At 43.4% G+C, this 128,061-nt stretch overlaps 2 protein-coding genes across 3 annotated transcripts; both read right to left on the bottom strand.

The window, feature by feature from the left end:
- Nucleotides 1-4,772: 4,772 nt before the first annotated feature.
- On the bottom strand, nt 4,773-19,500 carry Slc30a10 (solute carrier family 30 member 10). Its single transcript, XM_028858352.2, has 4 exons — nt 17,675-19,500; nt 16,903-16,980; nt 10,871-11,110; nt 4,773-9,535 (listed from the first exon to the last, which is right to left on the bottom strand). The coding sequence occupies exons 1-4, from the start codon at nt 18,291-18,293 to the stop codon at nt 9,069-9,071; spliced, it is 1,404 nt and encodes a 467-aa protein (XP_028714185.1). The 5' UTR covers nt 18,294-19,500; the 3' UTR covers nt 4,773-9,068.
- A 25,411-nt stretch (nt 19,501-44,911) lies between these two features.
- Eprs1 (glutamyl-prolyl-tRNA synthetase 1) lies at nt 44,912-116,971 on the bottom strand. Of its 2 annotated transcripts, XM_028858349.2 has the most exons (33): nt 116,773-116,971; nt 112,229-112,313; nt 109,569-109,668; nt 108,206-108,362; nt 105,238-105,377; nt 104,294-104,388; nt 99,176-99,302; nt 98,335-98,527; nt 95,960-96,131; nt 92,053-92,286; nt 90,484-90,568; nt 89,537-89,596; nt 89,135-89,155; nt 84,483-84,593; nt 82,072-82,208; nt 80,805-81,012; nt 79,825-79,937; nt 79,011-79,128; nt 73,513-73,872; nt 68,090-68,323; nt 67,528-67,790; nt 64,777-64,828; nt 63,370-63,579; nt 62,979-63,051; nt 61,430-61,509; nt 61,131-61,232; nt 60,505-60,660; nt 58,933-59,130; nt 56,564-56,737; nt 53,285-53,445; nt 49,013-49,091; nt 45,353-45,417; nt 44,912-45,268 (listed from the first exon to the last, which is right to left on the bottom strand). In XM_028858349.2, the coding sequence occupies exons 1-33, from the start codon at nt 116,816-116,818 to the stop codon at nt 45,118-45,120; spliced, it is 4,560 nt and encodes a 1,519-aa protein (XP_028714182.1). In that variant the 5' UTR covers nt 116,819-116,971; the 3' UTR covers nt 44,912-45,117. The 2 variants fall into 2 exon arrangements, with proteins under 2 accessions (XP_028714182.1, XP_028714183.1); XM_028858350.2 differs by lacking the exon at nt 89,135-89,155.
- Nucleotides 116,972-128,061: the final 11,090 nt, after the last annotated feature.

Raw genomic sequence — 128,061 nt, forward strand, 5'->3', positions numbered from 1 at the left:
GCACTGACTGCTCTTCCAGAGGTTCTAGATTCAATTCCCACAATGGCTCACAACCATCTGTAATGAGATCTGGCACCCTCTTCTGACCTGCAGGTATACATGCAGACAGAATACTATATACATAATAAATAAATTTAAAAAAGGAGGAGGAGGAGGAGGAGAAGAAGAAGAGGAAGACAGAACAGAAGCAATGCATTTCCTGTAGTCCTAAAGTCCTAAAGCTCTAGACAGCTGGAGCAGAACCCTACAGGAATGCTCATCACATGCACAGCCCTTTACCCTTCCCTGGCTCTGCCAGCTGTGTGCAGCATCTCACTTAACCCTCACATACCCTTCCATCTCACTCTTCTGCTGCAGAAGACACTGGCATGCACAAATCACAAGCTTCTAAGTGGTTTTTGAGCCAGGATTTGAACGCTCGTCACCTGCTTCATTAAAATGGACCAACATAAGCTGGATGTGGTAGCTCCCACCTTCCTGTGAGCTTGAGGTCAGCTCTCCTTGTGCAGCGGGCATAAACAGTATCTACCCCTCCTCGTGAGGTCCCAACATCAAACCGAGCTGCTAGTCCACTAAAGCTCCTGCTGGGAAACTAATGAGTTGCTTCCTTGCAGAGCACAGGTGAGGGGTTACTTACAGGAGTGTGGGTGCTCTGCTGAAAAGGGTCAGGTTCCAAAGTCTTTACTCAGCAGGGATGATGGCAGTCCCTCTTTCTGGTAGCCACTGGGTAAAAGCACCCCCCCCCAGTCCCTCCCTCCCTACAGCCTCTAGCTCCTCCCCCCAGGCTCCAGAGGAGACCTCTTGAATTAGGGCAGAATTGCATACAGCTGGGTGGCAGAGTGCTGTGGATTCCATGATGCTCCCACCTGATCCTTCTTTGAGTGAAGGCAAGCAGTCAGCAAGTCCAGCTGTGATGATTGTCACCCAGCAGAAGTTCTGAAGATGGAGGCAGTTTGACTATCCAAAGACTATCCTATATATCAGCAGCCTGTGCATAGAGTTACAGGCCAGCCAAGGACATGTAATGAGGCTATGTCTCTAAAGACAGACAGACAGATGATAGACAGACAGATGATAGATAGATAGATAAATAGATGATAAACAGACAGATAATAGATAGATAGATGATAGACAGACAGATAATAGATAGATAGATGATAGACAGATAATAGACAGATGATAGGAAGATAGATAGATGATAGATAGATAGATAGATAGATAGATAGATAGATAGATAGATAGATAGATAGATAGATAGATAGATAGATAGATAGATAGACACCATTGCAGATATTAGTGTTGAAAACATGATCAAAGGAAAAGCGGAGCCCCACTCTTAGATTATCAGCACCAGTCAAGAAGCGACCCTGTGCTGGGCATGATGGCCCACGCCCTTGATCCCAGCACTCGGGAGGCAGAGGCAGGAGGATCTCTGAGTTTGTGGTCAGCCTGGGCTACAGAGAGTTCCAAGACAGACAGGACTTCACAGAGAAAGCCTGTCTTTAAAAAAAGAGAGACAGAGAGAGAGAGAGAGAGAGAGAGAGAGAGAGAAGAAAAAATTAAAAGAGGAGAAGGAGGAGGGACCCTGTGACCATGACAATATAAGGCAAGAAGCAAGTTCAGACTATAAGCATGTGTAAACTGAAAAAGAGCCAGAACCCCAGAACAACAGACCTCATCCTCATCCTGGGTAACCAGTGGCCACTGCTCCAGCTGAGACTTGAGCGTTTCCTCAGTCTCTCCTTCCCCTGCCAGTCAGACTTAACGGATGTCCAGTCACAGAAATGGCCCCACTTGCTGGCAGCAACCAAGCCAGAGCAAAGGCCTGTTATCAAGAACCTTGGCTCACATTACCAAGCAGGAGCCTGAACCTTACTTACAACTATCCTTTGGATTCCCCTCTTGCCAAGCTGCCCTATGGTGAGTGTTGAACACTAGTCCCACTTGTTTAACCCAGGCATGTTCCTGGAGTGACTGGCTGAAGGGCCTTGCCAGCGTGGAGGTCCGCCAGATTGAGATGAAGTGTTTTGTGCCCCTGACTTGGAAGCCTGGGTTCATTAACTGCATCGGGAATCTGTTAAAGGTGTCCCGAGTCTGGCTGGGAAGGAGAGGCAGCTAGGCTTGAGCCCTGGTATCTCCTGGAAGCTCAGCAGCATGCCGTGCATTTTGATCTCCTAGGAATAAGCTCCCCTGAATGTCTCTGGCGTGTGATCAGGTCTGCATTTCTTTGATTATTGCCCTCCACCTTAGGGAACTTAAACTCTCATTGCAAACCAGGCGAGTAACTCAATCCCTGCCGGTAATCCCAGCACTTTCGGTGAGCAGAGGCAGGAAGATCAGGAATTCAAGGTCATTTGGGGCTCCGTCTTGAGCGTGAGGCCAACCTAAGCTATTTGAGACCTGTCCCCTGGATAAACAAATAATTGATTGGTTAATCAAATATCTAATTGAGTATCGGTCTATGTGAAATGTGTTGGCGTTGCCACTGTGAGCAGTGAGTTAAAAATAAGGATCATTATATGTCTGCGGTTTTACTTACTAAGGTTAGGGCTTTAAAGAGACCGAAGCTCCACAAGGAAGCTCTCCCACCCTGGCCATTTTCAGTCACACTCTCACAAGGAAGAGGAGATGCTCTGCCCCTTCACACAGAAGGTGAAGGTGAGGTCTGAGGAGTTTGTGTGTCCTCTGACGTGGTGCTCCTGATGGTCAGAAAGGTAATGTGAAAGCGCTGGGATTTAATCCCAGGTGGAATGCTCACACCCTCTACTTTCATAGCACATCCTTGAGAACACGTTAATTGTCTAAATAATATTTCTCCTATATAGTCTCCCACAACCCAAGTTCAACGGTACCATGTGAGTCCTGTCAGGTCTCTCCACCTAGGATGTGCCAGTGAGTGCAAGTTTTTTTTATACTGAAAGCGAAAGCCATACCACAAGTATTAAATAAACATCGCTCCTTCCTACAACGTTGTGTTGCTTTCTTTCTGAATGACTTTGAGGATAGGAATATGGCCACAGCCAGCCCTCGGGCGTGATCACCTGGGGGTGGGGAGAACCCAGGTCCCTGACAGTGATAAGAGGCTTGCTTGCTCTTGTGACCCGCGCCCAGCCTGTGTTGAGGCCCCTCTCTGGAAAGACACAGCTAAAGATTCGGAGTCCCATGCAAATTTACTTTTGGTAGAGCCAATGTGAGGGTTTTTTGTTTGTTTGTTTGTTTGTTTGTTTTTGGCTTTAGATCAGCCATCCTTCTCCCGGCCCTGACACATCGTAGTGAAAAAACAGGCAACGGGAAGGGCTCTTGCCTCACAACAGACAAGACATGGCTCTGCTTCCACACACAGGGCGAGTCTCAGAATCATGAGCAGGAGGTCAAGGGCTGAAGTCTGTAGTCCACAGCGGGGCCAAAGTCACAGCTGACACAGAGGAGGAAGCACAGAGAGGAAGCAATGTGGGGAATGCCTGTTTCTATTGGACGTGTGTTTGCCTGCAGGTATGCGTGATACGCGTGTGTGGTGTGCAGCACCTGCGACCAGAAGAGTGGGGCGTATCTCGGGGAACCGGAGTTCCAGGAGGTTGTAAGCCTCCAGAGGGGTGCTGGCAACCTGCAAGAGCAGCAAGAGCCCTTGGTTGCTGAGCCATCTCTCGAACCCTGGTCACGGCGATTGAAAAGGTGAACTGTCTTTTTGGCATGCAGGCAGCAGGCCACAATGTCACACCCAGTCCACGTGAGACGACATTTCCTAACTCGTTACCCTCTCACACACCAGAGTTCTTCAGGTCTCTGGGTGATGCTTATCAACTGAAGGGGAAGAGGGGCCCTCAGCACTGACGAAGGAAAGTCGGGTGAATGCACGGTGGCTTTAGGGTGTCTGGGGCCTCTGTGAACAGCTGGAAGGCAGTCCTCCGTCACTGTGAACAGAGCTCAGAGTGCAGGGTGGGTTCATGTCAGGCAAGACACTCCTCAAAAGAATGCAGACCTTTGTGTATTGAGTGCTGGTTTGTGTGTGTGTGTGTGTGTGTGTGTGTGTGTGTGTGTGTGTGTGTATGTGTGCGTGTGTTTATGTGTGTATGTGTGTGTTTGTGCATGTGTTTATGTATGTGTGTGTTTATGTGTTTCTGTGTTTGTGTGTATGTTTATGTGTTTCTCTATGTGTGTGTATATGTGTGTGTGTTTAGGCCAGTGGTCAATGTCAAGTGTCTTCCTCAATCATTCTCCACTTTATTTTTTAAGACACAATCTCCCACTTGGGAGAATCTTCCTCAAATCCCATGTGTCGATGTATCATTCCCAGCCTGTTATGAACTGGAAGGTACTAGAAATATTAAGAGGTGGGGCCTACAGATTCCCCAGCTCTGGGGTAAGCCAGTCAAGCAAAGAGTGAGGACGTGGCTCCACTCCTCTTTTTGCCTCCCAGCTATGAGGTGAGAAGTGATTGGGCACCACCACAGACTCCCAGCACGATGTGCTGTCTCATCCGCAGGCTCCCAGACAGCAGGGCCCATTGTTCATGGACCAGAACCTCCAAAACTCCGACCGAGATGAGAAGTGGTCTCTCTATAAGATGACTATCTCAGGTACCTGTTACAGTGATGGAAAACCAATAGACAAGGCCTGCGATGCTGCAGGAAGTCATGGGGAGCCAGAGTATAAAAAGACTAGCCAGTCGTGAAAACCAGACCTGGGTGTTATTAAGTAATGAATTAGCCACCCCACCCCACCCCCCAAAAAAAGCCCGAATTAGCCACCACAAATGACAAAGACTCCACAAGTTCAGCTGCTTCAAGTTGTCTGTTTAATTCCACAAAAACATTTCATTTACAGCACCATTGAACATTTTTCACCTGCAACAGGTAAGTATATGTACATCGTTGTGGGGGATTCACGTGCAATTAGCAAGGAGTTACTGAAACTCTTCACCTTAACCTTTTAACAATTCCCCCACCCCCCCGAAATGTGACAGTTACACGTTGGCAGACGTGCCCTTGAGAATAAAAGGAGGATTTTAAGCAACAAAACTCCACAATACTGTAACATAACCTCAGGCCTCCAGAAGGGATGGCTCTCCCTTGACAATCATTTTTTTTTTTTTCTAGATTATACTCATTACATTTCAGAGTAGGTTCAGTGCCTGGCCCGAAGCTTAGCAAAGAAAGTTCCATGTAAATAAGAAAGGTCTGGGGTGGGGGTGGGGTGATTAGGGGAGAGGAAGTGTCGGAAAACAACAGAGCTGCTCCACATTCTAAGAACATTTTATACATTGAGGATTCTTGTCTGGCACAAGTTCGGTTTAAGAAACTCCTTTCCTGGCTGGCTTGATAACCTTGTTCCCACTCAAGGTCACTCGGCTGGAAATAAGCTCAGAAGCACAAAAAGGTGACAAGGTCACGCAAGGACAGGGCGATAGAGAAGGCACACGTCAGCCCGTGATCTCTAATGGAATGCAAAACCCAAATCAAAGTGTGACCAAACTGAAACCTCATGGAGAAAGGCTAGCCTCAAACTCACTGAGGCTAACTTGAACTGCTTGGCTTGGGTTACCACATGCTTGGCTCTTGGGGTGGTTCAGCCATTGAGTGGATGCCCACGTAGCAAGGCTCTGGCTGGTTTCTAGCCTCGGCACAACAAATGAAATACTTTTTAAAATATTGCTTGTAAACAGTGAATCCTAATCCAAGAGTGGTGGTGAATGCCTATAACCCCTGGATTCAGGAGGCTGAGGCTGTGGGATGGAGAGTTTGGGGCCAATCTGGGATACAGGGTAGTGAATCCTGCGGAATGGATGATACTAAAAACATTGTTGGACTTGGGGTGGGGAAGGGTCCATCAATACTGTTCAAACACAGTTACAGCTAGTAGTTGAGAAGTAGGAAGGGACACAAAACTTCTCCCCAGGGATGTCTAGAGGAATTCTGAGTTGTCATAGGTTGGGGAGATGATTTGGGATCTGGGATTAGAAGCCAATGTTGCCACTAAATAACATGCAATACCTAATATGGTCTAAAACACCCAACTCAGAACGCCAGCGTGTCAAGGTGGAGACACCCTGACAAAGACAATCACGCACTCCATTGAATCTTCGAGTGCCTAATTTATAGGGCATGTGCGCACACGCGCAATGGCAATTGGCAGCCCTGTGGGTGTTTGAATAACCAAATGTCAAGAAACAAAGATCCCAATTTTTAAAACTGAGATTAGAAGATAGGAAATGAAACAAAGGGATCGGTTCCTATAACTGGCGCTGAAGTGCTGGAAGGAAGTGATGTGTTATCCATAGAGAACCAAAGACAAGAGAGCAAGGAAAATACCCGAAGGATAGAGGACAAGTTGGCACGCAGGACACCTAGTCCTGACGCCCCGCAGAGGGTGTAATGAATGTTATAAAGAAGTCTGTGAGGCTGGGGCTATAGCTCAAGAGTCGAGCGTTTGCCTGGAAACCTTGGAGGCCCTGACATTGGTTGGTCACCACCACGTTAGTGGGGAAATGAAGAAGACAAGCAGGATGGAAGGAAGGGCAGGCAGGAGGGCTGGAGCTCGGGGTTCTAGGAGCAACCGAAGCATGCAGGAACACGAACTGAGTGTCACCGTTTGCCTAAGCTCAAAGAAAGTGTGTTGTCTTGTCCACCAGATGCATATCTGATTGCTGATTCAGGAGGGGAAAATATCATGCACTGCCCTCAGAGAATAAAAAAAAAAAGACAATCAATGGTCCAGGAAACCCTAAGCAAAAATACCACACATCCAGGGCTGGCGGTGTTGAATACAATCATGTAGCAGAAACATTGCATCCTCTTGACTTGTTTGCACATTATTAAATGTACTTTGGCTGTCTTCAAAAAGCCATATATCATACTGGCTTCTGTCTATAATTTGCTATGCAAGCATCAATCAAGATCAATTTTCTCAGGTTATGTTTAATTATGTCAGAATTAAATGTATTTTCTTTCCAGAAAAATACTTCAGAGATTAAAGATTGTTATTTACATGCAAACTAGAATACATTCCTTTAGCTAGTAGCAGGAAAGCTGTAAAATTTTAGTTTCTCCTTTAATAATAAGGCAGTGATATGAATTCAGATTTTTAAGTTAGAGACAAATTTCTATTTTGGCTTCAACTAAGGCATTAAACAGTGTTTATGTGGAGGAATTTGCTCACACATCACCATGCTGGGTTCCTAGGGAATCCACTAGTCTGTTACATTTGATGCCCAAAGTAGAAATTTTGTCTTTGCTCCAGCTTATAAAGTGCATATATCTAACACAAAAACTTCTAGTAATTAGAAAGGTTTTAGATAGTTTTCTATTTACTTAAGGATGATTGATCTAACCAACTTAAAAGGAACAAAGAAGTTCCTATATTCCTGACCATAGCTGCCCAACAACCTCCAAATTTAAGACTAATAGCTAAAGAACAAGCAAACAAACAAAAAACTGAGTCTCACTATTTTGCCTGGACTCGCAGGTTCAAGTGACTCTCCTTCCTCAACTTCCTGAGTAGCTGGGGCTACAGGCATATGCCACTACACCCAGGAAAGACGGTTTCTTTAAAATGGTGTTTGCACTGAAAACTCTGGGTGCCATTTCTGTGACCATTCCCACTTCTGATGAGTCCTGTGTAGTTTCTCAATACGGCCAAAGCTGACAGCCTAGGACAAGATAACTTTCCATCAGCCTTGGAGCTGCTCAAACTCCATGCTGGCTCCCTCAGTCAGGCATCCCACGTCATACCTATGAGGCTTTGATTAAACAAGGATGCCCAAACAAGGTAAGGTGTTAAACACATGACAGACATTTCTGCACTTTCTCCTACCAATACAGTTCTGTTATGTGTCTGAATCAAATCATAAACAATTTATTTGAACTTGGTAACATGGGTCACAGACATAAAACTCTAAGTGCCATCAAACACATTAAAAGCAGCAATCAAATTACTTTTCATTTCTCGATTGGATACAACTTTTCCATACAGTTACTAGTTGGCAACTATAATAAATACTTTAAAATATACCTAATTAAAGCAAAGGCAGGCTAGCTTATTCATTAAGCAGGAATGAATATTTTTCCTGTCCCTGGAATATTCATCTCCCCCTGGTCAATACTACATGGATCAATGTGATCGTAAAGAGAAGACTGTGGGGAAATCTGGACAAGAAAATCATTATCAGAACAATAAGCGCCAACAATCCTACCTGGAGACACTCAGAAATGGTAAATAAGTAAATAAGAAAGTAGAAGTCTGTCCCCACACTTCTGAGTGTAATGAATGTGTTACATGATTAAACATCAGCAACACATCACAGCTCAGCTTAGCTCTCAGCAGAAAGTAAACGGTAGCCACCTTACACCTCACAGAATGAAGAGATGGTCTAGAACCTATTTTCCCCTCCACGCCAGTAAAGTCTACCTCCTCTAATGTGTTGAGAGCATTTTCTGCCTTAAGAGGCTTTCTGTTTGTCCACCTTAACAACTAAGCATTTTGTATTTTTTATTAGGTGTCTGTTTCTCATGGTCCAAGAATGGACCTAACAATATATATTTCTGAAGTGCCACAGATAGCCGACTTCCATCTTTTATGATCTTTGAGGGGAAGAGAGGAAAATATAGTTCATGTGCCTCAATTTTTTTCCTACTCATTTAAGCTTTGAGCTCATTTGAGAGTCAGCTAGAAATTCTAAACAGTTTGAAAACAAGGGCCATAGTGCATCTCTGTAACAGAGCAGTTCCTTAGCACACATGAGCCCTCTGTTCAATTCCCCAGCACCACTAGACAAGACTGACTTTCAGTCCTGTGCCATAGTTACTGAGTCCCAGCCTTCAACATCCCTGATACACACGCTAGTGAAGTCTGCTTGAGGAAACCCACGTTCACACTAAAATTGTCGCAGGGAAGCATGAGACGCCCAGGGTAATGGAAAGGGGTGACCGCATGAAAATCAGCAGGCTTGTTCCACGAACATCCCAAACATCTGATCCCTACTGACAGGGTACACACCAACAAAGCTCTTTCCACAAGCAGAGCTGGCGACCCAAAGTGCCTGTCCAGTCAGTCTGGTTTTGTGTGGAAACCCACTAAAAATGAGTACTGTTTTCACAATGATGTTCCTCTTGAGTCTTGCCAAGAGTCTGTCCCTGTTCCCTCGGACAGCCATCTGAAGCCATATCAATGGCCACCTCCTGAGCATCTAGATGGGGTCCACCATTGTGTTCTGCACAGCCATTAACGAGAGCCAGGGGCAGCGTCCCCGGGGGACAGCACAGTTTCTTGGCACAGCTCTGGGAGATGCAGGGGACACTGCAGGTCAGCAAGAAGTCCTTCTGCTCCAGGGCTTCCTTCAAGTCCACCATTTCGAACTGGACGGTCACACTGTGGATTCCAGCATGGTGAAAGATCTCTCGGATTTTTCTGCTGGCATCCTGGTACTCCGCGCCCTTCTGGTACTTGACATGCAGGGTAGCGATGATCTTCCCACTTATCAGTTCCCAGATGTGCACTTCGTGAACACTGCTAATTCCAGGCACGCTAGAGAGCTTGCTCACTACAACAGACAGGAGCAGACAAGAGCCAATAGTGAGAGCTGGAATAGAAGCCTGAGAGGGGCCTGCATGACTAACCATGCCCACCAAGGCTGTGTGTTTATCACAGCCCACAGAAGAAGAACTGTCCCTCAAGGGTTCATTTTCCCATAACCACCCTTCCCTCTGATTTTCTACACCACACAGTGTTAGCCTATAAGTAACTTAAGAGCCTGAGGCAAAAAGACTGCAAGTTCAAGACCAGTAAGTTCTGAAGCAGCCTGGGCTACATCTACATGTGCATAATCTGTTCCAAGATAGCCTGTTCTACATAGCAAGTTCCATGCCAGTCAGGTCAACATAGGGAGACCCTATCTCAGTTTAGATAGATAGCTAGATAGACAGACAGACAGATAGATAGATCATACATACATACATACATACATACATACATACATGCATGCATACATACATACATAGACAAGTAGATGATAGATAGGCAGATAGATAGGAGATACATAGATACATAGATTATAGATAGATGAGTGATAAATAGGTAATTGATAGATGATAAATAGATATGTAGATGATACAGAGATAAATAGATATGTAGATGAAATTGATTGATAGATCAATAGATGAATAGATAGATGATAGAGATAGGTAGGTATGTAGATAGATGATAGATAGATAGACAGACAGATAGATAGGCAGACAGGCAGACAGACAGCAAGATGGGCTAGTTTAGCAGCATGGATCATAAGCACTTACCAGAATGCTACTTCTAAGCATATATTCAAAGTCTCTGAAACCTTTTCCCTCTGAGGCACATAACTGAGGGGAGACTCTGACTTCTATGTGAGCAAAGAAAATAAGAAGACTTCACTCTAGACTGAGGAAGGGCCCTTTAACACAGCCTTTTTACATTGTAATGTGCCACCAAGTAACTTCCCAACCCATGAATGTCAACTAACTGAAAGGCATTATCTATACCATGAATGACTCATCTTTTGGGGGGGAGGTATAAAGGTATATATTAAAAAGATGGTTAAAAAAAAATCTAGGTCTTGCAGAGTGGCTTTAGTAGAATTAAAACACATCCTTGTCGTGAGGTCAAACCGCCCAGCAGTGCGTTTTGGCCAATCTTTACATTCTCAGAATCATGCTACGAAGGACCTTTGGTTCTTGGAGCTGTGAATTATCATCCCAGTCTGCAAGACACATGAAACATGCCCCCATCACATGAAGATCTAGAGTGCTCCAGAAAACACCAATCAAGCAATGCTCTGTGATCATAACCCTCTGGATCGAGCGATGTTAAAGTGTTGGTGGTCCCCATCCGCATGCAGTCTACTTACTCAGCTCTTCCATGTTAACTCCTTTGGGGACCATCTGCAACAGGATGACAGCAGTCTCCTTGATCAGTGGGAAAGCAGATGACAAGATAATGATGACCATGATAACAGTCAAGCTGGGGTCAATGTAGCACTGCCAGTTACACGGGTCTTCGCGTCTCAGGGGATGGACATAGAATATGATGGCCGTGATGACCACGACCACGGACCCCAAGGCATCTCCCATCACATGCAAGAGAACACCTGTCAGGAAGGAAGGCAGACCAGTGAATCCCAGAGCCAAGTGTTGGAGCCACATGATGACCCGTGATCTGAGCTCACAGATGTTCGCTGATGCTTTTTGTTAGAGCACTGAGTAGGTCAGAACTTTTTAAAACAAGCCCAGTGTGTGATATACACCTATGATCTCAGCATTCGGAGGCTGAGGCAGGAGGACAGCCTAGGCTACAGAGTGAGACCATCTTAAACAAAATAACAATAGCAATGACTCAGAAAGCAAAATTTCGGGCCAGGACCACGTGGTGGTTCAAGCTAATGGGGGCACCTGTTACCTGGGGTTGGTTCCCAGGACCCACGTGTAGAGTAAGATGGCCTGTGGCCTCTAACTTCCACATGCATACCCACACATTTGTGCCGCTCGCTCTCTCTCTCTCTCTCTCTCTCTCTCTCTCTCTCTCTCTCTCTCTCTCTCTCTCTCTCTCTCACACACACACACACACATACACGCACACAAATGTAATGAAAATGATTTTAAAGGTAAATGATATAATTATATTTTAACTTTCAAAAACTTTTTTTTTTTGAGACAGGGTTTCTCTGTGTAGTTTTGGTGCCTGTCCTGAATCTTGCTCTGTAGACTAGGCTGGCCTTGAACTCACAGAGATCTGCCTGGCTCTGCCTCCCGAGTGCTGGGATTAAAGGTGTGTGCTGCCACCACCCAGCTTCAGAAAACATTTTTTTTAATTAAAAATAAAGAAAGAAAGAAAAATAAACCCAGGACCCAGAGAGCCCAGGAAGAGGAACAACCTGAGCTAGCTATCACTCGCTGTATCACCAGCCAATACTGCCACATCACTGTCCCCCACCACCCATCAAAGGGCATCATGATGGGAAACAAAGCTGAGCAAATGATGTGTTGTTCTTTCAGACACGCATCTGACATTAAATTCTTTTAAACTTTTGTTTCATTTTGCATTAGAGAAAAAGTCTCACGGTGTAGCCCCGGCTGGCCTCCAACTCCAAATCTTCCAGCTTCAGCATCCCAGTGCTGGGACTGAGGCATGCCACACCGTGCCTGGTTTCAAAGTTTGCGTCCTTATTACAGTCCATGAGACAGGTATGGGGTGGGGCTCCCCTCTGAGTCCCTTATGAGCTCAGCGTGATGGAGGTCCCATCATCGTTTCTTGATGTTTTCATGGTTACAGTGGCGGGTTGGAACCCAGCATCTCACCCATGCCAGGCAAGCATTCTGCCCGGGGTACAGTTTCAGACAGCACTATGGACATCAAGAGTGGTTCTTTTGGGTCTCTGGCTCCCCTCAACCCCAACCCACTCCCCCTTTTCATGGTGCTCAGTTTAAGAAGGTCTAACAGCAGGGATGCTGATGAAGTTCCCTCTGAATAAAAAGCCATTTGTCACAATCACGTAAAATTAAAACTTTGTGTGTAAGGGTTAAAGCTGTATGTTCTGAAGGTCTCAGCCAATTAATTGAACATGAACAAAACATGAAAAACATGAACAAAAATTTAAAAAACTATGAAACTGCCCAGGCCATAAAGGCAGAGAAAAGGCCAGCCAGCACCTGATACTTTACAGAAGCAGTGGGGGACCCAGCAGGACAGTGTTGGAGGTAGGTGGTGTGTCGGGCCAACAGTGCTGCTGGACACAGGGTATTTGGCTCTAAAAGAGGGTGTGGTGGAACATGCTTTTAATTCCAGAAATGTGGAAGCATAGGCAGACAGATATCTGTGAGTCACAGGCCAGCCAAGGTTACATAGGAAGACCCAGTAAAATAAAATAGAGTGCTGAATTTCTGTTATATATGATCAGAAATACAGGGAGCAAAACCAGCCAATGAAGTCATCGAGAGAACCAGTAAGCTTGAGCATATTTAGATGGGGACTCTGGTCAGGGTGCATGAACTTCGAGAGCTCATAGTGGGATTAAAATACACCCAGTACGCCCACCCACCCACCACCACCAGCAAGCCAGTCCTCATGGGAAGGAAGGAGCTAAACTTGAAGAAAACAGTCTCTTAGAAGAAATAGAAACAGCAAAACATACGGCACAGGAAAGAACCACATGTCAAACAGTGCTAACAGAAACCAGAGGAAAAGGGAGAGGCAGGAGGGAGGCCCGCCCCTCAAGATCCACCTGAGATTCCCTCTCCACTCTACAAAGGGGGAAATTGAGGCACTGAACGGCTAAGCCACTTGACCAAGATCACACAACCAGCAAAGCCAAGTGAGCATTTGAACAAGATTGCCTGGGTGATTTGAATGCACATAGGCGTTGTTAAAGGACTGTTCTAGAAGAAAATATATAGTGAATGAAGGTCTGCCTGGTCACCCCAGGTATCCAAAAAGTTCACTCAGTAGAACTGGTAACGATTCCAATTGCTAATTGCTTGCTCATGGATGAGACTTGAATAGTCTGACCTGGAAGGTGTTTGAATTGAGCTGCTCACACATCCTAGCCTCTGAGGGACACCCTTGGTAAATGGCATTGTCCCCATGCCTTTTTTATGGAGTGGTTACTTAAAGCAACAGAACACTGATTCAATATGTACAGGAGACAGTCCCACTTTCTAGCTCTCTGTCTCCCATCCTCCCAGCCCCTTTTCCCAGCCACAGGAAAGAAAATTCAGAACCTTCCCAGAAGGTTGCCCTACCCACCTGTTCCCCTGACACAAGCTAAGGAAGCCTTTGCTTTCTTGGTGACAGGACCAAATGTCACTGTCCAAAGAGGATAAACCTACTGTCTCCTGCTTATTCTTAGGGTCACTATCTCAGGACTCAGCCTCATTTAAATGTAATGGGGGGGGTCACACCCTCACTTCCTAGAGGCAGATAGTGGAGGCTCAAAGACACGCAGCCAGAGGGGAAAGCTGGAGCAGCAGCTTGGGCCTGTAAGCCCAGCACTCAGGACTTTAAGGAGAACCCCAGCTAGCTGCAAGGCCAAGCTGGACTACAGAGTGGGAATCTCTTGAGAACGGCCACAGCAGAGCGTGAGGGGAGGATGGATGCCTCTAAGCCTGGATAGAGGGCTGCCGCATCCTGTCCTACACAAGCTCCAGTTCCCACCCCAGGTTTCCCACGCTTGGCCACTGAGAATCCCACACAACAGCAGCTCCCACACTTCTGGTCCCCACAGCCTACACTAAAAGTTTTGTGTTGCATCCCAGCCCACATGGAGATACAAGTTGAAGCAAAAATAAATAAATAAATAAATAAATAAAATAAAATAAAATAAACAAACCCCATCCTTATGATGTATTTCTCTTTTCTATTCTGTTTCAGTCTATCCTAATGGTGTCTAAACTCTGCTAAGCAGAATTAGGGCCCAAACTATCATGAACTTCAGCTGATTTAAAAAAAAAAAAAAAAAAAAAAGCTGTGGATGGGGAAAAGATTCTAAGTGTAGAGTGTGTATGTAGCATGCACAAAGCCATAGGTTCAAGCCCCAACACCAACAATACAACACAACTGTTTGAAATCATTAACACTAAAGGTACCCCCTTGTCTCTCCGTATACACATAACATGTATCTTCAGTGCTGGGATAAACTCAGGATCTACAACAATCCAGGCGAACACCCTACCACAAAGCCTCACCCCCACCTGATAACATCTTGTTTCCTAGTCAAACAAAGTGTGAAGAAGGAGTGTCCACTGTCTTGAGAACACAGTTCCCTGGCAAGATGGGAAGAAAAAGTTTCATTTTAACTGAAAAATAAAAATTGAACATGTTGAGGACTGTTTTGACTTGTTTGGGGGAAATGCTGGTTTTGGTCATTTCTTTCCTTTATCTGTTTCGACACAGGGCCTGACTAGATTGTCGGGGTGGCCTCCAGTTCATGCTTCTGGAGTGCTCAGGTGACGGTTCCGTACCACCAAGCCAAGCTCCCTGTGCTATTCTGATAGGTGTACATCCTATGCAATATTAAGTCAAATATCTAGTCCTCTGAACCTTGCTTTCTTTTCCTTTTCTTTATGGTAAAAATTAAAAAAAAAAATATTCCAAGCCTTTTCTTCTAGCTTTTCTGAAAGGTACAGTAGTACCTGGCTGCTGTCACAGTCGCCCACTGAGTGAAGGCACACAGGCCAGACTCTGAGCTGGGTGTGTCAGTGACATTTTGGGGAAGGGGTTTTCTTGATGAGAACACTGTGGAGTGAAGGGGGGTTCCTGAGGAGGAGAGTGAGTGCAGCAGGCAGCTCCAGGAGAACACTGTCACACGGGCAGGATTCCAGGGAGGCTGTGAGTGGAAGATGCTTTATAGGGGAAGAGAGAGGTAGCCTCTGCTACTTCCTAGTTTGGCAACTCTGGCTGATTGCCCTGCCCCCCACCAGCTGCCTGCAGTGGCACACACCTACAGTGCTGTGGTGCGGCTCCCATGCACCCTGCTATGAACAGAGGACTCAACAGTCGGTACCCATCCGATCTCCACACATCAGTGTCACATGAGTGCTATACTTGCAGCTTATTTTAACTGGTTATGATTTGTTTGTTTTTTCCACCTTTAGCAAAATCACAGTCAACACCAAGCATAGTGGTAAATATGCTGTAATTCCAGCAGTGAGGGAGCTAAGAAAGGAGGATTGCCACAAGTTCACGGTCAACCTGTGCTACATATTGAGTATCAGGCCAGCCATGGTTATATAAGAGTACCCTGTCTCAAAACAAACAAATCATAGCCAGTTAAAATAAGCTGTAATGGGACTTTGGGTATGGACCAAAGGTACAACATGTGTTTAACATGTACAAGGCCCTGGGTTCCATCCCCAGCAACACACACACACACACACACACACACACACACACACACACACACAATCTTCTTAAATAAATAGGATGCATTGTATGTCAGTAGTATTCATGAAAGTAGAAAACCAAGTATAGCAGTCATGTGACATTGATGTGTGGAGATCAGATCAGACCAACCTGTCCCTGAGTGGTAGAGTTCATGAGAACATGATGCTGATGTATGGGAATCAGGAGAACAAGACACATATGTGAAGATCAGCAGAACATGACATATGTGTGAAGATCAGCAGAACATGACACTCATACGTGGACATCAGGAGACATGACACTGATATATGGAGATCAGTAGAAAATGACATTGACGTATAGGGATTAGGAGAACTTGATACATATGTGGATTTAAGAAGATCATGACATATATGTAGCGTTTAGGAGAACATTGTATTGCTATGTGGGGATCAGGAGAACATGGCATTCACATGTGGAGATCAGGAGAACATTTCACTGATAATGTGGAGGTCAAGAGAACATGCTATGATTGATATGTGGACATCAGGAGAACATGTTACATGTGTGGATATGAGAATAACATGACATGTGGAAGTCAAGAGAACACATCCTTGATATGTGGGATCAGGAGAACATGATACATATATCGAGCTCAGGAGAACAATTCACTGATAATGTGGAGGTCAGGAGACGAGGACACTCATGTTTGATACTCAGGGGGATGCAACACTCTTATGTGGAATTTAGGAGACCATGACACTGACATGTGGGGATCAGTGGAACATGACACAATATGTGTAACCCAGAAGAACATGCAGCAGGCAGCTGTGGCGTGGCTTAATTAGAGCAAAGATAAATCATTAGCAACTAGTTTTTCCCTCAGAATCAATGCAATGATTAGGCAAGAGAAGAGGGTCATAGTCTGCAGGTAACTGACCTACTTTCCAACAAACTGTTGCCTTACTAAAGCCGGACTTTCTGTCACCGTTGCAGCGCGCCATGAACTACGGGAAAGGGTCCGCAGCGAATCCAGAGACAACCTACCTCTGATGTTCAGTGCTTCAGACTTTTTCTCTTTTTTCGTCGTCTCCTCTGGCTCATTCTGGGTGTTCAGGGAATCACCTGCATTCAAAGAAGAAACCTTGTGTTGTGTATAAGTTCTACAAACAAAAAGAACCAGTGAACTCAAAATGCAGTTTGGTTATTTTCAATTCCTCTTAGCCTACGGGAGTCCCCACCTCTCCCACACTCAGCCCAGACGGGTCAACCCAGAGGAAGCCCGCGGTCCACCCTTGGACTTCACACACACTTTTCAAATTTAAAACGGGACAAGTATAAGCCCACACCTGCCCCCCAAATCCACACCGCCCAAGGGGCAGAGGAGAGCCCTGACATTGATTTGTCAAGGGAGGAAACAGTCCAGATAGCACCGGAGAGGGGAGGGATAGGGAGTGCTCTCTATTGCCCAATAGTAAGAATTGATTTCCAAGATCAATACTGCCACAAGGAGAGGGGAGAGGATAAGGACTGCGGGGTCAAGGAGGAAAGGAGGGAGGGAGAAATGGGGGAGATGGGGAGAAAGAAGGCCGAGAAGGGAGAAGGGAGAGAAGGAGGGAGGGGAGGAAGGAAAGTTAAGTTACAAGAGGGGCAGAACAGGCTACGAAGAGGATTTCTTTTTTTTTTTTTTAAATCAGTCAGGAAACAAAAGGAGCAAGAGAGAGTGGATGAGAAAAAGGGACCAGATGCCTGGGGCAGGATGGAGGATGGAGGGAAGGACAAAGCGGTCCCAGTCCGGAAGGATGCAACTGAAAGGCACCTGCTACATTCGAGAACACGGTCGCGCCCTCCTGCAGCTTTCTTCCGGCCGAGGCCCCCCGGAGAGTCACTACTGCATCTGAGCCGGGGGCTGTGGCTGCCGCAGCCCCTTGGGGGCTCCCCAAAGCGCCGCAAGGGTCCCCCTGGGGCGGCGGTGGCGGAGGACGGGTCCGGCGCCGCCGCCGCGTGCAGACCGCAAAGCAGGCTCCGCAGTCCTGGAAGATGAGCAGCCCCACCACGTTGACTGCCAGCCCCAGGGTGCCCACGATGAGCACCAGCTCGGGATCGTCGATGCGCTCGGGCCTCGCGAGGCGCAGCACGGCCTCCACGAAGATGGTGAAGCAGAGCGCGGTGAGGAAGACCGCGTTGCTGAGCGCGCCCACCACCTCGGCCCGAGCATAGCCGTAGGTGGCGCCGGAGCCGCGGGTACCACGCCGCGCGATGTAGCCCGAGCCCAGGCCCACGCACAGGGAGATCAGGTCAGACAGCATGTTGAACGAGTCCGAGAGCAGCGCGATGGAGTTGCCCAGGTACCCCGACACCAGCTCCGCCACGAAGAAGGCCACGGTGAGCACCAACATGAACAGCAGCCGGCACGTCTTGCCGGAGTAGCGGCCCATCTCTGCAGCCCGCAGCGCCCCGCAACAGGTGGGGGGTTAGAGCCCACCTCCCGCCGCAGGCCCGCCCTGCCCCGCCGGGGCCTTTTGTACAGCCAGCTCGCGCCCGCGCGGCCAGAGTCGGCAGGAGTGGCCCCGGTATCGCAAAGGCCACCTCCCGGGGCCCCTGCCCCTCCTCCCTCGCCGCCCAAGCCTGACTTGGCAGGTGGCCACCGGCCTGTGTCTCCTTCTAGGACTGGGTTGGAGAGGAGAGCCGCCGGGAGGAGGGGCGCATCGGGGTGCCAATCTTCTTAGATTCCCCACCTCCGCCCTCACGGAGAGGCGGGATGGTCCCCCCACCTCCTCCAGCTCTCCCCAAGCCCACGCCGCCGGGCCACTACAGATCTGTGAATGCCGCTGATAAGGACCTGGGCTGCAGTGGGAGTGATCGCTGCACACCCGTGCCTACGTGCCCAGACGCGCGAGTTGCAGGGCAGATTCCATATGAGCTGGTGGGGCCAATTGCCCTTCAAGGCGTTTCCTGCTTTTCCTTTGGTTAAATGGTATCTCATTCCTCACTTAACAACCCCCGCCCCTCCCAATCCTGCTCCCACCGTCAAAGCTCTTTATCCTCTCTTCCTCTTCACAAAGTGAGGATCGGTTCTGTTACTCCCTCGTGGCGTAGTATTCCCCCTCTCCTCTTTGGGGGATCTCCATGTTGATCTTTCTGCAGAGGAGCGAAAGGCGGGCAGCCCCGGGGGGCACGGCTGCCACAGCACTGTAAGCATAAGTGAGGAGAGCTGGTGCAGCACCCCAAGGCCTGGACACGGTGGAAGATACAAGTCCCTTGGCCATCGAAGAAGCCAGGCTTAGTCTCCTTTCCTAATATGCCGGAAAGAATTTCTACTGACTCCATAGATGATCCGATGTTCCTAGTTCAATTGATTGACCCAAATCGTTCCTTCCAAAGAGGCCCGCTTCCAAATGACAGTCACTCCAAGGGAACGTGTCCAGGACATTCCACACAGCAGCTCCTTCAGAAAGGTTGCTGTTGGTCACTTCAGCGGGAGGTGGGCGGAGAACCTTGTGCCTCACTCTCATTGTATGAAGGGTCTGAAGGCTAAGCAGGGTAACCTCCTCCGTGTCTCCCCATAAGCTTTCACCACCCCACCAAGAAAAATGCAGCGGTTTGGAGCTTGAAAGATGAATACGATGCCTCCCGCAAAACAAAGCCACCAGCAAGTCATAGTAGCGCAGGTCTTAACTCTACTGTTCCAGAGGGTTAGCTTGAGACTGGAATCCACTAGCAAAACATTTAACTTAGAAATAATTTGGGTTAAATTTGTTGCTACAGCTTACACAAGTGGAAGCCAGAGGACAACTTTGGGGACTCGACTCTCTCCTTCCCCGTGGTGGTTAGTCTCGAACTCGGATCATCAGGCTTGGTGCCAAACACCTTTGTCTGCTGAACCATCTTTCCAGCCCCCCTTTTTTGGTTTTCTTTTGTGGCCTACCGTGTTTAAGCAGGCCTGCCTATGTAACATTCTACCTTCCTGCTCCACTCATTATCTTGATCTTAAAGTATGCTCCCATCTTTTTCTAAAGGTTCTGATCAATGGTATTAAAATATCCCCGGTTTGAAGGTCCTACCTTATCACTAGATAAACCCCAAATGCAAGGAGCTTACTAATATTCCCTTTTTAGCCAGGCAGATGGCTCAAGCCTGTAATCCCAATATTTGGTAGGCTGGGGCAGGTGGACCACTGTGACAAGTCAACTGTGAGCTTGTCTTTAAATAAATAAATAAACAAACAAACGAATGAATAAAAAATATCTCCAGGAGAAACAGCTCTACATGAGAACTTGAGGAAATCCTCTAAATAACTAAATAAAAAGTTATCAATAATGTAGAAGAACTAAGAAGGTATAGACAATGAAAATTTTAAGCTATAGAGGCTTTGAACAAGTTCCTTAATCATCTGGATCGGTTTTCATTACTGTAAAGTGGGATTGATGATTGTATAGCAAGGACTAAACAAACTGATGTGTAAAGTGCTTGTAACAGTACGTAGTATACAGTATGAACTCAACAAATGCTAGGATTATAATTGCTAGTGTGATTAGCAGTCATGCAGTACACAGTCATTCAGTACACATGTAATAGAATCACTACTGGTCAGCAGATAAAACGCTACTCTAACCAGAAATGCATCCAAGCACTCTTCCCAGCACATACCTTACACTGTCGTCAAAACATTTGATGTATGACCGCAAGAATGGGACTGAGAGTACAGCTCAGTGATAGAGCACTTGCCTAGCACATGCAAGGCCCTGGGTTCAAGCCCCAGCACTGAACAAAACAATTGTCTGATGAGAGAGTGGGCCCTTTTGTAACTCACCTGGCAGAGCTAAAGTGTTCCTGGCTAATTGTATTTCTTGTTCATTCACAGCTGGGAGAGAAAAAAAGAAATCAGCAGAAACCTATCTCTCCTGCCTCCTGGTTAGTCATTCTCCCAGCCAAGGGAAGATAAGAACTGTGTCACTGGCCCAGGAGCAATACATTAAGAAAAGCCAGAGGCTGAGGACCAGGAGGTGTCACAGATGTCTGATGTCCCTGTCCTCAGCCAGTTCCTGACCATAAGGAGAGGTAAGTGTTCCAGATACTGCAATAAAATGCACTGTAGAAAAGTGGGTTGTGTATGTGGCGCTGTGTGTGTGTGGCATGTTATGTACATGTTATGTTTGCATTAGTGTGTGTGCACATGTACACTCGTGTGGTTAAGGCTGTCTTCCCTAATCAGTCCCACTTTGGAGGGCAGGGGGTGGGGAGAGAACAGAGTCTTTCATTGAACCCCAAACTCCCTGATGATTAGCTAGGCTGGTTGGCTGGGAACTGCGGAGATCCACCTGTCTTCTCCATCACTGAGGTCACAGGATGTGCAGAATGTGCCCCACTTCTGATGTAGTTGCTGGGATTGAACTTGGGTCCTCGCCCTTGCACAGAAGGCACATTGCTGACTGGGTCATCTCCTCAGCCCCCAGAAAAGTGCTTTGACTAATTTACATTATATGGCCTAAGTTCCTTGACAGACACAGGCCGTCTTACAATGAATGTTTCAATAGCTTTTTATTTATTGAACTCTGATTTGTATCTCTGGACCGAGCATTTTATAGGCGTTATCTCATTCCACCTCCCAGTATCCTCACGCAGTATTGTGAACATATTAAATAATGTTTTATTACAAACTGTTTTGTTTCTAAAGAAGTTGAAGCCTGGAGTTTTTAAGTCACCAGGCCAAGATTACACAATCTATAAATGACAGGTTGTGAGCGCTGACCTAGGTGTAGAATGCTCAAAGCTTATTTTCTTCACTTATACCAGATTGATCTGGTTCAGCCCTTTTTTTTTTTATAGCGTTTTTATTTGTTTTTACTTTGAGATAGGGTCTTGCTGTGTAGCCCAGGCTGGTTTCGAACTCAATCTTCCTATCTTCGACTCCCAGTACTGAGATTACAAATTCCCTTTTTGAATGCCCCAAACTTGATGCGTTACAGTTTGTAAATTCAGAGATGATTACACTCAAAATTCTTTCTATGTTGGCATTTTGTTTTTATATATCAGTTTTAAAATGTGACTTTAAAAATAAATAAGGCAGTTTGTAAGATGGCTCAGCAGGTAAAGGAATTTGGCCTCAAGCCTCATGAATCCAAGTTCAATCCTGGAAACCTACAAGGTGGAAGGAGAGAACTCCCACAGGTTGTCCTCTCTGACCTCCACCTGAGCACCGTGGCCTCCACCCATGTGAATATAACACACACACACACACACACAGAGAGAGAGAGAGAGAGAGAGAGAGAGAGAGAGAGAGAGAGAGAGAGAGAGAGAGAGAGAGGGAGAGAGAGAGAGAGAGGTAAATCAACCAATCATGGTCTTTGGAGTTGGGCTGACTTCGAATTAAATCTGACCTCTACTATTTGCTACAAGTCGTGTGACCTGGACAAGGTCCTCACATCTTCTCCTTCCTCATTGGGGTTACAGTTGTCACAGCATCTAACTCATGGGGCTGTCATGAGACTCACGTAAGGGAAATGAAAGTTCGTAAGGAGGGTCCATGGGTAAAGTAAGTGTTCATGAGTAACCCCTCCGCTGAGTTTTGTAATCCAGCCGGAGGAGGTGGACAGGTCCTTTCACCAAGGGACTCGGAGCTTTGAGTCTGTCTGATGCATTTGAGGGGCAGAGAGGCCAGGCTGTCGGGGATCCTCTGTGTTATGAACACTGTATCTCTGGTCTATGGTGACTTATAGAGAAACTTTAAATAATTGCTTTCAGCTTCACCGAAGAAGCAGAGAGGTTTATATAAGCATTAAGTAAACAATTTCAGGACTGGTGGGATGGCTCAGCAGGTAAAGGCCCTTCACAATCGAGAGTGGTGACCTGAGTTCAATCTTTGGAACAAAGGTAAATGTGGAAGGAGAGAAACCACTGCACCAAACTGTCCTCTGGCATTCACATGTATGCTATGGCCCCTGTGCACACATGAGCGCGCGCGCGCGCGCGCACACACACACACACACACAAATATTATTATTATTATTATTATTATTATTATTATTATTATTACAACTTAAAAACAAATAAGAGCCGGGTGTTGGTGGCGCACGCCTTTAATCCCAGCACTCAGGAGGCAGAGCCAGGAGGATCTCTGTGAGTTCAAGGCCAGTCTGGTCTACAGAGTAAGATCCAGGACAGGCACCAAAACTACACAGAGAAACCCTATCTTGAAAAAACAAAAAGAAAAAAAAAGACAATTTGAAATCTCTGCAACTATAGGAGACAAATCATCAGAATGACAATACTTCCACAGATACAAAACATGGAGCCCCATGTCACTGAACTTGCTCTGTAGACCAGGCTGTCCTCAAACTCAGAGATCTGCCTGCCTCTGCCTCCCAAGTGCTGGGATTAAAGGTGTTCACCACCACTGCCCTGCTAAGACTTTTTTTTTAAGGCATAGATTTGTACAGAGCATCAAGGATGATGAAGGGTTTTCCCTCAAAGTATTTCAGAATACACTGAATTTGAGAGGTTCTTGAGTTGATGTGACTATTTTTATGACAGAAGTGTGGGACGTGAACAAGGATGAAGCCAGGCCGCAGTCAGCACCACTTTGAACAGGTCATTGGTAAAGCTGAGACCGTCCTTTGGCCTGTCCCCAGTTTGAGAGCAGAGAGCGTCTACCTGGGATTCACTTGTGGTTACGAACACTGACTTTGGACTATCAGTCTCATCCATTCTCTGGATAACAAGGGCAGTCCCAGAAAACCACCATGATTAGTGAGTATTACCTGTTAATTTGCAAGGGCCTAGAATGGTTTAGGGAATGCTTCATATGAGAAAGTATCTAGGTTGAGTTAACTGAGGTGGAAAGTCGGGCAGCACCATCCCATGATCTGGGGTCCCAGACTGGTTAAAAAGGAGAAAGTGAGTTGAAGACCAGCACTGAATTCTCTCTGATTCCTGACTGAGGGCTCAAAGCCCAGCTGCCTTACCTCCTGCCACAAGGCTTCTTCACCATGACACACTGCTCGAGGTCTCAGCCAAATCCAACCCTTCCTTCCCTGAGTTGATTTGGTCAGGTATTATTTACAGCAAAGAGAAGGGTAACTGAGTCACTGTCATGGGGAACGCTGTTCAAAGCCTGTGAAGGTGTGGGTGTGGTTTGGGGGAAGAAGAGGGGGTATTAGAGGCCAAACCAGGAAATGAGAAAGCACTTCCCGTTCAGAGTTCAACACTATTCACTGACATCATGGGAAGTCTGATGGGGACGAGGGTCAGCTATGAGACTACTTCTAATTCAAATGAAGGAGAAAGAATATTCAAAGTTTTTTTTTTTTTTTTTTAAAAAAAGGTCAAAAATGCCATGGAATTTTCCTATACACTGTGTGAATATATGTCTCTATGATTGGTTTACTAAAGAAGCTGACTCAATAGCTAAACAGAATAAGGTTGAGGGGGAGTGCCAAACTGAGGATGCTGGGAAGAAGGAGGGTGTAGTCTGGGCTAGCAAGCGGACACAGAGAGAAGCAAGATGAGAATGCCGTACTGAAAAAAGGTACCAAGCCACGTGGCAAAGCATAGACAAGAAATAAGGGTTAATTTAAAAGTGAGAGTTAGGTAGTAACAAGCCTGAGCTATTGGCTGGGCATTTATCATTAATATTAAGCCTCTGTGTGGTTACTTGTGGGACAGAAACTTCTGCATACAAAATGTCACCTTGGTGTTCATTCTAAACCTCACAATAGTTTTAATGCAAGTAAAATTCTATATTGTTTCATAATTTACAAAAAAAGATTTCATGTGTTACTTGAAGCCATCAGAAATAACTCGTACAAGCAGCTTTCTTCAACCACTGGACTTCCCTGAAACTTTAGACTACACAAAAATGAAAATGGCCATTTGCCCAAGAAATTATGAGAAATAACAGTTCGAATGATCCCCGTTGGCTGACCTGGTGATGAATGCTTGTATATCCCAGCATTTGTGAGGCAAAGTGAGAAGTGTCATGAGTTCCAGGTCAGCCTCTGCTACATAGTGAGTCTCACACCATCCTAGGCGACATAGGGAAACCCTGCCTCAAAATCTTTAATTAACTAAAGCCTCCTGACAAGTGCCTTCATGTACCCAGTGCACTGGTTACATATCCAGGGTAGGACAGTACAAGGACCCAGATTACAGAGGCATGAAGATCTCACAGCCAGTCCCCAGCTCTGTCAGATGTGAGCCAGGATGTCCTTTGTGTTCCCATTTATAATGTAGACATGGGGTATCACCCTCTTCCACAGGGAATCACATCATATAATAGCACATGTTCACACCTGGCACAACACCAGTAGGTAAGCTGTAGGTACCCCCTCCCATTAACGGCTCACTGTCAACCTCCCTGGAACTCGACTTCCACTGACTAAGTAGCATCGAAAAGTTTCTTTGAGAGGTATTTGGAACATTACATTTTTTCATAAAAATCATCTATTTACTCTTAGTCCAATTCATCTAATTAGCTTAATTGGCTTAGTACTAATTAGTTACTGGTTAACAGAGTATTTTACAAATTTAAACGGATTTAAAGGGCGAGGAAATGTAGCTCAGAGGCACAGTGCCTGCCTGGCATGTTCGAGACACTGTCCTCAATCCCTGTACTGCCACTGTTAGGTCTCAAACTTGGGACAAATGGCTGAGGTGCCCTTTTAAATCAAAGTGGATGCTGGACTGGCTGCCAGGTTCTCCCTGCATGCCTCAGTCTCTACCTGTTACAGGACCTTCCTGGCTAGCATACCCTGCCCCCTACCCTGAATCCTCCAGCCTAGGTATTGGGCTGGGCTTCCCTCCGCCAGGTCCTCTGGGTCCTCTATAACTCAGCCTTCTGGGGGAAGTCTTTTGGCCAGTCTCTTGGCCCAGGCCTCCGCTCTTGGTCAGGGTTCTTTTCCCCTCTGGCCACATTCATTCTGGACTCCCCCAGGTGTCCTTGCCTCTGCCTATGCTCTCCCTTTATCTACAATAAACCTTCTCCTCTTCCAGAGGACCAAGGTTCAATTCCCATCACCCATGTGGTAGTTCACAACCATCTCTAACTCTAGCTCCAGGAGATCTGACTTCTGATTCTGAGCTCCAGGGGCACCAGGCATACATGGATAGATATGTTGGCAAAACATTCATAAAACAATTCAAAACAAAATGAAAGTAGGAGAAACTGGAAAGATGGCTCAGCAGTTAAGAGCATTGGCTGCTCTTCCAGGGGACCCGGGCTCAGTTCTCAGCACCCACATGGCAGCTCACAACCATCTGTAACTCTAGTTCCAGGGGATCAGATGCCTTCTTATGGCCTCCTCGGGCACAGACACACATATGGTGCACACAAGAGTAGAGGGACAAAACACTCAATACACATTAAATAAAATAATCTAAGTTTTAAAATACCTGGAAGAAATGCATTCAGGGACTCGATTAAAAGGAACTCGGCCTTGAGGTAGAGCTTAGTGGTAGAGCGCCTATCTAGGAGAGACAAAGGAGGGGAGGGAAGAGGAGAGAGAGAAGGAAAGAGAAATGAGAAGAAAGAAGATATAAAAAAAAAAAACCTATCCATGACCTTGTTGCCTAGATGGATTCAGCTTAACAAATGTTTGTGGAAACCTGTCTTCTAGTCTCTGGATTAGATTATTTGCAGACTTTTTGAAAGGAAGATAACAAGTTAATTCTACTCAGTTTGTTTATTGGTTCACTTGTGTTCCTTAAAAAAGTATTTTTTTAATGTTATTGTATATAGGTGTTTGGCACACATGTATGTCTGCACATCACATGAGTGCCTGGTACCCGCAGGTCAGAAGAGGGCATAGGATCCCCTGGAACTGGAGTTACAGAAGGTTGTGAGCTGCCATGTCGGGGCTGAGAATTGAACACAGGCCCTCAATGCTCTTAACCACTGAGCCATTTGGATACCATTGGTTCATTTGTTTTTGAGACAGGGTTTCCTCTTTGCAGCCTAGACTGGCTTCAAACATCAGTCTTCCTGCCCTCACCTCCTCAGTGCTGAGATTACTGGCATGGAGCATAATACCCAGCATGCTTTTCTGTTTGATAGTTATTTTAACAGCTAAGACATGAAAATGGGGTTAAATCCCTTGCGGGTGTGTGTGATGGTTATGACCAGATCATGAGCTTGTCGTGGAAGGCTTTGTGTGCCATGCTAAGGAATCTAAAGTGTACCATGAAGGCAGAGGAAGCTAGTAATGAGTATAAACAGACAGAAGAGGTTGAGGAATAGCATACACGGACTTAAGGGGTGAGGAGGTAGACTGTGAGGCAGGGTGAGGCTGGTCCCAGGAATTCAGTGACTGAGTAGTGGTACCCAGAAAAAGAAGAGGTAGGACTTGAGAAACAGCCTCCTTGCTATCCATCCAATCCATCCCTCACATGGAATCAGGGACTTATAGTGAGTCTTCTGGGACTTCCTTTTCAGACTCACCTGCTCACAAAGAACTGAGCTCTTAGAGAGGGAAAATAGCTGAAGCAAGATGTGCCCTGGGGTTTGGGTGGGGGGTCTGGGAATGGGTAGATGAGGCTAATTCTCCAACACACTCTGGTGAAGACAGATAATGCAGAGTGTCTAGAGTTCAAAGAAGCCTGTGGGGATAGAGATGATGGAGACACAGAGGATAGAGATGATGGAGACAGAGGATAGAGATGATGGAGACACAGAGGATAGAGATGATGGAGACAGCGGATAGAGATGATGGAGACACAGAGAATAGAGATGATGGAGACACAGAGATAGAGATGATGGAGACAGTGGATAGAGATGATGGAGACACAGAGAATAGAGATGATAGAGACACAGAGGATAGAGATGATGGAGACACAGAAGCAGGGCTGCCAGGCATGTCCAAAGTAAGGGTAGGCCTTACAGGTCTCAGCAGCTCACTGCTTACAGAAGAACAGCTAATTCTCTCTCTCTCTCTCTCTCTCTCTCTCTCTCTCTCTCTCTCTCTCTCTCTCTCTCTCTCTCGACTGTTTTTATTTATTAGCTTCAGTCTTAGGTACAAAAGAAATGAAAAAGTAAGTCAAATGCTCCTCCAGAAACATCCAACAAATTGAGGTAGAGGGAGCTTCTGTGGGCCTAGAGAAATGCAAATAATAAAAAGAAGTGTGCCCGTATCTGAAAACTCTTCAAAGGGAATTAGCTCAGGCCAGCCTGGGGACTGTCAACCAGAGCAATCTTTCAGAGACAGAAAGGCAAGACTTCGGAGAGCAATCTGGACTGCAGCCATCCTCTACCCTGTAAGAAAGAACCAGACTCCGGAAGTGATTTCACAGTCATCACCCTAAAGGTGTGGATGCTGTCTAAAACAGACACACCTGGGGCGTGACTCCAGGGTCCTGTGGGGTCCCCTCACTGTGTTGGGTAGTCGTGTGTGTAGACAGCAGCCTGTTTGCTCCTTTAGTTCAAAGATCTTCCAGCCAGGGGTACCTCGAGGAGTTTAATCTATGGAATCTGTATCCCAGGGTCATTTAGGATGATAAGATCCTAGACTTTCAGGAATCGGTGGGAGAGGCGAGTGCATTTTGCCCATGGAAAGGATTTGTTGTGTAGAATGTTTTTTGAAGATGCCTCCTCTCCATCTTTTCTTCTGCACAATGACTTCCATGCTTGCATCCAGATGTGGGGGCTACAGGCTTGACACTCCTTCCCTCTCATCACCACAGCCTCAGATTTGAAAAGACAGGGATGCTTCAACTTTGATTGCCTGAAAGCTGGGCTTAGAATCCTGTGCCACCTCCTGAGGCTGCTCTATCCAGCATGAGGAAGCCACATGGACAGGTCATCTGTCGGCTGTCTGGCCAGAGGTCCTGAGCATCAAGACCTACCAGACCATGTGCCAGATGTAAGTGACTGTAGCCTCCAGCCACCAAGTGTCCTCGGTCTACCAGGCCACTCTCAGCTTCTGAGTCTCCCCAGGTGAGAGCTTAGACACTGTGTGTACAGGCAGGCTGTTCGCACTGTGTCCTTTCCAAGCCTGAAACTGCAGAAAATCTGGGTATAAACTGGAGGTGTTTTATTAGACAGTAACCAGAAGAGCCAGGTGGCCACTTCACAGGAGCATCTGTGGAACTTGGAGCTATTTAAGCAAAGCCCAGAGAAACTAGCATAAAATGCTTATGGTATAGCAAACAAAACAAGAAAGAATTGGAACTACCGGGACACATACAGGGAATACTGATTGGGACCCAGGCAGGGCAGTGATCCTTTGGATTTGGCCTAGGGTAGAGGCTAGGTTTAACTAGAAAATGCCTTTTGAGTGAGAATATCCAGCTCAGGGTGAGAGCTGACACGATTTGTTTGGACAGCAGTTGCTTTTGGCGACCCATACGACATTGACTTCATTCCTCTCCTTGTGATTAGAAAACAACAACAAGAAAACCTATGTTTGAAAAACAAACGTCTGACCCAGAAAAGAACAAAGACGAGGAAGACAGTCCAATAAGGGCACCAGCCTTCCATATGGCGGGCGCAGGAAGGAGGCCAAGTGTAGAGCTTAATTAAACCGCCAGGCCACCAGCACCCAGCCGAGCCTTCGGGAGAGCACAGAGCAGAGCACAGGAGGCCGGTCTCCAGCCTCAGAGCTGGTGTGCAGTGCCTGGTGAAGCACAGAACACAAGTGGTACCCGAGCCTGGAAGGTTCCAGACAAGTTCCGCTCTTCAAGTGACTATGAGCCTAACACTGAAACAAACTTTAGGGAGCCACTTCCCGAGGAAGCAGAAACACAGGACCCACCAGTTCTGACAGAGGCTGGTGAACAGAGGGAGTCAGACAGGGTACAAGGTCGAAAAGAAGCCCAGTGTTCTCCTCCCTCCATTTCTTCCTCCCTTCTTTCGTTCTGTCCCATTTCTCTTCCTCCTTTCCTTCCTCTTCCCTCCTCCTCCCTCCCTATTGCCCCCTTCTCTCCCTCTTCTCTCTTTGTACGGAGAGTTCCGCAAAATCTGAGCCCCAGGACACCATTGCTAACCTCCGCAGTTACACTGGACTTAAGCATCACTCGGTGGGAAGGATCCGGGTGACATAAAGGAACATCTATATACAACATGCTGTGCTAACGGATCCACTAGACCTGAGCACTGTGCAGGCCTGGACCTTGACCAGTTCTGGCACACACAGAACACGAGAAAACAAGCTATCTACAAGGTGTGTGCGTGGGGGGGGGGCAGTAACACAATAAACATCAGAATTAGATCTACAACTTGAAGAGAACGGCAAAGCCAAAGAAACTCCTTTTCTCACACTACTGAATTGTGTGTGTGTGTCTGCACGCTCATGAGTGTGCATGATGTGCCCGTGTGCAGGTGTGTGGCTCACACTGCCTGTGGTAGGAATGGAGGCCAGAGGAAGAGGACATTTTTCTGACCTGTCATGCTCAGCCTCACTTCTTTGAGACAAGCTTTCTCTAACTCCAGGGCCAGGCTATCAGCCAGCGGCTCCTGTAGTCCTGGTGGTCCTCCTGTCTCTATCCACTGGGTTACAGGTGCTGGAGCAGCCTGACCTGGCCTTTGTATATGGGTGCTGGGGATTCCAAGGTCTTCTTGTTTGAGCATTCTCCTTTTCTTACTCACTGAATCGTCTCCCCAGGTCTGACATTGCCACATTTCTAAAATGATCCTTGTCAGCAGTCATGAGCATCTGGCTTGCAAGAAATGCTGATTTGTGGGGAACTAAATTTACCTATAATAAATGGTCTCCCTTTAGGTCATTTTGTCAAAGCTGGTGAGATGGTTCAATGGTTAAGAACACTTTCTGGTCTTGCAAGCATTTAATTCCTAGCAACCACATAGTGGCTCACAACCATCCATAACTCTCGTTCAATGGGATCCAATGCCCTCTTCCTGGCTCTGAGGGCACCAGGCAGTCACATAATGCAGACACACATGCAGGCAAAACACCCACACACATAAATAAAAGTAAATAAAATTTTAAAGGCCAAAACCAAAGTAAAAGTAAAATCTAGAATGGTAAGCTGAGGCTGGAGTCTGACTTGGAGATAGCTGTAACAGTCCAACAAGAAAAATACCTCATCTCTTGGTTTTAACAGACATGACTGTATGCAGCTGAAAAGATTAAAGGTTGGGGGATGCAAAGTGGAGAGGTGCACCAAACCTCTTACGAGGCCAGAATCCTCATCGGAAAATTCAATCTCAAACACAACAGTTAAACACAGAGAATCCCACTGCTCTGAAGAGCGCAGCAAGTAGAGGTGTACATATTAGCCTCGGTGGTGGGCAGAGAGAAAATGTCTGCGTGGCAGCTGAAGGTGATGTGGGAGTGTGGACAAAATACAGACTGTCCATAAAATGGTAACAACAAGAAATATCAGGCAAATTGTTTAAATGTACCCAAGCTAGTTCTGCACCAAAGCACCTGTGGGCTTTATTTTGTTTTGTTTAGAATTTATTTATTTTTATTTTATGTCATTAGTGTGTGTATGTCTGTGTGAGGATGTTGGGTACCCTGGAACTGGAGTTACAGACAGTTGTGAGCTGCCATGTGGGTGCTAGGAATTGAACCTGGGTCCTCTGGAAGAGCATTCAGTGCTCTTAACCGCTGAGCCATCTCTCCAGCCCTTGTTTTTTGTTTTTTTGTTTTTTTGTTTTGTTTTGTTTGTTTTTTGAGACAGGGTCTCCCTAGGTAGCCATAGGCATCCTGGAACTGGCTATGTAGACCAGGCTGCCTCTGCCCTCCAAGTGCTGGAACTAAATGTGTACGCCACCACACCAGCAGATCTGTGTTTGAAAATGTACCTGTATAGGGCTGGAGAGATGGCCCAGCAGTTAAGAGAACAGGCTGTTCTTCCACAGGACCCTAGTTCAATTCCCAGAACCATTTGGCTACTCACAACTGTCTGTAATTCCAGTCCCAGGGAATTCAATGCCCTCTTCTGGCCTCTGTGGGCACCAGCCATGCAGGTGGTACAAACATCTGCATCCAGGCCAAATTCTTATATACAATTTTTAAAAATCAAGTAAAAACATGCAAAATCTTTAAAATCTATGCTTATATCCTACATTTCAACAAAACAAAGTCTCAGAAAAAAATCACTAAACATTAGTTCACGATGGAAAATCGCAAAGCACACAAACCATCTGGGGTGGCCCACACCTATGGCTCTAATTCTTAGGAAGCACAGAAAGGAAGGTGGAAGGTTCAAGGCCAGCCTGGGCTACACAGGCAAACCCAGCCTCAAAAACAGAAAGTCATGAAACAAGACACCCAGAGAGAAACAGCAAACACGGTGAACAACAGATGTACGGAGGCCACGTGAACCAGTTGTAAAATGTATAAGCTTGTTGGAAAGGAAAAATCTTGTCAAGCCCTGGTTTTGATCCCCAAAATAAAAAAAAAAAACAGGAAATATGAAGAAGATGAATAAATAGTTAAAATTAAAGCTCCTCCCTGCCAGGTGTCAGTGCTGAGGTCCTAATGAGGGGGCAGGACTCCTGCCCCAGCCAACTCACAGAAGCCCAGGGACAAACCTTGGACTTCTGCCACCAACTGGCAGTAAGCACAGGGCTTTGGGTCACCAGCCTGTCAGGGAAGATGAGCCAGAATCTCACAATACCTAAACGTCCAGGCCCAACAAAAGTCTCTCTTTCTACTAAAAACTAGGAAAAATGCAACTTGCGTGTACAAGACACTAAATCTGAGGTGGCAGGCGTGTTGGAATTATCTGGTAAATAAGGATTTTTAAAGTAGTCAGTCATAACAATGTTTTTGGCAGTTAGTTATGAACATACTTGAAAGGAATTAAAAAAATTCTCAGCAAAAAAAAAAAAAAAAAATACAAGGTATAAAGAGAAGTGGAGGGCCGAGGAAACGGCTTTCCTAACCAGCATGAGGCCTGGCGTTTCATCCACAGATCCCACATAAACGTCAGATGTGCTGGTACACTTAGAATCCCAATGCTGGGGAGGCAGAGACAGGAAGACCCTCGGGCTCTCTCTCAGTCTAGACTATTTAGAGACCTCGAGGCCAGCGAGAGACCCTGCCTCAAAAACACAAGGTTGACAGAGCCAAGAACCACACTGGGAGATTGACCTCTGGCCTCCACACACAACACACATGGGCACCTGAACATGTGTGTACACAAACAACATAAACACAATTTTTAAAAAAATGAATCAGAAACTTTAACAGTAAAAAAATATAAGGACCCAAATAAGAACTCAATGGATGGGCTCAGCAGCAGAGATGAGAATTCAGAGTGAGGAATCACTGAATTTGAAGATAAAATAATAGAATGTACCTTATCTTTTTTTTTCTTTCTATTTTGAGACATGGTTTCTCTGGGTTAGCCCTGGCTATCCTGGAACTCACTCTGTAGACCAGGCTGGTCTCAAACTCCCAGAGATCCACCTGTCTCTGCCTCCCAAGTGCTGGAATTAAAGGCGTGTGCCAGCATGCCAGGCCAAAAATACCTTATCTTAGCACTAGAAAATAGAAATAGGAAGGGGGGAAGGAGGGAGAAGGGAGGAAACAGGAAGGGAGGGGAGGAAGGCAGGAGATGAGGGGGCAAAGAACAGCATGGGGAAGAAAAAGTAAAATAAGGATGCCCTTGGTTCACTCACACTGGAAGTTCACAGCAATTTAGAAAGGTGTATAGTAACACCTAAAGCAACTACTCAAGAAATACAGCAGAAAACTCAAGAACAGAACTCTGAAAAAATTCAAGGAAAGCAAAAGAGGAAAAAGAGAAAAAAAATTTAAAAGACCAAACTGAAAACAGTAGACATGAACCCTGCCCTCCAACAACGGCATTAAATATAAGTGGTTTAATAGCCAATGAAAATGAGCTGAGAGGCTGAAAAGCACTCAACAGACGTCCATACAAAGGACACCAGCCACGGATGTCTGAGCAGCTTTGATGGGTCTTAAGAGCATTGTCCTGAAAGAGAAAAGCTATTTTCAAAGGTTGCGTGGGATGCCCAGCATATCAACACAGCATTCTTGAAACAAAAAGACTACCAAGATGGAGGGCGGATTAATGGTTTCCAGGGCACAGAGTGGTGGGTGTGGCTGGTGAACAGCAGCAGGAGCGCTGTCCGGGGCTCTCACAGGCCTAGATCTTGGTTTGGGTGGTAGCTACAGATCTACATGTGATATGTTCACAAACTCCAAATGTCCGTTTCTTGGTTTTGATTTTGTTAATGTTATGGTGTCACTGGGGCAAACTAGACGAAGTGTCTGGGAAGCCTCTTGGTATTGTCTTTGTAATTTTTTAATTTTGACAAAAATAACGGTTTTCGTTTATTCTTTGAAATTTTCATACACATACACAACTTCTCCTGCCCTCACAGCATCTCTCCCTCCCAACTTCATGTCACTTAAAAAAATAAAATAAAATAAAATAAAATACACTGCGGAGTCCAACTCATGCTGACCTTATGCACAACATATGGAACTATGAACCCAAAGTCTTTTCTATCCAAAGCTAATGGGCAAGTTAACAGGCATCAAAAAGAAGAAGGGAAGACACACAAACATCTGTCTGGAGACCTGCCAGGAGATCCCCATGGGTCACATCTGTGTCAGTGCTTTTAGCAGACACACTGTGCGTGCAGCCGGGCTATTCTCAAACTCCAGGCTGAAATGATGTCAACCTTCTGGACAGCTGAGAGGACAGACGTGTGCTCCTGTGCCAAGCACACGAGAACACTTTGCAAAAGGGAATTATTTGTATTTTAAGCTGTTAAAGATTATATACACACACATACACACACACACACTCTAGGTGTATGTGTGTGTGTGTGTGTGTGTGTGCCCAGTAGGATGGCTCAGTGGGTAAGGTACTTGCTGCCAAGCCAGGCGATCTGAGTTCAACGCCGGGTTCTCCACCGTGCGAGGAAAGCACTTTCTCCTGCACATGCCTGTAGTCCCATTGGCTTAGGAGACTGAGCAGACCAAGGCCAGCCCGGGCAACATGGGAAGACACATTTCAAAATAATTTAATAATGATGGTGGTGGTAAAAATAACACTGAGAGGAAACCTAACAACCAGAAGATTTCTTTGGAAAATAATGTACCACAAACTTATTATGGTTTCTCAAAATAAAAACACCAAGATCCCCAAAACAGAGTTGGTTCACAATGGTCAAGCATCCTCTTTGACACCAAATCTGTCAACCACAGAAGAAGGTCCAGAGATTTGTTTTCCAGCTCTGAGGCTGTGCTCCTCGGCTTCACCCTAGTAGGACTGCCCCTCACCCCATCAGCCTTCACACACACATTCTATGTGATTTCTAGGGGAGGCGGTGGGTCTGCACTGATCAAAATACAACTGATAAACAATTATAGGAACACTGGCCAAAGATGAGGTCGGCTGCCATCCCACAGCTGTGTGAACAAGGGCCCTGTGCACACAGTGAGCTTTTATTGTTTTTCTTTTCTTTCCTCCCTCTTTTCTGATGGTTCTTTCTATTTGCTTTTAGCCTTGGGTAGTCTCAAAATCACAATCCTCCTGTCTCTGCCTCTTGGGTGCACTATCGTGTTTGGCTCTGATCTTACCAATATCTCCTTTATAACCTGTTTTTTTTTTTTGTTGTTGTTGTTATTGTTGTTGTTGGTGGTGGTTTTTTGTTTTGTTTTGTTTGTTTGTTTTTTGTTTTTTTTGAGACGGGGTTTCTCTGTGTAGTTTTGGTGCCTGTCCTGGATCTCACTCTGTAGACCAGGCTGGCCTCAAACTCACAGAGATCTGCCTGGCTCTGCCTCCGGAGTGCTGAGATTAAAGGCATGTGCCACCACCACCTGGCCCTGTTTTTGTTTTGTTTTGTTTTGTTTTTTCTGAACAACCATGGCAATCTGGTACCACCATCACTACCCTTTACTGAGTTACCGAGTGTTCTAGAAATGTTATGCTGAACGCTGCATTTGTAATACAATTTTGTCTTCACACCATCCATGAGGCGGAGATTCCCACCTTACAGATGAAGTGACTGAGGTCTAAGAAACTTATTTGTCCTTTCCCGGTGCTCCTCTGTGACCACTGCCAAATAGCTTTTCCCATCTGCAGTTATTTCCCCTTGTTTGGGTCTTTCTTTTGGAGCCTCTGGGAAAAATGGAGATAGGCAATGTTCTCCCTAACTAATTATTTCTGCAAAACACACATTTCTCCAACTGCATATGCCTGGGCTGTAAGTACACTCTCACAGTGTCAGACATTACTCTTTGTTAACATTTAATTCAGGTAACAGTCAGGGAATACCCCCACACTAGAATAAAACAGCCGAGAATGTGGGGCTGAGCTCCTGTTTCCTTCTCCCTCTGATGAACCTGATTTCACATTTGAAAAGGTACCAATTCCCCAACCTTCCTTACAACTTCCCTATTCACTTCCTGGAACTGCTCCAGAACCCTTTAATGGGCAGAAGGAGAGAAGTGAGCTTAGCCAAGAGTCAGGAACACAGAGAGAGGGATGCTGGGAATCTCACTAGCATCTGGTGTGAGGCAAGGAGAGCCATACGGCGTATGCTCACATCTGCCACTGAATCTTCCTATGAAAGAAGCAGACTGATCCAAACTTGTGAACAAAAATAGGCAAAACAGAGTGGCTGCTCCTAGGAACTTAAGCTTCATGTTCCTTAAAGTGACTGGTGAACGGCCAGCACCGCTGCCCAGGAGTCCCACCACCCCCTTCCCGCCTTTCCAGCTTGAAGTATCAGGTTCTTCTAATATGCACTTTTTTCTTTTCCTTTTGTGTTTCTGTTTTTGCAATGTTCTTACAATGTGGCTCAGGGTGGCCTTGAACTCGTGATCCTCCTGCCTTAGATTCCAAAGTGCTGGGCATACAGGATGAGCCACCACACGCAGCCTGCTGAGGCTCTCACACCTAACTTACTCCGTAGTATTTGCCTCCGAAGGAAAAGCAGCAAGCTCTCCCTTGCCTCCCCATACCCAGAGCCCGGCTTCCCTCTCAAGAAAGGAATCCCGTTTGGCTCCGCTATCCACAGCACTGGCCGTGGGACAGATGGTGGGGTTTATCTAGAAGCTGAACAAGCAACAGACCAGAAGATCATCGGACCTGCCAAGACCACCCTCGACAGGTCCTGTGAAGCCACTGCTTCCACAGCGTGTGGACCAAAGAAAGTGCTATTGCAGGGCACAGAGTCAGGGGAAGGAAAAGGAGTAGAGAGGAGAGGAAGGAGGGAGGGAGAGGAGGGAGGGGAGGGAGGGGAGGGAGGAGGAGGGAGGGAGGGAGAGGGAGGGAGGGGAGGGAGGGGAGGAGGGAGGAGGGAGAGGAGGAGAGGAGGGAGGAAGGAGGAGAGAAGAGGAGGGAGGGAGAGGGAGGAGGGGAAGGAGCAATTTGGAATCAAAACAAAATCAATTAATTATTAAGGAAAGGTATTTGTGAAAAACAAACACATTATACATATATGTGTATATATATATATAATGTATACATAAATTATTTGATGCACAGGTAATTTATAAGGCAGAATGTGAAGTATACTCCTGTAATCCCAGCCCTTGAGGTACAGTCAGAACAGACAAGGGGTGCAGGTCAGCTCAGACTGCAGAGTAAGAGCCCTCAAAAAGGCAAGAGGCGGTGAGAGGGAGGGACAGAATGGAGGGGGAGAGGGAGGAGGAAGGAGGTTGGGGCACAGGGAAGCCTTAGATCAGGAAGGGAGGACTTTCGGACCTACAGACACAAAACAGCATGTGAAGAAGCTAGGAGATGGTGGAGCTGGCATTTTTAGCTAAAATGAAAGGCAGAGTGAAAACAGAAACTTAAGGGGAAGACAGACAAAATAAGCTTAAAGTCCAAATGTTGGTGGTTTTATGCATGATCGTGGTTAGGGGAACCAAGCAGGGAAAGGGGTAAAGGGGAGAAACAGTATGTGGATCTAAACCGGAGGAGACCAGCTAGTTGTCTCCCCAGCTTCCTCCTTTCCTGTCTTTTCTCTCCCTCCTTCCCCCTCCCCTTCTCTCTCTCCCTTTTTGGCTTTTTTTTTTTTTTTTTTGAGACAGGGTTTCTGTGTAGCCTTGGCTGTCCTGGAACTCTGTAGACCAGGCTGGCCTGGAACTCACAGATATCTGCCTACCTCTGCCTCCTAAGTGCTGGGATTAAAGGTGTGCACCACCTCTGCCAAGATAACATCCAAGATATTGTTAATTCCTCCCCCCAGGGTAAAAAAATTTGCTGGCTGTGCATGGCTGGTTCTCCAGCACACCTTGCCCCTGTAATCAGGGATGTGTTGTTTTAACAGATTATCTGTTAGCACTTCACTTGATCTAAAGGCAGTGGTCCTCTTATGTTTTCTTTTCTATTATCTTAATCATCAGGTATAACCGGCATCAGTTTCTACACTCAACTGGCTAAAACAGCCACAGAATCAAAAGGCTTGCTAAGTAAAAACCCTCCCTGGCTTCAGAATCCACAAAAGAGATGGGTTCCTGGATTCTGCCAGAATTCTTCTGTTCACAAGCACCTCAAAAGCACAGAAGCTGGGGTTATATGCTCATAGAGATTGTTTTTCTCCCCTTACCTGACAAGGTAGTACACACCTGAAAATCCAGCACTTGGCTAACTGAAGCATGAGAATCACAAGTTCAAGGCCAACCTGGGCTATATAGCAAGATCCTGTCTAAAACACATAAATAAAAGACTTTTTTTCCCCCTGTAGTTTATAACCCTTGTTATGTTAGTATGGATGATTAAGTCATAGCTCTTCTTAAAATATGAGCCAACTGATACTGGGCTAATACTAATTTATAGAATTTAACTTATATAAATACTCATTAAATTCATTTAAGTAATATGGGCATTAAAATGTGACTTCAAAACATTGATAAATGCGAATTTTGATATATCAATGGTAATAAACCCAGTAGCTACTTTAAGCAAACAGGAAGGCAGAAGAAACCCTGAAATTTCTAACAGATTAAGTAACACCAAAAGGTAACAGAACCAGAACGATCCCAATGTCTGTGGCCCTTATACCCAGCATTATGCTTAGCTTTAGCACAGAATATAGTCAAAAGAAGACAAGCCAGCGTGCAGCTATGCCTGTACTCGCCCCCAGGGTGAAGTGCTGAGCTAAGCCCCTGACGAGTGAGTGTCTTAGATCAGACACAAACACTGGAACAGACCATTTCCCACCTGAGAGCTAAGAGTTAACTACAAACAACCCACTTTGTAAAGTAGAGCTGTGTTTGTGTGCACCAGTGACACTGTGTGTCCGACCGAGTCTCCTAACAGCTTCTGCTGTGTTGTATCCCAGAGTAAAAGCAAATTTAGAATTGCTAGGAGCAGCAAAAGACATGACACACCCCGGCCAACACTAACCATCTGACGGTCTTCGTGCCTTACCTTTCTATCTGACAATGACACTTACACACCAGACTGCATTTCTGACCTAGAGCCCCAAGCAGCAGTTTTTATGCCGTGCTTGATACAGCCAAGACATAAGGTTTCCAGTTAATTGATGGTTGTCTTTTAAAGGGGATGGGCCCTGACTAATTTTAAACACTAAGCTGAATGCAGATCTAGATGCTCATCTGTTCACCCCTCTAGCTGGCGTACAACACGGGCACTCTCGGAACACGAATCTGCCAACAGAGGTGGCTAAGGACCTAGCGACTCCAGCAGAAACAGCTGGACTACGATGAAGGCTGCGAAGTTACATGGCGAGGCCCCCAGACTCTGAGAAGAAAGATGGCCAGCATCAAAGAAGTCCCTTCAAGAATTAAGTGATTCTAGATTCCATATTGTGAGTCTTTAAAAAAAAAATATAGCCTTTATTAAGTTTCTGCCCAGTCATATGATTGGGGGTGGGGGAGATGGGGGTGGATACACACAATACAGTGAAGACTCCTACCATTGCTACGGCCATGGCTGGACCTGCCGATCTGTTCTGCTCACATTATAGAACTCCTAAAAGACACATTGGAAATTTCTCAAAAAAACTCTCTCTCCCACACATGTAAGTACACACACACATATCTATACTTAAAAAACCCCTTTCATGGGAATAAAGAAAATGGTTCCACTTAGTAAAGGGCACTCCTTGTTCTCTTCCAAAATTTAGTTTCATCTTGTGACAGATAACCCAGTTAACTGGGTACCCACTCTTAAAGATGTTTCTCAAGATTTAAAAGTATGTTCTGGTCTTCTCAATAACAAATGCTCATAATCACGTTAATATTTCTATTCATAAACGAGACTCCCTACATCATACTGTTTCTCTCCTCACTTTCTGTAACATCCTTCTTGATGTACTGTCTGATACCTTGGTCTCTCTGAGCCGGTTTGTTAACCCAGCATTTTTCAAACATTTTATGGAAACATTAATATATTACTTTATATTCAAACTCAGCCACATCTCAGCTGGATAAACCAAAGTGAGACACATAGGGAGACTTTTCAGTTGCTCTGTAGTTCCACTCCACCTGTCTGAACACACTTTTACTCTCTGTGGATAAAAAGTAAAGAACGACTCCTAAAGCATGCTGCTTCTAAGCATTGCTGCTTCTGCTCACAAGGAACTTCAGACTGAAAGCGATCCCACTGTAGTCATAGGAACAAGAGACCCACATTAAAAAAAACAGGCCCTCTGCTTACAGCACCTTCCGAGGCCCCTCAAACAGGAAGAGCACCTGCCAGACTCAGCCTGTTTGCCTCTGCTGTCTAGAGGGAGGTATTTACCTGCTCCGGTGTTTCTCTGGGCTTGGTCCTTGAGCAGTAACAGCAATCTAAGAAGATGACATAGTTAAGAATATTGAAGAACAGCCCGATGACTCCGGCACTGAGAACCAGCAGGGCCTCCTCCGTCTTCTGGGGACTGATGTACCTTTTGATGGCTTCTACCAGGATGCTGAACATCAGGGCCACAGCAAAAATGGAATTGCCAAACGCCCCACAACATCTGCCCGGAGAAAGCCGAACGTGCTCTTCCGGTGCTGCCTGATATGGCTGGCCCGCACGCCAAACAGTCCGATGATCATGGACAACACGTGAGAGAGGACCGCGAAGGCATCCGAGGCCAGGGAGAGGGAGTTGCCTATGTGTGAGACCACTAGCTCCAGCACAAATAGAAGGATGCTGACCACGCACATGAGGATCAGACGGAAGCTTCGGCCGGAGTATCGCCCCATGGCTGCCGCAGCTCCTCTTTCTCAGGAAGGCAAGAAGAGCTCCTAGCACATAGACTTAGAGATTACGAGTCCTGGATAACTCTCCCCTTCAGCCTTTCAGCGCCTGTCATATTTGGAAAGCACCTTTTATAGGCTGCTATAAAGCCATAAAGCAGTTTAAAGGGCAATTAAGCAAGAGATGTCACGTGAGTCCGGTTTGTGGAAACGGAAGACACTGGCTTCAGGTGTAGACTTGGGAATTGTTTGTTTGGATGCGTTTAATTACAGGGCTTCATGGCTTTCCTTCCTGTAAAAGCTTACCCATAGCCAGAGCTTTTCCAGCTTCTGGCAGCATGCAGTAACAGCTTTAACAAAGGAAGCCACTTGGCATCAACGGCCATATCTTGTTTCCTAGGTGTGCAGTTTTTGAAAGCAATCTGTGTGAAAATGGAACATTCGAGGGTTGTCATTCCAGAGCTATACCAAGTAAAAGGCCATCCCCACTGCTTTGCCCACTGACCAAAGTAAGCACCCCCCTTCCAAGAGTCTTTATAAGAAAGACAAGAAAGTCATTCCCAATGGTCAGGAGAGGTTCAGACCCTCAATCTGGAGGAGGTAGTGAGTGACGATGTTTCAGGAAGAAAGCCAAATAATGAGTTAACTGATGCAAGTTTGGATTCTCACTTTAAAAAATTGCATCCCTTAGGCACTTACAGCTTTTAAAGTTTATTAGTTGTCAAGTATCTAAACTAACAGTGGCCTATATTGTTTGGAATAGCCACCAACTATACAGCTTTTTTTTTTGAATTAGAAAACTGTTTTAATTACGTTTACTGGGTGGGGGTCAGCATGTCTGCGTCAGGAGTACTTGTAGGGGTCCTCTCTCTCCTGTCATCATGTGGTTCTGGCAATCGTCTTCTAGACAGTACGAGTGACAAGTTAGGAGCAGACTGTCTGAAAATGACCGAGTAGCAATGTCTGTCTCCCACGTCGTTCTTGATGCTACAGTGGGTACCATGGTTATGCAACAGATGACTAGTAACTATTACAGGGGTGATCTTTCCACAGCTGGTCAAAATGGCTTCTCAGTTGTTTTATGAAACATTTTTCTGCATCAAGACTCAGATCTGGGCCACGAGCAGTCCGATCAATTACTCCTGCTGTCCAGTTCCCATGAGGCCTTCATGTATGTGATCCACTGACACAAGGAAACTAAAGTTCTTTCATGAATGAGTAGAAACTGCAAAGGTGTGTAACACAGGTGCCCTAGTGGACCCTTGGAGCAGAGTAGTCTATATGCCTTGTTGTCTTCTGCTGCCGTGAGCACTGGGCAAGTAACCATTTTTGTGACTCTAATTGATATAGTCTGTCTCTAAATCATCGGTTCCACACCTGAAGATTCAACCAACTTCAGGTTAAAAACTGAAAACTTCATTTGTACTGAACATGGAGACTTAAACAATGTAGCAACTAATTACACAGCACTGGATGCTATAGATGGCCTGAAGATAATTTTAAAGTGTATGCCAGGAGTTCGGATTGCATGCAAATACTTTGCCATCTCTACGTGGGACCTGAGCACTGGTGCACTTTGGTAGTGGTGGTATCGTAGGGCCAAGTCCTCCACAGATTCCAAGGGGTAACTATGCCTGGCTTTTGGGGTTCCTACACCCTCTGAAAAAGCACCAGCACTTTTCACTTTGGTAGTTTCACACTCACCACAGAGCTCAAGCTGACCTCAAACTCATGACCTTCCTGCCTTAGTCTCTCAAGTGCTAGGATCGTGGAGGGTGTTAAGCCTGGAAGATCAGCATGGAGTTGAAAAGGTTTTGATATTTTAGCTGACCTCCAGCTAAACAATTTCAGAAACAAGCCATTTTACCAGACATAATTTCAGTGAACAATTCCTACCTTAATGTAACTAGAGTTCCTTTAAATAATGACCTGGAGGGAAGGGGGGGGAGAGGGGATCCCAGGCTGTTCAGTGTTAGTTTTACACACCAGAAGCTTAAAAAAAAAAAAAAAAAAAAAAAAAAGAGCTCCTGAGATCTCCCCCCCCCCATGACCTGTGTCACAGTACACAATATAAAATGTACAATCTACATTTTATGTTTTTGTCATGAATCAGGAAAAAACAAAAAACTTTACCCTTTTAGTTTCTACTAGTTTTTCTCCAAAGCAACATACACACTTTTTAGATGACAAACTTTATTATGACTAAAGCCACATATTAGCAGCAACTTCCAGCTGACCCTGTGGTATGAAATCTGTACCAACTGTAGATGATGTCCTTGGCGCTGTTCTAATGACCTTCTTCTACAAGGTAGAGGAACTTGACTTCTCTCCATTTCCCAAGAAGCGGTTTACATTGGTCTAAGTAAGGATGGAAGAGCAGGACAGACACTCAGAACTGCCACAGGCAGCAAGAAATTGATTGAGAGCACAAGTATGTGACTCAGACAGGCATGCTGTTTACTTGCAGTGTGTGGAGGCCAGAGTTCAGCATCAGGTGCTCACTGTTTTACTTTCTGAGACACTAGAGCTCACTAACTGGCTAGATGGGTGAGCTAGTAAGTTCCAGGATCCTCCTGTCTCTGCCTTCCCAGCTGGGACTAGAACTCAGGTCTACAAGCTTGTCCTACAAGCACATTACTCATGGAGCCTTCTTGGGCTGTGTGCTGTATTTAACCTGCAGCTTCCTGGGGCATTTCCCGTTGCTCACAGATAGCACAACCTGCCTTTGCTTCTCATTCCCTTCCCTCTATTAATACTGAAATCTTACTCATTCTTCAGAGCATGGCTCACAACTCTAACCTTCTAAAGGCTATTCTTGGTTTTCACCCTGGGAAACTGACCTGGAAATGAAGTGCTGAAATAAGGTATTTACTAGTTGTCAGAAGAGGATGGGATAGGAGGGTCACAACTTCAGGCTAGCCTGGACTACCTGGTGAGGTAGTCTCAGCAGAGGCACATGCCACAAAGCCTAGTGACCTGGGCTCAATCCACACTATCCACATGGCAGAGATAGCTGATTCCATCAAACTGTCCTCTGATCTCCATACATGTGCCTTGGCAAGCACACACTCCCCCACAAATAAATACATGAATGTTTCTTTTTTTTTTTTTTTTAAAGAATGTACTAAGAAGGCTCCAAATGAGGTACAAAAGGCCTTCCAGGCAAACAGGCAGATAGGAAATAGAGTTTGCATGAGAAGTGTAGAGGGCTGTGTTGAACTGAAGGACACTGAACAGGTTAATGAGCCATATTAGGCTAAAGTGTTCACACTTTGGGCTATTAATGATGAGAACTATAAAATGATTTCAGGGGGAGGAAAAACTATCGTAATAAACTACATTGGGAAAAACAAAAACACTCTTGAAACATGGAGACTGGCGTGGTGGTCTCACACCTACGAAGGTCTAAGCCCTAAAGACAAAGCATCAACAGCCTGCTTTTCCAGCCTAACAATACGCTAGCAGGAGACCGCCCGGGACGACCCCGGCTTCTGGTCTTGTGAAGGAGGAAAGGGCCAGAGATGGAGGATGAATGAGATTGGGGAACATGCTGACCTGAGATGTGGATGAAACACACATCCCAGGAGAGCTCAATGTGGGTTAGAGCTCCGAGCTGCTGTTGGCACACGGACACCTAAGAGGGGGCCAGGAAGAAAAGCCAACAACTAAGAAGTCTGGTGGGGTGGGTACACAACAGGGTACACAGCAGGCGGCAGGAGTCGGGTGACAACAGGACCAGAAGTACCGGGTGTGCCGAGACCAGAATCAGACGTGCACACCAGGCTTGCAGGCTTGTCCTTCGTGAGCTCCGTCAGACCCACATGGTGGGGAAGACGGGAAACAGCCAAGATGCTGGCTTCTTAAGACAGTCAGGGAGAGCGTACCCCAGCCTACCTGACTTCCGATGACCACCCTGTGTGTATGATTCTGCTATTGCAGGATGAACTGAATACATAAAATATAATTAGTTCATGGTGTTTATTACCCAGGCTGTTTACAGAAAAGTATTTCCCACTGTTAATTTAGGCATAAGAATAGCTGTTTATCTCATGTGGTTTCTTTTTAGAACTTTTAAAAAATGAAAAAGAAAAACTGCATCTGAGAAGACATTAGTATCACTGGTTTTAAAAAAATGAGGATGAGCGAGTGGCTTCTGTTTCGTCCATCAGTAACTCCGACCAAACAAGGTGTAGAACTTGGCAGGGTTCTTGCCACAGACACACATGGCTCCTGGCTGCAGCTCACACAGAGGGTGGAAAGGAATACAGAGGCTTTTGGCTCCCATGGACGGAGCCCCAGGTTCCACATCCTGATCCCTGGAATTAAAGAGACAAGAAGTCCGTTCACTGCTGCTGCGCACTGCGGCCTCCTCAGTGCAGGTCTAGGGGGGTCACACTTACCTGGCAGTTGTCTTTTTGATCCAGTCTTCACAGTCAATTTCCCCACAGAATGGAATCTGTGCAATCTGACAAGAACAGAAAAAGCACCTGTCATTAGAACCCCCTACAGGAGCACTTCAGGTCTCTTTTTACCTTTCAAGTAAAAGGGGTAGGTGTCCCGGTTCTTTTGGAGCCATGGTACCTTTGCAAACACTGGAACTTTGCTCAGAAGTAGACAAGAGAACAAAGAATGGTTTTTACACCACCCCAAACCCATACTCGGAAACTAGACACAGACCATCCTTGCAGCACCCTAGGTGCCTGTATAAACCAGCTGTAATGCCATGAACTCTGCTGTAGATCCTCTTCAGGTCCTGACTGCGGCCTGTTTTATAGACCTGTCTGTCAGGAGGATGGGAGGGAGGTGATTAAGAGTAAAATGATTTCGAGGTAACACAACAGTAACAGCTGATGGGCAGGCAGGCCTCACTCAATCCCACATGTCTAACATGTGAGGGGCAAGTGAGTAACTTTAAAGCACAAATGCTTGTAAAAGACAAAAATCACTTTTTATCAGGAAAGTCAACCTTTGCCAGGCGTGGTAGTGCACACCTTTAATCCCAGCACTCAGGGGCAGAGGCAGATGGATATCTGAATTCGAGGCCAGCCTGTTTCAGGACAATCAAGGCTACACAGAGAAACCCTGTCTAGAAAAACAAAAACAAAAAACAAAAACATATAATCAACTTTTCAATTTTTCTTTGAATAATGGGCCAAGTCAAGACTTGATATTTTGTTGGAAGTTTGAAATTCACCTCATATTTGAAAATCTTGGGCTGGCCTGTAATCCCAGCTACTTGGGAGGCTGAGGCAGACGGATCACAGGCCTGACAAGGCCTGCACAAAGCAAGTCCAAATGTGCCCATCTCCAAATAAAAGTCAGACACAATGGGGCAGGACATGAATCCAGTGGTAGAATGCTTACCCAGCATGCATACAGACACTGCTCAGTCCACAGTGGGCCCCAAAAAGGGGGGTGAGAAGGAGAGGAGGAGAGGAGGAGAGGAGGGAGAAAACCTCTAGCCTGGCTTTTCTTTCAATAAAATGAAATGTCTGACAGGTCAGCATTAAGGTTTGCCAGTTATTTTTCATACCTAAATGCGAACTGTTTGCAATAGCAACTACATAATTCCTAGAGATCAGTGCTAATGCTAATGTTGGGAAGAGAAGAGCAGCAGTACAGTGTCAGAAGTAGCAGCTGAAGGCTATCTAGACTCTAGATAATGGAAACCCAAGAGCAAACGAGGGCTGGCTACCTGGCTGGCAGGTGAAGCCAGACAAGGCAACTCCAATCCCAGGGAACATGGTAGAAGGAGGGACGCAAGCCCGCCGGGCTGCCCTCCAGCCTGCTCTCCAGCCTCTGTGTGCTGTGGCATGCGCTCACTCACACCGCCAGCTTCTCATGAATTCACAGTGTTCTACATTCTTAGAGTCCATCTGCAAGGATCATGAGTTCAACTCATCTACAGAGCAGTGTCTCAGAAACAAGCAAGAAAGCTCCTCTGCACAGCCTTCCTGTGCCCTTGGGATCTAGTGAACATGTTTCAGAAGGCTTCCCCTCTAAGAAGTAAAAGCAAATGGAAAGGAGGAAATTACAGAAACAGGAACTTCTTCAGATGGACCTTAACTCCAAGGAAGGGCAAACACTCTTATGCTCACTCAGTGAATATGCCAGTCTGATTTTTGAAATTTACTGACTGCTATTTGGATAAACAGAAGTAATACATTTCTAGGTGTGTCCTGCAAGCCAGGGAGTGGATAGAGAGAATGGGGGAAGAGACCAGTGACAGGACACATTCAGAGAAGTCTTAATACAGAAACTCTTTGTGCCAGGAAAATGGAGACAAAAGACCCAAGAATTAAGCCAAAGTAACAGTTACTTCCCTGTATAAGAGCTGTAAACCCTTAATATTTGCAAACAAAATGCATAAAAAAGAACATTTATAAAATAGTGTGTAATATATAAATTAACAATGGTTGTAGCACATGAAGAAATTTGTATTTGGACTCATAAGTGATTCTGCCAGAGCCTGGTGGGATAGGGAGATAATTTTAGCTACTTAGGGGCTGAGGCAAGAGGACCCAAAGTTCAAAGACTAGTTTAGCAGTGGAGTTCAAGCCTAGTCTGGGTGACTTAGTGAGAGTCTGTCTCTTTACTGCGAAATAACAAGTAGCTCCAGAGGTAGAGCTCTTGCCTAGTATGCCTGAAGCCTGAGAGATTCAACCCCTAGCACGATCAATAAATATAGCAAATAAACTAAAATGAAAAAGAGAAAGGGTGTACTTGAAAAAAATCAGCCAACAAATTAGTCTCCTCGCTCTTTAATAGATAAATAAAATAGATAAACCAATAAATAAAAGTGGAGAGGGAAAAAGTAACGATTTACCTAAATTTAAGTTCCAAAGATCCTTTCCTAGTAAATACACTTTTACTTACAATAGCCTCAAAGGTCACTTGACGGTCAGTCAGCACACTGAAGATAACCCACATGAAGCATGAGGGGAGGGGCACTGACTGCTGAATATAATAGACACAATCTACTTATTTTCCTGTGTTCTTTAGACATGAAACTAAATTACCCCTGCTCCACTGTAAAATCTCACACCCTTAATTTATCTAATACTAGAATCAAATATATGACCCACTAACACCCTGTGAATCTTGTGGCACAAGCCTCTCATCCTAGCTCCTCAGAAGACTGACTGGAGCAGGGAGATTACAAGTTCAAGGATTGTCTGGGTTATAGAGAGAGTTCAAGGGTCAACCTAGGCAATTTAAGGAGACCTTTACTCAAAATATAAAGAAGTGGGCTGGTACTACAGCTCAGTGGTAAAAAGCATGCATCAGCTTGCCAAAGCCTTGAATCCAATCCTCAATACTCAGGAAAAAGAAAATAATGCATGCATAAATCGCACAGGAAGGAAACCCCATGCTCGAAGATGGCCACATAACCTCTACTCTTCTACTAAAAGCATGCAACATGAGTCAAGGGAACACCACAGAACACAGAAAGGTAAAAGGCCAGAATAACAGTAAACCAAAGTCAAGTGCTGAGGAAGTAGGGATCCTCTAGGAATTCTGAGATCATCTATTTTACAGCTCAGTAAAAGAGTCAGAGAGATGTATTCCTCTGCACCAGTAACAAGACATTCATTATTAGGCTATCATTGTAAAAAGAAAACTTGGTCTTTTATTTTCAACAAGGAGTTTTAAAAATCTGAGGAGGAAGAACATTAAACTGTGGTAGAGAGATCTAACTTCTGGCATCTGTCTAATCCTATGGGCTAATTTGTTTAGACTCTGGCCCATGGTTTTCTCATTTGTAATCTGGAGACACAGGACTGGTTGCGTATTTAACACGTATATCAGAATACTAAAGTCCATAAGTGATTCACTCCAATAATACTGAGCTGAATAATATACAATCCTTCCATTTGACTGCTTAGAAAGGAATTAATACAAAGTGTAAGTTGAGGGAGTTTTAAACTATGACTTACTGAACAGTGGTGGAGGTGTAGTTCAGGGGTAGAGCACTGCCGAGCACAGTCAGAGCCCTGGGCCAATGCCTAACACCCCCAGAAAACAACAAAACCAAGACAATTTGGTTGAAAGTCTCTTACCTTTCCAGAATCTAGTACCTTCTGAAAGTCTTCCAATGTATTAGATACAACCATATGAGTTTTAAGGTCTTCAGAAGCCCTACCAAAATAAATCAGAAAATACATAACTTTTCTTACAAATATGACAGGATTTTTTTAATCCCTAGACAAACAAGACTCAATGAACTAGTAAATGAAAGTCAGAAGAACTCAATGTGAGTATTAATCCCCTGACTAGCAGTGGCCATGACTAAGCCAGCCACCTTATTCCAGCATTGCCTCAAGCCTACATGTGAGAAACTTGCCATGCACACAAGAGGCAGCTGCTACTTCTGTTATTGCTGCTGAATGGTCCTGACTCCCACTTATACCACCTGTGGGAATCTGTAATTTTTCTTTTTCTTTATTTTTTGGTTTTTCCAGACAGGGTTTCTCTGTGTTTTTAAAGGTGTGAGCCACCACCGCCCTGCAAGTCTGTTATTTTTCAATTCCTTCTGGTCTACTTTCCCTTCTACAAAATTGGAATAATACCATAGCAGGAAATATGAAGAACTTCCCAATAATAAAACATGAAGGTATGAATAGATCACAACATAGCACAAGCGCGTGCACACGCACACACGCGCGCACACACACACACACACACACACACACACACAGATATTTTCACACCATCAAAACCTCCCACCCAACACTTCTGTCCCTGTGGGTCTCGCTGTGTTGCCCAGGTTGGCCTGGATCATGATTCCCTCACTTCAGCTAGTATGACTAGGTGTGCACCACCATGCCTGGCCCCACCCAGTCTCCTCTGTCAGAGCCTTAGGCTCTAATAATGCTAACAGTAATATTCTCATCTACATTAAAAACCACACATGTGGTGATGAAGGAAAAAAAGACAGTTGTTCTTTTCTGAATCTCCAGGATAAGACTTTGTGAATTCTTAGCGATTGCTAGCTGTCGGTCAAATCTGTTCCCTCTTTCCCCTTCTGTCACATTTTTTGTAGTGAGATAGGATAGACTAACTAGGGAAAGTGGGGACATTTCCTACCCTGCATCTGAAGGCAGTAGGCATGGCTCTTGCACCCTCACCCACCAGCATTCCCTTGACATGACTGTGATCTGGTTTGTCCAGTCACTAAGTTCTGGGTGATGGCAGAACCAATAAAATGAGTGGATCCAGGTTCCAAAAAAGGACACCCACTGGACCTGCAGAGCAACATCACACTGTTTCGTGTAAGAAAGGGGAAGCTGTTCTATGGCTGCGGAACTCCAGTCTTCTCTTGTTTATAAAAGTTTGGTCTACTTCACACAGGACCTCTTTAACCTAAGCTGACATTAAGGAGGCTGGGATGTATAGCTCAGTGCAAGGAAAAGAGCCTGCCTAGTATGAATGAGGACACAGACACCTTCCTCAGCACTGAAAGAAACAAAAAAAAAAACACCAGCCACCCTAAGGAGGACTCACCCCCAGACAGTCTAGGCTCCACAGAAGGAGCCTGTCCTGTGGGAGAAGGGAAACCTCAGGAATTCACGTTTGTGATGGCTATATACTGCTATGTCCTCAATTCAGTAAAGTTGATACATTACTTTCTTTGTACTTGGTAAAATAAAGATCCAACTGTGAACAGGTATGCACTGTTATCTTCTTTTTAAAATGAGTTATTATCTTAATGTAGCTTTTCCTTAGTAATAATATTCTATATATACAAAGGACCTATATTTATAAGCAAGATTGACAGGCATATTGAAAACTGTATAAGATAAAAAAGGATGAAAGCAAAACTTAGTGAAGTAAATGCATGCTGACTGAGAAATTATAACCTGAATTCACATAATCAGAATGACCCCTATTCCCACATCCATACAGAAAAATAAACACACAGAATATTCCAGTTAACTCTCCCTGGATATGGCTTCCATGAAAAGTTTTGCTCTTGTATGTCACAACTTTTTTATAATAAGCATGCACAGTGAGAAATTATAGAAACAAAACAAAAAAAAAACATTGCTAAGAATGACCTACACATAAACTATTTTGATGGACCTTCTAGGTGAAAAATAATAGAATGTGAGTACAAGTGAAAGAAGAGCTGCGGACACTCTCTGCTAGGCCAGGAGTGGTGGCATTAGGGAGGCTGAGGCAGGGGGAACAGGAATCCAAGGCCAGCCTCCAGTCTGAAGCCAATTCAGGCTGCAGGAGACTTATCTCCAAAAACAAACGACAACTTGCTTTATAAAAATACCCATCTGGAGCCTGGGGGATAGCTCGGCAGCACGGTAGCCCCTTTCTGAGTTCGAGGGCCTGGGTTTAGCCCCCAGAACCTACAACGAAACCAGCTGCATGTGTGGTACATGCTGCATCCCAGGACTCCTGGGACCTGATGGCCATCCAGTATAGCCTACGAGGTAGCTCCGGTCCAGTGAATCTTGGCTCAAAAAAATACAAGGTGGATAATATGTGAAGAAGGGCATCGGAGGTCTGACCTGATGTGAACACACACACAAGTCACCTTTTACTAATAAAGTTTTCTATCAAGTATTTACTAAATACTTCTATGTCGATAACAGTCTAAGAGTCTATCACTACAGAAAATAAACAAGAAAACACTGTTCTCAACGAGCTTATTAGTTTAAGCCATCTTTGCAAGATGACTAGAGGAAAGGAAGGAAAAAAGAAAACTGCTTTTCTATCACTAATGATGCTGTTTTTCCAACCTTAGATATGTTAATGAATCACAAGAAAGAAACCTCAGTCAACCAGAAATCTAACAGTAAGCAGTCAGGATCTATAGGTATGAGGTCAGCAATCTCTACTCCTCAAATTCCAGGAAACTGAGAACAGCAAGAACAGGACCTTGGTACCTGAGAGAACAATAAAGGTAAGGAGCTTCCCAATGCCTCACCCCAAAACACTCCCTGTTCCCAGTGCAGACAGACTTCAAATACATCATGTTATCTATACATCAAGCAAATCCTTCAAGACACTTTTATGAAACAAATCTAGGGAGAGCTGCTATTAGCTGCCTAGAAACACCCAATCAAGCAACAAAGGCGAGACTAAAATTAGTTTATTCTCGCCCAATCAGATTTTTGAGACCCAGTGTGGCCTGGTATGTGCTGCATGCCTTTAATCCCAGCACTCAGGCAACAGAGACAGGTGGGTCTCTATGAATTTGAGGCTAGCCTGGTCTACACAATGAGACCCTGTCTCAAAAAATAATTAAATAAACCCAGTGTATATTAGGCATAGAGTATTGTAAGGCAAAAAATAAATATATCATGGGCCACCTTCCCTGACCCCAAGTTTCTATCCCTAGGGACAGTCACCTTGCTCACTGCTTCAGAGAGGCAGAGGGAAAAATCTTACAGGTTACGCCAGCCCCAATGCCTTGACTGTCTCATATTCCCAAAGCAATCAAGAGGCTCTCAGCCTTGGCTACCCATAAACCTCTGGGGAGCTTTTCATTTCTTAAGATTTATTTATTTTTACCTTATGTGCATTTGTGAATACCTGAATGTATGTGTGTATACTATCTCTGGCCCAGTTCCTACAGAGGCTCTAAGGGGGAACCGATTCCTTAAAACTAGAGTTACAGGCAGTTGTAAGGCTCTGAACCCAGCTATGGAACTGAACCCAGGTCTGAAGTAAGTGCTTTTATCGGCTGAGGCATCTCTCCAATCCCGTTTATTTTATCTTTTAACTTTGTGTGTGTGTGTGTGTGTGTGTGTGTGTGTGTGTGTGTGTGTGTGTGTGAGAGAGAGAGAGAGAGAGAGAGACAGACAGACAGACAGACAGACAGACAGACAGAGCACGAATACTGGAAATTACAGCTAGTTGTGAGCTGCCTGTTGTGGCTGAGGGAACCAAACTCAGGTCCTCTGTAGGAGCAGTACCCACTGAGTCGTCTTTCCCGCCATCACTGGGGCGCTTTTGACACACAGCTGCTGGCTGTAGACCACTAGAATTAGTCTCTCAGGGAAGGTGCTGATATTTACTAAAGCTTCCTGGATTCTACCAATCTGTGCCCAGCACTTAAGAACCAATGACTTAATACAAGAACCTGGATCTCAAGTTACCCCCAATGAGTTCAACAACAGACCCCAGTTTCATAGGGAACACATACGTAGGAAAACCCACAAGTCAAAACTACAAATGGAATAAGAAACTAAGTGGTCCTGAAGCTCAGGGAGAAAGACTGCTTCCAGCTGCAATAATCCCCAATCCATCCCTTGTCCTTATCTCAAACGTCAGGTGAAAACTGAAGAAAGGAGACACCAGTAAACCAGAGCTACCTTGTGAAAAGGTTAAGCTGGATGTCTTCCAAAATCTCCTGAAGTTTGGCCTCAGCTTCTTTTTCAGCAATTGTCAACTTCTCTCCAGTATCTCGTCTAACAGCTACAAACTGACAGTTCTTCATATCACGTGGCCCCACCTCAAGTCTGATTGGAACTCCCTATAAAAAAGAACAGGCAGTTAAAATTGTGCATGTGAGGCAAATGGATGGAACTAGAAAAAAATCATCCTGAGTGAGGTAACCCAAACCCAGAAAGACAGTCATGGTATGTACTCACTCATAAGTGGATTCTAGATATAAAATAAAGAACAATCAGACCACAACCCATATAACCATGGAGGCTATATATATAGCATGGAGGTCCCTAGGACGACTGTGGCTTATAATAAATTTCAGTTTTACTCAATTATTGAAAAAAAAAATAGCCAAACGAATGGAAACACATGAACTATGAACCAAAAGCTGAGGGGCCCCCAGCTGGATCAGGCCCTCTGAATAGGTGAGACAGTTGATTGGCTTGATCAGTTTGGGAGGCAACTAGGCAGTGGGACCAAGTCCTGTGCTCATTGCATGAGTTAACTGTTTGAAACCTGGGACTTATGCAGGAATGCTTGGCTCAGTCTGGGAGGAGGGGACTGGACCTGCCTGGACTGAGTCTACCAGGCTGATCGCAGTCCTCGGGGGAGGCTTTGCCCTGGAGGAGGTGGGAATGGGGGGTGAGCTGGGAGTAAGGGGAGAGGGTAGGAGGGGGGAGAACAGGGGAACCCGTGGCTGATATGTAGAACTGAATGGTATTGTAAAATAAAATAAAAGGAAAAAAAAAAAAAAAGAACTATTGTTGGGGTAAAAAATGATGAACTAAATAATTTGTTCAAAACCTTAGAAGGTGACAAGGACTTAAAATAGTCCAAGAGAATTATTACCTGAAGCTGAGAAAGAATTGGCCTTGGTAGAAAAAAAAGCACATGAAGGGCACATAGATCTTATTGATCCAAAGCTGGATTGCATTTGGTTATTTTACCTTCTAGGCATTCTCCAACAGGAATATTAAGGCAGAGGGAAGATATTTTATTGGAATGGATATTTTTACCAAATAAACCAAATCAAAAATTAAAAACTTATGTGGAAAAAAAAAATGTGCATGTGTCTCTCAAGTTGAATATAGACTATTTCATGGCTTTATCTACTGTAAATCATCTAACAGTCAAAAAGCACTCATAACCAAATAAGAAAAGAGCAGGCGACATTCCTGACACACTACAGAACTTATTTCAGTACAGAAGGAAAGTGTCTACTGCCTCTGTTGTCAGAACTAAGCAATCTCTTGATAGAGGACCATGTGAATATGGGCATTCCCATTTCCTCACAGATGGCACGTGGTACATGGAGGAACACAGAGGCAGCTTGAAACCAAAGATAACCCCCCAAAGGCACTGAGGGGGTCAGCACACTGGTACACCCCAGACTCATTCCTGGTAAACGTGTGCTTTGGCTGGGATGCCTTGGCTCTCGATGGAACTCCAGCATGCACAAGAATCACCTGCAGGGCTGGTTAAAGCACTCCTGCCAGGCTTCACCAGTTTCTTGTTACTGGAAGTTAAAGGATAGGCTGAGATCCGCATTTGAAGGTGCACAGACTGTTGGCGTTAGACAAAGTCTGAGAACCACTATGATCTCAGGTTTCCATGAGGGAACTTAAGAATTGGCTATAGGCAAGTATAAGACTCCTGCATATTCAAGTCTTGTGTATTTCCATCTCTGAGGGGACCAAAGCCTTTAAGGTCCAGGGAGACCTTGCATTTGTAGGGTCTGGAACCCTATCTGAAAAACAGTAGGTCTTAAATTTTAGTGAAAGATCCTTTAAAACAGTGATTCTCAACCTTCCTAATGTTACTATCCTTTAATACAGTTCCTCACGTTGTGGTCACCCTCATCCACAAAACTATTTCACTGCCTCTTCATAACTGTATTTTTGCTACTAATATCTGATATGCAGGATAAATGATATGCAACCCCTGTGAGAGGAGGTTCGCTCTACCCCCAAAGGGGTCACCGCTCACAGGTTGAGAACCACTGCTTTAAAACCAATTTAGGGCTCTGACACTATGAAGCAGGTGCTTCTTAGTACAGCATGGCTGCTGAGTAGTTCTCATGTCAAAGACAAAGGGGAACTTAAGTGAAGGCCCGCAGGCCCACTGGACCCTCATGAACAGGTTCCCGGGGATAGAGTGAAAGACATAAAGCCCTATCTTTGGGGGAAGGAAGTAAAGAGGGGAGGGAAGTGGAGGATTCAGAAATAGATGGCATTTAATTCATTTTGGTTCAGCTAACAGCAACAGTTTCACACATGAACTGGCTTAGAGAAGCAGCTGCTGGTATCACAGCTATTCCTAGGTGAATGAAAGGCTGCAGCTAAAGACAAATCACAGAGGACAGGCTGACTGTCTTTAAGGTCCTCCCTGAAGGTAGGGAGCACAAAAAAAAAAGCAGGGTCAGCAGCAGGGCTGATCCTCAGCACAGATTTACCATAGGAGCCATTTTTAAAATGAGATGATAAATGTTAGTGGCTTTGTAATTCGAGATGGTTAATTCTGAATAACCCCAACACATCAAGCATCCATTCTTAAGTTCTACTACTCCTCCTAATTCCTAGACTAAGTTAATATTCTCTATCATAGCTTAAAGCAAACGGTAAATGGTAAAAGTTTGGAAAGTAGAATAAAGGGCATACACTACCTAATAATAAAGCTGTGCAGGAAATGAAAATACACAAAAACATTCAACCAGAGTTTAGATAGGCTTTGAATGCAGAGTTAGAAACAACAGCAAAGGGATCTGTAGCAATGCGGACCAGATGCAGATGTGGAGGGCACCTGTGAAGAGTCCATCATCACCCACACCTCCCGACGCCAGTGACTGAACTCCAGGTACATGCACTGTAACATACCCACCAAATGAGGCTTATATGGTATATAAACAAACACTTGAAGATCATTTTTATTCTAACATAATAAAAACTGGCTTCCATAAAACTTTTAGGGAGACAAGGCACTGTACCAGAAATCAAAGGCAGGACCAAGCACATGCCAAGTGTTCTCCCAAGCTACTCACTCCTGAACCACCACAGAAATTAGTTTATCGAGCACACTCTCTAGAAACCTGTTACATAGTATGGCCTATACTGGTGTTCAGAACTCACAACTATAAATGTGGGGAGGTAATAGAAACCCTTAAGTTGCAGAAATCCAGATCTCCCCAGTGCAGGACCCCAGCGTACCTTCAGCTCCCAGTGATTGAACTTCCAGCCCGGAGAGTAGTTGTCTCGTAGATCAACTCGGACTCGAATGTTAGCGCCATGTAACCGCCGTCGATACTCATTGCATTTTGCCATCAGTGCCTCTCTGTCTTCTTCAGAGAGGGCGTTTGTGATTCCACACGGAATGACCACCACCTAGAGTCCAGCCAAAGACACACCACATACACATAATGACATCTACAATAACGAATCAGCTAGATCCTACAGAAATGAACCTTACAGAAGCAAAAGCACACCCACCAACAGTCTTTTAAATATACATAATATCACTACAATTAAAAACATGCTGCTGGAGAGATGATGGCTCAGTGGCTGAGAACACTTACTGCTCTTGCAGGACCCAGGTTCAGTTCACAGTACAAGACAGCCATTTACCCCTCATCCTGTCCTCTTCCTTACCATCCTTATCTGAGCCTGTGCCCTGCCAGGCCCCTCTTTGTTTCCCAGTGTGTCTCTCCTTCAGGGTAGCCGCTTTCTGTTCTTTATGTCTGTCTGTGACTGACTGCTGAGGTCACATCACCTGGCTGTTTCTTCATCTCCAGTGGCATCTGAGGAGCACTGGAATCTCCTCCCTTTCCTTTTTATCACCTTTGGGAAAACCATAGTTCTTCATCTCTCTGTCACTGGCCACTACATCTCTAAACTTCCACTTTCTCTGAAGACATGGTCTCCCATCTCTCTAAATATTTCTTGGGAAAAGTCAGCAAACCTGACCTAAGAGTTTTAGGAGCTAGGTGGTGGTGGTACATGCCTTTAACCTCAGCACTCGGGAAGCAGACACAGGCAGATCTCTGAGTTCGAGGTTAGCTAGATCTACAGAGCAAGTTCTAGGACAGTCAGGGCTACACAGAGAAACCCTGTCTCAAACCTGCCCTCCCCCAAAAAAGTTTAGGTGTTTAAGTCTGCATGAAGAGAACAAGCAAGGATGTGTTGTTCTGTAACTTGCTGGGGTCTCTCTGTCTGTCTCTGAGACAGAATCTCACTATGTAGCCCTGACAGGCCTATTCTTTCTCTAAACTCTGTATATAAACAATGTTGGCCTGGAACTCACAGAGATTGGTCTGGCCCTACCTCCAATGTACTAGAATTAAAGATGTGTGCCACGACATCCAGCATTTGGTTTAAGTGTGTGTGTGTGTGTGTGTGTGTGTGTGTGTGTGTGTGTACCCAGTGTGGCTAAAGGCACTGGATTCTGTCTTACTTTTATTGCTATGAAGAGACACCATAACCACAGCAACTCTTATAAAGGAAAGCATTTAATTGGGGTGGCTCATTTACAGTTCAGAGGCTTAATACACTATCACCTTGGTGGGAAGCAAGACAGCACTCAGGCCGACATGGTGCTGGAGCTGAGAGGCCTTACATCTTGATTCAAAGGCAACAGGAAGTGAACTAAGACACTGGGTATGGCTTGAACATATATGAGACCTCAAAGCCCACCTCCAAGGTGACACACTTCCTCCACTAAGGCCATACCTCTTAATAGTGCCACTCCCTTTATGGGCCATTTTCTTTCAGACTACCACAGACACTCCCTGGAACTGGCATTAGAGGAGGTTGTAAACTGCCACACATGATCACTGAGAACTGCACCTCAGTCCTCTGTAAGAGCAGTGTTATGCTATCTTACCCACCAAGTCATCTCTCCAGCCCCAGGTCTTTTAGCCATGACCACAGACAGCTAGTGTGAGCTGCTTCCCAGTCTTGCTTGGAGGTTTGATTTAACCTTTTCAGGGCTACAGCATGAAATGGTTTATCACTAACACAATCCTCAGTCTGTTTTCCAGTAACTAAATCTTACCACAAATCAATCAGTGTAATTTCTAATCTGTCTCCAACATGTACTAATTAGTTAATTATCACTTACCAACACTAGATGCATTTCATTTAACGTACTATATTTTATTTAAACAATTCTAAATAATTTCAAAAACTTATTTCTAACAAAGTTTTAGGGCTAGAAAGATGGCTCCACAGTTAAGAGCATCCACGTGGTGGTTTACAACCATCTCTAATTCCAGTTCCGTGGAATTCAATGCCCTCTTCTGACCTTGTTTGGAACCAAGCATGCACACAGTCCACAGACATACAGGCAGACAAAACATTCACTCAAAATAAAATTAGCAAACTTAAGAAAAAAATTAAAATAAGATTTCAACGAAGTAATTTTTAAAATTCTTGAGATAATAAATAATACAAACATACGTATCTTTACACAATATAATGGTCTAGGCTGTATTTTCTATTGTTTCTGTACCCTTTCAAAGGTTCTTTGTAAACATGGTCTATACTCTCACAAAAGGAATGATAAAGAGGAACATTTTCCTCACCTGAACAGAGGCCACACGGGGTGGTAACACCAAACCCATATTGTCCCCATGAACCATGATCATCACCCCAATAGTCCGAGTTGTCAGGCCCCAGGAGCACTGGAAAGCAAACTGCTTCTCTCCTGGTGTCTTTGGATCCTCAAAAACGATTTCACACATTTTGGAAAAATTCTGGCCTAAATGGTGTGATGTTGCTCCCTAAAGTAAGGAGAGAAACACAAGCTTTAATGTGTTTAAACTATTATTCCTTTGAAAAATAATAACGACAAGATCACACACTTTAGAAAACCACCACATCTACTGTTTTATCTCCTTTTCTGGCATTAATGCTTAAGATACCAATATGACTGACATGACAAGAGAGAAGGACTGGTTAAAAAAAGTACCAGTTTTGCTCTGGGCAGCCCCTTCCGACAGGAATAACTCCATATGTAAGGCTTTACCTGAGCTCTGCCTGGGGATTCAGGACAAAACCCACCTGCACATCTGTGGAGATGCAGACAGGCCTGGAAAGCACTTGGCGCCCTCCACCACTGTTCTTGTCTCCCCCCTCCCTTTCTTTTGGGAAGGGCCTCATATGGCCCACGTGGCCCTAGAACTCACTATGGAGTTGACAGTAGCCCGGAACACCTGATCCTCTTGCCTCCACTTCCAGGGGATTATAGGCGTGCACCATGACTCAACCCAGTTTAATGGAGTGATTGATCATCAATATATCAATAAAAATTGGTGATCAATGACTCTATGCATGCTAAACAAGCACTGTACTTCTTCCCCAGTAGTTAAATCAACATAATGAAGCAACGCACACCCATTTTGTAATGTTTAAATCAAGTTAAACTCATCTCAAGAATCCATCATTTCTTTCTGATAAAAACTTGCAAAATCCTTTGAGTATTTTAAAAATGCACAGTGCATTACTACTGATAGTTACCCTCCTGCACAATAACAGGCCAGACTGTTCTTTCCCCCAAAGACAGTGTCTTATTCTGTAGCTCACACTAGCCACATACTCAAGATCCTTGGAGTGCTGTGACCATAGGTTTCTCCCACCATCACTGGCCATGGTGTAACGTTCTACTCCTACAGGACTAAAACTTAGTGCCTACTGACCAACTCACTTCTCCCCAACTTCTAGGGACCACCGTTCTGTTCTCAAGTTATCTACAGTCACTTCCTTGGAGTTCACATACAACTAAGATCATGCCATGCCTTGGTTATTTCACTTAACACAAACATCTTCAATTTTATCTATGGTACTGCAAATGACAGACTTCACTCCTTCCACGGCTAATATTCCACTGTGGTATGTGCATTGTTTTTACCAGGTGACGTCGCCACCACTTGACTGTAATGCTGCAATGAACAGAGAGCAGATGTCCCTTCAGTCGCTCACTGTCTCCATCTGGATCCACCTCGAGGAAGGGCATACTGGAGTGCACACTAGCGATTTTATTGTTCAAAACCTCACCACTGCTCTGTGCTGGCTGCCAGGCACTAACAAAGCAGTACACACCACAGCCACGCCGTGGGCTGTGCGTCCAGCTGCCATGCAGCACAGCACTTCCATACCTGGATGGCCCGTCCGCTGGCAGATATGAAGGCTTCGATTGTGGTCGTATAGTCTCCTCCTGCAAACTTCTCCTTTTCAGTCTTTCTTCCTCTCACAACGGGGATTGCCAAGAGCTCTTCATACACTCGAGCATATAACTCAAGGATCTGCAAGACCTGTAACAACATTCATGGCATGTTTATTCAGTAAAGGCTTGTCAGTCTACACTATTTCAAACTGTTTGTGAAAAGGACTTCAAACAACAATAAAATTATGGAAAGGTTAAAGAAGACAATTCGAGACTTAAAGAAGATGTTCAACAAAAAAGCACTGTGAGGCTGAGTAACATTTAAGTGCAAATAAACTTAGAATGTCAGAGAAGAGTGCTTGAGAGAGATACAGTAATCAGAGTGAAAACCTTAAAAATGATTAATTTCAACCATATGACTAATTTTTCTATAAATTAAAATCTGTTTATCATACAAAAATTTTAAATAGTAAATTTACTAGTAAAATTTTAATAAGCAGTTTTTAAAATCTGTTTACTCTTGGATTAACTTTCTATTTTCAAACAGGTGTTACACAGCAAACACTAACAAACAGGCCTAGAGAGACTCGGGCACAGTGGAGGGAGGACTGCTCCTACCTCCTCAGCGGCCTCCTCGAAGGTGGCAAAGGCGCTGTGCCCCTCCTGCCACAGGAACTCCCGAGTGCGGAGGAAAGGCTGCGGGTGCTTGAACTCCCAGCGCTGGAGGATGTAGGACAAAGCCAGTCAGTCGAGGAAAATCGCCCTTTTTATTAGCACCTTTGTATGACCAATAATCAAAATAAATATTGTGATCTAAAACACTTTGAAAACTACTTTCACACTCAAAAACAGCAAGCACGCCCTACAGAGCAATGGACACACACAATGGTGGCCGAGTAATAGCGCAGAGCACCTACCACCACATTGCACCACTGGTTGAGCCTGATGGGCAGGTCTCTGTGGGACTGCACCCATTTTGCATATGCAGGATACATTACTGAAAGTCAAGAAAATATAGACATTTATGATTTGACTTCCTCCTTAAGGCTGACAAGAGGTAAATTTGCAATATAATTAGTATGAACTAAAGAATTAAAGTGTGTTTGCTCCAGTATCTGTGATGGTTCCCTGAATGACATCATTACCTAGTCTATCAATCACAACCCTGAAGGTAGACAAACCTATCTAACAGGATCACACTTGTGTGCTTCACCTAGTTTCATGTAAGTGTTGATTGTTTCCATGTTCTATTTGGGCGAAGACTAGTATACTCTGTGTTCTATGTAAAATCATTTTCATTCTTCATCTTAAACGTTTAATTCTCTCCTTTGGCTTACATATATCATTATCAAATTTAAAGATGTCAATGTTATTCCTGAATTCAGCTATGTATCAGAATCCAAATTTGTTAGATTCACAGATTACCCATCCAATGAAGAACACACTTGCCAGGAACTATGACTTATCTACAATGTACAATCATTAAAACAAAACTAATTTGGTATGAGAAAGAAAACAACAAAACCAAAAAAAACAACTAGAGTTCTAATTTCAAAAGCGCAAACACAAAAACATACTAGAAGCATTAGAAAATGAGCATGCTAACTGTGAAGACAGGTAATCACTGTAGGACGCCACTGCGCCCACAGTCTCAGACCCTGGTGGCACACTAAGTATATACATCACTAAGTATAATTCCAGGAAAATTATTTCATCAACTGATGGCTGTCTCTGCCTTCCCATGGCAGGAAAATTACACAACACAGCCACGTGAAAGCACTCTAAAAACCCTAGGGAAGGTGAGCGTGGTGGTGCACACCTTAATCCCAGCACCTGGGAATCAGGTCTCTGTGAGTTCAGGTTAGCCTGACCTAAATACCAGGTTCCAGGTCAGCTGGAGTTGAATGTGAGTGAAACCCTGTCTCAAAAACAAACAAAAAACTACAGGAATATAAATCTAAATGAATACCATTTGCAAATTTATAATCAATCCCAAGAACAATCCAATACAATTCCCCCTATAAAGTTGTAACTCTGAACAAAAATAGATGCTGTTTAAAAAAGAAGAACACCTTTCAGCCACGGCAGCTATCTTCCAGTAACTTGCCAAAATGATTCTCCAGGCTTTTTAGGAAACATGGCACTGTCCCTGTATCCACATACATGTGAAGCCAGAGACCATTCCCTATGAATTCATGGCTTAGTGCATAAAAATAAATAAAGGACCTAAAACAAAGTGTTTTTCTTTAAAAAGAAGAAAGATGGACACAGAGACTTACATCCTACTGCTAAAGAACTCTGTAGTTAAATGGCTTAATATAAAATCTACAACTTAAAACTTTCACTCTGCCTTCATCTTTCAGTCAATTCTGTTTTCAGGAAGGAGTGTAAGCATGAGAAACAGTGAGACGCAACCCCAGCCCTAACAGCTCAGCGAGCTTCTCCAGTGCTCCAGGCTGCTCTCACCTGTTTCACTGGTGGGTCGAATGGCAATTGGCTCTGCCAACTCTGTCTTACCAGATCTTGTCACCCAAGCAACCTGGTAAGATAGAAAGTATGGTGGACATGGTGTAAGCGGCGTTTTTGAAGAGCATAAGTATATGTCAACTTTCAGGTTTTCTCAGTGTCAACTGAAGAGTCCAAACTCTTGCTGCTGTCATCAGGAGGGAATGGACAAGTCATTCAGTCAGAGGACGTGACGAACAACTAAACTTGCCACAGAGCAGAAGAAACAGGACATTATAAAGAGGAGGAATAGCACCAAATGTCTCTTGTTGGTTGTTAACTCTACTGAAGATATAATTCTGAGTTTATAAGAGAAACCACAAAAAGAAAAACCCCATCTTTTCCAGTGTACCTCAGGGGCAAAGTCATCGATGTGACTCTTCTCCTTCTCTAAGGCAGCCTGAGACACAAAGATGGGGAAGTAGCAGTTCTCAACTCCGAGTTTCTTGATCTCAGCATCAAAGAAGTCCTTAATGGATTCCCAAATGGAGTACGACCAGGGACGGAGAATGTAGCAGCCACTCACATCATAGTATTCAATCATCTCTGACTTTGTGATGACCTTTTAAAGAGAAAGACCTGTAAACTGAACCAGTATTCTAGTGCAAAGGCAAGAGCATGTGGTAATTAAAGTTCCTATCTGTAGAAACGGCAAACATTGCCATTTATTTATTTGTTTATCTTGGTTTTTCAAAATGAGGTTTCGCTGGGTGGCGGCGGCGGCGGCGGCGGCGGCGGTGGTGGTGGTGCACGCCTTTAATCCCAGCACTTGGGAGGCAGAGGCAGGTGGATCTCTGAGTTCAAGGCCAGCCTGGTCTACAGAGCGAGATCCAAGAAAGGCAAAAAGCTACACAGAGAAACCCTGTCTCAAAAAACCAAAATAAATAAATAAATAAATAAAATAAAATAAAAATGAGGTTTCTGTGTAACCCTGGCTGTCCTAGAACTCTGTAGACCAGGCTGACCTTGAACTCAGAGACTCACCTGTTTCTGCCTCCCAAATGCTGGAATTACAACAGGTGTGTGCCATCTTGCCTGGCTTGGAAACACCCTCCTTAATGTGCAGGAAAAACCTATTTTCCTACATGCAGCAGCAAAACACAACAGGACTCTAAAGTCTGCAGACGTTCCACTGAGCTACACCCCTAGCCTTCTTTTCTTTTTAGTTTTTATTTTGAGACAGTTTCACTATGTAGGCCAGCTAGCCTGGAACTCAAGTTCTCTTGCTATCCTCTTCCAAGTGTTGGGGTTACATGCATGTGCCACCACACCTGACATGATAGTTATTATAATGGGCATCATGGGAGATGGCACGGGCATAGGTACAATGTTTGCCTTGCACTGATCCCCAGACCCCTAAAATGTCAAGTGTAATGGTGTGAGATGTGCAACTGTAATTTCAATGCTGGGGAAGGAGGGAGAGCAGAGACAAGAGGGCTTTTAGGGTGCACTGGCCGGCCAGCCTAGCCTAATTGGTGAGGCCAGGTCAAGAGAGATCTTGTCTCAAAGGAGGTGAATGACTTTTCTAAGGGTAACACCCATATGCATTTATGCACATGTGCACATACAAACGCACATGCTAGAACACACACAAAAGTACGTGTGTGTGTGTGTGTGTGTGTGTGTGTGTGTGTGTGTGTGTACATGAGGAAGGGGGAGAAATCACATTGTTAGGCCTACTTTTCTCCCTAGACTAGAATCTGAACATAAAGCCAACCTTGAGAATGTTAACATAAAAGCCCACTGAAAGCATACTCACTTGCGAGTACCATTCGGCAAGATTTTCTTCTTTTTTTGCTTCAAGACCCAATCTGCAGACATGCAAAAGGAAAAATGAATTCTTCATTTGGCACCTGCTTTTTAATTTGTGTCTTAGTCTGCTTTCTATACTGGAGAACAAGCCATCTAGAGAACAGAAGCTCACTTGGCTCCTGGTGCAGGCATCGGTCTCGTGGGTGGAGAGGGCCCTCTAGGGGCATAACTTGTGCTGGACGTGACACAGCAAGGTACCAGGAAGCTGCTGGCTTGGGGACTCTTCCTTTGTTTTAATTAACACCATCACTGGACCCCATCTCCTGGACCTCGGCTTATCTTAATTACTGCTGCAAAGGCCCCACCTGAGCATCCTATCCACTGAGTTCCCAGCATACACACTACGGAATACGTTCAAACCGCAGCAGGCTGAGCTGAAAGTAAGAATATAAGCTCAACAGGGGAGTTCGTAATGTTCAGTCATTTTTGTATTTACTTCTTTTTCTATTCATTTCCACAATAATGCTTTTAATCTGGAAAGCAATTCAGTCTTTGTTTTTTAACACAGGGAGGTTTTCTCTATTTAGCCCCTGCTTAGCTATAACTTGTAGATCAAACTGGCCCACGCTTGGACAGTTTTCTTGCCTCTGCCTGTGCAGTACTGAGATCATGGGCATCATCACACCTGCTCAGCATCAAAACAGCTTCGCAAAAGTTGGTTAGATGTTGTCCATGAAAACTGCCAAGGACAAATCTGTTTAGAACTAGGATTTTTAAAGAAAACATTTATTTATTATAAAATTCTTTTTCAATTAAAATATATTTGGCAAAAACAAAGTCTATTCACATATATTCTCTACTAAAAAAGCTTTGTCAATCTCAACACAGGTGATATTAACAACTAAAAAGATCAGTGCTGCCAAGCAGTGATGGCACACGCTTTTAATCCCAGAACTTGAGAGGCAGAGGCAAGCAGATCTCTGTGAGTTCGAGGCCAGCCTGGTCTACACAGTGAGTTCCAGGACAGTCAGGACTGTTTCACAGAGAAACCCTGTTTCAAGGCGGGGGGGGAAAAATCAGTGTCTCACCAAAAGTAAAATATAAAAAGTAATAAAAACAGCAGCTACCGACCATACAGATAAATGAATATTCACATATAAGTGTATATACACCTATATTTCATACTGAATAGAAGATGTAGAGGTGGAAGTTTGTAAAAATAAACATTTAAATTAAACAAACAAACACAACAAAACCCCAACTAATCCAACACTGGAACTGGGGACTGAGTAGGACACTTGCCTAGAAGTGAAGCCCCTTTTGTTCAGTCCTCGACTCCCCCCTCCCCTGATCAACCTCTACTCTGCAATACTTCTTTCCTCTAAGTCTCACCGTTAGTTGGCCATCGGGTGCGCACACCTATAACCTCAAAAGGAAGGCTGAGGCAGAAAGACCGAGTTCAAGGCAGGCCTGAGCTACACAGGAAGACTCGGTCCCCCACCAAGAAACGAAATGACCGAAAGATCTCTCTGCCTATTAACTGTGTTCTGTAAGAAGCACATGTTTTCCCGTTTGCAAGCAAGGCTTTATGGCCTTAGATTTATAATGTATTTACAATTTCTCTCTTTTCTCTATGTGAAACTGAGGGCTACACATGGGTGGTCAGAAGGTGAAGGGAAGAGAGAGGCTCTAACCTCTTGTCCACTGTTCTATACATTTACCGAATGCTAAGTCGATACATAAAACCAGGAGGAGCTGCTGCTGTATTCTCTAAGGAGATAGATAGTACATGAACATGAGGAGCAGTTAAACTTGATATTCAGCTGAAGAAATCAAACTACCTCAGTAATAGCATTTCCTTCTAGGAAGCCATGACAGGAAGCCCATCACAGTATTTTTAGCCTGTACTTCTGGAAGGAGAGCTACACTCTTCACACAGACAGGGAAACACTGAAGAGGACATACAATCTACTGTCTGGTCCTTAAGCCAGCTGCTTTATATTTAAACTATCAACTTCAAAATCCTATTGGGAACAAAATTCTTATTTACTCCTTATGACAGACTTTCATTTGAAAGAAGACAGCCCACAAAGCACTGTGTATTTAAGCTTCACTAGCTTAGTGCCCCTTACCTAGTACATCTCGGATCACAACTGCTTCCTACTTCAGGGCTTTCTGCACTCAGCACTGTTTGTCTAGACTCCAAAGGCTGAGCACCCCATAGGCTCAAAGTGTTAAATGTTTGATTCTCAGTTGGTGAACTGGGAAGGACCAGGAGGTGTGGCCTTATTGGAGGGGGTGTGTCCCTGGGGTTGGGCTTTGGGATTTCAAAAGCTCATGCAGGCCCAGTCTCATTCTCATTCTGCCTGCAGATCAGATGGGAGCTCTCAGCTCCTGCTCAACACCATGCCTGCCTGCCTGCTACCATGCTCCCTGCCAAGGTGGTCACAGACTCTCCTTCCTTCTATAAGCTGCCGTGGTGTCTCATCACAGCAACAGAACAGTGAGACAGACACTCGACCTGTGACAGTGTGACAACTCATCTCCATGGCGGAGGAAACACAACACGTGGGAAAGTACAGGGACTTCTTGTACATCGAGGCACATGGAGCAGATGATGTGCTACCTGTATTAACTTGATAGATGTTATCTACTGACGCCAGAGGATGAGCACTCTGCCTTGATGATAGTAAACCAAGACCTGCTTATATTAAAGACAGACTCTTGGGGACTGAATCCACGCAGAAACGGTTAGTACCTGGTCTGTTTCTTCGGCCCCTGCCCTTCTCCCGCTCCACTCGATGACAGCCCACTGCCCTGGCTTTTCGAAGAATCTTTCCCTTGGCCATCATTTTGTTTCTGAGGCTTATTCTGCTTTTCAGATTTATTTTCTTTTTCTTTCTTCTTCTTATCTTTGTCTTCAGACCCAGTAGCAGACACAGGCTTATACTCAATTCCTGTCAGTGACTTGTACTGTGCCTTCAGCTGAAGGAGTTCTTGTACAGCTGAATCTATTTGATCCTTCAGTGTAACGAAGGAGGACAGAGAAAACAACACACAGTGAAAATTACTGTCCTGGCATACGTTAACAATACACACCCAGATTTACCAGGCTTACAACAATTAATTAAGGGCAACAGATGTAGACACAAAATGCTAAAACACACTAAGAAAATAAAGACTATAAAAGGGACAACACTAGCCTACAGCACTAGAAATAGGTGATCTATGCACAGCACTGTCTTAACAGCAGTCCCTAGCTACACGTGGCTATGTAAATTAATAGAAAGTAGGACCACACAAAGCAAACCCACGCTGACCTTCGAGGCTTTTTCCGCTTTGAGTTTCCGGACTACGTCTCCTTGACAAGCCACTCTGTCAAAGAGCACTTTAGCTTCTGGTGTCTGCGGACCAGAAGGCTCAGAACTGCTAACAGAACTTGAATGTGACTTCTGAGATGCTGGGGGCTGACCAGGGACGTACTCCTTCCCAGTTTTTTCTTTATATTCAGCTTTCAGGGACAGTAAGCATTCTACAGCTTCATTTACTTTAGCCTGAAAATAAAGAGGAAGAGAAGTATTTCACATCTATAAATATTTCAATGTCATTTCAAAGTCTTTAATCATTATCGAAGTACACTTAGCCATTTATATCCAGAGATCCAAGTATTCAAAGACCAAAAATATTTGAAAAAAAAAAAAAAAAAAAAAAAAAAAAACTGCATCATAAAAAATTGGGCAAGGAAAGAAAAAACTGGACTAATAATTTCTTTCTAAAAGCCTTTCAAAGACTCGGTTGAATAAAATATACTTTCTATATTAAAAGATGCATGTGGCAAAACACTGCTCTATTCTGAAAATATACCGATGTTTCATTATTTCCTAAATAGGACAACTATTTACATCATATTAGGTACTGTAAGTAATCCCAAGAGGATTCTAAGCACACAAATACATAGAAGGAAATAAACAGATAATATGGAAATACCACACTCCTTATAAGGGACTGTGCACCCCTTTGTTTTGTTATCTGATTGAGTTCTGAAACCAGTCTCCACTGACCACTTCAAAGACTAAAAAGAAGTGACAAAATATGTTGAAGTCTTAAGTTACATGCACACCTGCATATTTTAATATTTGATAATTCAACATAAACAGAAAGGATGACACCCTCAGCAAGGAGACACCTGATACTCTACCACAGCAGATAGCAGTACAGGGAAAGAACTCAAGCTGGATGCCTGACCTCAAAATGCACCACAAATCAACATCTGATTGAGAAACTTAGTGAAAAGAGAGTGCCTCACAGATACATCACATCACTGCATAGGGTAACAGAGTCAATGCAACAGGAGTGAGGGAGTACACCCAAGACAAGCTCACAGCCATGCAGGAGCAGCACTAGACTAGCTCACAGCCATGCAGGAGCAGCACTAGAGCAACCTCAAGGAACCTGCATCCAGGAGATAACAATTCACATCTTCTTGAGTTACTTTGTTTTTCTGCCTGTAGACTTTGCAATCTATCATCCCAAGAACAACAAGGAGGGAGTAAATGCAAAAGGAAAACCTAGGTGTGTTGGTAGATGTTCATAATTCCAGACTAGGAAAGCTGAGGCACAAGAGCCTGAGTTCAAGGCCAGCCTGGGCTACACAGTAGAACCTTGATTCAAGAAAAAGAGGGTTGGGGAGTGAACAAAGAAATTAGAGAAGGCTGTCTATATACCCAACCTGACTCTTGTTGCTATTACTTTAGAATTAAGAACTGTTTCCCAATAGAATCTTAAGAAAAAGGTCACAGTTAAATGAAAAGTGAAAGAGAAAGGGAACGAGAATTCAGGGAGAAGGACAGAAGAAATCGGAGGGGAGGGCAGAATAAAGAAAGGCGAGTGCACCATTAGCTAAAAGAATGAAAATGGGGAGAAAACAAGGGATACCCTTGGAAATATGTCTATAATACTTTTTGAAATAAGTTCCAGTGACCTGACTTAGACCCAGGAGAGAAATGATTCCCACAGTTGTTTCTGACTTCCACATATGCCCTACATTCACACACACACACACACACACACACACACACACACACACACACACACACACGTTTAAACATTCACTTGAGTTTGAAGTCAAATGATGGTTACATAAGAAACAATTCCTTGTTTGACAACATAAATTTGAAATATTATAGAAAATTAAGGTAAACAATCTATTACATTACTGAATATTCTACCAAGATTACATGTCTAATACATACTTCCAAAATAAGAGAAAAACTCTACCAATCACTATGCAAATTTCCCTGATGACTTAGAAAGTTCCTAAGGTTCTTGAGGGAAATTAGAATTATTAACAAAGAAATGTATCATTTCAATGCATATTTACTCTATGCCAGATGCCATACTAAGTGTTTCATAAGGACTGTCTTGCAGCACATATCAGAAACTAAGTGCTTGACCCCCAGTGACATGGGAAGAGGTAGACAGAAACTATATCCTGTGATCTTGACTACAGTCTCCAGAGCATCACAAGTGCAAGGAACAATGACCTCACTGTGCGTGAGGGGCTCGCTAGCCAGACAGTCCAGCCAAAACAGTGAGCTCCAGCTTCAGTGGGTCCCTGTCTCAAAAAATGAGGTCGACACAGACAGAGGAGGCCTCCTCCAGTCAACATCTGGCAAGCACACACCTTCACACACATGCACACCATACATGAATACACATACTTCCTATCACTTGAGTGTGTCTCTGGCAGTACATAAGGTACAACTAAAGGGTGAGAAAAGTAAGCTTTTAAACTGTTTTTGGGTTAAAAGAGTTTGCTAAGTGAAACTGTATGATGTACTTACTTCTTGGAACAATATATAACACCCAGAGCTAATAGATGTTAAATTCTTAATGGACAAAGGCTGTTTTGAGCTTATGAAATATGGATTACATACATAAAATTTTACATAGTTACCAATATGGACTAATAATGATGTAAACAATCCACACAAAATTTCTTAGGTTTCAGACTGAATCTGAGGAATGCAAAACTAAACCTAAAATTAAATTCAAGATTGGGAGGTGAAGAGAATGGAGAAAAATACAAGTGCTCATCTGGTCTCATTTAGAATGCAAATACATGAAAAGCTATTTCTGCAGCAGCCACTAGATGGGAGCATTTCAACATGGAGAATGAAGGGAACATCAAAAAGAAAAATCTAGTTCCCTTAGCTATTTAAATATTTAAATTTGACGTGTTCCCAGGACACGTCAAATTTTCTCTCTAAAAAAGTTTACCTTTTCTCCTTAGCACATGCAATATTTACACACAACAGTAATAAACTCCTCCCCAGAGCAGAGGTTTGCATTGCACTTGGTGGGTAGGAGGGAATGGGAATCAGAACCAGTGATGTTTCCAGCTGAAGGGAATGCTGAAGCTTATGGTCCATGTTTAGAAGATATTGAGACTAACAAAAGATCACAGGATTTTAAAAAACAGTATCTTCTAATTAGAAATCTGTGCTTATTTGAACCACCAAACCTGTAAGAAATAGCTCCAGAGCAGTCATGACTTCACCAGCTGGTACCAGCTGGAACAGCAGTGCACAGAGCCCAGAATTAGTTTGTAAACTAGCAATGTAAGTCTTCAATACCCTCTGCTCTAGGGCAGGGATCAGGCTCTGTGAGTCTAATTTCAACTACCCAATTCCACACCTACAGCACAGAACAGACACAGACAACACAGACTACCCAGTATGGCAGGCGGTGTTCCAACACTAAACTGGGCTGCAGAATCTAAAGTTCAGTGCTTCATAAAGTCTTTGCCATGTTATGGCTGCTGTATTTAAAAAAAAAAATCATTGGGACACTAAATACATAAGGAATAAGTGTAATTTTTCTAAATTTTAAAGAGCCATCTGTGCTCATACAGGACCTGGAAGGATCAGGCATGGCCTCAACATGAAGAATGATGGAGCGTGTGGATTTGTACCTGCCTCTGAAATGTTGACTGCCCTCCGGTTCATGTTCATTCCTCCAATGGACCCCATATCCCACCTATCCCACACTTCCTTTCCATCCATCCATCCATCCCTGAACTATGTCTTCTTCCCTCAGCTCTTCTTGCAACCACATCACTGGTGCCAAGGATCACACATCCACTCAGGTTGATAAGGTCTCACAGCCAAGTTTAATGGCCAGTTTAAAAACCTATACTATTTTCAGGGCTATTCAAAAGATGGGTGAGTCAACTGATTGATTCTACTCTGTGATTGGCTAAGGCTGCTGATGGCATGTCTCAAAGACTTTTGACCAGAAGAAATCAGGAATATTTGCCATATAAACAAACAAAAGCAAAAACAAAACAAAAGAAAAACCCAAAGCCAGGCAAGGTGGCTTTTTTCCAATACCTGGGCCGGCAGCACCAGCACCACCTGAACAACTAATTGGACATGCATTATGAGGGTTACTCTTCATTGCCAACCTAAGTGGACTTAGAATCACCTAGGAGACACACCTTTGGATGTGTCTATAGGGTGTTTGCAGAGAGGATTAACTGAAGGAAGTCTGCTGAGATGGGGAGCACCATCCAACGTTAGGGGCCCAGAATAAACTAAGAGAAGGAAGAGGGAAAGCCAGATCAGTGCCTGCATTCTCCTTTCTGTGTCCTAGTCCACCGAGGCGTGAATAAATTCCTGTCCCCACTTCTGTGAGACTCTTGCCTTCATGCCTTACCCATAATGAACTACAGTACCTGAACTGTGAGTGACAATATAAACCTTCCCCCTTATACTGCCTATTGGGTTATTTGGTAAGAGATGAGAAATGTAGCTAATAATACAAAAGACAGATGGTATCTCTCTTCCTGAAGCTTAAAGGAAGAGAGGCCACATGGTCCTTGTGTTTCAATAAGACTTCTAAAGCTTCTAATGCATGTAGGGCTAAGAACCACAGTCAAAATGCCCCTTTGTGAACTCTGCCATCTGTAAAAGGCTTCTATTACCTCAGGAATGTATGTGTGTGCTATGCTGGGGATCAATCTAAGCTTCACATCTACTAAACACAGACTCTCAACTGAGTGATACCTCTAGGTGTGGTGGCCTATACCATTAATCCCAGCACCCTGGAAGCAGAGGCAGGCAGTCTGTGAGTTCAAGGACAGCCTGATCTGTATAATAAGTTCTAGGACAGCCAGGGCTACATAGAGACCTTGTTTGTTTGTTTGTTTTTTAAAAAAAAGCCTTCAAGGAATATTTTAAACATCCTTTATGAATTGTCTTCTCCTTCCCCATCACTCTTGACTACAAATACACTCGTGTCACAAAGTTACAGTGAGTCTGTCTTGTTTCCAACGCCCCTCACCTCCATGAACTGAGGGATATTTTTTCTTTAACATTTAAATTTCTTTTTCCTTGTAAAGATTTCCTCTTAATTATGTGTCTGTATGTAACTGTGTATATGTAACTGTGTATATGTATGTGCACACGAGAGCAGGTGCACACTGAGATCAGAGAGGAAGCTGTGAACAGCTTGACGTGGGCACCGGAAGCCAGATTTGGATCATCTGTAAAGCAGTGTGCAACTTTAACCACTGAGTCACCTCTCCAGTCTCAACTGTGAGTTTATTTTCTGTCTTGGCACACAGCAGGCAATAACTGTTCATTTACAGGGAGCCTACACACTGTTTCATGGGGAGAGGGGACTGTGTTCAAACAGAATTCACAGGCTTGCTTACAACGTACTCTGGACTCAACATACTGACCTTAGGAGCCTTTTCAGCTTTCAACTTGCGCACCACTTCCCCTTGGGCAGCAACTTTATCGTAGAGAGATGTGTTTTCCACAGGGCTGGATGGAGACTTAGTAGAAGCACTCTGTGATGCTGCAGTGGAGGGGTTCCCAGGTTTATACTCCTGCCCAGTTTTCTGTTTATATTCAGCTTTTAAAGCCAACAGCTGTTTCACAGCTGCATCTATATCTTCCTTTGCTGCTTTCTTGGCTTTCAACTCACGGACCACCTCTCCCTGAGCCGCCACTCTGCTGTAAAGGATGGAGGAATCCTCAGGTGCAGCACCAGTATTACTCACAGCAGGCACTGGTCTTTCTTTAGAAGCAGAGCTTGTCTATGGGTGCAGAAAACCAAGAGTAAAGTGTTAATCCATGTCAAACAGCTCACAAGCTTATATCAAACTTACTATTTCATCATATTTTGTAAAAACTTTTATTTCAATTCTTTCAAAAGCTCAGATGAATCAGCTCACATCTAAAAACTTTATCCCCACAGAAATGGCAGCAGCAGACAAAGAGGTAAACAGACAGTCACTGCAGCATTCTCATCATAGGAAAACCCAAGGGAGGTAAGAGGAGTCCATAGGAACCTGCCTCTTTCTCTTTAGAAGACCAAAAGTATAATGCATTCATTCAGGTCAAGAATAAATCACCACTGGGCTAGAAGATCTATTCTGATTTAAACTGGATACTAATTGCTATTTATTTATTGGTCGTGCTGGTCTAAGAACTAAATGTTAAAGTCTCTGGGTAGGTATTATTTGGTACTTTCTTGTACCACACAGCACCTGGTGGAGTAAACATTTACTGTCTAGTGTTAAATATTTATTCAGGTCAGGCAGTGGTGGTGCACACACCTTTAATGCCAGCACTCAGGAGGCAGAGTCAGGTGGATTTCTGTGAGTTCAAGGTCAGCCTGGTTTACAGAGCTAGTTCTAAAACAGCCAGAGCCACACAAAAAAACCCTGTCTCAAATAAACAAAATAAATAAATAAAAATAAATCACCCTTACCATATATACCAGAAATGTAACATAAAATAACTATGCATGCTGTTATAAAGGTTAAGTATTTTTAACCCATTTAGACTGATGAGAAAATAGAAATTAATCGGTAAAAAGTCATTCAGCATTATCATTAACATTTTTTAAAAGTTGAGATGTGTCATTTATTTATTAGCAAAGAATTCATTGAGATACTCTGAGAGAATCAGATGTGGTAGCATATACTTAATGTAATCCTAGAACTTGGGAGCTGAAGCAAGAAACACACACACACACACACCATGCATCAGTAAGTCCTAATTCAGACTTCAATTTTGACAGTAATAGTCTCTTACTAGAGGCAAATACCTTCAAGGATCATCAAAAGGAAACCATTAAGACTACAGAAATCTTTCACTACAATACTGAGTACAAATAAATACCAGTCAACTGCATTTGAATGGTCAACTGCACTTCAATTTTTTTTTAGGGTTTGTGGTTTCAAAGCATATCCATACATTCTTTGAAATTCCTCCCACCTAGAAGTGTGTATCTGCTGCCCTGAATCTGGGCAGGCTTAGAACTATCTTCCTAATAGTACAGAGCAGACTTGACTCTGTGAGACCTTCCAGGCTACAACCATAAAGGCAATGCCGTTTCTCCTTTCCCTACTGAACACACACTTCTGATATTTGTTGTTTTGCTTCTTTTCTTCCAGACCCTCACTTCTGGAGGTATGAGCTGTTACCCTAAGTAGCCTCCCCACCATGACACTACCATGCTGGAGGCCATATCCACCAGAGCCACCATCATGTGGTACCCAGGTGAAGGTATTACTCTGGATGTTCAACTTAGTTTAACCTTTGATGGTCACAGCTATGATCTAAACGACGACATCAAACAAGATATTCAGTGGTTTGTATTAAGCCTATACTCTTTCTGCAGTCCCTTCAAAGAGGGCCTAGAAGGGCACAGCTATTTCATTATAATACTAAGGTGTAATTGGCCTTTTGTGATCTCATTCTCTTGATGAGTGTTCAGTTCAAGTTTTCAGAGGTGCTTAAGTAAGACATTAAAGAGATTTGCAAGCTGGGTATGGTGGCACAGGCCTTTAATTACAGCAGGGGAATCACACTGAGGTCAAGGCCAGCCTGATTTACATAGCAAGTTCTAGGTCAACCAGGACTGCATGGTGAGAACCTATCTCAAAATAAAACAAAACAAACAACTGCATTCCTGCAAACAACAACAACATAAAGGATTTACAAACTTCAATATGACACCTTTCTTTGAGCAGCAAGCTTTGTCCTGGAATAATGACTGTAATCCCTGTAATCCCAGCACTCAGGAAGCTGAGGTAGGATTATAAATTCAAGACAAGCATGAGCTACTTAGCCAGCTAGTTCAAGGCCAGCCTGGAATATACTGTGAGATTCTGGCCCCCACACATTCCCCAAAAAACCAAAAGTTATTTATGTTAATATGCAACTGGGTTTTGTTATTTTAAGTGAATTAGCAGTTTTTAAAACCTTCCCAGTTCACCAATCTGGCATGGCCACTTATTCTTATAAACACTGCATTAGGAAGAAGAGGTAGAGGATGGCTAATTTAAACCAACCTGGGCAACATGGCCAGACTGTGTCTCAATACAGGATACAGTAATAGACAAATGCTTTTAAATTTTAGTTTGGTAACTACTGACAAACACAAAACTATCGGGGCTGGAGAGATGACTCAGCAGTCAAACGCACCAATTGCTCCTACAGAGGACTTGGGTTCAGTTCCCAGCACCAACATGGCCGCTAACAACCATCTGTAAGTTCCAGGGAATGATACCCTTTTCTGGTATCTGTGAGTACCAGACACACAGGTGATTTGGACATACATACAGGCAAAACAACCATACAAAAAAAAAGTTAAATTAAAAAAAAAAAGCTACATAAACAAATTATTTTAAGTATCTAAGGGGTTCTGGGCTTGGGATACATAGCTATGGTGATATTTTATTTGTACTGAAATGTGATTTTATTTCTATGTTAATAAATAAAGTTGCCTGGGGGACAGAGCTAATAGCAAGCCATAGCAGAAGCTGGGCAGTAGTGGTGCACGCCTTTAATCCCCAGCTCTTGGGAGGCAGAGCTAGGCAGATCTCTGAGTGTTCAAGGACACAGCCAGCACGGAGACACACGCCTTTAATCTCAATACCAACCACAGAAGACTTGGAGGTCTGTATAGACAGGCAGTGACTAGGAGGTCATGTGGTTGAGTTTACAACCAATGAGAAGGCAGCACAGAAAGTCTATAAGAAGACAGACACACAGGAAGTAGGTCTCTTGCTGAGGAAGACTGCAGCGGCAGTGAAGGTAAGGTTTTTAGCTCTTAGCTATTGCTCTGACCTCTTGGGCTTTCATCTTTGCGTTGGCTCTGTGTTTCCTATTTAATTAAGATGGTTACATCTATACATAGCTCAGTGGCCGATCACTTACTTAGCATGATGAGGCTACAGAGAAAGAGGAAGGGTCAGGAAAGGAGGAAGCCCAAAGTTTGAAATTGCTGGTATATAATCATTGCACAAAAATAGTTATAAGGATGCTGCCACTTAAACTGTTGTTTCTCTCTTTTTCCTTCTGGGTAAACTCAGAGGTTTTAGTCTGTTCAAATTAGCATAAAGTGTAAGACATACATGCTCACTGTAAATAGTGCCAGTCTTTCCTCTCCTAATGAACTATATCTTCTGTCTTTCCTGCCTCAGGTTATTTATTTACCCAGTCAACCAAAATAAATCTAGAAGTTACTGTTTTTCCTAATTCTACACCCTGAATCCACCTCCTACTTCCTACCCACCCCCCATCCTTCCCTAGCTCTTGCTAGATAAAGCCTGATCACACACCACCAATATAACCTTATATCCTCACGCTACTGTCTTCAATGGATCCCCACCCATTTGCTAAGATCCACGGATCCCACCTGTATAGGTTATCCAAAGGTGTCAGCAAGTTCCCAGCAGCTCTATGGGATATTTTAAGTATCTAAGAGAAACAGAACAATATGCCTGACAAAACACTGTGCTACTAGCTCACAGCAGTTCAGTTTTAACACAAGTGTGTTACATTACTTTTGATGAAACATCTCAGAAAACGCTCTACTTTGCACAGCTGCTGTGTTTAAAAAGCAAATATCACAAAAATCAACATGGACAGGAAGTAAGCACAGTGTGTGTAATCAGAATCAAAGGTTCAAGAAAAAATAAAAGTACTATTGTTTTTTTCAATTAGTATACCATTTTAAGAATAAATAATATTTAAAATCTTTTCTTCAATTTACTTGTGTAATTTTTTCAAACAGCACTAAATTATTAAGACATAAATATTTTACTGGCTTTTTGAGCTTAACTATGTAGAGACTTTTGTGAACTCATATGGCTAAGGGTTGACACTCAAAATCCTGAGAGATTAAAGAACCACGAAAAGGGACATCTGACAAGCCTATAGGTCTGGCCTATAAAAGACTCCCACCCTACTGCTCTCTATCTGTCACCATCTCCAAATCCACTCTGCATGAAGAGAACAAGACATGCCTCTCAATCTACAAAGCCCTTCTGAAACCAGACAGCTAGGCGGGTTTCCTACCTCACTCCCAGAGATTATTAAGCAGAAAATATTCACATTCACCATCTAAGAGGCAAAGGAGCTTTTCCCACCATCCACACCACAGAAACTTCCTTTTCCTTCTCTTTTCAGAACCTTAATAGCAGGAGGGAGGAGCTCTCTCTACAGGGTAGTGTGTGATGGAAAAGTACAAATAACAAGAATCCTGTTAAAAAATAAAATGGAATAAAAGAAGAAAGAGAGGGTGGGGAAAAAGATCTACTGCAGGGGGTGAGGGAGTCTCCCAGAAATGTTGTCAGTCTAGGCTGTCTCAGTTTTTTAGTACAGTAAAATTACATCTTTAAGAAATTGTGTTCTCGCTGGGTGGTGGTAGCACACACCTTTACTCCCAGCACTCGGGAGGCAGAGGCAGATGGATCTCTGTGAGTTTGAGGCCACACTGATTTACAGAGAGAGTGTTCCAGGGTTACACAAAGAAACCCTGTCTCAAAAAACAAAAACAAAACAAAACAAAACAAAAATCTTCCCAGAAAAGATAATAGAAACAAACAGCAAAGCACAGAGCAGCACTTGGTATCCTCTTCAATCCCAGAATCTCAAAGGCAAGAAAAACCACCACATCTTTTTTTGTTTGTCGTCCCCCCCCCCCCAGACAGGGTTTCTCTGTGTAGCTTTGCGTTTGCGCCTTTCCTGGAACTCACTTGGTAGACCAGGCTGGCCTCGAACTCATAGAGATCCGCCTGCCTCTGCCTCCCGAGTGCTGGGATTAAAGGCGTGCGCCACCACCGCCTGGCTAAAACCACCACATCTTAAAAAGACATTTCTAAGCCTTGGCATATAAAATTTACAGGTTTCAGAGCTCTCTGTAGGAGTCAGCATTTACCTCCTTTCTTGAGGTTTCTACTTTGGTCTTTTCCTTTGATCCTGATGTTGGCATTTCCTTTGTGTGACCATCAGGTATATATATCAAGATACACGGGGCTTCTTTGCAACTATATGGGCTAAAAAGAAAATAGCCAAAAGTTTATTTGAACAAAATTATCTAAACAGCAATTAGAACTGAATTACTAGATAAATTCAATGATACATAGTTAATGCTTTTCAAATTATAGTGCATTCTTGTGGCAATGCCACTTACTTAACAGTGGGCCTGATTTTTTTGGTCTCTCCTGTACTAATGTAAAAGAGGTCTAAAGAGTAGTCTGAGCTGAGAATCTAACCTAAGTAGTCCTGAACAAACGTCTCTTGTACAGTGAACAGCACAAAGCCACATCAGCTATCATCATCCTACACACACACTGCTTCCAGTATTTTTGTGGGGAGGGAGGGGCACTGTTTTCAACATCTCACTGCTTCCAGCACATGATCTTTACCTGCTCACATCTCATGGGGAATTGCAAGATGTTTCACTTTAGAACTGAATAACTTATTAATGTCCAGTGTGCGTTGCTTACTAATTACTCAAGTCTGAAATAATAAGTATAGGAGATCAAATTAAACTGAGCAGGGATTGATCAGGCACAGTGTTTTAATCAAGTTCAACTTTTAAATTATTCACTGTGAGAACTTCAAAGATTCTGTTTGGAAGTCACATTTATTTACCTAAAAGACAGCTGGGGTAGAATGCTTGCTTGTGAGACTGTGGGCTCAATCCTCATCACCGCCAAACCAAATACAAAAAAGGCCACAATATTTACCTAACTGGTTCATACGGCTGGTCACATATGAAGAATCCTCTTCTCTGCAGTTGTATGATATCTCCTTTTTTCAAATCCTTAAGGCAGGGGTCCCCTAGCATTAGTTCTTCATGCTATGAAAAGGATACAGAACGAATGTACGTATTCAAAGCAGAGCACTAAGATAACTGTAAACTGTAAGGAGTGCTCCAACAGCTGGACTCTGCTCACTTGAAACAGAACTGGTTCATTTGGAAAAGCCTTTGCTTTGAGTAGGATCCCCATGACACGTATGAAAATGCTTGTGTGAGAATGCACACTTAATTCCAGTGCTGAGTATTTTGATTGGTTGGCTTTGTTTTGTGACATCTCACCATGAAGCCAAATCTAACCTGGAGCTAGCAATCTTCCTTCCTCAGCCCCAGGAATGCTAGGATTACAAGCAAGAACATTCTTCACATTTTTAAAACGTAACATTGATGAACCGAATAGCTCTAGGAAACTTTGTTCATAATTTGACTGGCAGACCTGTGAAAATAAGCTCCCACCATACCTATGAAATGCAGTAGGGAGGTTCAGCAACACTCACAGGCTCTATAAGCAGGATCCACAGGTTTTAATCCACCTCTCCTCTTTACTGCATCCTCAAGCAAGTTACTTAACTTCACTGCATTTCACCGTCATTTATAAAATACAACATTACTCTTTGTATCTTTTCTGTTTGTACATGCTAGGCTAAACCTCTGTCACTGAGCTATATATTTGCTTTTTGGGACAATATGATTCTGTAGCCCAGGCTTGCCACAAATTCATGATCTTCCTGCCTCAATGCCCAAATGCCGGGATTACTGGCATGAGACATCAGGCCCAAGTACATATTTATATTTAAATAAAATTTCTATAAGCCCTTTCTATTTTAGCTAAGCAACTAAAACATTTAAAATTCGCTTTCCGAATGCTGAATTTGTGTACAAAAGGACGAGATTGGTTTCTTTGGGTACCTTACTGTCCTTGTTGACGTACTGCTTGAAGTCCTCGTCTTTCCCCAGCACTGGCTTTGTGATCAAATGCTCATAAGTGACACAGACTGCTGGAATCAGGAGAGCGTGGGAGGTCTCAGCAAGCCAAGTGATCTTGGTTGTTTTCTTGTAGTCTTTGTTTTCTAAATTCAATTTTGCATCCAGAGATACAATTTTTCCATCTGCATTTCTAGATAAAAAAAATCAAAAAGTATTCAAAAGAATGAAAGTAAACTGTTAGAATTGCATTATTCTGTAGTAAGGTGAAAGAAAAATTCTCTTGGAAAAACTCAATTCAAACATCTATCATAATTTTTTAATATGTCTGATAGACATTAGTTATATGAATGGAGCAAACTGCTGTCAGTTACTACTAATTTGCTGGAGCAAGGTCTATACACATCTGCTGAAAAACACAAACACACTTAGGAATTTAAGTCACCTGGTCTACTAAGCACTATAAACCTGCAATGCTAAGTTAACAATTACAGGCACGTGTAGGACAATGACCACATAATTAAGATTTCAGAACTTATGTAACTCTTAAACATAGTACATTTAAATAATCTGAAAACCTGTAGCACATAATATTTACTAGAAAGTAAAATTCACCATTAACATCGGCCAATCTACTATTTAGCTAAAGATAAACTATATAAAGATTACATATATAAATCCTATCCAAAGGATCCTTCATCAATTACTGAATGAGATGCCATCAAAAGGCTCTGAAACAGCTGGGCAGTGGTGGCGCACACCTTTAATCCCAGCACTTGGGAGGCAGAGGCAGAGGCAGAGGCAGGTGGATCTCTGTGAGTTTTAGGCCAGCCTGGGCTATAGAGCAAATTCCAGGACAGCCAGGACTATTACACAGAGAAACTCTGTCTCGAAAAACCAAAAAAAAAAAAAAAAAGGCTTTGAAACAAACTTTTTTTATATCTAAACTGGTTCCCAGCACACATAGCAGCTAGGAATCAGCTATAACTCTAGTTAGGGATCATCTGATGCCCTCTCCTGTGGCACAAAGCACCACACAATACACATACATTCATGCAAACAAAATATTCATATACATAAAATAAGAATGCATAAATCTAAAAACTAATGTCTCCATCTGGGCAAATTTACTAGTCAGCAGCACCAATGTCAAGGACACTAGTCAGGGTCTGAATTAGATAATGTTTAATACATAAAGAAAAATGAAAGACTTTTCCCCCACATAGTTGAAAAATAAACAAAAAACTCTTACTTGTGTATTTTAGTAATGTTGATGTTGCCCCAGTTTATAAATGTGACCATCTCACCCTCTGAGAAAGTCTCTGCATCAGCTCCTTCTATGAAAACTTTGGGACTATACCACACAGGCTTCAAACCAACATCAGGATTCTGAATGATCAGAAGAAAAGCAGGATATGAGTTCAGCCACAAACTTCTGAGTGCAGAATGCAAATCCTTCCATTCCCCACTGTGTTCTTTACCAAACAGAGTTTCTTCATGATACAGTTAAAAGCTTGTTTTGTTAAACAGGAAGGGCAAATGTTACCCAAGTTCCCAGTTCTGTTCTTGGAATTTAAACAGTGCACACTCATTACACAGGCGCACACAGTGCCCTCAAAGCAGAAAATCCACACCAGTCACTGTAATAGAGTTACACCAGGCAGCCCATCCGAAATGCTTCTAGTCTAAAGGAACCCGACTTCAGGGCTAAAGGCACAGCAGTTACCCCACAACTAGAACATGTCTGGCAATCCTCAGTCTCACTGCTTTTGGATCAAAGGAGGAAACAGTCATTCTCACAGAACACTCTCAGACAGCAGAAAAGTGTAAAGCTTTTGTGTTTTAGAAGACAGATTCTGAGAAAGTACCATGTATGTGTAGGCAGGCAAAATGTAGGCACGAAGAGAGAGATGAAGACTTTAAAAGGACACCCCTCTCATTTGAGGCTCCTAGCTCCAAATTTTCAGACATGAGTGCATAACCTGAAGCAACTGCAGAAACCAGGAAAAACAAAACAGGGCATTTCAGGGGGACGGGAATAAGGGAGGGTAAGAGCAGGTTACCTGAAAGCGGAAATGGGAAAACTGGGGGGAGGGCTCTAATTGTGAAAAGGGACAGAAAGAGGGAGTAAGGATGTCTGAAAAGGTCCTAAGGAATCATACTATATAACTATCTACCTAACAAAAAAACCTAACAGCAGGCACTAGAAGCCTTCTTTTGAGTTGTTGGTCAGAGTTGTCCAGGAGACTCCGGCATTATTGGTTATTGACTACTGCCTTTGACTGCTGAGCCCACAGAGGTAAATTCCTATTGCTGTATATACCATACACTTCAGACACAGGGCCCAGTTAGAATGCAAGCTTCCAAAGGAGGGAAGCAATCAACAGGCCTACCCAGCTATGATGCCTATGAACCATAATAACCACCAGTATGGCACCATAGCCCCGAGGGTGTATTAGGGGCACGCGTACCTTGGCAGTAACCAACAGCTCTCTAGTAGGATGTAAGGTTCACCTAACAAATCATTCTGGTCCTGGAACCCTAGCCGACTACATGGTGATAGTGACGTCATACATCTTGGAGAAGAACCTACAACTGATATTTTACTAACCCAGCCTAATCCCCAAGTACATTCTAAATGTTTATCCTTATACCCACGGGTAAGTTAGTTCTCACTCATTCAAGGAAACACCAAGAAAAGCCACAGCCTTGCAGTCTCACCAATACTACTGTCTAAACATGAGCTGAACAAGAATGTCACAGCAGACATGCTAATGTGGAAGAAGGAAAGGCCAGGAGGCCTCAACCACAGACGAAGAACTACAGGCAACTAAGGAATGCTGACGTGGGAGAAATAGCTTCCCCAGGAAAGAGCAGGCAGGCAGGCAGGCAGACACGCAGACAGACAGACAGACAGACACACACACAGCAACAATTAATGAAAAAAGGCCATGAGTTTGAAAGAGCAAGGAGGGGTTAATGGGAGATTTTGAAGGGAGGAAAAGGGAAGAGAAAATGATGTAATCTCAAAAAATAAAATAATAAAAAAATTGCAAATATAGTAGTCTCTAATCCCTCTTGGAGAAGAAAAAAAAGGAGCATGATGCATGTTTTAATTTAGTCTCGTCCTAATCTCATTTTCATTCAGAGTTTGAAAAGTAACAATTTATAATAATAAAGTTTACTTTAGTTCATGATGATGAAGAAAAAAAATGTCTTCTTCATTAAGTTTCAGGACTTTAAAAATAGTACGTAATTACTTCATTATTACACCCACTTACTGATTGACAACCATGTATGTGTGTGCGCATGTTAGGGGTCTAATGAGTGAAAGACAAAGGTGTAATGTTGAAAGAAGAGGTAGCATAGCTTCCACACACAGGTAAGAATGTGAACTGGAACACCTCACCTTCAGAATGACTCTAAGAAGGAAGCGGAAAGGCCTCCTCCCACATTAATAAGCTGTCTCCACATAACAGAAAGTAAGTGCTGACTGAATGTAACAGTGCTGTCGTGTGCTGGGCATTACTAGTAAAATCAACTACTTCAGCAAGAAACCCACACAAAGATCTGTTCCAACTGGTATCAAATCTTGACAAATGATATGAAACAGAAAATATCCCCAAACCAGAAGAAAACACCGTGGCCACAATGCAGGGCGACCTTGGGGTGTCTGGGTACTTCCTTCATCTCCTCCTGCGCGTCTGGGACATTCACCGGGATCACTTCCTTCTTCAGCAATGCAACATACCGGGGAGCCACCGGGTCAATAACCTGCAACAAACATCCTCATGTACACACCGAATACACAGCAACACACCATAAATAAAGAGTAACAGCATGGGAATACTAACTGGTTTATTCGTTACTGCATTTACTAATTTCTTATCAGTGAATTCTTTCATATTTAGTTTGTTACTTCTTTACTATTTAACTGTCACTCAAGAAAAGTTTAAAAAGAAAAATAAAAAAACTAATTACAAACTAATAGACACAGATTTTCTTCCCCAAATCTTCCCCAAAATAACTACTGGCAGGTAAAAAGAAACTAAAAAAAAAATCAGAAATATTTTGAAAATACTCTTTAAATCTAGCAGTATTAGAAATGAGGAGAATCCTGTGAGGGTTTATAAATTAAGATCTAAAGGTAATCTGACATTTGTTCTTGCACTGCTGGAGAGACATCCATTTGAAGGGACAGAGACATTAAGAGTTTCAAGTATCACTTCTATAATCAGCTAAGCACCACAGTACCATCCATAGCAGAGTAGCATTAGGTCACTATAATAAGGCAACCCTGTAGTTTACAAGAACAAACAAGGTGGTCCTTTTGAGCTACAAGCCACACACAAGGTGGGTCTCTACACTGGAGTAAGAAATCTGAAACACATCTGGTCTCAAGTGTTTTAGAAAAGGGACACTCAATGTGTATATACACAGAGAAACCACTACATTCCCAAATCTAACACATACTTGGCATGGACAGCCATCCAGTAGGTATCTGCACATTAGCTGAATGAACAACCTATTCTAGCTCCAAAATAGTAGTAGCCTCCTCTTCTGGAGCCGGTGAAAAGTATCCACTAGTCAGCACAACAGAAGTGGTTAGATACTAAATACCTGGGAGAAAATGAGCACAAGGCAGATGCAGGCCTGGGCTTGTGTCTCATACTGGAAGTCCTTGTACGGGGAGGCTGGCTCAGTTAATGGGAAGACCCTTCCTCTAATAAAGAAATGCATGGATGGATGGATGGATGACAAATGCAGTCAGATAAATTCAAGCTTCCAAAATATCTTTAAACTAGCAGGACAACTCTGAGAAGCTTAATTCCATTCCTTGCAGCTAACTTCCTCACCTGCAAAACTGTCAACAGTGGGCATGGTGGCAGACGCTCTTAATTCCAGCACTCAGGAGGCAAGAAGAGCTCTGTGAGTTCAAGGTCAGCCTGGTCAACAGTGAGTTCCAGGACAGCCAGGGCTAGGCAGGGACTGTCTCAAAAAACCAAAAAAGACAAAAAAACGGAAAAGAAAAGAAGGGGGTAGGTTCCACAGCTGGCTAATAACCTAGGGCACTGTCTGCACAGACTTTTAGGCTGCCCTAGAGAAGTAAGATTCAAATGGTCTAGGCGAAGTCTGGAAATGTGTTTTTTAAAATCATTCTACAATATTTATCAAGCAAGTGTGAAGAACCATGAATTATTTAAAAAATTGGAGTTCATAGCCAGAAATGGTAGAACATAACTGTTAATTTTAACTATTTTAGAAACTGAAGCAGGAATATCACTTCAACCCAGGAGCTGAGACCAGCCTGGGCAACCTAAAGAGGGAGGGAGGGAGGGAGGGAGGGAGGGAGGGAGGGAGGGAGGGAGGGAGGGAGGGAGGGAATTTAAGTCCCCTTTGGCTCTAAACTTATATAATTCTTAAGACTCTGGACCAGTGGTTTTCAGAAGACTCCAAAGACTCTACGGAGTTCCGAAAGAGGCCCGAAAGAGGCCCAGAACGGTGGGCATTACAAGGTGAATGGAAACTTCCCCAGGTTTATGCTTCAGCCCTTGCTCAGTTGCGCTGCCAGGATGGCTGGAGAAGACTTGAGAGGCGCCTGGCTCCACGGCACAGGCCCTTAGAGGTTACGCCACAACCTCCCAAGAGGATCACCTAGGGCCTGGGTGTCCAAACGTCACACAAACAAAACACAGCAGGAACAGAGGGAGGAAAGGAGTGGATGGATGGTGGTGGTGTAGTCCTTCCTAGACTTCCCATATCAGCTCTAGAGCCCTGACAGCCAGGACCTTCACATTCAAGGGATGACAAAAGGAACTCCTCTAGGAAAACTGCTGGCCACATGGGAAGAGATGGCTCGAGGCTTAAGAGGACTGGCTACTCTTCTAGAAAACCTGAGTTCTATCTCCAGCACCCTCAGGGCAGCTCACAATTGGCTACAACTTCAGTCCCAGAGGATCCGGTGCACAGATATACACGTGAACCAAATATCCATACCCATAAAATAAAATAAAAATGAAACCCTTTCAATACTTTTTTAAAGTGACTACATGGAGTTCTTCTCACCGGCCCAGCCAGCTCATCCCACAGGAAAAACTTCCCGTCAGTCATTCCTGTGCACTCCATGTTGAACACAGACAGGTAACATGACACTCCTAATGCCAAAACCATGAACACGCAGAGAAAGCTATTTGAAGGTCTCTGAAACATGACGGTAAAAATGAGAAATTCAACGGGAAAGGAAGGTAAAGAGATCTATCAAAAAGTAGAGCCAAAAATCAAGAGAGAATAAAACTGGAGACCCAATGTCTGCACATGTCCGGAGAGAAGAAAGGCTGGGTTGAAGAATATGTGCACTGCACGTAGACCTGGGAGAGAGGAGAGGGAGTACAGGAGAGAGAGGGAAGCAAAAAAGGAAAAGGATTTACAGTTGCCCGCAATTGCAACACTTGAGAGGCAGGCAGAGGCAGGAGAATCACTCTAAGTTTGAGGCCAGGCAGGACTACACATCAGGACTGTCTCAAAAAACAAAGGGGAATGTGTGTTAGAAAATCTCAGAACTGAAGGAATGAGAGATTTTAGGCTAGAACTCAATGGATATGATGAAAACAGACCCATACATCAAGGTATACTAAAATTTCCAGGTAAAAGAACAGGTCAGCCAGGCATGGTAGCCCATAGACTGAGGCAGGAAGATCCCGGGCTACAGAGTAAGCCCCTGTCCAGAAATAAAGCCATCACACACACCAGGTTATAAGCCTGGCACAGAGGTAAGCACCCATAGACCCTGTTTGTTCCTCAAGAGGCTGAAGTGGGATGGTTACTTTGCGTCTACAAGTTCAAGACTGGTCCAGGCAGCACATATCATACAATATGTCACATGTCATAGAAACGGTCTCAGTAGGTCTCCTTATCCCATATAGAATGCAGAACAAAAGGGTGGTTAGAAGGAAGGAAGAGCTAGCATGGTAGTGCATGCACGTCTGTGGTTCCAGCTCCTAAGGACTGAGCTAGGAGGACCACTTAAGTCCAGACACTTGAGACCAGCTGGGCATCACAGAGACCCAGTACAAGCAAATCAAAACCATTCAGGAAATAGGTGATCCATCACAGAAAGAAAGAAAAGGGAATCCCAAGGTGATGTGAAGAGATCTGGGTGTACAGCTCTGCCCCCAAAGCACTGGAGAACCAACGCATACCACCAGAGCAGCGCAAAAAAGGTTCTGCTAAAGATGTCTCCAAGAGTAAGCTAAAGAACGTAACAAAGTGCTTGAACACCTGGAAGGAACTTGGTGACCTCACAGACTCCTAGAACCAGGAGTCAAACAATTCAGGAAGGGGAGCAAGCAAAACAAAACAAGTGACAGAAGGAAACTAAATTGTTACGAGCAAAAGACCAAAAACTCATTTCTAATCATAGGAAGACGACTGAAGAAAACCCAACTAGTCTCCCACGTGCCTAGAGCATGGACAACCAACACCGCACGAGTCATCTGAAAACTCGGCAGCTTCTCTACAAAGAGGAAAGTGGAAGGGAAGAGCCCCCGGGATCGTGTGACCCAGAGAAACACATTTCATATATGTGAAATAAATATATACATATAGCTTGATTAAAACTTAGAACTATAAAGGCTGAGTTTACACAAATATTAACTGTAAATTCTACTCATGTTTGTTATTAGTAACTGCAGCAACAGAAAGAACCAATTAATGATTCCTTAATATAAAAAACTCACTAAAAGTAAAAAACTAAATAAATTCAAGACACATGCGAGACAAGCAACTACTTGAGGCAAGACATCAGCACAACCAAGCAGCAATGTCAAGAATTTACAGAACACAATCACAGAAACCGCAGTGCAGAACGTGCATTCTAATGATTCGCCTTATTATAGTGTCCAAGCATCTGCTTCCAATTAGGGATTAACAATATCAATATGCATGATTCCTGGTTTGATTTTCCAATTAAGAAAGCTTTGGGTTTTTTTTTTTTTTTTTTTTTTTTTCAAGCTGAAAGCATAGCAATTGCAGTTAGCCAACCTTCATTACAACTCAATACAATATGTAATTTTTAAACTCTTATGTCCTCTCAGCACACAAGGGAACAGCAGAATGGAGTTAGAGAAGTCTCCCTTTGCTTTGCCACAAAGAACAGAGGACATATTTGGCAAACTAGGGATGATGCACTGTCAACAGGTTGATTGAATAAGTCGTTACAGAAATGTGATTGTGCTTCAAAGATATATAACTCCTCAGATTGTAACATGTACTATGCTAAAAGCTATGTTTGAGGCAATACAAGCATGAAGTGATACCTTCTTACAGAGAGCTCGCAGCTTGAAAGCAGAAAAATGAAATGCAGAGTGTTCATAAAAAATTTAAGGAAAAACTATTACCATTTCCCATAAATCCGAGTTTGTTGCTTCAATAATTGTTCCTTGCTGGGGTGATTAATAGGCTTAGTGCCCTTATCCATTTAAAGAAGGAAAACATTCCATTTTCCTGAAGACTGCAGTGATAACATTGTTCAGAGGCCTGATCTCTGTTACAGGCACACAAGTGAGTTCTATTGCCTACTACTCAAGAGTGAGGCAGAGAGGATCATGTACCATTTTGTTAAATGATAACACTGTTCAGAGGCCTGATCTCTGTTCTAGGCACACCAGTGAGTTCTACTGTCTACTACTCAGAGTGAGGCAGAGGGGAGGATCACATACCTTTTTGTTAAATGCCCAGATTTTGTCCCATTCCATGTTCACTACAGACCTTGATGAGCCCTAAAAAAGCAATAAGGATAGTTTAAGAATAAGAAATACCAAGTAGTAGGCTGGCGAGATGGTTCAGTGGGTAAAGGTGTGTGCCACCAAGCCTAATGACCTAAGTTTAGCCCCTGGGGCTGACATGGTAAAAGGAGAAAAGAATGTCCTAAAAGGTGTCCTCCGATCTTCATGTGCATGCACACATACATATGCTAAATATAAGCTAAAAAAATAAACAAACACTAAGGAGAAGACTTTGCTTCAAAGTCAAGCATGCTTAGAATAACAAACAGAACAATAAATACTTGCACAATTACTTCCACTGAAATTTCAGCCTTGGTGTGTAGCCTTAACAGCAGTTTCTTGTTGGAAGCCATTGTGTAGGCTGGCCAGAGTTGACACTTGCCCTCCTACTGCATGGAAATACTTTTGTCCCAATCTTTTATTATTATAAAATGTTAACTTACTCCCTTCAGAAAAGGTTTACTCTTAGGTAGACACAGTGGCATGTGCCCCTAAGCCTAGCACTTGGGAGACAGAGGCAAGAAGACCTCTACAGACTTAAGGCCAACCCGATTACAGAGCAATTACCAAGCCACCAGGGGTAGACAGTGCGGGGGAGAGGGGGACCATCCTTGATGGCATGTGATTATGTATCTGTAGTCCCAATACTAAGGAAACTAAGGCAGGAAGGTCACCAGAAGTTCAAGGTCACCATGAGCTACAGAGTGAAACCTTATCTCAAAAAGAACAAATCTCACAGTGAACCACAACACACACACACACACACACACACACACAGACACACACACACAGACAGAACAGAACAACAGGGATAACAACAAAAGGAATATTAATAGGAATGCTTGGAAATCTGGAGGCGCTGGAAAGAAAGCTTAACTTGCCTGAGCAGCGATGAACTGCTTCAGCCCCTCAACTGTCATCCCTCTTCTCAGAACTCCTCGTACTGTAGGAAACCGAGGGTCATCCCTGGGAAATACGCACATTGTTAACACACGTTTATATGACTTGACTACATAGAGAAGACTCCTAATGCATAACAAATTATATTCAGAATGAAGTGTGGTAGCACAGGCCTGTAATAGCAGCACCTGCAAGGTTGAGGCAGGAGGAATCATACATTCAAGGTTAGCCTGAGGTACATAGTGAGTTCAAGGGCAGTCTTAGCTATAGAAACGCCATTTCAAATCAAATAACTGATAGTCCCTTGTTAATGCTTGACAGAGTGTGATGGTGCACGCCTTTAACTGCAGCACTTGGGAAGCAGAGGCCAGTGATCTCTGTGAGTTCACAGCTAGCCTGGTCTATACAGCAAGATTTAGGCCAACCTGTGCTATATAGTGATACTCTGTCTCAAATAAAACCAGGCAAGATATAGAATCATGTTAACTATTTATGAATGTATACACAAGAATATACATGGAAGTTTTGATATTTGGCAAGGATTTGAAAATTTCAGTACAATTATACTTTTAAACAAAGATAATGCCCAAGATGAGCCTGCCTTTTATCAAATTCAGCTGTATAATAAAATTGAATTTTTCCAGAATATATCTAATACATAATATATAGTACATAATACATAATCTCAGTCATCATTTTTGTTTTTTACTTTTTAAAGAGGCTAGCTTTGATTGAACTCAGGATTCTCCTGCCTCCATTTCTTGAGTGACAGAATTATAGATGTTTGTTCCTGGCCACCATTATGCTGATAGTATAAGCTAACACACAAATTCTTCTTCTTTTTTTTTTTTTTGGTTTTTCGAGACAAGGTTTCTATGTGTAGCTTTGTGCCTTTCCTGGATCTCGCTCTGTAGACTAGGCTGGCCTCGAACTCACAAAGATCCGCCTGCCTCTGCCTCCTGAGTGCTGGGATTAAAGGCATGCGCCACCACCACCCGGCCCACAAATTCTTCTTAATTCAGGCAAAATAGTGTTTTTAGATTTATAACCATGAAAATCCAGATATATGAGCACCATTTATATAAGTACATGACTACAAGGTGATTCCCATTTCCCACTAACCTTTCTTACAAAAATCCCATGGAAGTTACTCCTATCTACAGAAATTTTCTGATTCTCTCAGGAACATGTTCTGCAAATAAGGTGAGTGCTAAACCATGAAGCTGAGACCACTTCACCCTTGCCTCAAGTCACTTGAGTGGAGGCTGTGGGGTGATAACAGAGTTACAGCCACTCTGTGTGGCCCAGTGCACTTCTCATTTTCTTACATGGTCTACTGCAGGCAACCCATGTTTACAACATCTAAATCAAGGGAGGAGACCCTAAGGCACTGTCTGAAACAGAGATGAATTAGGAATCTTATAGGCCTACAGGTCTATCCACTACACTACTTCCTAGTCAAACCTGACACCTACAAGTAGTTAAAATAAAAAAAATCTCTGCTACACCAAAGCCTTACTGCTGTCAACCCTAGGTGATATCAGACATACCATCCATCCACTAGTCCTTCATTGACAAACCACGTGAGTTTTCTTTTAGACAGCACTGTGTTGTTGAGGTTTAAGCGACTGTATTCCCAGATGTATGGTTTCCTTATGCCTAAAGCTTCAATAATCCAATAAAACTGCTCATCTCTGTCATGGTATTCTGTTGTCCTCAAGGCATGAGTAACCCCTTCAATGCTGTCCACTATAGGGCAGGCAAAGTCATATGTTGGATAAACACTAAAGGGAAAAAAAGAGAATGTTTTGAATAAACAGACAATTGTATCTTCCCCATCGTAAACATTAGCAGTCATACTCATTTAAAATATAATTCTTTATATACTAAGAGTGGTTTGTTTTGTTTTGTTTTTCCTGAACATGGTGGTTCAGGCTTGTAATACCAGCCTTTGGGAAAATGGAAAGCAGAAAGATCATTACTGACTCCTGGGCTGCATAAAATGCACCATTTAAACACACACACACACACACACACACACACACACACACACACACACACACCAAGAAAAACAACAAAAACAAAACAGCTAACAATGTTTTGATATACTTTGAGTATTATGAGGTAGAAAATAAATATTTTTTAACATTAGTTTTATGTTATGTGTTTTCAGGATTTTACCTACATGTATGTCTGTGCACTGTTTAAGTGCAGTGCCTGCTAAGGCCAGAAGGGAGCGGCGGATCCCCTGGAACTGGAGTGAGCTGTCGTGGGCTGCTGGGAATCCAAGTCCTCTAGAAGAACTTTCAGTGCTCTTAACCTCTGGGCCATCTCTCCTGCCCCACTCGTTTTATTTTTTGAGACAGTCTCACTATATAGCCCTGCTTGACCTAGAAATCACTATACAGTCCAGGCTAGCCTTGTGCTAATGGCAGTCCTCTACCTCCCAAGCACTGGAATAAGTCAGCAAATTTAATTTAATACATAGTTCAGTATTAGTTTGGCAAATTCTACAGTACTTCTGTAACAGCAAATCTATACTGTTCAGGGCCAGTCTGGACTACAAAGCGTGACAGACACTGCTTCAAAGAAAGAAGGAATGAACTCTGGTAGAAGGAAGGGATGAGGGCAGACAGGCAGGCAACAAACATTTCCTTTAAGATGGAACTTCTGTTTTAACCAGTGCTGGGGACTGAACCCAGGATCTTCTGAACGTGACGTCAGCACTGCATCACTGAACTTCTGCCTAGCTCTACTCCAGCAGGACACATTCCCTGCATCAGTTGGTAGGGCCCTTGCCTAGTAGATGTAAGGTCCTAGGTTTATGGCAGCACCATCAAAGAGCAGGGGGAGGGAGCACTTGAATTATTAAAATATATGATTACATTATGCCTTCTAATTTTTAAGATTCAGCTCAAGATGTAAATTATACCAGGCAGGGTAATGCAAATCTATACTCCCAATACCTGAGATGAGGCAGGAGGATCAAGAGTTCAAGGTCAGACTAAGCTATATAATGAGTCCTTGTCTCAACTCCCCCTGCAAAAAGAACAAAAAACAACAACCAAAAAAAAAAAAAAAAAAACCTAACCAGCTGTCAGTCGCATCTGCCAATCTGCAGAAGGTACAGTGGTTTCATATGCAGTGGCTTTCTTCAGAGCGTAAGAAAAACAAAAGCAAGATGGCTCATGATTATAATCCCAACACTCAGGGCTGAGAGAGGAGAATCACTGTGAGCTTACATTACAAAAATAAGACCCTTTCTCAAAAAACAAAAGAAAAGAAAAAGAAAAAAAAAAACCACAAAACCAAAAACCCAATGCACAAAGAGAAAATCTTCATTGGCTACACTTCAGTGCACTTCAGACAAGAGGCTAACACCCAGAGTTTACAAAAAATTGCAGAAATTAAATACGAAGGAAATGAACTCACCAATCAAGAAATAAGTAAATGAACTGAACAGTTTTATAAAACAAGTCAATAACTACTTTTAAAAGTGTTCAATATTCCTACCACAGGGGAAACACAAGTTAAGACTACTTTGGGATACCACCTTATCCCAAACAAAGTGACTAGCATCATGAAATCTGACAACCAATGTTGGAGAGGACGTAGAGAGAAAGGGACCCTTACTCACTGCTGGTGGGAGTGCAAATTTATACAGCCGTTGTGGAAATCAGTTCGGAGATTTCTCAAAAAATTAAAAACAGGACTACCATGTGACCCAGCTGTTTCACTCCTGGGCACACACTCATTTACACATGTGTGTATACCCCATGCTTACTGCTACTTTACTCACTCTATCAAATAATTGGAATTAACCTAGTTGTCCATCAGCTCCATCAACAGATGAATGAATAGTATGAATTTAGTGTATACACAAAAAATGAAATACTATTCAGCTCTAAAGAAAAGATATAATAAAAAAAATCGCAAGAAAAGGGAATGACTTAAAATGTATTACATATTCCCTCTCATATGAAGAACTTGAATAATAGTAGTAATACATGTATATGTGTAAACAAATGTTCACATGGGTACATGTGGAAAAGAGAACAAGAATGAGTTTCTAATAGCGGATGAGGAAGGACTGAATGCAGGTAACGGACACAAGTTATAAAAAGGACATAAAGCTAATTGTTTTCCTAGTTCTAATCCTATCAAGGATCTTTCATTTTTGGTGGTGAACAGGTACATACAAATATATTTAATAGTGAAAGTATAAAGTTCAGTGTGAAGCTTCACAACTTCAGAATGGCTATTCTAACCATAAAGGTGCATTAAGTTGTACAGAATTTGGGTGTGGTGCAAGTTTTTTATAATAAAGTTTATTAAAAGGAAAAGAAAGAGAACATATATTTTACAGAACAAAGTGAAGACCACATGAGAAAAGGAAGAAACAAAGTACTAAAGAGGCCCACAGAAATCCACAAAGATATCCCCACAATAGACTGCTGGCAATGGTCGAGAGACAGCCGGAATTGACCTATTCTGGTGATGGGATGGCCAAACACCCTAATAGTCATGCCAGAAACCCCATCCAAGGACTGAGGAATCTGGATGCAGAGATCCATGGCTAGGCCCCGGGTGGAGTGCCGGAGTCTAATTAGTGAGAAAGAGGAGGGTTTATATGAGTGAGAATTGTTGAAACCAAGGTTGGATAAAGCACAGGGACAAATAGCCAAACGAATGGAAACACATGAACTATGAACCAAAGGCTGAGGGGCCCCCAACTGGATCAGTCCCTCTGAATAGGTGAGACAGTTTGATCTGTTTGGGAGGCATCTAGGCAGTGGTACCAGGTCCTGGGCTCATTGCATGAGCTGGCTGTTTGAAACCTGGGACTTATGCAGGGATGCTTGGTTCAACCTGGGAGGAGAGGACTGGACCTGCCTGGACTGAGTCTACCAGGTCGATCTCAGTCCTCGGGGGAGGGGACCAGAAGGGGGGAGAACAAGGGAATCCGTGGCTGATATGTAGAACTGAATGGTATTGTAAATAAAAGGAAAAAAAAAAGTGATAATCTATAAACACCCCCAAGGGAAAATAATTAAAACTTTAAAACACACATGCTCTTTTCTCGGTTTGTTTTTATATTCCTGTAAATTTTTGTAGTACCATTACTGTGTCAATTTATGCTCAGAAAAAAAATGTACAGAAGAGAAACATCATTATCTGAAGATATACCTACACACTTCATCAAGACAGACAGGAAGATCACAAACCTCACAAAATGTCGAGGACTGTCCTAGACGAAATGTTCTCAGAGAGCTGAGAAGGTCACCCCTGCAAGGCTGCACAGCACTCCTCCAGAGAAGGTCACTCAGCCACTCACCTACGCAGAGCAAAGGTGCTGGCCCTGCTGCTCGGCCCCGCTGCTCCGCCCCCCTCCTCTCCATGTCCACACAGGAGCAAAGCCAAGCCAGGCCACCCGACAGGGCAAAGCGTTGAACTTACTTGTATTTACTCCCGGTTCTTGGGTGGGGCTGGATTTTGCATCGGTAAAGGGTTGGGTCCCTCATGCACCCATTGTTACTACTCATGTCAATTTTGGCTCGTAGGCAACAGGACTGACCAAACGGGCTTCCTTTTTTCATTTCTTCCCACATTTGTAGATTCTTCTCAACAGCTGTAATATAACAGGTGTATTCTTATTGATCTGACTGTTACAAGGGGGTTTTTTTGTTTTTATTGCACACACATTCCATTAGTTTAAAGACACTGTAACATTAATAGCTGGGTGCGGTAGAACATGGTGGTGGTAGTCCCCAGCACTCAGGAGGCTGGGTAGGAAGAAGGAACATGAAGACCAGGTAGGGCTACTCAGTGAAACTCTATTTCAGAAACAAACAGGCCGACAACAAACTTCACTACCTTCAGGAAATAGACTCTATGAATGTTGCAGAAAAGACAACGGCAATAAATGTCACTGACCCAGCGTGAGAGGACGCCTTCCTTCGCACCTGCTGTGCCCCATTTCCCATCAAGGCACAACTAACTGGTCAGCCCTTCTCCAACTTCCAAGTCTGACACTGTGTCTTTAAAGTAGAATCACTCTTTTCCTTTGCTGCATCATGGCAAGGGACAGATGGCCTGGCCTTTGGGCTCCTTCAAAGTCCCTTTAGGCTCCCCAGTGTGGCACAAGAAATGCTTGGCTCCATGAAAATGAACGATCACAGGAAACAGACAGTGGTACAAGACATAAAGGGATTTGGCAGCAAAAAGGACTCTATACACTAAGTGGCTCCAGCTCTACCTGCTTCAGAATATCAAAAGCTTAAGAAAGAATTGCTAAAGAGTACATTCCTGTGGAAACTTCTAAAGCTATAACACGGTTCACTTACAATCAAAATAAATACATATAATTCTCAAAATTCAGTTAACTCCCTTTGAAATTGCAGTTAAAAAAAAGTTTACTATAACAACTTAAATTTACTATGCTTCCCAAACTAAATGGTTTAGATATAAATACAGTGTGGAAGTTCCAGCAACATATTGCAGTGAATAAAATTACCTTGATTTGTGCCAGATGGTGGTAGTGCATACCACTTTAATCCCACCAATCAGGAGGCAGAGGCAGGCAATTTCTGAGTTTGAGGCCAGCCTGGTCTACAGACCAAGTTCCAGGACAGTCAGAGCTACAGAGAAACCCTGTCTTGAAAAAACAAACACACACAAAAAACCAACACCAAAAACAAAAGTTTGATTTGTAAGCTCAGGGACAAGTCACAAATAAGAAGTAAGGTAGTCTCTTAGACTGAAGATAGTGATCTACACACTCTATACAACCTGTCATCCCAGCACAGGAACGCTGAGGCAGGACAGCAAGTTCAACATCAGACTGAGCTATATGGCAGCCTTTCTATTTGGTTGTGACTGTTGGAATGTGAAATGTCTCCCATGGGCTCCTTGTGTGAACACCTGATCCCCAGCTGCTGGCACAGTTTGGGGAGGTTATGGAACTTTTGGTACAAGATCAGGGTTATATCTTTGAGTGTAATAGTTCAGCATCAATTCTGATCCCACTCGATGCTTCCAAAGTCACCAGCACATAAATAAGCCATACTGTAAGCTCCCAGCAACAACGACAGAGTGCTGCTCTCTAACAGCTGACTGTACCCTCTTAAGCTTCTGGCTGCTTAGCCCCATGGCCCTAAGCTGCTTCTGCCAGACATGATCACAGCAGTGTAGAAATAATTAAAAGAAGCAGAGACTTCAGTCAGGTGATTCTGCACCAATACAGATAATAATGAACTTACATCATATGGACCACACACACACCTGCATGCTGTAGTGCTTGAAGCATTACTAAACATTTTAGGACTAACGGGCATTTAGATCTAAAGTAACTATAAATGTTACAGAAAAAAATCCTCCAACTGAAATAAATGCAAAAGACTGCATACAGAAATGAGGTGTTAGAGTGAGGACTCTGCACACAGTTCTAATGCAGACAAGGTTGTAAGCAGCTGGGCCAGGAACTGGGAGTAAGCTCAGTGGCCTAGCAAGTATAGGCCCTAGATTAGACTCCCCAAGCCAAAAAAGGAGGAGGAATGCAAGCAGGGCACAACGACACATCGGATAATCCTACACTAGGAGGCCAAGGCACGAGGCTACACACCACACACACACACACACACACACACACACACACACACACACACACACACTCACGTGCACTCACACATGCACGCTGAAAGACTGCATCAGACAAACATAGAAGGGCAGAAGAATTAGAGGGGAAAACAGCCGTAAATGTGTCTTAAGGAACATCTTTCATTAAAAAAGAAATAAAACATATCAATTAAAACCTGACACCAACTGTGCCTTACAGTTTTGCCTGTGTTTGGACTCTGCCCTCTGCTCCCGTTCCACTTTCATCTGTTCTGCAGGAGTGTCGTCCACATAAGCCTTCCCTTCTTGAATTAATTTCTCTGCATACTTCATTATAGTTTCAAAATGATCTGAAGTATAAGTAAACTGATCTGGTTGAATATGCAGCATCGCAACATCTTCCAAGATAACCTGCAGTAGGAATCAAAGTAACCATCAGTGTATCGGACATTTTCTCACACATTTTCAACCCATGATTTTTATTTTGGGCAAATATAATAAAACACTATCATTCTTAAATAGCCTGAAAATGATTGTGGATGATGCACGATGTCAGGTCAAAAAAGAAAGCTAATCAGTGCACTGGCTTCCAGATTTCCAGCTGCGAAAGAGGATCCTAAGGTGGAGCTCTGTTACTGAGAGCTGGAACTGTGACTCTGCGCCACTGGTCCTTCAGTGCACACATCACAAGCCCTTCAGAACAAAGGTGCCACGAGGCTAGAAAACCACACCTTACAATACCTGTGCAGTTTTAATTTCATTCATAAACTTAAGACTGTGACAAAAGAGGAAACCTGCTTCCAGTTAAATTGGTATTCAAAGGAAAATGCAGTATTCAAGTAAACTCTACGATAACCAGAGAAAGAGAAAATTAACTCCGGTTTTTTGGTATGGGAGTTCAGTTGTTTTTGGCTTAGGTCTCAGGCATGAAAGAGATAGATGAGGAGAAAAAAGGCCGCTATGAGACCAAGTTTGTTCCCATACCATGAAGGTCTCAGACCACACTCTAATTTCCATCCACTTTTCTGAGAACAAGGTCATCACTACACTTTAAATTACCTTCTCAAAATCTTCCTTTTCCTTTTCTGGATTTGTGTCATCAAATCTCATGATCAGTTTCCCTTTAAAGTTAACCTGGTAGTGCTGGTTCAGAAGAGCAGCTTTTGCATGCCCAATGTGTAAGTAACTAAAACAAAAACATTTCACAGAGAAACTCATTAACAGGCTTCAACTAGATTCTTACCCTCAACCTCTTCGAGGAGGTAAGAACTAAACAAAACGTTCGATACAACAGTCCCCAGTCATTTTACTTTCCACCAACAGCTGCTGTAACAGAAAATGTGACTGACAAACAACAGACTTGAACATGGACAGTGTAACCAAAAGGTACAACTCCTTGCGTCAACTCTCAGAGCGAAGGTATACAACTATAACAGCCCTAAGAACAATCTTCCTCCCTCCAAGAGGCATGGTCATTTACAGGAAAAGTCCTGAAACCATTATCGGCACAGCCCAGTAGCCCCCACCTCTCTGCTTTGCGGCTGCTGGGAACAAACCCTCACACTCAGAGAGAAGCACCCAAGACAGTCAGTCACGGTGATGGCTAAGTCGGAGAACATGAAAATTACTGCGACAGAGAAAAAGCAGTGAGTTTTGATTACTGTCTTTGGTTTTGATTTTCTCAGATGCCAATGAAAACATTTTAACTAAATGATCTCAAAGGTCCAATCTAGCACCAAACTCTACAAACCAGAATCTAGGAAAATATTGTTTGTTCCCATGGGCAGCTGACAATGAGGGAAAAAAATCACTGCTGACAGTACTGCATAGCAATGACCTCGTCTATCAATGCAGCGGTGAGGCACTGGCGGCATACAGGAGGATCACATGTTCCAGGACAGCCCGGACTACATAACCCTGACCTAAGGATCTGAGATCCTACTGCTAAAGATATTGTCAACTAGGAAGAAAACAAGGGATAAGGCAAGGCTAAACACTTACAAAGCAAGTTTAAATAGCTCTCACAGATGTTTATTAGTTTCTGTAGTAGCTACAGTAAGTAATGTTTTATGATAGTTACCTAGTTTGAAAGCACATCTTTGATCTCAACTAATATACCAATACGGGAGGAGAAAACACAAACCCTTATTTATGACACTGCACTATTTTTTAAATTGAAAACAAGCAAACAAACAAAACCTTTCTGTGGTGCTAGGTATTGAACCCAGTGCTTTGCCAATGTCAAAGAGGCATTCTCACTCAACTGTATCCCCAGATCTAAGTCAAGCAGTTTTCTTTAGACATTCATTCACATAGCACTTAGATTGGTGATTCAACTTTCTATATAAACCAAAGAACTGTTTGGGTATCTTGGATGATATCACAGAAAATAAAAAAATTTATGTATCAGCAAAAAACAAAGGGAACCCCCAAATACATAGTTAAGTGAGTAACACTAAGAAAAACTGAATGCAACACATATGACTTTCTATCCTATTTTTGCAACTTTCTATAAATCTAAAATTACTATAAAAATAAACTTGTGCCTGGTGGTGGTGGTGGTGGTGGTGGTGGGCGGCGGCGGCGGCGGACGCCTTTAACCCAGCACTCAAGAGGCAGAGCCAGGCGGATCTCTGAGTTCAGGCCAGCCTGGTCTACAGAGCTAGATTCAGGACAGGCACCAAAACTACACAGAGAAACCCTGTCTCGAAAAAAATCAAAACAAACAAACAAACAAACTTGTTTAAAATAGAGGGCTATTTTTGTCTGGACTGGAGAGATGGATCAGTGGTTAAGAGCACTTGGCTAATCTTCCAGAGGACCCAAGTGTGTTCCCAGCACCCACAAGGTGGCTCACAACTGTCTGCAACTCCAGTTCCAAGGGATCTGACACTCCCTTCTAGCATCCACAGGCACCAGGAGAATACATGTGGTGCACAGATATACATGCAAGAAAAGCACCCATACACATAAAATAAAAAATAACCTAAAAAATAAAATAAACTGGGCATGGTGGTGCACACCTTTAATCCCAGTGCCTGAGTTCAAGGCCAGCCTGGTCTACCAGTGAGTTTCAAGGTAGCCAAGGCTGCACAGAGAAACTGAGACACTGTGAAAATGTCATGAGTGTGCTGCATTCAGAACACTGCTATAACCATTGTCCAGAAGAGAAATATTGGGCTGGAGAGATGGATCATTGGTAAACACACCTGCTACCAAGCCTGACAACCTCAGTACAATTTCTGGGCCTCCAATGGTGGAAGACAATGGACTCCTAAGCTGTCAACTGACCTCCACATGCGGCATATGTGTGCCTATATATACATGCCTATATGACAAATAAGCACATCAATATAATGTTCTTAATTTTATTAGTTAATGTGCTTAGCTTTATTCACAACACTTGAGGATAGACAGAAAAAACTCTTATGCTTTAAAGACATGTCTGACTCGGAAAACATGTATGCAGTCCTAAGAATACAAATCTCAAGAAACAACCAGGACTCTTAAAATAGTCCTAAGGTTAACCTTCTCAAGAGAAAACTGACATCAAGTCAGCTCAAAAAATAGATTTACAATACATACTTGGCAGTGATCCACATTACATTCTGCCATACCCCCCCGCCCCCTCTTCTCTTCTCTCTCTCTCTCTCTCTCTCTCTCTCTCTCTCTCTCTCTCTCTCTCTCTCTCTCTCACTCACACACACACACACACACACACACACACAGGGGTGGGTATAATTTTTAGTTACTAGAACTCTAGAAACAGATGGCAGAGATTTAAGTCTGGCACATTACTAACACACAGTGTGAGTCAGTTTCTGAAACCACGTATAAAAGAGTAACAGTGCCTTTGCTCAAAGAGTTACAGCTTTATGGGCTACTATATGTGAAACATCTGGTAGTATCTGCATGTAACAGGTACACATAAGTGTGATGAAACACACCTGAAATGCCAACACTTGGAGGCTGACGCAGGAGAAATGCTGAGTCCAACACTAGCCTTGTCTACATAGTAAATGCCAACTCAGCCAGAGCACACATAGTAAAACCCTCTCTCAAGACACTAGAAAAGGGCTAGGAGTATAGCTCAGTTGGTAGAGTGCCTGCCTAGCGTGCATGAAGCCCTGAGTTCAATTCCAGCATTGCTCAAAATGAGTATAGTGGCACATGCACATAAACCCATCACTCTAGAGAATCAGGAATTTGAGGTCACCCTCAGCAACATAGTTAAGATCAAAAGCAGTCTGAGGGTGGCCTTAGTAAAACATCAGAAACAAACAAAAAAGGCAAGGAGGCAAAGTCAAGCCTTCTGGTTTTCATGCACACACAAAATCAAACAGTTTTTGCACAGCATGTGGGGATGCGATCAAAGTAAGAATGCTAAGCAAGACTGGCTGCTGGGTTATACTCCAATTCCTGCACTGTATTAGAGCATGGCCTCTGAAGTTATACTATTATGAACACCCAAATAAGAGAAACTCACCATTTTAGTAAATGACAGTGGTGGGGAGAAAAAAAGGATAAATGGTATAGCTACAAATATTATTTTAAAAGTATCTTTTACCAAGCCATTAAGGTCAGTATTCAAAAGGACAACTGTGACTTTTCACAGTGCACAGTAACAAAATATCAGGGATCAAAATGTACATGGAAAAACCATGTAAGGTGTTATTTGTGACAAATTTCACTTTGTCAAGTATCAATCAATCATTCATTGATCAAGTCTGTACATTTTTAATTAATATTTCTCTTTCATTTCTTTCATTTTTTAAAAAAATTAATTTTAGGAGCTGGAGATGGCTCAGTGGTTAAGATACTTGCTGCTCTTGCAGAGGACCCAAGTTCAATTTCTGGCACCCTCAATGCCTTGGGTATCTGCGTGCACAAGGTGAACATACAGATGTATGTGTATGGCTATGTGCCTGGTACCTGCAGAGCCAGATGAGGACATTAGAGCTCTCCTGGAGCTGGAGTGCCAGGCAGCTGTGAGCTGCCACGCAGGCGCTGGGAAGTGAACCGGAGTCCTCTAGCCAAGCAGTCAAGGCTCTGAACCACAGAGCCATCTCTGTAGGCCCTTTCTTTTCTTCTACCTAGCACTCGGTTCAAAATCTTAATTGACAAACTTAGAAAAGTCAAAATAAAATGTAGAATTCTGCCTGGGGTGGAGGCATATACCTGTAATCCCAGCACTCAGAAGTAAGATTAGGAGTTCAAAGCCAGCTTTGCTACATAATGAGTTCAAGGTGAACTTTGGCTACATCAGACTTGGTCTCACTATCACCCCACCATCCCAAAATGTAGCATTTCAAACTGCTACTAATGACAAGTAGAGAACTATTAAACAGAAAACAGAAAGAAGACATGTGATATGCCAGTAAGGCAAAAAAATTCAACTACAAAATGCAAGGTCTGAAATTAAATTCAGGAAATACAAATATCTTACTTATAAAATGATGTGCGGTGCTGTCCTAGGACTAAACTCCTGAGGGAGGCCGCTATGGGGAGATTCACCTCTGTATTAGTACCTTTGGGAGGATTCTACCATCACCTGCCTGACTAGGGAGCTTCAGAGAGAACAGAATAACAGAGAAGACTTCTCAGCTTGATGGAATGTAGGGTGGGACCTGTGGGCGCTTACAAGTGAGTCAAATACTATTTTCTGTGTGTATCAAGGGTTAATAGGTTTGGGAAACCTGTAAATTTATGGAAAGAACTAAGTAGGTTTTCCAAAATCTCCCTACCTTTATTTTAGAAAAATAAATGTTACTGTAACATATACTATAAATAGAAAGGACTGAGTAAGTATAAATACAAATCCTTCCTGAAAAAAGGCTGTAAAAGTCTCATAATACAAGCAAAACCTAAGCATATGGACACTTTCTTATAGTTAAAATTTTCTACTTATGGGTATTTTCTTATTTGCTTTTAAAGTTCTAAAATAAAATTAGATGTTGTCTCTCCTACTGCCATAATGAACTAAAACTACAAATTAACAAAGCTGTAAATAATTAAACTACAAATTAACACAAGTTGTAAATAATTAAACTGAGGCTGTTTGGATTTACTCCCCCCCCCAAACCAAATCCTCTGGATGAGCACAGCACCGTAAGTCCTTGGAGGGCAGAGCTCCTCCACTAAGCATGTACTGCATGCGAGCAGGAGGCGGCTCCTTACCCGCTGGCCTCTGGAGGGAATCTGACTGTCACCTTCCCCATCTCTGCACCTGGAAGCTCCACGAATTTGCCAACATCTTGTTTTCTGTCTGGTGCCTAAAAAACAAAACCGCAGACACTTACATGGCTAAATGTTTAGGAATACATTCATTTACAAACTCTGGTCATAAGCACAATGATGACTGGACCATCCGTCCACTGTAAAGACTCAAACGCTAGTGCAGAACATGAATAACCAAACACTGGTGAGCAGAGACACTGAAAAGGTGGGAAGACATCCTCTGCAGATTCAGAGAGGCCCTTCAAAACCTGGATTCAACTCAGTGTCTCAAAATCAGTGAAGACTGAAGATGAAGGAGGAAGAACAGCTGTAAAACAGGTGACTGTGGCGTCTCTTAATAGCTGGCCAGATCCCCAGCACCACAACATGATAAAATATGATTTCCATTATATGGAAGAACATGCAGCGGGACATAATCTCATAGATATAAAGTTCAGGGCTTTATGGAGCTCAACAGTTAAAGGTATACAAAGACTAAACAAAAACAGAATCTAAGATCGTTTTTTTTTTTTTTTTTTTAATAGAAATAACCTTTTTTGATTTTTTTTTTTAAGCAGTGCCATGGATCCAACACCAGGCCCTGACCATGCCAGGCAAATACCCTGCCACTGACCTATACTCCAATCGCCAGAAAATGAGCTTTCTGTGAGAATAATAATCTTTTCAGGTATAGTCTCAGTTAGACTGAAACATCAGCATAAAAAATATTTTTAGAGACCATGAGATGTCTCAGCAGGTAAAAGCACCTGCCACCAGCTTGAAGTTAGGTGAGTCCCTGGACCCACAGGTGGGAGGGGACCCGACCTCGACAAGCACATCATAGCTCATGTGCACCTACAAACACAAATAAATAAAATGAATACAAACAAAACGCAAAAACTTACCACTCTAGCTTTGTGTTCTGAAACATCCCACTTGGTACCGACTGAGCGGAAGGCCTGCTGGGCTTCAAGAAAGCCGAACCAGCGTTTAACATGGACCAGAGTCTTGTTCTGCTCCAACTGCTCCTGCCATGCAGCATTTCCTATTGGTGAACACAATTTTTTAAATCTTTACTAAACTGACGAATTCTAAAGCAGAGTTCCCATCACAGTTAACTGACGTGAAAGCGATTAGCTTAGAGCTGTCTTCTGCAATGGAACCCTAAGTGTAGCATATCTTGTAGAGTCACGAAATGCATACTTTATAGATCAGGCTAGGTGAGTGGTGCACCCCTACCATCCCAGCACTCAGGAGGCTGAGACAGAAGGGTGGGTCACAAGCCAAGAGCTCGGGCTACCTAGTTCTACCTCAGAACAGAACCAACACTAAAACACCTCACAGCTCAGTTCACTCAGCTTCTCTAAGACTGGCTCCTGTCCTCCTCCCTCCACACACCAGGTAAGGCCAGTGCTTCACTCCACAGTGGGTCAGCTGGGCAAACAATCCGAGCAAGCTAACCGAGGAGGACAGTTAACTACTGCAGCGTCAGCGCACAAGCAGGTCGCCAAGCCCACTTCCTCCCACTCTGTGGCGTCTGACAGGACACAGAGCCACCGGTCAGCCACTTCAACTACACACCCACGATGCTGTTCAGAGTAAGCCATACATTCCTAATTCTGTCAGCCAGTTCATACACCTTAAGTGTGTAATAGGTCCAAAGCTTCCATAAAACAGACGATCTAGCTGGGCCGTGGTGGCGCACGCCTTTAATCCCAGCACTCGGGAGGCAGAGCCAGGTGGATCTCTGTGAGTTCGAGGACAGCCTGGGCTACAGAGTGAGTTCTAGGACAGGCTCCAAAGCTACACAGATAAACGCTGTCTTGAAAAACCATAAAAAAAAAAAAAGGCCTTCTACCTAGATCATCTTAAGTAATCTTCAGTGATCCATGTTTTTTCATATTGTAAACTTGTAAAAATTATAGCTCTTTATACAATCACTAGTCAGACATAAGCTACACAATCAAAACTGCTTTTTTGGGGGTGGGGGCGTGGGTTAAGACAGGGTTCCTCTGTGTAGCTCTAGCTGTTCTGGAACTCACGATGTACACGAGGCTGGCCTCAAACTTACAGAGATCCGTCTGCCTCTGCCTCCTGAGTGCTGGGATTAAAGGTGTGCACCACCACTGTCCAGTCAAAATTACATTTTTAAAGGCTGACTCTCTCTTTTGGCCTTGTGACTTCAGTGATCTCATGTCATGAAAACCTATGCAACTCCACTCCAAAACTACTTCTGTATCTGGCTCCATGAACTCTCAAGTGCACGACTGAGTGAGGGTTCAACCCCCCACCTCCCCTCTAGGTGCACCTTGCCCACTCTGCCTCAGCACCACTGTAAGACACTGGAGTTTGGGACTGCTGCACTCTGAGTGTCTGTACATTCACTGTGGTAAAAATACTATAGCTACAAATTATGTCAAAACATTTCAAACTATAAAGTATGGATTTCATATATCAATTCTACCTCAGGAAGTTTTTCCTGTTTTGATTTTCAAGTTACCTATTTCCCAGGTTGGTAAGGACATCATCACATCTGCTGCAAGTTAATTATATGAGAGGAAAAAAGGGACCCACCAAAAGACTAACATTCCAAATTCCTCATGAGAGGAAAAAAAGGGACCCACCAAAAGACTAATACTCCAAATTCCTCACTAACCTGCCCTCACATCCCCACCGAGCGAGACAAGACCGGGGACGAGGCAGCCCCTGAGGTAGGAGTGCTAACTAGGAGTGCTAACCAGGAGTGCTAACTAGGACGAGGGTCTCTTTACCGGGAAAGACAACAAGAGAGACAAGAGAGTCAGGGAGAGAGAAAGATGACTGCCAGGGCCAACAGAGGACACTGAACCTCTGTGACCAAAAGCAGGGAAGCCACATTAACCACCCCTCGGGAAGGAAGTCCTCAGTTACTGCCTACACACACATACATAAAGGCAGAAATGCAGTCACTTTTCATCTAGCAAAGTATTAAAGGACCCAAAAAAGAACGCTACTTCGGCACAGTGATGCATCCCTGTAGTCATTTGGCAGACTGAGGCAGGAAGTTGATTGAGCCTAAGAGTTTAAAACCAACACCATCTCAAATATCAAACCCTGAACAACAAAATCCCTACTTAAAAAAAAAAAGTCAGGTGGTTGTGGTGATATTATGTATCCTAATAAAATTTGCCTGAAGATCAGAGGACAGAACAAGCAACTAGATTAAACATAGAGGTTAGGCAGTGGTAGCACACATCTTTAATCCTAGCACTAGGGAGGCAGAGATCCGTCTGGATCTCTGTGAGTTCAAAGCCACCCTGGACTACATGAGACTGACTCAGTCTAGGAGAAAAACACTCAGGCAGTGACGGCACACACCTTTAATCCCAGCACTAAGAAGGAAGTGACATGGCTGGGCGGAGAAAGGTATATAAAATGTGAGAAGACAGGAACTACAGCTTTTTGGCTTAAGGTTTTAGGCTAGAGACCTTTCAGGTAAGGACTCAGAGGATTTCAGTCAGAGGATTCATGGAACTGATGAGGTGAGATTTGGCAGTGGCTTATTCTTTTGTCTCTCTGATCTTGCAGCATTTACCCCAATATCTGGCTCTGAGGTTTTTATTAAAACGGCCTACGCCTTTAATCCCAGAATCTTGTGAGTTCGACCAGGTACCAAGTGAGCTCCAAGGTGAGAAACCCTGAATGTGTTACACACATGCCTGTAATTCCCAGCACAGTAGAGGCAGGAGCAGGTAGATCTCTGTGAGTTCAAGGTCAACCGGGTCTATAGAGTGAGTTCCAAGACAGCTAGGGTTACACAGTGGAACCCTGTCCTGAAAACAAAACAAAATAAACCCCCTAAAGCCCTAGTATCTTAAGAAGAGTTATCGATACCTTTGAGGGTGGCCCACACACATAAGTCTGCTAAGGTCAAGGAATTTCCAACTAGGTATGTTCTCAAAGACAGGCAATGATTAAGCTCGTTAACTGCAGAAGTCAGCGCATCACACGAAGACAGCTTTGTAGCACTAAACTCCAACCAATGATCAATCTGTGAACACAAAAGAACGTAGTCCAGAGTTCAGGCTTTAAAACAAAATGACCACACAAAGAATGCTAGTTAATGGAGCAACAAAATATTCTTGGCTTCTTCAGCTAGAACAGAACTTTTCTTACCTGGAATTGTACAATTTATCATTACATCAGTTCAATTCTGGTTATCTAGGGTCCAACAATTCTGGTTATCTGGGCTCTAACAATGCCACTTAGATAAATGCCATCTCTGCAGTTACTTTCCTATGATTTCTTCTTTGTTCTTCCTTTTTTTTCCAGGTACATGGAGGGTCACACCAGGAAAGAACAAGAAAAATACTTGATAACTGACAGAGGGGCTAACTAATCTGAAACTACCTACACAGACAAATTAATACAACTGAGGAAATTTAAGAGTCAATCATTAAATCCAGTTTCTGCCCGGCGTGTTGGCATATGACTGTAACCCAGCAGGGCAAGAGGATCAAGTCTGGACACCAGCCTGGGCTATACAGTGAGACCTTATCTGAAAAGACTAAAAAGAAGAAGCATTATTTATTTTTGAACTGTGTGAACACACACCAGAGAAAAACCACATCTACACAGAGGCACTGAAAGCTGGTCTGTTATTGCTCCCAAACGTGTGTGAGCCCGGGCAATGGCAATCTTCCTGGCCTGCTGTCTTACGTGTAATGTGAAAGGTGAGTGGCATGAGCTAGACAGTAAAATCCAACTATGAAATCCTAGGAGACCAGAAAGGTGAAGAGAGCATGACGTGACCCAAAAATACACTCAGTTTGGAGGGAGACGGTGAACCTCAAGAGCTGAAAGTTTGTTCCCCATGCATGCCAACTAAGAAGTCTAGCCAAACTACACTTCCAGCTTATTTTGTCTGGAAATAAACATGCATGAAAACTAAGTGTGAGGGTATACAGCTGTAATACATTCAGTAGTCTAGGGCAGGTGAGTCACAAGTTCTAGGCCAGCACAGGACACAGAAAGTTGACAGGCTAGCCTGGACTCCATTGAAAGACTGGGTCTCTGTTTTAAAAAGCAAACCAACCAGAAACATTCCTTACCTTGGATCTATGATTAAACCTTGAACCTGTTCAAACCCTTATAAGGACTAATGTCACATGTCAATACACGGTAGGACAACACTGTTCCCAAACATCAGAACGCATAAGACCAAACATGTCCGAGAAAATACATACCCCTTGCTTACCTCAGTGTGTTCCATTAGATTAGTACCATACAGCCCAGATGTAGTTGCAACTCTAGCCAAGTAACGCAGTATTGAGTTTATGTCAGTGAACACCACGTTCCTAGAATTAAAGCATTAAATCATTACTATAGTTGCTTCAGCAAAAGTCTTCGGCAAAAGTCTTAAGAGTCACAAAGGAATGTGAAAATGGAAACCCTAACATATTTACCATGTTCTTTTTTCTACTGTGCTGGTTTGAATGTAATTGGCCCCCATAATCTCATAGGGGGTGGCACTATTAGGAGGTGCAGCTTGATGGAGGAAGTGTGTCACCATGTGGGCATGCTCTGAGGTCTCCTTTGCTCAAGCTTCCCTCCGTGTGACATGGAGACGACTTCCTGTTGTCTGCAAGATGTAGGACGTCCACTCGACTACTTCTCCAGCACCAACGACATCTGCCTACACGCCACCATGTCCCACATGATGATACTGGACTGAACCTCAGAAGTGTAAGTCACCACAATCAAACGTTGTCCTTTAGAAGAGTTGCTGTGGTCATGGTGTCTCTTCAGAGCAATAGAAAGCTTAACTAAGACATCTACCATAGTAAAAAATATTTCTTTCAAATTTTAATCTGTTCTAAAATATCCACCAGAATTTAATTTACTTTAGAGCGGATTTTCTATATGACACTTCATTCTTTAAGTTTTTGTTTATTATTTTTAATTATTTTAATTATTTTATATTTTATACATTGGAGTACAAGTTTATTTTAATTATACACATTCATTTTGAGTACAAGCATGCCATGGCTTGCATATGGAAGTCAGAGGACAACCTGCAGGAGTTGTTTCCCTGCTTCTAACACATAGGTCCTGAGACTTGAACTTAGTACATCAGGCTTGGCAACACTTTTTAGCCACTGAGCCAACTCACAGGCTGCTTTGTTTTTTGAGATAGGGTCTCACATATCCTGGGCTAGCCTTGAACTCCAGCTCTTGCTCCCCCAGTCTAGAGAGCACTGTGCCTATGAACCTGCACCACTGTACCTGCCCGCCTCACTTACATCTTGTCAATTTCTTATCAGAATTTAGCAGTGTCTATGTCTTATCAGTGGTGATGAAAATGTAACTGGGATTTAGAAGAATAAAGTAATTTAAAATAAGTGAATGCAAAGAAGCCAAGGATATATACCACTATAAGAAACCTGATTTTATCAACTTTCAAGAGAAAAAAGTACATCTAACCCCACCAAAATGCGATCAAAGGCAGACAGTGGTATGGTGGTGTGCCCCTACAGACTAGATACTCAGAAAACTCAGGCAGGAGTACTGCTTGGATTCAGTTCAAGGCCAGCCTGGGCAAACCCAACATGTTTTTTTAAAAAAAAAAAAAGGAAATCACTAGCAGAAAACAACAAAGACAACAAAGTAAGTGAGTGAGTAAGTGAGTGAGTGAGCAAGTCCTATCACAACTGTTCGACAAAAATAAATTCTTTACAGGCACATGCCTTTAATCCCAGCACTAGGGAGGCAGAGGCAGGGAGGCTCTGTGAGTTCGAAGCCAGCCTAGTCTACAGACACCCAGGGCTTGTTACACAAAGAAACTCTGTCTCAAAAAAAAAAAAGGAAAAAATAATTCTTTATAAGACACAAAATATAAAGAAAAAGAAAAAAGAAAGTAATAGCAAGAAAATTTCAGAAAGTACAAATCCAAAAAATTTATAAGACCCAGAGAAACAGAATCTTCAGTGGATAAAAACTGAAGAGTAAGCAGATTTAAAATTTTGAACATGAGAGAAAGCTTGGCTGGAGAAGGACTGGCTGAAAGCAGACTTCAGAAACACAGCTACCCATGCAGCCTTTCCTGCCAGGCCAGCCCCACTGCCCTGTTCTAGTAAAACACTATGTGGGGGCTCATGCTCACCTCAGCCCTTGGCAGGCTGTGGTAGCAGGACTGCTGAGAGTTCAAGGTCAGCCCGGGATACTTAGAGAGATCCTGTCTCACTCCTGCCCACTTGACCTCATCCCCAAATAAATGGAAATCTCTTCTCTAATAAATAAACCATGAAGTCTTTGGGTAATCTCATCAACCCAAGGAAGAAAGAACTGTGGACTCTGACATTATGGTCACTAAATGAAGAGCACCACTGATACAGCTTGGCTGACAGGACCAACCTGAGATCTTTAGTCTCCTGTTGAGAACTGCAAGGACTTCTGAGGGCCTCAAGGTCTAACCTGGTATTTAAAAAAAGTCTTTACTTATTTATTCATTTATTCGTTTGCTTGTTTGATTGACTGATTGATTGATTGATTGATTGATCTGTGGTGCTGGGGAGGGCCTCAAGCAAAATATGACATACTCTTACCACTTAGCTATATCCCAATTCCCCCTTTTACTTTCAGGACAGTGATCAGCCTGGCATGGTAGTGCAGACCTGTAATTCCAGCACTCAGGATGCTGGGGTAGGAGGACTTTAGCCTCTACAAGCATGCACTTACAGGAGCATGCACATGCATGCACACACACACACACACACATACAGACACACACACACACACCATGAAACATCTTTCTAGGAACATTCCACCTAATTAGCAAGCAAAATAAGCCCAGAAAATTCAGAGCTGCACATTTTAAATGCTGTTCAGAACTGAACAGATATATAAATAAGCACTTACTCAGAAACACGAAGAAGATTCTCTTTCCCTTCTTCCACAGAAATGCTGACATCACCTTTCACATGTTCCACTGCCAGCAGAGCTTCTAAAAATGACAGCATGAAAGATTTATTTCTCTTCAAAGACAAGGTAGTATTTATACCCTGAGTCACAGAGCAGTAAGGATAAATCAACAATCCAATATTAAGTCCTATCAGGTGTGACATCCACCCCACCTCCCATACCCACACTCCCCCACCCCTGCAGTGAAGTTGAAGTTTGGTGCTTAGAAAAGTAGCTGTTTAGTCGGAATCTGCTGCTAGTTCAGTCCAATCACTTGTAACTGCTCAGCTTCCAGCCAGCAACACCCAAGTCATCCTTTCCTCCCCTAGAGGACGGAAGAGAGTAGACTAGTGGCTCTGTGTTTGGATACTCTATGCTATGCATTATGCTGAATGCTTGACTGTCACACTTTTAATGTCTTTAGCAACCTCAAGAAGTAGATACCCATTTACAGGGAGGAAGCTGAGGATGGCAGAGTTAAGCAGCCAGCCCAGTGCCCTTGGCTAAACACAGCAGTCAGCATTTGGATGCCGGTCAAATGGCTCAGCACTCAAATTCTAAAACCCCTGGTAATGCTGTCTGTCCTTCAGCACCTAACTCAGTAAGTAAACTCACCAGTCCTCTGTCCTGTAATTGGTTATTAAGATGGACAGCTAGCACAGACACTCATTTCTATGTAAATACTATGATTCCACTGGGAGCAGGGCCCTATCAAGGAAAGCACAGTAATCTTGCAAGGCTTATTATAAGAGAAAGCAAGTGCACTGGTTTGTGTGTCTCACCCTGTAAGTCTGACTACAGTTTGCATGTCTGACCTCTGTTAAAATGTAGTTGTCATGGTCACAGTATTAAGAAATGGGTCCTATAGAGTCAAGCATGATGCCTGTATTCCAAACACTCTGGAAGCTGAGGCAGGAGCATCAGTAGTTCAATACCAGCCTGGGATATACAAGATCATTTCTGAAACCTAAAGAACAAAATTGGAGATACAGCTCAGTAGTAAAAGGCTTGTTGAGCATGCTTGAGGTCCTAGGTTCAATAATCAGGAAAGGGTTGGAAGGGGAGCTGAGCTTTCTAGGAAAGGACTAATACAATGAAGATTTGTGTCGCCTCAAGCATTCTCCCCCTTTCTTCAAGGATCTATGACAGCAAGATCACCACTACAACTGACCCATTGGTCTTGGACTTTCCATCATCCAGAGTTGTGAGCCAGTAAATTCCTGTCCATTACAAATCACCCTGTCTGTGGTACTGTCTTATAGTTGCACAAAGCAGACTAAGACAGCAAGAGATTTCTCAAAAGGTAACATATACTTTCGGTGTAATCCAAGTAAATGAGATACATTTTTAACATATCTATAATGGAATCCTGTCTAGCATATAAAAAGAATGAACTACTGTTACAGGTGACACCATGAATCACAAGAGCACTACCCTGTGTATAAAAAAATATATATATGGTATGACTCAATATATACAAAATCCTAAAAGCAAAAACAAAATAACAAAAATCAGGTCTCTGGCACTAGATGCCAGAGAAAGAGAGAATTTCCTATAATGGAAATATTTGGCATTATTGTTATGGGGATTTAAATTCCACATATGTCTATACATATATGCCATTGTATATTAAAACATACAATTAATATTAGTGAACTTTAATATATGCACATTCCAAACCAATTTTCAAATTTAATTTTAAACAGAAAATAAAATATTTCACATACTTTCTGTTATGAATTTAACACGAGAAAAATGCTAATACATACAAAAGAAAATGTCTAGTTGGAAGGTCACCATTTGAGGCACATCTTAATAACCAAGTTAGGCAGGATGCATCAGCAGAAGTTGAAACCAATGAGGTGTTCAGGAAAAGAGAAATAAGTTTGCATGGCACTGCGTTCTCTCCATTAAAATGCCTTTGGTTGAAAGGGAAAGCTCTACATCAGGGAAAACTGGCAAACAACATGTTAGGTGATCAAGACGGGAAAATTAAATTCACATACCAAATGATGGGCTGCAATGCAGAGCAGGAATGTTACACCAGCCCTGCCCAGGATGGATAGCCTGAATCCACCCAAAGGGAAACATCTGACAACCCAATTAAAGGAAACATAAGAGGTTTGTCATCTTCAGAAGTTAAAGCTATTAAAACCAAGGGAAGGCTAATAAATCATTCCACATTGAAAGAAACTGGGCAAACAGGACATTAAGAGGCAAAATATGGTCACTCCTAGTTAGTTGTTTGGTGCTATTGGAGCAATTAGCTTCAGAACAGGAATGGAGTCTGTGCATTAGGGAGAAGAATTCTATCAATGTACGGTTCCTGTAATAAGTTAGGTAGAGAGATCAAATACTTGTAGAAGATGCATTATGAAGTATTCTGGGTGTAGAAGCATCAAATATGTTGTATGCTCTTAAGTAGAATGCGGGGAACATTCTGTTCTGTGAGTGCATCTTGAAGTTTGAAAGTACTTTAATACACACAAAAATGTCATGTCAAAGACATAAAATCCTCACAATTTGGGGATGGAGAGATGGCTTAGTGGTTAAGAACACTGGCTCCTCTTCCAGAGCAGGTTCATGTCCCAGCACCCACATGGCAGCTCACAACTGTCTGTAACTCCAGTTCCAAGGGACCCACTACTCTCATACAGATATACATGCAGGCAAAACACCAATGCACATAAAAATAAACTGTTCAAAAATCCTTACAATGCAATGTTTTTTCCTAGCCATTTAATCTAATTTTATTGCTTAAAGATAAGATTTATCAAGCCGAGCGGTGGTGGCACACGCCTTTTATCCTAGCACTCGGGAGGCAGAGGCAGGTGGATCTCTGAGTTCGAGGCCAACCTGGGCTACAGAGCGAGTTCCAGGACAGGCTCCAAAGCTACAGAGAAACAAAAACAAAAACAAAACAAAACAAAAAAAAAATAAGATTTATCTGATTTGAAAGAGTCATAAGAATTTAAAATAAAGAGAAGGAGGTGCAAGCAGAAATTAATGTACATTATCTAATGGGCCTAGAGTTCAAAATGAAAACAAAATTTAAGACTCTCTTCCAGAATACCAGCAGAATGTGGTTCTGAGTTCTAAGGACACAGACTTAGTGTGCCCCCGCAGTGATTTTCCAGGCAGTGTTAGTTTACAAATAAAACAAAACACTGTGGCTTATCTATGTACTGAACATCTAAAACATGAAAGAACTTTCCCGTAGTCTCACTTAATACTGGCAACCAGCACTGGATAGGTTTCCTCCTTCCTTACAGGATAAAACAGAACAAGGAACCTGTCAAGTTTCACCATAACCAGCAGCCAGGATTGAACTCAGGGATCCAGGATTAACGATGAGGCCAACACAGTCTAGTGCCACAAACCAAGAATCAAATATACTTCTTTTAGAGCTCATGGATTTCTGTTAGGTTAGTGTAAAGGGACCAGAACTAATATGCTAAAATATTATCATTTTAAAACATTTCAAGTGGTTACTACATTCCATTTTTAGGTCTGGGAACGTAGTTCAGCGGCAGAGTGCTTGCCTACATGGATTTCTGTTGGGTTAGTGTAAAGGGACCGGAACTAATATGCTAAAATACTATCATTTTAAAACATTTCAAATGGTTACTACATTCTATTTTTAGGGCTGGAGAACGTAGCTCAGCGGCAGAGTGCTTGCCTAAAATACAAAACGCCCTGAGCTCTATCTCAGTACATTAATCCATAAATAAATGTACTTTCATTCCAACAGGCTCAGAACACTTGTCAAAGTTGATTGAGCATGTAAGAAATTTCATCAGCCCCCATATGGCCAATTGTATTTAAAGGGCTGGGCTTCTTCAACATTAAAAAGTACTTCCGCGTCTACACTGCACACATCATGGTTAAATGAGTTTGTATAATTTCCCAAAGTAATGAAAAGGCAGAAATCCTAAACTATAAAGCAATAGCGTTGGCCGCTTCGAAAAAATCAATTCCGAATGGAACCTAAGATGACATTTACTGGAGCCTTTACTACGTCCACGGGGTGAGTAGTAAGCCACCCGATAGCATCAGTCCGCAGCGTTCCTACGGCTTTCCGTAATTACTGCCTTCAACCAGAAGCAAATACTGCCTCGGTTAAAACTTCAACTCGACAACGTATGGGAAAGCGGGGCAAGTGAATTCAGGTCTTCTCTGGAAAGTGGGGAAGGGGTGGGAGGTTCCAGACGACAATGAGGAGAGGATGCTAAAAAGGACGTTAACAGGACAGGCAGTTTTCAGTTCCACTTCCAAAGCCGCTTGGGACCCTCCCCGCCAGGGCTCTCGTCCTGTCCCTCCACGTCCCCCGGGACGGCGGGACTACGGGAGACGACGCCCTGCGTGGACAGAGGCCGGGGCCAGGCCCGTCCCGGGACGAGAGTCTCCCCGCGGCGTGACCGCCGCTGCACCTGCCCCGCACCCGACGGCTGATGCAACCCGCGCACGGGCGGCGGCAGCGGTGACGGCGGCGCGGCCCTTACCCAGCGGAGGGTCTCCAGCGTTCACCGTGAGGCACAGGGTCGCCATCTCCCAGGGGCTGTGGGGCTACCGGTCAGGCTGCCTTCCCGGCGCACGAACCTCAGGGCGCGACTGGAAGCGAGGAGATGCAACGTGGGCCCGCGCCCGAAGCCGCCGCAGCCTTCGCTCCGCCCCCAGGCCGCCACAGCTCGTGTCAGTGCGCACGCCGCGCTACGTCATAAACATGCGCCCGCAAAGCCGGTTTTCGCTCCGCCCCCCTACTCCTCCGCCACGACCGCGGGGGTCACAGGCACGCTACTGTGTGCGTCATCACAGCGCGCCCACTCCGTGGAAGCCTTCGTTTAGCCCCCCGCCCGCGAACCCTGCGTCTGGGCGCGCGGTACTGCTCGTCATCACAGTGCGCCGGCTCCGCCTTCAGCCGCGGGCGCCAGGGGTCTTCCCGTCGCCCTTTGGCAGCCGCTCAGAGCCCACGTCGGGTGCCACGCCGCTGTTGGAAAGCGCCGGGCTTTACGACACGTTGTCAAGCGAGGGGAGCGGCGGGGCGGGGAGGGGATGAGACCAGTTTGTCCCGGGTCAGTGTCACATGTCCCAGTCTGTGTTACTGGTGGACACTTGGGTACGAAAAACAGCAACACGCACAAAGTCGACCAGTGACAGGACAGGGTAGCTTCCGTTTCTTCATTTTTCGCCAAAAGAAAATATTTTCTGGAATAATTTGGGAACAGGGCGTGTGGTGCATGCCTAATCCCAGTACCTAGGATGGGGACAAGGGGAGAAAAAGGATCCTCCCGCTGGGCTTCTCTCCCCTGAGAATCAAGAATTCCCCAGTTAACACTTTGTAGTGAAGGCTGCCAATGTCGACAGTATTTCTTTTATATAGAAGTATTTTCAAATAAGAATGTTAAAATAACAATTCAGGCTCGAGAACTGAACGTATATGAGCTTAGATATGGTCTTCTGCGAATCTCAAAATACTGTAAACTTGTTTTTACAGTGAAAATAAAAGTACAATTCAGGAACACGCCGTGACCGAGTTCCTTAATAACCCTTGAAAGACAATAACGTCACTGTTATTGTAAAGACCGTGAAGTGTGAGTGCTGTGGGCGCTTCTCTTAGAGCACCCTCTCTTAACCCTTATGCTTAAATGTATATTTAAAAAAACCTCATCATAAACTCCATAAAACTCCATAAATTCATTTTAGGAGCAAGTGAAGGCTCCCTCTGTGAAGGTCTTCAGACTACCAACAGCAGCTAAAGGATAATTCACCTGGTGATGACAGGATTGAGGCAAGGTCCATACGTAGAGTTCAAGGCCCTATCTCAACTAAAAATAAATTATTTGCTACTAGGAATGTATTCCAACGGTAGAACACTTAGCATACAGGAAAACTAGCAAATGGACAAACGAACCCTGTAGAGTTATCTATAAACAAGGATAGGTGTCTGAGGCAAGATGATTACCAGGAGTTTGAGTTCAGTTCAAGGTCATTTGAGCTACTCCATAAAGAGTATCTAAAAATCTAAAAAAAAAAAAAAAAAAAAAAAAAAAAAAAAAAATTCTGTAGTTTTTTTTAACTAAAGAGTTCTTTGCATATTTAAAAATAATGGTTAAACCAAATGTGTTGACTAAGACAGGAGATCGATCTCAGGTTCCAAGCCAGCCTGTCCTATATAGGACATGTCAGATCAACCCTTTTAAAAGATTAAAAATTCTGCCTCGAATGAATAAACCAACAAAAATAACTACAGTAATGGTTAAAAGACTTACAAAGGGCTCCAAGAAATACTTCTGGGCCAAGAGATATGTCTAGTATCTCAAGGATAGAGCCCTGACTAGATTGCTCAGATGCAAAACCAAACCCCCATGGCTGCCCTAATTTGTCCTGTTTTGGAGTGTATTAAGTAAGCATCTTTCAGAGAATTTTCTAATCCAAATTCTCTGTGATGGCGTGTGTTTGCCCTGGGCATTTTCCAAGGATTCAAGTCCAAGTCCAAGGAGCAGGACTGATTTCAGAAACCAGTACCTATCTACCCATACTTTCCAGTTATCTCAGCAACACATCCATGTATTCATTGGGGAGACTTAAGCTTTTCATGCAACTATAGGGTAGTTATTTCTTTGGGTCCCTGCCTCTGAACCTGCACCAAAGATGGCTATGTTTATATACAGCCATTCCACAGAGTTGTCATGGTACCTATTACTACAGTAGAATGAAGGCAGGCATCAGCCAGTACACTGAATACCATTTGGTTCCCTTCTGGCTTTATTTCTGCCTTTGACTCCCCCCCCCTTCCCAGAGTCATACTCTTCTATAATTACCTTGAATTCCAGGGATGTTAAGACCATGGGACCAAAACCACTCCCAAGCACAGAGGAGCCTCAATTCACCCCACCCATTCCTGTAGAGAGGACAGCCTGGAGCAAAAGTAATCATCACATACCAACAAGATTGTGCTCCTCTTATGACAGCAATGATTTTAGGAATTCTTACAGAACTGGCTTGCGATCATGAGCACTCTGAGCACTGGTTTGATTAAGATTGCCCGCTCTACCAGCTATGCACACTCATCCCCTCCTTTCGTTTGTCTGATCTATAAACTCTCAATTCCTCTTAGCCCCTTAAAGACTTGAGAAGTTTTGACCAAAGACAGGGAGTTACTAAATAAAATTACAGGATTCCATTATTTTGGACTAAGTTCTGGCACTAGACCCCAATAGATCTGGTTCAAAGTCAAAAGGGGTCACTTCTGCTGAAGTTCCCTGTCAAATGCTAAAGGAAGCAGTTTATCTGACCTAAGAGATCAAAATTAGCTATCTGCCAAACTTCCCTAACAGGCCAGTTTGGCTTAGTCTGGTCCTGAAGTTCTCTTGATTTAATACTTACAAAAAGACACTTGGAATAACCTGATGTTAAGTTGTTATGCCCAGATTATGACCCCAAAGAGACCACCAAAGACCTTGGATGTCCAGAATGCAACAGCAAGGTTTATTCTGTAGATACAAGTCTAGACAGGGAACTCATTCCTACACCCAATACAGTGAGGCAGGGAGGAGTTGCTCTTTCTTTGTGAGGCTAGCTTTTTAAAGGCAAAACCCACAAGCCCTTCAGGGAGGTTGTGGGGGGGCGTTGGGGGTTTTGCACTGGTGCAACTCAGATTGGTTTATTTTTATTGTTCTCTTTTAATTGGGTGAGGGTATGTAACCTTTGATTTTACTGGTTGGGGGTTACAATTATCATTTAGGGGGCTGTCCGGGACAAGTCCCAGGCTTTGTCCTTGAGCTGCCATGGGGGCTGGCTGGCCTAACACGTACTGACTGTGGGGGCTGGCTCAGTGGTCCAGGCTCTGTCCTTGACTCATGCACATAACTCTAAGTTGGTGAGGGGTCCCAGACAGTAAACATCTGGCTGAACTTTGAGCAGTCAGAGTACGTGCAGAAAGGGAGCTACTGCAAGGACTATGTCTTTTGTTCACAGCCCTCCCAGAGACTGCTCAGTCTCAGGAAACTGAAATTGAGGCCTGGTCTCTGAGAGAAGACTGAGCAGCCAGTTATGACGTCTGCCTGGTTGGTCCTTTCAAAGTCACCACTTATTTTTCTACTATTCATGTTCTCACAGTCCAAAGTGCTGAGATCACAGGCGTGTGTAACATACACAGCTCTCATTTGGAGGCTTTCTTCATGTGGTCCAGACTCACCTGGAACCTGTGATGCTGCTGACTCAGCCTCTGAGTACTGTGACTACAGATCACGCTCAGTATCATTTTATCATTTTTTAGAACCACAAAGAAGTACTTGGCTCACCCCAACCATATTTTATATATTTTCTCGTCTTCATTTTACTATAGCCATAGTGGCTTGCTTTCTGTTTTCTTCCTCTTAGAGAAGTGCCTGCTATTCCCACATGAAACCTTAGCTTGTAGCATGGCTGAATTCCTCTTGCTCTTAACCGGGGAAGATATACTTCCTCCATCTAGATTCTAGATTCTAAAGGAAACTCCCTTCTAGCCTTCCCACCTCACTTGCTTTCTAGCACCTTCCAAATCAATTTCTACAGACTTAACATAATATGAAGTAACTTACAACGAAGCAGACTCCTGGTCAGTTCCATGCCCACTGGTGAACGGACAGGATCTGCATGAAGTGATTAACCTACAGTGAATGCTGCACTAATATTTGTTTGAGTACACATAGTCTTCTGGGGCAGTATCCAGTGGTTGAGCATGGATGTGGTATGTAGTCAGAGTTGATGCTGGACAAGGAAGATGCTTCCCGTACCATCATATGGAACCTCAAGTTTATCCCGAAGGCAAGAGTAATGCCAAGCAGACTTTGCATATGGGAGGCTTGGTTTTTTAAAATTTATGTGTATGAGTGTGTGCACCAGTCTGTGCACCACATATGTGCCTGGTGCATGCAGAGGTCAGAAAAGGGTCCTGGAGTTAGACAGTTGTGATCTGCCATGCAGAACTGGGAAGCAAACCTTGGTCCTCCGGAAGAGAAGCCAGTGCTCTTCACCAGTGAGCCATCACTCCAGCCCCTAGATTTGATTTTTAAAAAGCGTCTGGAGGTGATGTGATATGATAGGTGGGTTACAGGAAGCAATCAGCCGCCTGCAGACTCGCTCTTGAGGCTGGAGCACTGAGTGCAATGAGCTGCGGGTTCAGCTGAGCTCGCAGGGGATCCCGCCCGGGTCCAAGAGGCTCTGCTCCGCCCGGCTCCGGCCCCAGCCACTACCACTGCCATTTTGTGCACAGCCAGCCCTGCTTGTGCCAACACTTCCCCAGTGGTCAAGCGCAATTCCACTCTGCTCCGAGCGTCCAGCCCCTTGTGTGCCTGTGCTCCGCAGCCAGCCCACGCGTTCCTGCCTTTAGCGGGAGTTTTCTACTAGTGTGCCCGAAACCCAGGGTTTTAAAAGCCACGTCTGGCCGCCTGCTGAGCAGTTCACTCCCCGACAACTGTTTTGGTGTATTTCCCGATGCCTGCAACCTATGCAAGAAACGTGGGGAGTCGGCGCATTGAGCACTGAGTTCTGAGAAAGACAGCTCCGAGCCTCCAGCCTCGGATCCGCCTGGCTGAAGCCCCCAGCTCCTGCGTGTGGCAACGCTCTTCCCGGCGACCCGCCCGTCCAGCTTTTAGATCTCTCTCCCCTCTCAGTTTCTTTCTCCCTAACCAAATCTGTTCGGTATATCATTTAAGTTTTGCTCAGAACTCATAGGTCAGCCAACCTCACCAAGTTAGAGCCGTGTTCCAGGACCGGTTTTGGTGCTACACTGCGACACCTGCTGGCCAAACATCGTCAATACCTCCTAAAATCACCACGCACACCAGCCAGCCAGCCTGCTAGGGCATCTCCTGAGGATTTTATCTGAGGTAAATTACTTGATAACTTCATACTTTAAACTGAATGATTACAAATTTTTTAAATTTGTAAACTTCTTCCACGCCAATGGCGGATAATATCACCATTCAGGAATTTAGAAACCTTTTTGTTTCTGTTATGGATGGAATCTTAGGGAAGATAGACGACCTAGCTGGGACATATACATTCTTAGCTATTAGCCTGGCAATTCATATCATATCCTTAAACAAAAAATGGAGCCGGGCGGTGGTGGCGCACGCCTTTAATCCCAGCACTCGGGAGGCAGAGAGGCAGGTGTATCTCTGTGAGTTCGAGGCCAGCCTGGTCTACAGAGCGAGATCCAGGAAAGGCACAAAGCTACACAGAGAAACCCTGTCTCGAAAAACAAAAAACAAACAAACAAAAAATGGTTTGAAAACGGTGCCAAGAATGAGAAACTTATTGAAATTATACAGACTTTTGCAAAGTGGTAATGAGAAACTGGCTAGAAAAATCCATTCCTTGGAATGTGATAATGATAAGTTGTCAGGAAAACTTCATTCCATGGAAAATGGTTATGAAAAATTGGCAGATAGAACATTACTTTTGGAAAGCAATCTGCATGCCATACAGATAATCTCCAAGGATGAAAAGATACCACTAATGGATAAAATGAAATCCTTAGAATCATAAGTGAATGAGGGAAACAAGAAATGGTTTGATCTAATGAAGTCACTGGATATCATTCACTGTTCAAGAGGTTCAGACCCTTCAAAAGGCGGTGTCAAGTCGATTTCAGGCCTTAGAAGAAGTTGTTAAAACTGATTTTTTTAAAAAAAGAGCTTTAATGTGCAGACAAAAGAGGTTAGAGGGGAATTAGCCTCTCCAGTACCTCACAGAGTGAGAGATGACTCCCTAAGGTTGTGGACTTCACCTGCTCTGATTTATCCTGTTACTACTGTTGTGCCCAAAGTCCAGATTCTGGGGGTGGGGGGCTGGGGGGGAATCACCAAGAGACCGAATCTGATGCAAAAATAATGAGACTTTAATACAAGTTAACTCTGGCCTCTCCGTCCAACTAAACTGACTCAGCAACAGAGCAGGAGAGACACGGGGTGAGGGTTTTTATAGTGGCTGGACAAGGCGGGGGTTAGGGGATTGAAAAACTGCCTAGTTATGGACCTGGGATTGGCTCAAGGCCTTGTTAGGAGTACCTGGACTGAGCTGATTGGCTCTCTTCGGTCTTGGGAATTGCAACTTTTAGAGGGACACCTGGAATTGTTTGTCCAATTCTGATTGGTCCATCCCTGTGGGGTGAGGCATTCATGGATCTCTCTGTAGCTAGGCAAAAGGTCAGGGGCAGTCTAGAGTGTGGGCATGTGGGCATCCTGTTCAGGCCTTTTTACGTGGCTGCAAATCTGCTGAGGCTTGGATCTCTCATTAGTGTGTGTGAAAAGCCAGCAAATATTAATTATCCCAAAAGATAAGCCGATTGTAAATGGGAGCCTATACATATAAGAGATTTAAAAGACATTAAGGAAGTAATAGCTACCTGTAGTATGCATTCACCATATATGAGACAGATGTTAAATTCGTGTTCCTCAAGGAATAGAATAATTCCAAATTACTGGAATCAATTAATCTCAGCAGTATTAGAATACAGTCATCAGTTACAATGGAAAAACTGGTGGAGAGAAGAAGCTGAGGCCCTTGAACAGCAAGGTAAGACTAGAGGTTTTGAGATTTCAAAAGATCAGATTCTTAGAGCTATTTTGCTGATGTAAATAAACAAGCTACCTTTGATGAGCACACCTTGTCCATATGGCATATGGCAGCCCTAAATGTTTGGGATAAGATTCTAGAACCAGGAAAAACAACTTAGTCATATACCAAGGTCATACAAGGCTTTAAAGAAATCTTTACTGACTTTTTGCAAAGGACTGAATAGAGCTTTAAACAGAGTGATATCAGATCAAGAAGTTAGATGAGTTCTAATTCAATCTTTGGCTTTTGAATATACTAATTTAGAATGCAAAAAGATAATTGCACCTTTAAAGAACACCACCCATGCAAGAATTGATCCAACACACAATCAATATTGAGTCTCTTAAATATAGTGATGAGGCTTGGATAAGAGAGGCAATTTCTAAAGGCATAAAGAGATATCAAGTGTCAAATGTTTTAATTGTGGTAAACCAGGCCATATAAGATGAAATTGTACACAGGGCACTCCTAGAAACAATGTTTCTTCTAGGAATGACCCAAACAGAAGGCCCCAAACTTCTGGATTATTCAGAAGATGCAGCAAAGGCTGACATTAGACCAATGAATGCAGATCAAAAAGAGACAAACAAGACAATCCTTTACCACTGGGAAACGCATTGGGGGGGCCTCTCGCAGGACCCAAGTCCAACATGGTGCAGTCATTCCCAATCACTGTGGAGGAAACTCCTCCCCAGAACAATTAGAAGATTGTAAAATGTAAAAAAAAAATACTGCTCTGGATGATGGAACAGCTTTGAAAGATGAATAAAAAATTCCAGGGGAAACTAAAACAAATATTTTGGCAGACTTCCATAAATGAACAAAGACCAAAGCTAAGGGTATGAATAAATAACATTATAATTGAAGGCTTGCTGGACAGAGAGTGGATGTAACTATAATTACACGAGAATCATGGTGTTCAAATTGGCCTCTTCAAGAGGTTAATGTTCAGTTCTTAGGGACTGGAACTCTATCTCAGGTAAAACAAGGCACAAGATGGGTTGAATGCATAGGGCCAGAAGGACAACAGGAAAATTGAGGCCATATGTGGCTAATGTAGCAGTGATTCAATGGGGTCATATTCTGTTACAGCAATTGAATACCAGATTAACATTCTTCCAATCTCAGAAATGGACCATAAACCAACTCATGTTTTTGGGAAGAATATCCTAAGACACTATAAAAAACAGTCAGTGACCATTCAGGCTGTACAAAAACAGAGCACAGCTGCTGTTGAACTCTCAGAGGTACCAATGCCCTACCCTTAAAATGGTTAACTAACAAACCTGTCTGGGTTGGGCAGTGGCCTATGATATCAGAGGAACTACAGGTCTTAGAATAGCTAGTTCAGGAGCAGCTATATGCTCAACATATTGAAGAATCAACCAGCCCTTGGAATTCTCCTCTATTTGTTATTTAAAAAAATCTGGAAAATGGAGAATGCTGACAGATCTGAGAGGCATAAATGAAGTCATTCAGCTGATGGGCTCTCTACAGCCTGGAATGCCTTTGCCTTCTCTGTTACCTAAAGAATGGCTTATTGTAGTTATTGACTTAAAATACTGTTACTTTACTATATCTCTTCAAGAAAAGGCTAGGGAAAAATTTGCCTTCGTGGTACTTAGTTATAATAATTCTCAGCCAGTTAGGAGATATCAATGGAAGGTTCTCCCACAGGGCATGTTAAATAGCTCCACTCTGTGCCAATACTTTGTGCAAAACCCCCTGGAAATAATTCATGTACAGTTTCCACAATCTATAATTTAACATTACATGGATGATAACTTATTAGATTCAAATGTAGATACTTTGGAAAAAAATGTTTGAAGAAGTAAAGAAAGTTTTGCCTCACTGGGGATGGCTTACAAATTGCTCCAGAAAAAATACAAAGAGGAGATCCTATTAATTATTTAGCATATAAAATAGATCTACAAAAAATTAGACCCCAAAAGGTACAAATCAGGAGAGATTGATTGCAGACTCTTAATGACTTTGAAACAATTGCTAGGAGACATTTCCAATTTACAGCCCACTACTGGGATAAAAAAATCATGAACTGAGTAATTTGTTCAAAACCTTGGATTGTAACAAGGACTTAATAGTACAAAAGAATTATCAGCTAGCCGGGCGGTGGTGGCGCATGCCTTTAATCCCAGCACTTGGGAGCAGAGCCAGTGGATCTCTGTGAGTTCGAGGCCAGCCTGGACTACTAAGTGAGTCCCAGGAAAGGCGCAAAGCTACACAGAGAAACCCTGTCTGGAAAAACGAAAAAAAAAAAAAAAAGAATTATCAGCTGAAGCTGAGAGAGAATTGGCTTTGGTGGAAAAGAAATTATAAGAGGTACATGTGGATAATGTGGATCCAGAGCTTAGCTACATTCTGGTCATATTATCCTCTACACATTCCCCTACAGGGATTTTAATGCAGAGGGAAGATATTATATTGGAATGGATATTTCTACCACATAGACAGAGTAAGAAATTAAAAACATATGTAGAAAAGATTTCTGATTTGATTTTCAAAGGAAAATTAAGACTTTGTAGCTGGGCGGTGGTGGCGCACGCCTTTAATCCCAGCACTCGGGAAGCAATGCCAGGCGGATCTCTGTGAGTTTGAGGCCAGCCTGGGTTACTAAGTGAGTTCCAGGAAAGGCGCAAAGCTACACAGAGAAACCCTGTCTCAAAAAACCAAAAAAAAAAAAAAAAAAAAGACTTTGTTAATTGACAGGAAAGGACCCAGCAGAAATTGTAGTACCTTTAGTTAAAGAGGAAATTTCCTCTTTTTGGGCAGAAAATGAATATTGGCAAAGAACTTGCAGTAATTTCTTGGGAGAGATTAACAACAGTTATCCCCAAAGCGAGAGCATCAAATTCACTAAAAAAAATCTAGCTGGGTCCTTCCTCACATTGTACAGAGAATACCAATCTCTGGAGTCCCTATATTCTATACCGATGCAAATAAATTAGGAAAGGAAGGATATAAATCAGAAACTTAAGTGTTTAAAAGCCCTTAAGATTCTGTATAAAAGTCAGAATTGTATACCATTCTTTTTTTGGGGGGGGGGTGGCTGGAGAGACAGCCGTGGGTGCTGGGAACTGAACTCTTATATTTTTGGTTGTGAGCCTAGCCTTTAACGGCTGAGCCATCTCTCCAGCCCATGTATACCATTCTTATGGTACTAATGGACTTTACAGAATATCTCATTATAGTTACTGACTCAATATACAGAAAGAGTTGTTTTACAAACTGAAACTGCTGAATTTATTCCTGAAACAAAATTAACTTTGGTATTTATACAATTATAGGAAATAATCAGATATAGGGATCAGTGTGTGTGTGTGTGTGTGTGTGTGTGTGTGTGTGTGTGTGTATCACACATCAGCTCCCATACGGGCCTTCCATGTCCTCTAGTACAAGGTAATGATGAAATTGATCGATTATTAATATGAAATGTGTTGGAGGCCTCAGAATTTCAATAAAAACACCATGTCAATAGCAAAGTTTAAAAAAAGGATTTCTCCATTACTTGGCAACAAGCCAAGGAAATTGTAAAAAAAAAAAAAAAGGTCCTACTTGTTCCTTCTATAACCAAACTCCATTACTTTTAGGAAGTAATCCTAAAGGTATACATAGAAATGAAATTTGGCAAATGAATGTGTTTCATTTTTTCAGAATTTGGAATATTAAAATATGTGCACCATACAATAGAAACGTTTTCAGGATTTTTTTTTTTTTTCAAGACAGGATTTCCCTTTGTAGTTTTGGTGCCTGTCCTGGATCTCACTCTGTAGACCAGGCTGTTGCTGGAGGGCTTCTCTCTAGGTTCCACCAAGCCCCGCAGTCCTACAATCCACGTATAAAATAATCACTCAGACACTTACATTACTTATAAACTGTATGGCCATGGCAGGCTTCTTGCTAACTGTTCTTATATCTTAAATTAACCCATTTCTATAAATCTATACCTTGCCACGTGGCTCGTGGCATACTGGCATCTTTACATGCTGCTTGTCCTGGCGGTGGTTGCAATGTCTCTCTCTCCTTCTTCCTGTTTCCCCAATTCTCCTCTCTCCTTGTCCCGCCGCCTATACTTCCTGCTTGGTCACTGGCCATCAGTGTTTTATTTATAGAGAGTGATATCCACAGCACTTCCCCTTTTCTTTTTTTTTTTAAAAGGAAGGTTTTAA

Source organism: Peromyscus leucopus, chromosome 15 (genome assembly GCF_004664715.2).
Source record: "Peromyscus leucopus breed LL Stock chromosome 15, UCI_PerLeu_2.1, whole genome shotgun sequence".
Lineage (NCBI taxonomy): Eukaryota > Metazoa > Chordata > Mammalia > Rodentia > Cricetidae > Peromyscus > Peromyscus leucopus.

What these genes read in the sequence shown, in the direction of transcription:
- Eprs1 (XM_028858349.2), bottom strand. Translation starts at nt 116,818, where the DNA reads ATGGCGACCCTGTGCCTCACGGTGAACGCTGGAGACCCTCCGCTGG. An exon ending in ACGTCAACAAGGACAGTAAG is followed by an intron (nt 79,938 to 80,804) that starts GTACCCAAAGAA and finishes TCCTTTTCATAG; the next exon opens with CATGAAGAACTAATGCTAGG. An exon ending in TCAATCACTGGGAGCTGAAG is followed by an intron (nt 53,446 to 56,563) that starts GTACGCTGGGGT and finishes TCTTTTTTATAG; the next exon opens with GGAGTTCCAATCAGACTTGA.
- Slc30a10 (XM_028858352.2), bottom strand. Translation starts at nt 18,293, where the DNA reads ATGGGCCGCTACTCCGGCAAGACGTGCCGGCTGCTGTTCATGTTGGTG. An exon ending in CGTGTTCTCGAATGTAGCAG is followed by an intron (nt 16,981 to 17,674) that starts GTGCCTTTCAGT and finishes CTTTGAATGCAG; the next exon opens with GTGATTCCCTGAACACCCAG. An exon ending in AGTTAACATGGAAGAGCTGA is followed by an intron (nt 9,536 to 10,870) that starts GTAAGTAGACTG and finishes TGTCTGTTGTAG; the next exon opens with TGAGCAAGCTCTCTAGCGTG.